At 38.1% G+C, this 144,179-nt stretch overlaps 1 protein-coding gene across 1 annotated transcript; it reads right to left on the bottom strand.

The window, feature by feature from the left end:
• Window positions 1-33,693: 33,693 nt before the first annotated feature.
• Window positions 33,694-121,962, bottom strand: hs3st4 (heparan sulfate (glucosamine) 3-O-sulfotransferase 4). The gene is made up of 2 exons (XM_085352674.1): window positions 121,367-121,962; window positions 33,694-34,348 (listed from the first exon to the last, which is right to left on the bottom strand). Exons 1-2 carry the CDS (start codon window positions 121,960-121,962, stop codon window positions 33,694-33,696), a joined length of 1,251 nt encoding a protein of 416 aa, XP_085208800.1.
• Window positions 121,963-144,179: the final 22,217 nt, after the last annotated feature.

Below are 144,179 nucleotides of genomic sequence, written 5' to 3'. Positions count from 1 at the left end.
TAAAACCCAAGTGTACATATTTAACCCAGTGTGACTCCAATGCAATAAGACAATCCTTAGCAATAATGTTCGTAGAAATTCAGACAAAGACCTGAGAAACATGACAAAATACAACAATGCAACCCATTCAATATTATTGTACTGTGAGATATGATATCAGATATGATAGTTATCTATTTAAGAAAGAGGGGGGGGGGGGCAGGAGGGGGAAGAGAATAAAGATATGATGCACCAATGCAGACCAGTTCATTGCTATTAAGAAGTTGGATATGGTTATTGTCCGTGAGAGGGGGGCAGAGAGTTCAGGAGCCTCACAGCCTGTGGATACAGGCTGTTGGCCAGTCTGGATGTTCTGGCCTATATAGACCTGTACCTTCTCCCTGAGGGCAGCAGATGGAAAAGGTGGCGCGCAGGGTGATGTTGGTCCCGCAGGATACTGTGCACCCTCCTCAGACAGCGAGTGGGGAAGATATTACTGATCTCTGGCAGACTTGTTCCAATAATTCTGCCAGCTTCTTTCACCACCCGCTGGAGTGCTTGCTGATCGGCCTTGGTGCAGCTGGGGAACCACACTAGAAATCCATACGTCAGAACGCTGCTGATGGCACAGTTGTAGAAGTTCAACATCAGAGATCTGGGAATGTGTGCGCTCCGCAGTCTCCTCAGGTAGTAGAGGCGCTGTTGGGCCTTCCGTGCAACTGAGGTGATATGGTTGCCCCAGGACAGGTCCTCGGTCACAGTTACCCCCAAGAATTTAAAACTGCTCACCCTCTCCACCGCCTCACTGCCAATGAAGAGAGGCAGATGGTTGTTATGACCCCTCTTCCGGAAATCTACAATGATCTCCTTGGTCTTTTTGGTGTTTAAGACCAAGTTATTGTTGTGGCACCATGACTCTAGTTGTTGCACCTCTGTCCTATAGTTTGTCTCATCATTGTTGGATATAAGTCCGAGCACTGTAGTGTCATCTGCAAACTTAACAATGAGATTGGACGCGCAGGAGGAAATACAGTCATGGGTGAAGAGAGTGTATAGCAGAGGGCTCAGAACACACCCCTGAGGGGCACCGGTGTTGACCACAAGGGTGGAAGAGGTGTTCTTACCCACTCTGACACTGTCTACGGTTAGTGAGGAAGTCCACAATCCAGTTGCACAGAGAGGAGTTAAGTCCCAGTTGGTGGAGTTTGGGACGGAGTTTGTATGGCCGGATGGTATTAAAAGCCGAGCTGTAGTCTACAAAGAGGAGCCGTGCATAGGTGTTCCTGTGTTCCAAGTGCTTCAGTAATGTGTGCAGCACTGTGGCGATCGCATCCTCGGTTGACCGGTTCTCCCTGTATGCAAACTGGTGCGAGTCCAGGGATGGTGGAAAAGCAGCTCTGATGTGTTTAATGACCAGTCTCTCCAGGCATTTGGCGGGAATGGGGGTGAGTGCCACAGGTCTGAAATCGTTCAGACATGTGACATTTGACTGTTTTGGGATGGGAACGATGGTTGCTGCTTTGAAACAGGATGGTACCAGTGAACAGGACAACGAGGTGTTATATATAGAGGTGAAGACGTCCGCCAGGTCCGCAGCACAGTCTTTTAGCACCCGGCCCAGCACTCCATCCGGCCCGGCCGCCTTCCTGGTGTTAATGCTCCGGAACACACGCCTCAGCTCATGAGTGCTCAGGACTGGAGCAGGATCGGTTGAGGGGAGAGGGGACAGGACAGGGTCGGTGTTCTCCCTATCAAAACGGGCATAAAAGAGATTTAGATCCTCAGCCAGAGTAGAACTGTCGGCTGAGGGTGATGGTGTTCTTCTTTTGTAGTCCGTGATAGCCCTGATGCCCTCCCAGACCTGCCTTGGGTTTGTGTTGTTCTCAAACCTGGCCTCAATATGTATATGTAAGTTTTGAGAGTGTTTAGAATGAAACCAAAGGCACCCGCAGGAGCGACTGCCGATACCGATATTACTAGGGGTGCAACGATACACAAAATTCACGGTTCGGTTCGGTTCGATACTTTGGTGTCACGGTTCGATATTTTTTCGATACAAAAAAAATGTTCATGCCTTTTTAATTTGGCATTTATTAAAATTATAAATATATATTTTAACTCAAAAGTACAGTTTTTAAATTTAACCCTAACCCTTGTGTGTGTTTTTTATTTTGACAGCGAATGCGCACCTGCGGACCACTTATGTGCAGCCCTGGTTATTTAGCTCGTCATATTGCAGCCACAGAAATTCTTTTGTCCATAAAACCATAAAGCTGCACTTTCTTTTTGCCTTATAGTCTGATTTGTCATAACTTCTCCGTTTTGTGGTAAGCTTTTCTTTGGCTGTCACTTCTTCACCCTGACCTGTCTTATTTGGCTCAGCAGAACTAAAATATATATCTGTCTGTGAAGGTTCTCAGTCATCCAGGTCATCGTAGTCAAATATATATCCTGCTGCTTTTACACGCGCACTCACATAAGCTCAGCGATTCTCTGCGCGATCAACCTCTCACATGTTTAAGCTTGCTGCGGGAGATTTCACTTGTCATGTTTGCATAGTAAGCTAACGATTAATAAGACGATGTCAGAGGAATTGGTGCACAAATTATCATCACTCACAGATCAGTACTGTCGCTCTCTATACACAGTTCGCACGATTGCAAAGTGAAAGCAAAAAAACAAGCGCAAATTCAAACGCGATTTCAATATGTCACATATTGACAGTGGCTCACCGATGCCAATGACATAATTACCCAGCTACATTTCTGAAAGAATGCAAAAGCATTGACATATATTTTTCCTTCCTACAATAGCCCGACGGGCAGGGAAGAGATAGATTTTGGTAGCCCGACTGAAAAGATCGCTAGCCCCGGGACGTCGGGCTAGCGATATTGCAAGCCCTGTATCTGATTGAGGAATCACTCATCTTTGGAAAAGAGAGTTTATTACAGAGAAATGGCTCTTTCCAAAATAAAAGCTATACTATCCGCTTCTTCTGGGCTATATTCTCAGCAGCATAAGGAGAATCATGTGCCAACAGCTGTCTAAATGACTCGGCTAAAGTTAGTAGCATGCTTGCTTGTTTTTTTCTGCTTCCACTTGTCTTTGCACTAGGATGATGTCGGCGTAAATGTGGAGTCATATTCGTTGTGTTCCCACTAGTGCTTTCAGGTTAATCTCGTTGAAATGACCTTAACGCCACAACACGGCAAATCTCCGTTAACGAGCTACCGCCGATCGCCCCGTGCATGGGGCTAGATGGCCAACATGTTAACGAGCTAACTGCGCTAACACACTAGCTCCCACCCATGTAATTGAGCATTGCATGGCAAACATACTGTTTTACTTTAGTCCATGACTCGCTTACCTTCAGGGTCATACGTCACATGAAAACCAAAATAATTCCAAACGCCAGATCTGAATGCCCTGCGCTCTTCCTTCTGACGATGCTGTCTGTGTTGAGCGCTCAGTGAATCTGCGTTCGACTACTCCGCCTAGGCTCGACAGTGCAGCCTAGGCGGAGTAGTCGAACGCAGATTCACTGAGCGCTCAACACAGACAGCATCGTCAGAAGGAAAGTTGATAAAATAAATCAAAAATTTTGTATTGTTCGATACATATGCGTACCGAACCGAAAGCACTGTATCGAACGGTTCAATATCGATACGAATATCGTTGCACCCCTAGATATTACGTATCGGTCCGATACTGACCTAAATTACTGGATCGGATATCGGAGAAAAATAAAAAATGTAATCCGATCCATTAAATATCATGAAAGCACCTCACAAAACTTGCAACACGCCGTAACTCGCCTCAGAACGTTAGCACGTCGGAGCAGTATGCATCACGTGATAGAGCGGCTGTGGCATGCGGGACCTGTCGGTGGTCTGGATAGCATGTGGAGCTTCGCTAGCAACCCGGCATTTCATCTCCGACAAAGTTATCCCCGAGAGAAGTAAAGCAAGTGTGTAAGTCCATCTCTGAATGTTTGTAAAGCATTCCTGCGTTAAGCTTAACAAACGATATATGGAGCGACTGCCTCTTCTTGCTGCTACTTCAATCATGAAACTGCTTAATGATCAGCTGATCGGCTTTTCTGTCGCGAGTCCGTTTCTCTTGTTTGTTTTTGGCCCACTTTGCACCAGAAAGAGGAAACCAGTGGCTGAACAACAGCAGCACGTTTAAGCTTGATCAGCTGTTGTTAGAATTTATTTAATATTACTTTCTACACCAGGATCTTTTTCTACGTAGCTGACGCTGGTAACTGTGCAGGGGCGGATCTAGCAAAGTTTAGCCAGGGGGGCCGATAGGGCATTAACAGGGAAAAGGGGGCACAAAGACATACTTTTCTTTCTTATTCTCATTTAAAATGTCTAGCTTTTAATCGATAATTATCTGACACACAAAGTTTTAATTTGATGTAAAATGAATAGAAGTCAATTACTGGTCAAAGGAGCTTGCAAAGAAAAGCGTCTGGACTTCTTTAAGTTGCTTGAAGACGTTTCACCTCTCATCCGAGAAGCTTCTTCAGTTCTAAGGTCAAATGGTGGAGAGTCCCAGATATAACCTAGTGGGAGTAACCCCCCACAGAGAGACAAAAGGACCCCCTGATGATCCTCTAATCGCCTGAGCCAAGGTGTGAAACTGGGTGTGGGTCCCAATCAGCTAGAGTTTCGGGTGTCTTCATTGTGAAACCTGGCCCCACCTTATCATGCGAATTCCTGAGGTCAGATGGCCCAGGATGTGAGTGGGCATTAAGGCGTCTGGGAAGGGATCTCAAAACTGGATTATAGATGGCAGAGAGTTGGTGTCGTAAACCCCCGCCTCTGTTCAAAGATGGTCGCTCACAGTGGACATAGATGGCTTCTTTCACTCCTCTTTCAAATCATCTGTCCTCTCTTTTTCCTTTGGGAAGGTACCATCTGTGCAGTCTGCAATTTTGTTGAAGATTTAATATTTCTTGAAAAATAATTGATTTCTGTGCATTTTTTTTCACACTGCATCAAATTAAGGTTGATTATGTCAATTAAGCATCATGAGGTGAAGCGTGAGGGGTGGTTCCCTATTTTTTATTTATTTATTTTTGTTGCTGGGAGTTGGAACCCTATTAGTTAGGTTGCTTAATATTTACGCTAAGTACTCTTTAAAATACCAGAATAGGGAGGATGGTGTAGGTTTTGAGTTTATTAGATCAGTATTGCTGAACTATGAAATATTTTTTTTTGCATACAGGTATAACAGAATAGCTTTAGTGTAGTTGTTGTTTTAAACTTGAGTATGAACTTATACAAAATGCAGCAAGATATTTAAAAAAACAGTTTTGTTGATTAAAAAACACTATATCGGATTCATATCGGTATCGGCAGATATCCAAATTTATGATATCGGTATCGGTATCGGACATAAAAAAGTGGTATCGTGCCATCTCTATGCAGGACACTGGAATGTGTTGTTCAACAAATCCTTATTTTTCAATGCTATACCTACAGGACCTCTTGCTTTTAGCAAACTTGCCTTATTCTTAGCAATTTGCCCCTGTTAGTTACATAATTACACTGTACTGGATTTCATTTTATCTTTGGACTTGATGATAAAATTCCACTATTTAAAATAACTTCAAAAGGTGAAAATAATGTGGAAATGATAGGTGGCTTACTGCCAGTGTGTTTGGCAGAGTTGACAGGATTTCCTGCCACTGCCAAAGATTCAGAAGCGTTTGATTTGCCTGGTGGCTACTACTAATTTCCCGCCCCCCACTCTACTCGTCAAGACAGGCAAAGCAACAAATTGCAAATGAGTAAATCTTTTGCAATCAGGAACCATGAGCCAACTTTGCTTTAATGGATGGCTGTAATTTTCTGTTTTTTTAAACATCTCAACAGCACAAACAGACCCAGCTCATCTAAATGCAGAAAAATGAGAAAGATAAAAGGCTTGTCATCATTTTTAACAAAAGGGTAAATCCTTACCCTAAATGCTGCCTGCATATTGACAAATAAGACAAAATGTTGTAAGTTTTGTAAAGTTTGTTCTCATTTTAATGTAATCCATGTCAGCAGGTGAAAGCCTCTAATAGCTTCTGATTCACTTCATTTAACATACAAAGCATATAATTACTAAGGGGTAATTAAAGCTGTAGCCTTTTTAACCAAGACTGTAACTCATTGAACAGCATGGTGACAACGCTTAAGTTGTATCCAAAGAACTAAAGCTAACATACAAGTTAAACAGAGGTCAACAAGAAAAACCCTGCTCAACAATCACAACTCAGACTTTATCTTTTGATTAGAATTCACGGCACTTTTGTTCTGCATTTCATTCTCAAATGCTGCCTTATAGCAACCAAATCCTACCAAGCAGTCTCTTTGGTGCATTTTAATTGGACTCAAGGATTTACTGAGGATTTGGTATTACGGCCTCTGCAGGACAGACTTTAGGCTCAGTGTCAACAAAAGCAGTTGCTATATATTCTTAGTCTTAACTTTAAAGTAAAAATCATTACAGTATGCTCAGAAAAAGATGAGGTCAGCATCTTCAGCAGATTCTATCTGGGTGTACAGTATGTATGAAGCCACAGTAACCTTAACCTCTGATTTTTTATGCTTTTAAGGGGACTTATAGATGGATTTACAGTTGTTCAACTTACTTTTGCCAGTGCAAACCCACTGAAATTAAGTTAATCCACATTCCGAGGATAACATGAGGGGCATAAAAGATTCTTTTGATGATATTTCTCATTTACTGTGTTTCAAGTCTGTTTTGATAGTAATGGCAAATTGTGTTTAACATCCACAGCAAGCCAGAATAGCTGATAATACTCTATTTTTTGTCTTACCAAATTTATGACTAATTAATCATAATTACAGAGTAACCGAAAACACAATGCACAGCCGCTTCAATGAACTGCTGACATTTGTTATTATTATTATTTTTAAACCCAAGACCTTTTCTGACCTGATCTACTACAGGGAAACCATAATCTTATAATAAGTGTTGCAAGGCTTTTATACCAGCCACATTTGCAGATTCCTTTAACTTGTTCTGTGTGTTTGTATAATGCAGTTTAAATAAAACCCACATCTTCCTTATCCTCCCTGTAAGGAATAGCTATTATCTCTGGCCACAGTGCCTTGGCACAAAGCTGTACTTTATAGGGATCAGTAGTGCAGAACAACATGGAAAACAGCACCCTAGCTGTACTGCAGAGAGTCGGGACAGAAAGCCGTCATCCACCCTGATCAGAGGGGCGGTGATGCAGACCTACAGGGCACTAGAATATTAAAAACTGGGCTCAGAAATACTAAACTGCTAATCGCGGTTGTAGAAGATTTGACATAAGCACAAAAGGAGAATTTTTTGTATTGGTTTTTGTGTGCGGATTTTTTTTCTGGAAATGTACACGTGTGAGAAATGAAACAATGCATTGACTGAATATTTTTGTTACTGCTATATCAGCATCAACTACAACATCAGTTTATTTACCGTGTGTTATGGTACATGGAGATAACTGCTGTGCTTAATTTTATGAATAAATTAACAAAGACTATCATTAAAAGTCATATAATTGCAGTACTGTTTACACTGGACAGTAAGAAAATGAACTGATCACAGGACGCAGTATTTGACAATTTAGTTAATTTTAAACAACTTCTATCAGTTGCAACTCGCAGTATTTTGTGTTATTTTTGTTGACCACTCTTTTGCCACCAACAACTGTAGACTTCCTCCACTAATTACATGATCTAATTACCTTAATACATCACGTTTTCCCCCTATTTCTCATAAAGTATAAATTAAAGTTCAAATTAAAAACAATAACAAATTATAGCTGGGTAAATCAACGCTTTAACCAACAGAATACAATAATATCTTCAATATACAGCTGATAAAAGAACATTTCCAAAATGTTCCAACAGTTGAAATGACTGTTTATATGTAATATAGGTACATGTTTGGTTCTTGCATGTCTAGACTGGGATTCCTGGAGGTTTTAATCTATAATACTGTCTAGGCAGCAGAAAGAGCCTCCCTTTTATATTTCCTTATATAACATCAAAGCATATCTCCACTTTCGTGTACCTGGTTGATCTTTTCAAAATTTGATGATCGTACATCCTGGGATATGACAAAAGGAAAACAAATATCATTGCAACTGTAACTGATTTCATCATTCACAGATGCTGGACATCATTTCTTTGAACAAAGTACACATATTGAATTGTAAAGCTTTTGTGTAGACTGCACTGCATGATCCTAAAGTTCCCTGCATGATGAGAAGAGAGCAAAAAACAGTGCCTTAAAGATGCTGTGTGATACTAGTTTGGTTTAGTAGACAAGGGCTTATAATGCAGTGAAAACTTAAGAATCAAACTGCTGTGGATTCCTATCTTCACCCACTTGCAAATGCTATGATGTTGACAGTACAGGTTTCAGAATGTGAAATATCTGCAGTCACTAATAAGGAGAGAGGCCTTCATTCTAAACACATTTTGACAGCTTAAGAAAACTATAATCAGTAAAAGGTTCATCAGACTTTCAAAGCTCTCATGTTGCCTTGAAATTTTATCTGTTTTATGGCACAAAGACAAAACTTCTTGCTGCTGTGTTAATCGAGTAAGTCAAGAACATCCTAAAGTTACATCATAAGCTAAACGCTCGAGATACGACAAATACACACACACACACACACCAGCTGTTTCTTGTGATCCTGTATCCCCATCACAATTTTTGCCACTCTGACCACAGCGAAAATGAGCCCATTCTTTTCAGGCAGGTCAATATGAAGACGATTTTAGCCAATGATGTACTCTCACTGGTGTAACACAGCATTTCTCAACTGTCACCGCCATCTCCGCTCAATAACTTTGAAAGATTGTCCCAGACAAGGTCAGTCCTCAGTCACTGTGTCCCAGTAGTTTCCAGCTGATCTTACACGAGGATCTCAAGAAGCTAGTGAGGCAAAAATGGTCATGACACATGCTTGGTATGGCTAATATGATCTGAAAAAACGGAGCTGGCTTTTGCAACATATAGTATATACTGATAAAGCCAACGCACACATAGAATGGGAAAAATAAGCCGATGCTGCCAGTAATAATGGCTAACTATAAAAAAGTGTAACATACCTACCCTTGATTACAGCTATGAAGATAATACTAAAGGGACACTCTAATGTACTGTACTGTAATGTGATGTTATATATTGGGAAATACAGAAGGTATACTAATGATATTCAGACACATCTCACTTTCCCTTTCTCTAAAAACACATTATCTTTTGAAAGTTCTGTTTCTATTACCAGATAGGAAATTGTCACCAAATCTTCTTAAATGGAATGTGCCCCTGAATAAATGCCCTGATAAAGATTCATGCTGGTTACATTCAGGAAGACTCAGAGAATTTCTGCTCAGGCTTAGAGAAGGCGGTGCCATTTATTTGCTCCTCATAGTGCAGTCGGTTTTAATAAACATTCAGTTCTATCTCCTGTTGTTGGAGATTAAAAAAAAAAAACACTATCTAGAAAACTATGGGCCAATTTTACTAACACATTGCACCAGTGCAACTTGGGTTTTAAATGTAAAAAAAAAAGTACCATTAGTATTTACAAAGTGAACGGAGTGACAACATTGCTTGTAAGAGTAAGGTAGAGGGACATTTTTGCGACTGACCCATATGTATGCATATGTATTTCTGGGAGTTGCTTTCTTAAGGTGCAAAATATTGGGAGTAGAATATTTAAATTGAACACGTAAACTAATTAAATAATGTTTGAATCATGCAATTTACTTCTAATTGCATCAATATTTAACGCAGAAAAAGCATGTTTTTCTTTTTTGCTATTGATTACTGAAATAAATTTACTGGACAAATATTAATATTTGTCCCATTAGGTCTTCAAACAAACAAACTTGTCCAGGTTAGAGGATCTCAGAAATGTAGGATACCTTACTGTGGAGGGGATTGCTGTTATTTTGCAAATACACACACTTCACATCTTAGCCTGGCATCATTCAACATGTACTCGTCCAACTTGCAACTTGCATTTCAATAAGGAGAAATGATTTGGAAGAACTCAACAAGATTTATTGAGATACAGAATTCAATTAAGCTATTTGGCAATTAGACTCAGATGCAGAGCAGAATCCCAGTGGTGACAGGAATTAGGGCAGGACCACCCAGAGTCTAGATGTTGGTGGCAGTGGCGCTGAAGATGGAGGTTTGGAAGAAGCTCTGAGTGACCAGGGGGAGGCAGAGATAGGGAGGAGATGAGTTGCAGGAATGAGAGTCTGAAACTGTGACTGGAAACGTGCATAAGCTTCACAATAATCGTTTTCTTACTTGTATGCACAACAACACATTTATACATTCTTTCATATGGTATGAACTATCAGCAAAAACTGTGGTGAGAAAAAGCTATGAAATTTGCCTTCAGCACTCATTTCAAAGCAGGCAGATTCATTGCTGTGAAAGTCTGTTCCCCAGTTCAGGCAAATGCGAAACATGGCAGCCTTTGGATTTAAAATAAGCACGTACAACAGTATGATGGTAGAGGTGGAGTGCTGGAATAAGGTCTCAGCAGCTCTGCTACCTTTAAGTGATTCATATCTGGACAGTTATACAATTTTACTAAATATTCAAAACAAACCCCTTTACTTTTTTACAGATTTTTTTCTTTTTGTTTGTAGCTTTTTTAAACTAATTTGAACTAATCTGCACCGAGGGGTCTTACGATTTTTACAGATTTTTACAGATAATGATTTACAGAAGCCCTAGTGACATTGAAATTAAATAAAAAAAATATATATATATTTGTCAGTGGTGAAAAATAATGTCGACCCCTGAGCCACAAGGTTCTCATTTGCCATGTTCTTTCATGCTCTGTCTTTAAAGATATAATTCAAATAATTTACATTTAAAAGATCATTGTGACACTTTAGATCAAAAATACCAGGGCACAGCATGGAAGAACGGCAAGAACATGAGCAATTATGATTCCATTATCAGGGAATTTTTTTTAGGTCACACAGCGAAACACAAAACAGGCCTGTCAGTCCGGTCTGACTTTAACAAACATGAATTAGCGGCAGTACATTGGCCAATATAAGAGAGCAAGGCCTGATTGAAAAGAACACTGTTCATTGACAGGAATTAAATCAATGGGACTTTAAACATGAATAGCACACTATGCCTGCAGTACAAAGCAAAACACTCAATTTCTCAGCAGTGGCTTGATGTGACCGTTGTGTAGCAGGGACTGTATTGGGATAATGATGGTGCCTTTCACTCTATTACACGAATCCAGTGGAACACAGGATGCATAAAGTGATTTTCTTCCACATGACATATATGTTTTCAACAAATTATTCTGCAAAATGTTCAGAGTTAGCCACAAAATGTCCATATCCCACCATCTCATAATGATGGCTACTGCTGCTGAACTCAAAGGAATGTCGATTGATTTTTTTTTTTTAAGCCGTAGCATTTGGTTCTTTCTTTAGTTTAAATGCTGGTGGTTGAATCGTTAGTGCTGAGCAGGTGCCTTGCTGAGACTGTGAGAGAAGTAAAATAATTTTTCTAACAATCTGGACTCTGTGCTATAAATCATATGGCGTCTGAGCTACAATAAAATAATCAAAAGGAGACAAAAAAAAGTCACATACATACAAATACCTTCTAGCTCTGCCTGTAAACTGGTTGAGCTTCAGTCTTGTGATAAGGGATGGCAGGCCTGTGATATTAGATACAGTTGTTTGATATATTATTGTATATGTCAAACAAACATGACTACAGACTATGAAGGCTATGTTTTCAAAAGACTTAATAATATACTGGATATATGAGGGTGACTTGTTTATGTGTGTATGTGTATGTATGTATGGTGGTGGTGGAGAGGGGGGAGTGTGTAACACTAACACTGTTTTTCACTTGTAAAAGCAAACATTACCACTTTTTAGCCATTTAAAAAAATATATTTTGTATTTACTCATTGTATCTTTATCTAATATTGAAATTTGTTTGATTTGAAACCACAACCTGGTAGCTCTGAGCTATAACATGAATAGAAGAGAGCTACTATTGAAGCTGAAGATCCGTATTCGACAGCACAATGGGAACAACACTGAGCAGCATGACCATAATGAGTAGAAAAGATCAGTGTAACTGACCTAGATGATGCCCAGCCACCTGCTATAACAGATGCATCTACTGAGCAGAGGATGAATATGGCAGCCAGACTCCAGGCAGCTATACAACCAAGGATATGACTCCTCTAGTTCACTCATAAAGTCCCATCAAAGGAGATGCATTTGTTGCTCTGCTACTGTGACGCCCTCAGACTCACCTGTGGGTCTGAATAAACTGCAGTATAGTGGACCACAGTTTAAATTTGCGAGGTAGCTTTTAGAATGACTGAGATTACAGTTAATAGCTGGAACTGAGTTTGTTAAATTAATTTTATCTGGCAAAATGACAAACAAAAGAACAAGTTTTTAAGTTGGTTGCATTATGTACTTTATATTAAAATATTATCATTCTTTACTGTGCTTTACACTATGTTATCCCAGCATAGCTAAAATCTACAAAATGTTACTCCAAACAAACACTTCAATAAAAAGATTCTAGAATATGGTTATCAACAGACAAACTGGATAACACAATTGTTTCTATATTCTTTCTCTTTAAGTTAAATAGAGTTTTTGATTTCATTCTGTTCTTTTCCAGTAGGTATGCACACTGGCAACGGTCAGTCAATTAGTCAGGACTTCATAACTAGATGATGTTAGATCTTTTTACCTTAGTTAGAGGACCTGGATTATCAATAAACTCTACTGGTGATCAGATACCCAGATTAAAAAAACAAGCTGGCCACAGGAGGATGTAGATGTCACTGATGTCAGGACATAAAAACTCCCAACAACTCCACCCAAAAGTCCAGCACCCTGAGGCTCTATGAGTAACGAAAAAAAGCAAAGTGACGATTAGTGAACGTCAGAGCCACAATCCAGGATGAAACACAAAGCATCTGCAAATACATCTGAGATGAGCTGTTTTGAGAGTGCCTCGGGCAGCTGAAGACAGACAGTGATGAAGAACAGGAGGAGGAACTGTCATGGATAACCAAAGCCCTGCATGGGATGTACCATCAATAGACAGAGGATGTGGCTGACAACAAGAAATCCTACAAGTGGATAGAAAAGGCTGGCTTAAAGGACAGCACAGAGACTGTGATGATGACAGCACAAGAAAAGGCCCAAGAACCAGATCCATAGAGGCAGGAGTCTCCTATATCTGAAAGGATCCAAGTTGCAGGCTATGCAAAGGTGACCTGGAGACTACTGAAAATAAAGTAGCAGGATGTAGGAGGCAAGCTAGGCCAGCATATATACTGAGAGACAAAACAAAGTGGCTGGGATAGTGTAAGGGAACATCTGTGCTGCAAATGGACTGGAAGTCCCCAAATCTCAATGGGAGACACCACCAAAGCTGATTGAGAACAATGGGGACTTTGGTCCTGTGGGACTTTGAGTTCCAGACTGACAACCAGCTGTTGGCCAACCAACCAGACATAGTAGTGGCTGACAAGGAGCAGAAGACCGCAGTTGTCATAGATGTGGCAATCCCAGCGAACAGCAAGATATGGAATTAGGAGCACAAGAAAATAGAGAAGTAGGAGGGCTAAAGGAACAATTGGAGCAAATGTGGAAAGTAAAGTTCACAAGAGCATTAGAAGCTGTAACCATGAAACTGGAAGAGTGGCTCCAGCAGATCTGAAGCACAGCATCAGAAGTCTCTGTCCAGAAGACTGCAGTCCTAGGAACAGCTAAGATAGAACTCTCAAAGTCCCAGAGCTCTAGTAGAGGACAAGCTTGAGGATCACACACATACCAAACCCCTGAGATGTGGATGTGTGTGTGTGTGTGTGTTTCTTTTTGTCTGTTAAATCACCTAATGCTGACCTATGAATCATAAAGCATAAAAGGGGAAAAGAACAATTTTTAGATTGTTTCTTTAGGCGTTTTGTTACTAGCATCCTTTCGCTAAAACCATAATTTGTTCCTACTGCTTTAATGTTAAATCTACGAAAAAAGGCTAACGGTAATACAGTGTGACAGGCACAAAATAGTATTTTTGCATCAACAATTGATGGAATTATGACACAGAAAAGTACTGTCACATTTTCATCCACCATGCAGTATACACTATAGATTTCCATTCATGTTAACACATGCTTCAATAAATTGCTGCTCTAATTTCCAATTTTCCTCGCAAAATATGAAAAAATGACTAGTGGCTCAAGACTTTTTCACAGTACTGTATACACACTCAAGCCTGCTTATATGCTAGCATGAGTGACTACACTCAAGGGATGGTCAGGGGTGATTTCAAGCATATTGCAAGTCTTTTTTTTCCTGACATTGTAGGCAAATGGGGGTTCATTCATTATTCTGTAATTAGCCTGCTGTTAGTCTCCTGGTATATTATTCATTACATGCATTTGCCCCACAGTGTTGTGACAGGAAAGGTAAAATGAATGAGTGCCATAGATAGGATCAGCCACACCAAGCTGCACTCCCATGGTTAATACTATGCTACAGCCAGAAAGTAACCTGCTCTCAAAGCCATTGCTAATTGACCATCTCTCTCACACTCTGTCTCTCTTTCTGTCTCTCTCTCTCTTGCGCGCGCACACACACACACACGACCAAAAAAACCTTGGAAATCTACTACTGTAAGCATGTGAGAGCTTGTACAATATTCACCTGTGACACAAACAAATCTCTAAAATCTTTTGTTCACAATACTGCGAGAAGATACAATTCCAGTCCATTATTTTGGGTGCAGGTGGCACTTCATTCTTGGAAGTTTTTCATTTTGGTAGTGGAAAGCACCAACAGCTGGAAAATGTAATGTTTCCGTAAATGATGCTTCACGGTTGATGGTGAACACGATGCTTGTTGACTGATAATGTTTCAGGGGGCTGAAAACAGGCCAACTCAGAAGGATTTGGTAGGATGTAGGAGAGCGACAGGACAGTGAATCATTCTGTAGGGATCAGTGCACAAAGAGAGGCAGCTCACCTAAATGCAAGCAAAGCTGGGGGAGCTAGATTTCTGTGTATAAGACAAGAACACATCAACATTGTATTGATCTACAAGTTACCGCAGCAGACAAATTTGTGTAATTTGTCTGCTGCGGTAACTTGTCTCATGGGAATCTGACACATTATATAGAAAAGAAAAGAAAATGAGTTTTAGAATGCAGTTGGGAAATGTTAAACTATATAGAGTTCTGTATATATAGTATTAGAAGATATAATGTATATGTGGGCGTACTACCAAGTATCCCAACTAGTCATCTTCATCTTGGCTGTTTTTCATATCCAAAATTCTCCTCACATTTTTTCCAGGCAACCTTGATCCCTGAGAGCACACAAGTTGTAAACACTTCAATAGCAGCACAGTTGTTATGGTAAAGCATAACCAAACATTTGTTAATTTACACATCCAGTAAACACATACCGATAAAAGCATACATTTTGAGTTAAATCCCTGCCCACTGCATAAATCATATATAATCTGTCTTTAGCATTCTAAATTATCCGCTATGTGCTCCGGCTGACTGATAAATCTATCTGTCTGCTGTTTAATGCTTAGTTTAATTTTGACACCGTTTCTGAATTGTGAAATTGCTGCATGGGTACACTTTTTAAAACCAACATCAGAGAATATAGCAAAGTCAAGAGTGAGTTGCACCTCTGTGAAAGCACCATTGATGCTCAACAACTTTTACAGATTCGGAGCAATTTACCATTTACACACAGGCAGTACTAGACAGGATGCAAGTGAGGATTAACTAGGGTCAAAAAGCTGCATTCTATAACCTGGATGTATAAGACTTCTCTTCTCTGCTGTGATCTGATTCTCTGTAACTTTGTATGGTGGTATCACTTCTTTGGATCTAGTGCCAATAATCGCAGCTTTCCCTTCTATTTCCAAAATTAGTGGTAGTTATCCTGCTTCAGCTGTTATAATATGTTTTAGTGATTTATGAAGTGATTTTTACAAATTGGCTTTTGATTTATTCTGAAATCTGACTGCGTAATCTTGACCCTGTCCAGACCCTTAAATAATTATTCATTTTGCAATTAAAGGCTAAATTGGGGGCACTGGCTTTCTGAATTCTTTGTTAGTAAAGTTACATCTGAGGTGAGAACTCCCATTTATGCGTGGGACTGATGACTGTACTGGTGTGGTGTAGCTACTCACTTAGATGCACTACTAGAGAATTTGGACCCTTTTTAATGAAAAGTCAGGCAAGACCTCCTGTATATGAATATCTGAGATATAACATAAGTTACAAGTTTATGTTTGTTTTCATTTACACTTTTGTGTACCAGCTTTTTCAGGAATAGGTGAAATTTCGATAAATGCATATTTTCCTCTCCCAAAGTTTAGTATTTTTACACATGTATAGATTTTGTTCATCTGCTCACCACTTAAGCATATCAGTATTTAGGTTTACACATCTTAGCAAACATCAGTTTCACTTATTGTTTTTCTTTTATTTCAAATATCTTGAAATTTGTCTTTTTTTGATGCATTTTCATATATTGCTGTGTATGAAATATGTGGAATCTAAAAAGTGTTATTATTTGTCTGAGATCTTTTCCTTACGCAGCATATTCCGAATAAGAAAATGTTTCACATAAACAGCAGTTAAATGGATCTCTTTGTTTGCCTGTGCCCTGTGCGTTTCAGGATAACATTAAAATAGATTTTGCCGCAGTGGATCCAAAAACTGTCCAAAGGAGTCCCTCACCCGTACGCGTTTCCTTGAACCTGGATTCCCACTTGGGATTTGATTCTGGCCCTCATCTTGTGCCTCGGTCTAGCAGAGTTTCTGCAACACAGCAACATTTATATTTCAGCGGCTGAATATGAATTATGCACAATAAGCAGTGAGAAGGAATTTAATGATGCCTCGCTGGTACAGCCTGCCTCAACAAACGAAGAGTGATTCCCCCTGTCTTAGCTGCGGGGATGGAGGTGCTGATTTGAACAAATCTTTGACCTCATCCTTCTTGTTGCTTAAGGTTTACAGTCAATGCACAGGTTTGGAGAGAGAGATGGGACTTGGGGTAGCTCACCCTGTCAGAATATTGATCCACTCTGACATCTAATGTAATGATTCTTTGTCAGTAAAGAAATGACTCGACAGGCTGAATTTGGGTGGTATCACCAGTGACTTTTAATTAAGACTCCTCTGCCATCTCCTTTTGACCTCGTCATCTAAAGCACACAGCAGCCAGTGAGAGTTGATGTTTTGTCATTGAAAGAGCGAACACTTCTTCCACAAAAGCAGATGATGAGTTATCCTCTGTCGCTCAGTATAACCTTGATTTGCTGAAGGTAAAACTCCTGCCATGAATGAAAATAGTATTTTGTAACAACAGCATTTTAAGCATATTCTTCCATGCACGGGACAGTTTGTTCTACGAGTCTCACAGAGCTCAGCACTTGAACTTCTAATTCTGATAAACAGCGGAGACACTTCTTGTGCTTCTTTCACGAATATTTGATGTAAGCCTCCACAAAAAAAAAAGAGACATTTAAACATACATGCACACGGATTCACACTTACATTGCTAACAGCAGTGGTTTCCAGAGACAAAAAAAAGTGAAATATTTGCTAAATACGTCTGATTAATGGGATAATCTGTCCTATTTTACAACCTATTGTAAAATGATTTCTGCATTCTTTTACTGATTTCCATTCAAAGTGGAAGAAAATGTCATTACAATCAAAGTCCATTGTAATTTGGGACAGCGGGGAAATGGGTTCGCATTTTGTATCAAGCTCATTAAATGATATCAGGAATGGTGCGCTTTAACATGCATTCTATGTAATGTTCTCTCTCTGATGTACTATTGTGTAACTATTAATATTTTTACCTTTTTAACACTGAAGATTTTCTTTTTTTTTCTGGCCTTATTATGTTCAGTGTATTTCTTTGAAGTATTAAGCCACATAAACTAATAAAAAAAAAGAGATGGTGTCTGGTTTATTGAGAGATCGTGTTTTTTCATCTTTGGAGGATGATATTTTATTCATAGTTGTTACATTAAAAGAAATTAAAACTGTGGTATTTCTACATAAGCAACTGTTGACTCTTGGTATTAGTGATGATGACTATACCTATGTGCACTGCAAATGGATATTCATGGGGTTTGACTCTGAGCCACATCACATTCTTCAGAATTAGAAGCTCACTGCCTGCGAGTCAGTGTTAAAATAGGAAGGTGAAAGGCTGTGTTGGCTGTGTGTTTGGGATGTGTGTTTATTTTCCCTATGGTGCTACATAGTTAATAGTTATTAATTTCTGTATCGTGACATGGAAGGCTATTATTACAGTATATTTATTAACCATTTCCCACAGGGTGAAAACAAGTCTTTTTTCTGGTGCATGTACACATGATGTGACACACATAATAACACCATTGTCCTTGGTAGCCCAGGTAGCCACCGCCATCAACTTGTTTTCTTTTGCTACCTTTAAAAAATGGGTCAGGAAATAAAGTACATTTTAAGGTGCGATATTGAAGGGTTCTTTATTTTTTAGAAGCTGAAATGGTTTTCAAAATGTTTTAGTTTGTCTGCTCTTGGCCGCAGGCTCCCATTTGAGTCTAGTCACAACACTGTAAATGCCTTTGGACATTTACTCATAGCGATGAGCTATATTCAGCTCACTGTTGACAGACTTACTCTAAATGATTTTATTTCTCATTGTAAGGGCATATTCTCTTTGTTATATATTCCTTTTTGCATTTCAGGCAAACAACAAACGGTGTTTATGCGCAGAGGATTTTAACCTTGTAGCCTATGCACGAAAAAAAAACCAACATCCTGCTGAAGCAGATCAATGAAAGCTATGCATATGCACAATAATTGCAAGGTATGCTTACTGTAATAATATAAAAGAGTCTGGTCTGGTCTGGTCTGTTTTCCACATATTTCATAACAAATAAATCTGCTCTAAGGGTGATTTCACTAGCTACGGATCACCACAGCTCATTCCTCCATATGTCCCTGCCTGCACTGCGTTGTCTTTTGGACTGTTATAGGACACAGTTGTTTCTGCAGCACAGTTCCAACTCTCACTATCTGTTATGATTTCTTCTGCTGTCATTTCTATTCAATTAAATGATAAGCTTTTTTTAACTTTTCAAATGAAGGTAGTGTCCAAACTCTTTTCAGGAAGAGGGGTTATATTCTACTTCAATATGTGTGTTTTTTTATAGGTAGAAAGATTTACCTTTAAACCTCCATACTTCCTAGCTGCTTTTACCTGTGCTATACTTTGTGCCATTTCAGTTCTCTCAAGAAGTTTAATCAATAGGTTCGCAGAATCTTTGCATCTCCTGGGAATCCGCTTTTTTCTTGATTAAAAACACAGGCTTTGACAGCAACTCTTTGCTGTAAAATACACAAATTCCAGCAGATGGGCAATGGTAGTATTTGTTGAAAACATTAACAAAGTGTTCTCGGTTTAAGATAAGATAAGATAAGATAGAACTTTATTAATCCCTCGGGTGGGTTCCTCTGGGAAATTCGATTTCCAAAAAAGCACAGCACCGACAGAAGTTACAGAGTTATACACACACACATATATATATAAATACAGAGACAATATAAATAAAATATACGAAGGGGATAAATAGAATAAATAGGAATAAAAATAAAAATACAAGTGAATTGCACATTTCAAGTATTGAGTCTATTGCACCGTTGACTATTTACAAAAGTATTGCACAAAAGGTATTGCACAGTGAGGTGAAGAGGCACTACAGCTTAGTTGTTCCCCCCTCCTTTGTCCTCCTGTTTCCCCTCCCTCTCCCCTCCAGAGAGGCGTTAAACAGTCTGATGGCGTGTGGGACAAAGGAGTTTTTAAGTCTGTTAGTTCTTGTCTTTGGGAGAAGCAACCTGTCACTGAACAGACTCTTCTGGTTGTTAATGGCCGTGTGCAGAGGATGCCTGGCATTGTCCATAATGTCCATCAGTTTCTTTAATGTCCTTTTCTCTGCCACTGTCACCAGAGTGTCCAGCTTCATGCCGACCACAGAGCTAGCCCTCCTGATCAGTTTCTCCAGCCTGGATGAGTCCTTCTTTGCTGTGCTGCTCCCCCAGCACACCACAGCATAGAAAAGTACTCCAGCAACCACCGACTGGTAAAACATCCTCAGGAGCTTCCTGCAGATGTTAAAAGACCTCAGCCTCCTGAGGAAGTACAGTCGGCTTTGGGCTTTTTTATACAGGTACTCTGTGTTGCATGACCAGTCCAGTTTATTGTCCACCCACAGCCCGAGGTACTTGTACTTGTTGACCACCTCCACCTCCTCCCCCTCTATCTGAACCGGCAGTGGACCTGCTCTAGACCTCCCGAAGTCCACAACCAGTTCCTTAGTCTTTGAGGTGTTGAGTTTGACAGTACGGACAGCAGGTCAGGAATACCAACTTGCTTCTGTAATCTCAAGTAGGTTCATTAAACCTGTCTAAATCTTCTCAATCTTCTCAACTCAATGAGTCTAAGAAACACACACACGGGAACAAGAGCTTGATCTTTTGGGTTGTGTTGTTGGCATACACTGCTATAAGTAGCTCAATTGATCAGCAGTTTCTGAAATACTCAGACCATCCCAGCTGGGAACAACAGTGCCACGCTTGATGTCTATTAAATCACAATTCTTGTTGTTTCAAACCTTGTTTACATGCCTAAGTGCATCGGGTTGCTACAAAGTGACTGGCTCATAAGATATTTGCGTTAAAAAATATTTGAACACATGTACCTAATGAAGTAGCTAGTGGTTACTGTGTTTTTAAAGGCTGTATTCATCTTTTCTGTTATTTAGCATGTTGGCAATGTCTGATGCCTTCATGATGCTAAAAAACTAATATCTTATAATAACTTTATCTATAAACAAGCATGTTTTTTTAAGAAGAGCAAGAATGCTAGTTGGAGACTAATGATGTTTTCATGCACTAACCATCTTTTTTTCACCCCATTTTAGTATTGCTCTTCAAGTGTTCTGCTTAGGAGTTGGATTGCTTGAGGCAAAAATCTGACATGAGTTTGAGTCCTGCATCATTTATGCATTGTCAGCATTGGCATGCAGTAGCTGCAACAGATTCAGTCCAGTGAACAAACATATTGACGTGCTGCCACCATCTAAAAGATTGAATCAGAGTCATCATCAGCTTTATATTGTTCCAATGAAAATAATCACATTTTTATTTAAAGAGTATTTCACAACTCTCAGCATTGACAGAGACTTTTTATTTCAACCAAGAAATAAAGCAAGAGTGGAAGTAAGTACTAAGAAGAATTTTAATCGAGAATGAAATAGGATAACAGACTAACAGTGATATGTTTTGAAAATTTTATATAATGCACAATACAGTTTTTTTTTTGGTTAAGAGTTGATTGCTAATATCAAGATTGACAGGTGCTTCTGTTGTTACATAAGAATTTACTACAAGACTTTTTCACAGCTTTAAATTGCATTAATTTTAATGGCAAGTCCCAGTCAGTCTGATAGCGAACCTACTGCATGTACGGGCAAAATCATTATACATTTTAAAAACGCATTAAGTCTGTTAAAGTTCACTTTTATGAGACCAGAGAGCAGGAATAAAAAGTTTGAGTTGAAAAGAAAATGCATGAACATTTTGAATTAAGATGTAAAAAAAGTCGTGGTTTAAGGTGGAGGAATAACTTGATCCTTAGTTCAACCATCTTGTCAGAGAAAAACTGAATGCTAGATGTGAAGTTGAAAAGAAAATGCATGAACATTTTGAATTAAGATGTAAAAAAAGTCGTGGTTTAAGGTGGAGGAATAACTTGATCCTTAGTTCAACCATCTTGTCAGAGAAAAACTGAATGCTAGATGTGAAGTTTCTTCATCTCCCAAGGCCTCGAGTCATGATTCAGGCCCCATTTGCATTCAGAGCTGCGATGCTTTTACACAACCTAAGAAATATACCTGCCACTTGCGGGGTCAAGCATACTCCTTCAAACACTATCTCCAGACTGACAGACGTGAAGTGGATAGTTTATCATACGCCAACAATTAGGGGCTAGATTAGTGCTGATAGAAAATGTAAGCAGTTGTCATGACCAGATGAGAGAGTGAGCGATCAAACAGGATGGAAAGATGCAGCTGTCAGCCTCATTGTTCAACTTTGACTGGGGTTCAATTTAATATGGTGGGAAACCTATATCCACATATTTATCTCTCATTTATATTTCATTAGTGCAAATCCACTATGGATCAACTTACGTTTTGCCTGTATTTTCTCCCTACACCGTAGCTTCCCTTGTCTTCTTGTCCGTCTTTATGCCAAAAATTATGTTTTCAAAAAACTACAGGGTACAATATGCTTCTACAAAATATTACATTTCTGACAGGCCATTACTTTAAGTCATTTTTTCAAAAAATGTTATATTTACATAATATTTCCACTTTTTTCATGCTGAGATATATAATATGTTTATGTTGCAAAATATTTGGAAAACAAACACATAAAATCCCCCCCCCCCCCCCCCCCCCCACACACACACACACACACACACACACACACAATACCCTCATTAGTGCTAGACAATGGGCCACTGGGTGTTGATTCCCTGAAGTGTGAAACTTTCTGCCTGTCTTAATTCTTGCTGTTAAGCAACACACTCACTTCTTTCTTCTACCTATGCAGACGATTCTTCTTCCACCCAAACACTGTGATCTGATTCCTTTAAGCTATTGTCTCTTTTTATGACTTAAAGTCAGACATACAGTACACAGTGTTCCTTATCTTCTTCAAACTTTGCACACATTTAAATAATTTAATGCAAAAGGAAAAAAAAAATCAGTTTATTCAATAAACATTTTCTTCTGCACGTACAACCAGAATGTTGGATTTACCAATACCTACTAAAATTTACAGCAATACATCAGACCTTAGAATTCATGGCACATTCAGTTTATGGACCCTTTTCTCCAGTTGTCTTGTTTCTGTAAATCTCCCTGCTTGGTGCAGGATTTACTGGACTCCTGTTAGCTGTAGCGGTCTTTCATGAGAGTCAGTAAAAAAATTAGTGAGTGCGATTTTCTTATGGGAAGCCCATAAGCTGAAGTGTGGCACATATGAACAGAAGGAACACGCATTAAATGTTATTCACAGCATTACATTAGGCAATATCCAAAATTGAAATGCAGGGTGAATCCCAAGCAAAGATCCACAGTGTGAGCTTAAATTCGCATGGTCGTGAACATTTGGGTTTTCATACAGGGAGTTGTCAGAGAGGCATATTTTAAGAAATTCACTTCAGAGGCGAGTTTAATTACTATGCAAGAGTGTGCATGAATAGCTGTAGTGTAATGACAGTGTACGCGAATTTACTGTGTATAAACATGTGGAAGATAACAAGGATGCTTTTTAAAATTAAACACTTTAAATGTTTTAACTTTAAAAGGATTATAATTAGTGCCCTCAGTTTAACTGCACTTACTTTGAGGCACACTGGGTTGTGGTGACCAGGTGTTGCACAGTAATCCCTGCCTAAAAACCTATGAGTATTCAGAGCATGATAATTTAAACTGCATGCATGGCTCGGCAAAACAGAACAAATAACCCCCCTTGTCACTTCTGCAAAATTTACCATGCGGGGCGAGAGATTAGCAGTCCTTGTGGTTGAGGCGTAAAGGGATCAATAAATCAATCATTTGAGTCTAAGAAGTCAGCTGGACATCATGAAGGACCTCTAATGTCAGGAGCCTATTAATTGGTTTGTTTATGGCGCTCCAATCACAACATACCACACCTCTCCCACAGAAAATTAATGATTACTGGCAAAAGGTTAATATCCACTCAGCTGAAAATGAATCAACACTGAATTAATGGGATCATTACCTACACGGATTGATAGCAAAATTAGTCTTCTTTCAAAGCAGTGCTTTCTGGGATGTGGTGGTATTGATTTGAAAAATAATGTATCTGTTACTGAAGCCCTTGACCAGATGGCCCTCACTGAGCGATCCCTAATGCTGAAGGTTGCAGCCAATGAAAGAATGGTTCGGAGTAGAACGAAATGTCCTTCACATCAGATTTTTCCCCCTCTCTTATGATTTCAAAATGAATAACCATGGATAATGATTGAAAAAAAAGCATGGTGTTTTGCTTTATATTTAATGTTTGGAAGACAATACCATTCCTTCCTACATCTAAAAGTTGCAACATTATTGTTTTTGAGAAGACTCCAGGGTTTTTCTTTTGTGTTGTTTTTTGTACCATCCTATTTTTTGCTGTTTTAAAGAGCTAAACTATCAGCATATCCCACCAGTAGTGATTCATATGCGTGAAATAATGTCTCTGTGGAAAATGGCACTGGGTTAATAATTGGCAGGGAGTAGGACAGTACTTAGAGTAGACTCTGGAGATGGGTTGATTCATGTATCAATTCTTCATTTGAACAGCACTTCAAAGTAACACAGTCAAATTGAATCTGCAACAGAGCTGAAATTTTATGTTAGTTGCAGACTGTAAGTTGAGGGTTTCTTTTTGCTTTTGTTTATTTGGTTTTTTAAAAATATTGTATATCTAATACTGATCTTCTTTTTCCTGTTGTAAGAAAATTCATTTTATTGTAACCATTTTTGTATTTTTGTAGTTATCCGTCATGGTCCAGGTAAGTGGCTGTGTTTTGTTCACCAGGTGCTGGTCTCCGCCTTTGGGTGGAGACTTGACAACCTTTTCATTGTCCACACCTGCTACCAATCACCATGGCTGTGTATATATATATAAATATAAAAATAAAAGACCAGCGCTCTCAATGAGTCATCGCCAGAATGTCTGCTAACCTTCGTTAGTGCAGCCTGTCAAGTCAAGTTAAGCTTAGAATTCCTGTATACTAACTGTTTGTTTCCTGTGCTTGTAGAAACCCCTGGATCATCCACCACCTTTTCAGTTTCATGTTTCCCTGGCCGCTGGTATTCTGATGAAATCACGGTCCCTGTTCATGCCACTGCCTCTCTGGATCTCTGGGCTCCCTGGATTCACTTCAAATGGACACTCACCCAGACCTCATCGTCAGTCCTTTTGCCCCGCACCTTTGCTTACTGGATTACAAGTAAGACAGAGCAGCACATGCATATATTTACCGGTCTCTCAACCAGTACTCCACCTGACCCTTGTCTCCCTCTGTTAACAGTGACTAAGACCACCGAACCCTATGCCTTGATACCTGTGCTGAAAATCTTCTGCAGACCCTGCTGTTGGTTTTCAGCTGCTGCCCCAGACTCTCACCCTAGCCACAGCTCTTGTCTAAAATCCTGTTACCAAGTTCATGCTACATTACTACAGCTCCGTCAAGTCTGGATACTGGGTCCACTCTTTGTTCTGGCTACACCACCCTGACTGTTATCCATATGGTGTTATACAGTTGTAATGTAATTGAATCTATCGGGCAAAAATTACCACTTAGTCTAAGGCTGCTAGTTCCTTTGGTCATTTCAGCATCTCTTTGCATTTATATCTATATATGTAAATGATTAGCAGTGGATTAGCAGTCACACAAACTTATATACCAATTAGTGACACCCTGGCAACTTTAGGTTGCCAAGGAAAAAAAAGCATGCGTATGCCCTGACCAGGTGGTGAGTGGTTGCTGGCAGTCACTAGACGATTGCTACAGTTCCAGACACCAACACAAATTCCTATCATAGTGACAACAGACATGCAATCTTTCTTTTAATTTGTAGATATAAACACAACGTCAACAAAAGAGAGCTGAAGGTCAAAACAAACCCAAAGAGATTACTTTATTCTACTTTAAGAACAGGAATAGGTAAAACTTGAGATTTCAAATTTGACTGCTCATCACTGAAAATAATGTTAATATGTCTTCTCTAAACCGCTCCCCCATCTGCCCAGCCCATAGACTACTGAAAAACAATGACATAATTGTAACTGTAATATTATTACTGAATTTAGCACAGAAATGCCTTACAAAATTGCGAAAACAAAAAATGTAATGTAATTGCAGTAACACGTTGTTTTGGAACCGCTTACATCCACTGTGAGCATCCTGAGCAGCATAAAACTAACCTGAAACAGAGAACGTTTGGCCCCAAAGTAAAAAATTGTCCCTTACCTGCAAACACATTCAATGGTAATTGAACAGTGTTTGCACACAAATTGACATCTTCCATGCAAACTACGACTGTGCAACCAAAGGAAATCCTAAAGATGTTTTACTTCTTTACCATAAATTTAACCTAGTGACTCTGAGCAACTTCCACCAACCAGTGAATATTAATTTTATTATATTATCAACCTGTGGATTCTAGGGGGAGACTGACTCGTCTCTAGGCCTGCCCAACTGGGGCATTAGCAACAAATTTCACAGCAACCTCCAACAACCACTCACCAACTGGTTGGGGTATACTAAGTTTATACTAAGTGAGGCTGCAGGGGGAATCACCGACCACTCTCTTGGTCTGTGTAAATGATACCTGGGCTATTTTGAAATTGATTCCACAAGTGTGTCAACTAGTATTTTTTTGTTTAAAATGACGTTTTTCAAAGGGTGTACAGGTAGTTTTCACAAAGTATTTAATGTTAAAATATGAATCTATTCAATGATTAATAATAAATTAATAATTTCTCAATTATTTACTTTTAAGCCTATTTTTCTAATAATATTGTCCTCTAGATAAATATACAATGAACACTATATATGTATAAAAAAAACAATAACATTCTTGTGTAAATATTAAAGTCAAACCAGCCTTATCAAATTTAGCTACAAGTTTAAGCTTTTTACTTCTACGTACACTTATATACTTAAACATACTGGATTTCTTTTTCTATTTTATCTATATATTGGACTTGTTCCTTCCAAATAGTGTTCCATACCAACTCAAATGTTTGTCTGAAAAGCTGCACCAATAGGATCATTTAAAAATCCATTTCATTTCCTGAACGACTCTACTTATGCAAATGTTTCTCCCTGTTTTCAGTATTCATAAACTGTCTGCCGAGATCCAAATTTCTTAAGGGAAATCATCCCATTAGTGATTTCATCACTCCCTCAAAACAAATAAGTGTTCAGTTTAGGAAAGAAGCGGCACTCACTACTAATCACACATCTTCTCAGTTTGCTTGTTAACACAAACATCACATTGTTAATGCTGTACTTGGTCTCTTTTTAAAACAAGTTGCTTCAAAATTTACTATTTTATAAAATTGATTTTTGCTTATTTGTCCTTTGGCTTGACAACAGCTTATCACATTCCTTCAGCCAACACTGCAGTCCTTATATTAATTAACACTAAAGCTTGGCTCCGGCATATAATACAGCTCAATCCAACTGTGACGTGGCTGCCTCATGCCTACTCTTAGTGCCTATTGGGGGTTTATTATTATTGTTATCAGAATCAAAATCAGTATGTAAATTATTTAGAAAGAAACAAATCTGTCAATTTTAGTATTGATTTGAATCTTTTTTTTTGTCTTACTACCTGAACAACACAGTTTTACACCTGCTAAAATATTTTACCTAATATTAATTTGGGTTATGCTTCAGGATAACTAGCCTTGTTTGGAAAAGGATTACTGCTGCTTATACTTCTTCTGTATGAAATGTCCTCAAATTCAAGTGACAGAGGATGTCTTTAGAAGAGCTTGTGAAGTTTTAGTGGAATGCCAGATTTTAAAATGATCCATTGCATTGGCCTAAAGTTCAGACATTCAGGTCTGTTCCTGCAGGGCTAGTCTCTACATTTTTGATCCTTCTTCTGATCTTCACTGAGATAAATTTGGTACCAAGTAGATAAAGACCAGGTGTGGCTTGTAAAGTAGCAAGAAAGACCAGAGTATCTGCAGAACACCTGGTATCTATTGGGCCTGAAGCAGAAATATTTCAGTGTCATATATATTTAATTTATTTTCATTTCTTCTGTTTACTGGCATGGCTTGATAATTTCTTGTTCAAAGTTGTCTTTAAAATGTTGTATGAATGAGTTTCTTTCCCCCCCCCTATCAGTCATATAACTGCAGTCACCTGGCTCTCTCTGATTAGAATAGAAGTTGCTGCTCTGGGTCATGTCATCTTTTTACACTCTTGCCCATTGTTTATTTGAAACAACAACACAACCAAAAATAAGTTGACTTAAAACCACAGCATCTGTATGTGTGTGTGTGTGTATGTGTGTGTGTGTGTCTGAGTTAGGGCGTTGTTGTTGTTGTTGTTGTTATTGTGAGCATTAATAAATGATGGGTAGGGGAAAAACCACTGGGTTAATAGCATTCACTTGCAACTAGATTACTGTGCATTACCATAGCAGACTTTGGGAAAGCAATGTGATTTTCTGCCAATTTCATTAAACATACATTAATTATGTATGCCTAATTTACTGGTCTACAATATCAACATGTTTATCTGTCAGTGATTACTGTTTAATTGGTGATTAGATGATAATTGTGAGCTCTAATAGTGAATGGCATTTTTTGCTTTTGAAGTCATCTTTGCTCATCTGGACTTTTTACACAACACACAATACCTGCATTGAAAGGACAGTATCAATTAACAGAGCTCAGAAAGCTGAATTAATAACAAACAACATCACGGGTGGTAAAAATACTCTACCAGACTTCCTTGACTTTTAGATTCAATTACTTGTCAGTTTTTATTTTTGCTAAAGTGCTATGAATCAAAAGTGTTTGTCGTTTTTTAACAATTTCTCCATCGGAAACATGAAAATTTGTAATAAAGTGGACAGTTGCAAAAAACAGAAGATGATTCATCTCTGAGTCATTGTAAAAAGCATCACACAGGATTGCACGCAAGAGGAGGCAGACACAGAGAATGTGTTGGGGCAGCAGGGATTGAAAATCACCCATCACAGCACGGAGAGGAGAACGAGTTTTGAGTCAAGATTTATGAGAAGATGCTTTTTCTCCACTGAGGTGGTTAGGAGGAAGTTCCTGATTTGGAAAGTGGCATTAGATGAAATGATTGGTCATAATTGCCAGCACTGATTCTGGTGTATGGAAATGGCAGGAACTGTTGATCTCAGGATATTGGAACCATGTGTGATTGAACACTCTTTCTGTAATAATCTTTGCTCTTTTGTTATTGACTTGAAATGATTATTACAGCAACTTCAGAGCGAGCTTCAACACCAGCTTCGACTGAAATGGGTTGGAATATAATTTCTTCTCCACAATACAGGGCAACACTTTCATACATTTCCGATGGAAATGTAGTTTATTGCTAAAGAAACATACTTCATGTTTGAATTGCAGGTGCTGGTATGTTCGATTACTACTGCAAGGGTTGTTCTTGGCAACTGATCGTTCTCATTGTCTGACCCACCCCTTGTATCCATCTGAAGATATACACTGTTTAAAAAAAATACATGACTGTAGCGAATGGGAGAGGGATTTTAGTAATCAGATGCAGAATCAGGTTCAGATACATGGGTAGCATCTCAAATCAATGACTGCCTAAACCACACTTGGGACTAGGGGTGGGTACCGGTATCTGACATAAACGGTAGTAACCAGACCGAAAAGCAGCGCACATTTCGGTGCTTTTTTTTTCCTGAGCTGTGATACACTTTAGATTCTAGTAGCCAATCATTTTACATTTTCGAGGATAGTAGGCGGGTCCAGGTACGTACCTTCTTTTAGAGCAGAGCTACAGATTAAAAATGCCCAAGGCGAAGCGGTCAAAAGTCTGTACTTCACAGCAAAAGATGCAAACTCAGCAGCCTGCAACAAGTGCTTTAAGGTAATACTGTCAAAGGAGGTAACTCCTCGAATCTGATGAAACGCCTGGCGACGCATAGCGTTTTTTTTTTTAAAAGCCGAAAAATGCGCCGTATTTGATAGCTTGCTGCGAGACCTCACACCGTGCACATCTACTGCGGGTGTGGTGCCTGTTATCGGACCCCGAGTTAGCAACATCCCCCAAAAATCCGAAGAGGAGAGTCCTGGCCCCTAGCCCTGCCAGTGTAGTAGAAATGATGACGGATGATGATGGCAGCAGCAGCTGTTCTTCTCTGCGTGAGTAGCTTAATGTTGTTCGTGTATAATTTACGTTGAGTAGGCTAACCACGTTATTACATTAATGCATGTAAGGTGAACTAGCAAACATCATCATAGCTACATGCGGCTGTCTTCTTGTTTGATGGCAGATACTCCCTTCACGCTGGCCAAAAAGGCTAAAATGACCAAAGAAAAAGTGGAAAGCAGCTAAACATGAGAGGTTTATGGACAAAGTTTGTGTTTTTTCCATTGTTTAAGCACTGCTTCCAGCCAAGAGTGATACTATATATGCCCCATAGCTGCAGAAAAGGCTAACATTGTTATCTTTTTACAAAAAAAACAGCTGAACATGAGAGGTTTTTGGACCAATTTTGTGTTCTCCATTCTTTAAGCACCGGTTTGAGCACCGTTTAAGCACCGGCACCGTTTCAAAAGTACCGGTTTGGCACCGGTATCGGATAAAACCTAAACGATACCCATCCCTACTTGGGACATTTCCATGCAAATAAAATTCCTCTATAGATGAATTATTTCACTAAAAATGAATAAAAATTACCATGATGTAAACTTCCATCTAATTTTCAGCAATTTTTTGTGGATCTTTTGCAGTTGCTAAAAAAAACCTTTATTGCGTGTTGACAATTAGCAAACAAGTTGCTTAAAGATTTTTGAAACCTTTTCTAAAACTACATTTCCAAATGAATCTGTCCTTTACTAATGTGAATGTCAGTGGACATTAAAATGAGCAATTTAAGAGACTACATTAGAGAGTTACTCAGAGTGGAGGAGTGCTAAGTTGTCAGAGTTGACACTATTGTGCCTCTTTACACAGCTGGTGATCATTCACTCAAATGAAGTGAAAAACCAATTAGTTGGTAGTAATGGAGACTTCTCTTCAAACATCCATGTTTCCGCAAGCAAACTATTAACACTGTATTTTTTTTTCTTCTGCACCCTCCATTATGCTGTATATAATTGGAGCTCATAAAATAGAAAAGTGAATGCATACTTTCGCACTTTACCATGCACAGATTAAAGCCCTTCAGCCAAAAAGCAAACACACAAAAGGCTACTGCAAAAACATTTGTTGGTACGTCCAAGTGCTTTTTTCTTTCTTTCTTTTTTTTTATTCAAAGCACTGTTTCAACTTCCTGCCAAATTTTCAGTAATGTCTGACAAATATGAATTTGTACCCCATTTCCGAAATGATGGCACTTAAGCAGTGACAGTTTGATGAGTAGGTGACACTCATTTATCATCACAATCTTCTTTACTTGAAGCTGGAAATAGTGTGGAACCACATTAACACAGCATGACCCCCAGTGGGAGGAACACATGAAGGACAGCTTAGCATGTCTTTCATGCATGGTAAGCCTTGTCGGATGTATCACAGTGCTCCTCCTGTACCTAAAACAAGCAAGAGATACAAAAAAAAAGGTGCACGTGTTTCTGTTAATGAGCAATTGGATCCAAGTTTTCACTTTGGAAAGGAATTCCCTTAAGTGTGCGATCCTGGAAATGCAAATGACAACACGGCTGCATATTCAAAGATGTAAAATGGAGTCGTCATCTGTCCTAATAACCCTGTAGGGTGCTTTCTGCGGATTTCTTTGAGTATCTGTACACTGAGTAGGAGGGACTGTCTGGCTTGGAAGTTGGATAATGCTTGTTCTTAAGCTTAGCAAAAATGTGAATAAATAAATGAAAAATGTGAATAAATAAATGATGATAAGGGCTTTTATTAACTGTGTGATTAGCATGTCTTGCTTGCAGTTCACTTATCTTTATTCAGTGCCTCACCTTTGTGAAACAGCCAACACACTTCACAGCTTTGGAGGATGACATGTGTGAGGAGAGAGAAATAGATAGAAAGGGGGGGGGGGGGGGGGGTAAAAGTGCAGAGACATTGTCAAGAAAACACCAAGGGATGGCTGCACAGAAAAGCCTCAAAGTGGAAGTTGTGACTCTGGGATAGTGAGACTCAGAGGTAAGTGTTCAGGCTTGGTGCTACAAAGGGCAGTATAGTGCTTACTTTGATTGAATCAATTGCTCTGTGTAAGTAGCTGCTGGTGCTGGCTTCCCCTGGGTGACAGAGAGGTCTACAGAGAGCGAACCAATCCAATCATCCATGGCAAGAGAACAGGGAAGATTAACAGAGCAATGCATCATAGCTGTAGCAACCAGTGATGTGTAGCAGACTGTATTTATTGACTCATTGGCTGTATTGATTGTCTCAATTGATGAAAAGTCCAGAGACAACAGACAGACGCACAGCAGATTATGCAAAATCAGAAAATAATAAAGGAAAGATGATGGGTCATGTTGTTATTTCATTGTATGAGTAAATTAACATTTCACAGCAAAAGCCTGTAATATCTGGTACAAGCATTCAATCAGTTAGCGTTGCTGATCATGTGATTAAGTGTTTGCTAGTAAAACGTCTAGTTACAGCACATTTGACTGGCATGAGTTATTCCATTCAAGTTAAGCACATACAGTAATGGCTTGGTAATTTACCTGGGCATGTATGTAGCTTTTCCTTGACAGCAAATTCTCTTTGACATTGACATTGTTCCAACAGCAGCAGCAGTTTATTTAACACGCCATTAATCTCTAACGACAGAAGACTGCATAGCAGCAGATGTTTGGTAACAAACTTCTGCTCGGTCCTCTGTTTTTCTTCACCCTCATTGACATGTATTACTGTGACAAGAGGAGGGTCACAAGGCAAGCAGGACCACAAAAGTCAACTGTTATTTTTGGGAATGCTTTGGCAGCACCAATTTTTTCTTCTGCCTAGATGCAGACTCGTTTGATGCACAAAGAGAAAACAGATTCATTTGTAATGCTATACCAAAACTACTCATAGTGCACCACACTGGTGCGCATGGTCGTCAGTATGCTAATGTTCAACTGTGCAGTGAAACAATCCAATTATTGAATGATGGCCACAGTACATCTTCTCTCATATGTATGCAATTAATGAGTGCAGATCAACCATAACAGTGACACAGAGTAAATTAACACTTTGGTAAACTTAAAAGGATTGTCTCCACTCAGATATAGACAACTGAAAAGATGAGCACATGTCAAAGGATTATAGTTCTATGTCTATCATGTCCTCTTTTCTCTCTCTCTTATAAAGCAGCAGAACTCTTTTAAAAGAAATAATACAGAACGCTTCATGGCATTAGCCATTGAAATAGAATATCTTTTTGTACTGAATGCTGGTGAGTGGGCGTGAGGGCAACAAACTGTAGGAAAGTAAAGGGAGAAGAAACAGGCAGAGTTTACCCTTAGGGCTCATGAGGTAAGGACACTTAACTCATCGCATGCATTGCCATAGTCAACATGATTTTTTTTATATCAGTTCTATGCTTTAAACCCAAAAGGAATAAATCATCTCATTTACACAAATATAAATATATTTTATGTTTAGTATATACAATAATGATCTGCCATCATCAAGAAAAAGCATGTCAGTAAACTCTTGCTAATGGGTACAGACACTGCAAAGACAGCCATGATTGATTGGCGTGCTCAAGCACTCTCTGAAGATGAAGCCGGACAAGATTAGTTTTAGTGAGAAGGCTGGTGGTGTGGCTGAGCCGTGCCATGCTAGTCCTGAGAGCTACGAGTTTCACTGTCCTCCTCCAGCTCCCATTCAAAGTTCTGACCAGTCATTTGGTAGAACATCATGTTAAAGGGCTTGTAGAACTTGTGCAGCCGCCGAATCACATCTGGGTCAATTTTAGGATGAGTTCTCCCTTTAGACTTGCCAAGGCATCTGGGAGTGCTGCTGTCCTCTGGCTTCTTTAGACATGGAAATCCTTTCGTTTTATTAAAGTAAAAGTGTTTGTCTGTGACAATCCGCTTCAGTCCCAAGAAGTCCTGCACTTTGGCCATCTCACCAGCAGGATCCACAATGAGCCTCTCTCCACTGACAAAGTGCATTTGGGAGAGTGGGAAATACTGCATCCAGCTCTCCAGGTGAAGAGCATATATTCCTATACGCAACGCACTCCACGAGGCATCTATAAGACCCAGCGTCCGGTTCTTAAAAGCCAGAACCTCAAAGGTGGGGATATCGGGTTTCTTGGACAAAGTCTGTGTATAGTCTGAAATGGCTCTAGTGACAGGATTACGCACGACAATAATAAGCTTGATGTCTCTTGCCATGGAGTGGATGCGCTTGGGGGCATGGTTAGTCACAAAGTAGCTTGGTGTCTTTTCCATGGTGATCTGCCCCTCCAGCGTTGAAGGCATCAGGTCTCTGGGAACAGAAACAGCAGAGGGGGAAAAAAAACAGCTTAGCATGGTATTACCCTCAACACCTCTTCCAGTGCAAATAACATACCCAAGGACAAGGTGCAAGCAAATCTGGTACATTTACTAAGCAGTGCATTATTCGAAATTACAAGAGAAAATAACCGTTATTATCACTGGACATTATGTTGTGAGGAGAAACATACAGCTAATTACACCCATAGAGTAATATGCAAGAGATAAAAGAAGGAAGATGAAACAGCAGGAAAGCAAGTATGCTCATTGCTTAATTGACTCCATCTGTGTTACTCCAGGAGCTGTTTTGGAACTTTAATAATGAGTTCACTGCATATCATTAATACTGGGGTGCCTGGGGTATTGTTTTGTCATACAATTTATTATGCATGCTAGGCTCACACTGTGCAGGCAGTTTTATTTCTAATGCACATGCACTTCCCCGGCAGGAGAAGATTGGAATGGGTGCAGGCAGCTCTTTTCTTTTGCTCTTTCTGCTGCATTTAAGGTTAGGGGCCAATCATTTAAAGCAGCAGTGATTAATTATCAGATTCAAGGAGATAATTTGCAGTACAGTTGAAATGTCCCAGACTTGATGAATTAATCCAGGGAGTCGCAGGAAGCCATGTGCCATTGCCACCAATATTATGAGTTTCATCTCTGAGTTGTAGGATAGGCCACTGCAGAGGCAAGTATATCAAATGCACAGAGGCAACTCTTGTTTTTGCAGCTTTTATTTTTGTATCAGTAATAAAGCATAGCAATCGCCTCAAGCAAACCCTTATCAAATGTTTACACTGATGTTCATTCCAATCCGTACTGTTTTCTTTGTTTGTAAGCTATGTGATTCAGTGCTAAATTGGTACATTAAATCCTCTGTGAGACATGCAGATTATTTAACTACTAACGAATACAAGCACAGGAGATGTGTAATACACTGTAAAAAAGAAGCAGAATCCAAGCACGTAGAAAGCTGCTTCCTTCCAAATTCACCAATGTTTGCTTGGAAATGAATGTCCGAACAACCGACCAAAATCGAAATTATTTCTTCTGGAGACTCACTGATTTAGTGGAGAAATTTCCCCATAATTCTGGGATAAAAGCTATTTCCTTCTCCCTGCAATATTCTTTTTCCATTTGGCTGCCCTGCACCACAAACCTACAGTTGTAACGATATAGTCACATCAATCATTTGCATCTTGGACATATTCTAAATTAACTGTTCTCCAGCAAAGAATCCAATTTACTCTGCTAGACATAAGAGCTGTTATGCACATATCGACCACACACATGTACCCACGGATACTCGGCTGAAAGTCTCACAAGTGGCCTGGTAATTGCATCTCAGTAACAGTATTGCCTTCCTGATGGGTAATTTCCCTCTGGATTATGTTTGTCTCTTGACAGTATAGAACTGTGGTTACTTCTGGGCCTGTAATGGGATATTAAACATATCTACAGATAGCATAGTGACCAGAAAGAGTATTAGTTTTCATTATATTCAATCACTTTCCACACTTCCCCCTTCCAGTAATAAATGGCTAAAGATTGTTTTAACCTTTCAAGAACTTCAGGTCTGTCTGCCATTAAACTCCAAAGTCCAGTAGGTGGTCTAATAGAGCAACATCGCCATGCAGAAAAAAAAAGTTCAGATACACACCACAGCGAATCACCTTGAAACAACCGACGTCCTACTGTATGGACATTAGCTGCAGCGTCTCCCTGGCAATCTTTGGAGCATATCCAATTGAAAGGACAGTTATACAGTGTTCAAGGTTACTTTTTTTGAAAACACAAACATAGCAGGCTATTATTGTAATCACGCTCATTGCTTGTCATCATACATTTAATTAAAAAAGCGAGCGAAAGCACATAAGCCCAGTAGCTTGTTATTGTGCTTTTGATTGAGAATCAGTCATGGACCATGTACGTCTAAAATGTCAGTTGGATGTTGAGGCGGGAAGGAAATCAAAACACTGATAAGCAAGCTAATTTTACTGTGCATTGAAAATGACTCCTCTGGCCTTGCAGTCTAGTGGAACTGAAGTAAACACGAGCAAACAGTTAATTCTTACTTTTTTTTCTCTCCACATCAGCTGCTCAGCTCAATGCAGGTCATTCAGGTGGGTAGCTAAATAAAATCCATAGCGCTAAAGTGGCGCTGCTCACCATCTGTTGTTTACTGCCTCACACCGAGAACATACCACATAACATTTATTTCTTGCATTTCAACACGTGCCTAACACTTTATTTACATAGCAAACAGAAGTTTGAAGATAGAGGAAAGGTCTCTCATACCATTTGATGAATTCTAACTGTGTTGCATTACAAGTATCTAAGGAAATAATATAAAATTACTCAAAAAATCATTGTCAAGATATGATCCTTTGACAATTTATGGCATAAAAAATATTTCCATCAAATATTAACAATACATTTTGCAATCAGATACTTTGAGTGGAAGAAAGAAGTCATCCACAGTGAAATAAATTATGAAAAGACAAAATCAACCTTTAAAACAAGTTCACTTTCCAGTTGCACCAAGGTTACGTACTCGTAGGAAGGGAATTCCATTTTACACCCACTCCTCATAATTTTCAGATCTGGAGGATGCCATTTGAGAAAGTTGATTCATTAGTAAGAATGTGAAGTACATCAAATCAAATTTGTTGTGTGTGTGTGTGTTTGTTAAGACAAAATCTTAGTAGATAATCACAAGTCTTAGTTCCTAAACACCCACTACAACATACGTGAGCATTTAACTCGATGTTTCATTCTGTTTTGTCAAACTGTTGTGCGGGGAATATTTTGAGGTATGATGAGGTGAGGCATGATGCTCATTTACATTCCCAGATACTAATAGGTCCAACCTGTTTATGGAGAAATGCAGTTTCTCCAGAGAAGCTTTGCTGTTTCTAATAAACTCTGGCAGAGGAATCAACGCTCCCACAGTCTCTCATTTGGATTGATCACATTTCAGCAGCAGAGTATCAATCTGCCGTGCTTCCTCCACGTCATGTCAAATACAATCAATTATTCTAAAGGAGTCCACTCATAATAAGCTGACTCCTTGGAGAGTGTACTTTGGAGAGGGGGCCAATGTTGTGGGCAGATTTGTGTGATTTTTCTTTTTTTCAATAACGCCTAAAAACTAACATAATGATACTGAGGTGTAAATTACAGGAATTCTTTGCTGTCTGCCAATATTGACTCAGTAAGAGAGAATAATCGTTTTGTCGGGGAGGTGTCAGAATCTTGTCATCTTGCCATTTATGAAGGAACATACTTGTTAGTCCTATAATAGAGAAAGCAGAAGTTGTACTCGGATTTACTAAAAATGGCTTTGATAAACCTTTATAAGTTAACCAGTGCTTAGTACAGGCAGCCCCCCCCCCACCCCAACAAAAAAACAAACCAGTGCAAGAACAGGCAAATGTATTACACTTACAATTGGAATTACAAATATCAGTCGAGGGTGTAAAAGCGTTTTTCATCAAAAACAGTCAAGACATTTGCAGTGAGAGATATACTGTGGTCATTTTGCAATGAATAATCCAATTATTTTACCATGAGTGACATGTTTGTGATTACAGCGGCACAAAGAACAAAGACATGGGTTTACTGCAAAGTGGAGAGAAAACAAAGGTTTGTCAAATGAGTCATTCTTTGCTTGGCTCTCAACAAGTGGATGCGTACATGTTTGGCACACAAAAAAAACAAGCCCACAGGCCAGAGCAAAGGGGTCCTGGTGGGTCTGCTGTGGAGTGGGAGGCATTGTTTTGTCACGGTTAAGGTGCAACTTTTGGGAAGAAAATAAATAGAGAGAAGGCTGCCATTCTGAGCCATCAGATCATGTTCAAGTAATGGGAGAGAGTTTGGCTTGTTTTTTGTTTTTCTCAACCTGAATCTGACCTAACCACATGGTTGTGTAGTGAAAGTATCCTTTCAGCAGCCTTGCCTTTAAGCTATTAACTGGATTTAGTTATGCAATGTACATAGAGCCACTTACAATTACAGTGAGAATATTATATGATTTGTCATTTAGAGCATTGAAAAAGTGACATTAGGCTTTTCACATGTGTCACACCTATATACATATATTTAATGAATTCTTTTTTGTTCATGTTTTAAGTTTTACATTATAATAATTAAAGACATGTGTGCATACACAGACACAAACTTAATCCATTTATTGCTTTTAATGATTCCTTCTGAATCACTTAAACATTATGTCTTTCTTTCACTATCTTCAAATCCAAGGGGCTTTTCACACCAGAAAGATATCTATATGCATAATAGGCATAAAAGCCTTTTATTGAAATCCAGTAAAAGAGAAGATATGGTTGAATGTATTTAATATTAGCTCTGCATGCTACTTTTTTGTGCAGTAGAGTCTCAGATACTGTCACGGTTCTGGGTCCGTCGGACCCAGTAGTTTGAGTTTTATTATGTTTTGGTTTTAGTTTGCATCAGGGGTTGTTTTCTTGTTCTCTGGTAGTGTTGATTATGATGATGTTTATTATTTGAGTTTCATGTTTCTGTGGTGTTTAGGATTTGTTCTTCAGTTGTGTCTGCTTAGTATTTGTCTAGCTCCATGTGCCATTTTCTGTCTGTCTCTCTATGTCGAGTTTGTGTCTTAGTGTGATGGTTGCTTGTTCCTGTTTTATTGTGATGGTCTGCGTCTCATGTGAGTGTGTTCAGTTTTACCTTTGTCTCGTCTTGTTGATTATTCCCAGCTGTGTCCACCACCTGTGTGTAATTCCCCTGTGATTCTCTGTGTATTTAAGTCATGTCTGCCGTCATCGTAGTTGCTGGTCCGTCTGTGTATTCCACCCTGCGTCATCTGTGTGTTTCCCTGCTGTCAACCGCCAAGTGTTTCTGCTCATGTTCAGGTTCGTGTTCTGTAGTTAGTTTGTTCCCAGTCTAGTTAGTCATAGCTCCCTTTGCCGTTTGTATTTACTTTCTTGCTCAATAAACCACCTTCACACCTTCACGACTGCCTGCGTTTGGATCCTCCTTCATTGCCTCCACACGGCTCACCTCACTCGCCGTGACAGATGCAGAGCTTTTACTATTACATTGGGCAATATGGAAATGGTTAATTTTTACTTTTAGAATTTTCCTGACTCGTTTTACGTTAAACACTTATTTTCTTTCACTGACTTCCAGTTTATTTCATTTTTTCTTTTTTTTTTCTTGTTTACATTTACTGGCTGTTATTAAAAACACAGATCTAGAAGTAGTTTCATGAGAAAGATGAAACCAAACCAAACTGTATTTCAAAATGCAGTCAGGTGCTTGGTAATCAGCAACGATAAATGCATTTTTATAAAAAAAATAAATCTATACTACAACATCGTTTATTATTGTTTATTCTACAATATCCCCTTTTACTCCCTTAAACTGTTTTTTTTTTTTGTCTGTTAATCAACTAAAATACTAGCTATTACCAGCTATTTGAAAAACCTTTTAAGACTACCATGAGCATTGTTGAATATTTTTATCTATTTATTTTTCTTTTCACTGAGTTCCCAGTTTGGCTGATGCACAAAGAAGCAGCGATGAAACCAGGCCCATACTGACTGAAGAGTGTTGCTAGGTTGTTTCAAAGCTGTTTAGACAATAGGATGAAACCATGCCAAACTGCAGTGAGATTTTTTGTTCCTGTCTTTAATCATAACAGTACATTGGGTGATAGAATGAGGAACACTGTTTTAAAGTCACTTTATCATTTAATAGTACACTAAATTTATTAACTGCTATTATGTGAAAATTACTATTGGTGTGGTATTACCACCTTTTAAGAGCCAAAATAAGCAAAGCAGATTAAAATCATATTTCAAATATAACAGCTTTCTCATACTTACTAAGTAGTAATTAGGAGGTAATTGAGGGATAACTCTAAGTTAATGGTCTAGTAGCTGGAGAATATTTTGTGATGAATAAGTCATTAATAAGTGACTTATAATTATTTCTAAAGAGTCATTAAGCTACTAATGTGCATAATAATGGTAAATAAGTACACCTTAACATGGACTCCTATTGAACTATGAACCAAGTTCTAAATAGCTTAAACACATTTCAGATTTAATGCTGTTTGTCATACAAACTGTTGGCTTTCTTCTCAAGTGCATTGCTTTCTTTCACCTGCAATGCCATGATCACGGAATATAGACTGTATATCTGTCCACATTTATCATGCTGTCTTTACAGATGCACCACATTCATTAATTAAATGCAACATTTTGAGCCTAGCGGTCAGAGTTATGCTAAATTGTTGAATGTTAATATTGTCAATCTTTCCTCAGTAGAGATTAAAAGACAAGCAAATCATGTCTGTAACATGACAAGGAGAGCAAAACTGCTATAGCCTCCCCACTCTAAATAAGCCTATTATACTTGTACTTCTGCGGGACTGTAGACTTTGAGAAATAGTTGAGGACAGAAGTGACAGCTGGTCCTGATCAAACCCCTATTCCCCACCCCCTTCCTGAGATCCCCTAAAGACCATCCCATTCCAACAGTGGGCAAGCCAGGTACTTCTCTGCCCACATCACCAGACTGCAGTGCTGAGATCTGAAGCTGTGCTCAGATGCCCTTTGGACATAAAACATCATGAAATAAAGTGTGGCAATGAAGCAGACTATGAGGATGTTTGGAATGCTGTACCGACCTGCAACATTAGTACATAACAGTGTATATGAGCCAGAAAATAAGTCTATTTTTAACTGTATTAATGTCTGGGAGAGAGAACGGAAGCAATCTTATCTCAAATCAAACTTCAAGGATATTGCTTTTTTTTTTTTTCAACTTCACTGTCTTGTCTTAACATTGCTGGCTATAAAAAGGAACTGATTTCTAATCATAAATCTCGAAATAAACACACAGTACATAACCCAAAATAATATCCTTACATAATGGCTCATCTGTGGTCTAATAAAAAAACAGCAGTTTGCCACTCCTCTGAAAGACGATTGTCTCCTTTTATTGTTCTTTACTTGTTTGTTTATCTGTCTTTGAATGAACTGATGAGAGCACTTCAGACAACACTCATTCAATTTGATCACAATTGCCCTCAATATTCCATTATTGATGTTGCCACTACAGAAACAAGTCTATGTTATGTGCTTGTCCCAGCACTGCTGCGCCACTTTCACATTCATTTATTTACAAAGTTGGAGCACAAGCGAGAACACAACATAACAACCGCATGCAGGTCAATGTGATATGATAATATCAATGTTAATGAGCCAGTGGACAGAGTGTGACCTCAAAGTTGTTGGGGTTTTTTTTTTGCATTTAATACTTTATGGTATTTATGTTAAAAATGTAAAGCTCTGCATTTTCTTCTGTGTGGAACAGAGGGCTTTTCATTAGCGCCTGCCTAGCCCAACTTAATTCGCTTACACCGTTGAAACCTTACCAAATGTCTAATAGCTCAACGAAATGCACAAAACAGCAGCTCTAATTGAAAGTCACACCTGAATACGTCAAAGTCAAAGGCTAAAATTTACATCCTGGCTATATTGCAGATCCAGCTCAGTTAAGCAGAACCAATTAATATGACAGTTTGAACATGATAGATTTCCTTGCCAGAGAAAAAAATGGGCAACACTTCAGGATCCAATCAGTTTAAGTTGACCACAGACAAAACTTTGCACTTGTTTGGCTGCATTATGTAAAGCAACCTTTTTATTAAAATGCTCATTATTTTGATTACATAACACATCCATGAGCTCTTTCCATGCTTTTTCTAAGTGGATTTATGAGGTAGCTGAAGTGTAACTTTTGATAAAGTGTCTGTCAGAATGACAAGACTGAAAGGCATCAATTATTGTGGTTAAACAAGAAGACATGAACATATGAGCTGCTGCATGTCGTCAGATCAACGCCATATGACTGATGAAAGAAATAATGTAAAATGGATAATGTCACCATATTTGCATGTGTGGCTGATATAACTTAATATAACCGGAAAGCACAAATTGTATTTTATGTAATTTTGAGTATAATATGTAGGTCTTTGTCAGGTATACATTACAGACACTGTTGGTCTGCATTACTCATAAGTACTCTGGTGAAAACTTAAAAGAAAAGATTTGATATCCAAATGATAGATTTTTGGCAGCTCGATCAGTTAAACACCTGGACATTTTCCAGAAATTACCTATCAGAGGCAGTATTTTTTCCTACTTTTTTCTAATTTTTTTCCCCCCCAACTTATTATTAGGCTGTAGGTCAGCATGACACTACGAAAAAGAAGACTGCACAAACTCTTACTTTCTGTGTGCAAGACATTAGCCTAACACAGACAGAATTTTGACGATTTTCTCCTTTTAGAAGTTTGAGTTAACTCACAAAATGTCAGGATGAATATTATGAAAATTTGAAAGCAAGCAGACTTTTTTACTTTTGTCTTTTCTCATGTTGTAAAAATCGGTAATCTTTGCAATGAAGCCTTACAGAAATGTCAGTGTTGGGCTCTGTTGATTCTATATAATGCACCTTATTCACACATTACAACAAAGGACGCAAGTGACTGAGTTGAGTACTTGTCTATTTTCTCCCTCAAGCGTATGTGTTAAGCTGGCCACAGTTGTCATAGCTATAAAAAATGAATAATGAGCAATATAGTAAATAAAATGAAACATGTATATAGTAAAAATTAAGTCACTGCTGAATTAGGTAGGGGTTATTGCATTCAAAGCGAGTATTTGGTTCACTGGTTCACCATCAATTCTTTCTACATGTATTTGTCTTGATGCTTCAACCCAAACCTAAATAGCACTCTTCAGAGCACATTTGCATTCATTTCTTAGTTACTACACAGCAGATATTGAAATGCATCAATAAGAAATCCAGCAAAAGCAAAAGTGTGTACTGCGTTTCCTTTCTTGCCTTTCCTGTTTAACATTAATCAAGGACTTCAGCGGCTCCAACAGAACTGCAGGAACACCACACATAATGGCATATAAATGCTGCATGAAGCCACTTTCAATCTTGGCAATCCTGAACATTTTCATTCAAATAAATGTCTGGAAGCCCCCATAAATCACTTAATGTGGTATCACAATCGTAATTAAGTCTGTTGCTGACTGATGAAAAATGGTGCAGCATATTTATATTTGGAATATTACAAATCTAGTGACTTTGCCAAGAGACAAATGCTTTATTAATTTATTGTATTAAGTTATTAATTTGCACACCAAATATTACCAACTGCTACAGCTTCACATTAAAAACATTAACTAGCAAAACAAAAAATTGTATTGTGTTGGACTAAGAAGGTACAACGGATCCGCTAGCTGATCCTCCTGTTCGACTACAACCCTGATGTCAAAGTATCTTTGGGCAAGATACTGAAGATTAAAGTGTTGTCAATCCATCAGTGTGTGTGGATGTTAGGGTAAAAGTGCTGAGGCATAAAAAAGCACTTGTATAAATGGTAAATTAGGCTAGTAGTAAGAAAGTGCTTTGAATTCTAAAATTGTGCAGAAAATTGCTATAAAAGTATCCATCCATTTATCAGTTATGAATTAGAAACAGAAAAGGCAATGTGTTATTTTACATATTTTTAGACTGTGGATCAGTTTCACATATCACAGCGAGTAAAGGGACAAAAAGGAGTAGACCTAAGGTATTAAAGTTCGTGTTTTTACTGTCAAATCTTTAAGATTGCTTTTTTTTTTAAAGCTTGAAGTTGTGCAGACCCAACTAATAGTAATTAAGCCTATATTTGCCAGATAATTTTCTCTGTAATTTGCATTTAACCAACATTTTAAATTGGGTGTGTCCTGCCACATTTCCACACTGGCAACCCAGTATCTCTGCATTTTACATTGCAATTATTGGTGCACTTGAAAGGGTTAGAAACAATACTTGTGATATTTCAGATAGAAACGAAACTCAGTTTTCAGAAGGATTATTGTCTAAGAACAAAAGAAAGATTCGTGGTGAGGACAAATACAAACAATAAAAATACATTTAAAGTGCAGGTTTAACTGTCCAGTTTTAAACTGTAGCTAATATGGAATACACTATGACCCACGAATCTCTTCATATAGTTTCTATCCTTGAGTTTTTAAGTGAATTCCTCAGTCAACTGTGGTGCAAAATTTCTAACCTCAAAAGAGATGAGAAATGCCTCTAGCATTTAACTGTCTTTGTGCCTGAGCCAGTGAGGACGAGGTCAACCCATACGGAAAAGAAATAGTAAAAACTTATATGTGATTACTCATGAAAGTGGCCACTTTCGCATTACTTTCATACATTGTTTTAGTAAGTATCCAAAACTTACAAGTTTCATTATATAATTTTTCAAGGGATCTTATATCTGTTTTCACACTTATATGCTTTTCATACAAGTTTCACACAAGACAGATACAAACTTTATAAGATTTATATATATCTTTTCCATATGGGAAGTCTTAACACTCATTAACACTGTTTTATCTACCAGGTCCCTCTTTTCTATTTAATTTCTTTCAACATAAATTAAATCATTGTAGCAGTTTTAAGATTTATAGAAAAAAAACCATTAACTGATTAAAAATATCACTTAATTGCAATTCCTCTGTATTTTCTCTGTCTTCATTCCTCTGTCTCGTGTTTGACCTCCTGTTATTGTTGTGCCCTTAAACAGGGGAAATAGTGAGGAGAGGTGAAAGAACGGCACAGACTCGCAGCTCTCACTCGTCTGTAATGAGTTTCACATGCAATACAACCAAAACAATATTCTTATGGATATGCACTCAGTCTCAGGACAACTGTGTCCAAACTAAGTCACTATTGTTCGCTGCATTAGCTGATGAGAATGCTTTAGATAACATGAACTGTAGCATTAGACAAAAACATCTTTTTAACTTGCACATGTTAGCTGACACAGTCACTAACTTTCCACAGCAATGAAATAATACTTTAAGTGCTGCATGTCTTTCAGTAGTTAACTTATACAGATAGTAACAGAAAAATCTTCACACAATATGGCGGAGTAATAGTGAAAACTCGCATACACAGCAACAGAGGTTAACTGGAACTTCTCAGCAAAATAGTCCGCAATTCACATCTTTCGCTAAAATGAACAATGATAATGACCTAATAATCAACAGTAACACATGCTGCCACGTTTATACAGATCTGTGCATGGCAGTTACCTTAAACAGGGGAAATAGTGAGGAGAGGTGAAAGAACGGCACAGACACGCAGCTCTCACTCTCACTCGTCTGTATCCGGTTGTTCAGTCTGACGTCACTAGCCGTGTCTGGACCTAAACTCCGCTGCAGGTCCACATATCAAACGATCACTATGGCATTACTGAGAGTTGAAAAACTGTCTAAAGTCTTTCATCTTTAATAAAATGATCAGCGTTCTGCTCTACCAGGTGTAACAATTGAGTTTAACATCCAGGCATCCATGAAAACGGAATTTATGACATTTAACAGAGTTAGAAGTTAGCAGGGCGTTAGCTCGCTAGCTTCTATCTAAATACAATATAGCATGTCCTGACTGCGGGGTTTTGGAAACAAATTAAAACGTACAGCTCTGTTATCACTTCCAGCATAAATGAAGACAGAAAACTAAACAGCAGTGACGTTTGTAGGGTTACTGAAGTTGGGCTAGCTGGTATATAATGATGTGCTACGTGACCGCTAGCGACACAGCTATGTTAGCATAATATAAACAAGCTAACTTTTTTTCCACTCGATAAAAGTTAACGTGAGTGTTCTCGGTGGTCAGGAACAAATGTAATCGCATGGCAGGATGCTGTAAAAGGACCAAACTTCAGCCAGGAGAACAACTGAGATAATCCATCCACAATACGAGGTTAGTCATTCATATACTGCTGCATGGGCTGGGCTGCAGTTAGATCCTAAGGTTTCAAAAACTGAGCTTAAATAAATGATTAGCAGTAATAAAAGCAGAGGGAGGTCAACAGTGATCACTGACTGTTTTAGGAGCTTTTTGAGATCAAATAGAAGAAAATACATAACATTAAACATGTTAACAACACAAAAGCCATATTAAATGCAGACTACTTTAGGCCCGGAAGTAGGATTCGTCGCGTCATCACTGAACAACCGGATTGAGTGAAGGAGGAGGTGCGCGAACCCACCTACTGGAGCCCTGAGGCATTAACAATGGATCGACGCACAATCAACCCTGGCAAAACTTTCACTACTTATCTCCCTCTATGTTCCCACTGCATATTCTATTCGAAAACAGTCAAAGCAACAAATAAAACATTAATAAGGGCATGACATGAAATGTAAGGAACAGAGATGTACAACTTCAAAACTAATCAAATTTATGATCCACCACATTATGATCATATGATCGGCAGCAAAAACACATGGTAGTTGCTCTGCAACATGGATCCTGATCCTACTCTTTAAGCTTTGGTGCAACTTGAAAGACTTTGATCAAATTTACAAAGTAAAACGTGCAGTATTTGAAATGTTGGGTCAGCAGTTCATAGCTGCGACTGGCCAGCAACTAAAAGTGATTATCTCTCTTGAGAAAGGGTGTGAGTCTATTCTGTCAGGAGAGTGTGGCAGCCTGCTGGTGTGCGTGATTTTAGATGACTTTGGGCGATGTGCCATTGCTGATAGTGCTTTGTAAACATTGTATTTCATTTTAAATATGGTGTGACTCATGTATTTTTATTATGGTCTGTGTCTTTCACATCTTGCACTGCACCTTTGTCCCCATGTTCTAGGCATTTCATATTCTGTATATACTTCTATATTTCAGTGTGCATGTGGCAGCTACGAGTGCTTGAGAGTATATTTCACTTTTGTCTCGCATTTGGAAAAAAAAAAGCCTCTAAGATTTTTGCTCCCAACAGGCAAAACAGAAAGCAAGAAAAGAAAATAAGGGAGGCATGTATCTATTACCTGTGTTTGAGAGATTTACCCACTACCTGTCTCTGCTTATACACGGTGCAACAGTGTGTAGTGTGGTGCAAAAGCACCTTTAATACCAATCAAACAGAGCGGCACAAATTCTTTTAAGCTGCTTTTGGTCATCTGGGCAGGTTGGCCCATCGTAATACTCATTGTAAAATATTACCTTTGGCTGTGGCAAGAGAGGATGGAAAACAGATGAGAAAGGTTCCTGTATTATATGGGGGTATGCGGTGTACCTGACAAAGGGAGGAAAACAGTTATGTGTCTAAATGCAGGCTTTTGCTAACAGCACTTTAGCCCATCATCAACTAATCGATGAGCACTTTTATTAGTGTCTTGTTTGTTTTTTAGCCCATACAAATAAGCTTGAAATTAAACGTATCAACAGCAACATGAATCTTTCAAGCATTTAGGATGCTAGAAAGCGAGAGAGGGAAAATAAAAACTCCCCTCCAAACAACAAGAACAACAACACTGATCAGCCAAGGCCTGGAACACCCAAGGGAGTCTAAAAATAAATTATTAAATAAAAAATGTGTTTTCCAAAATATGTTTAATACATTATACTGAGATTTGCAAGTTCTCCTTGTTCCTCCATTTGTTTCTTTGGCTTCCTCTTTGTTGGGTTAATTGGTGATTCTAAATTGGCTGAAGGTGTTAATGTGAACAAGAATAACTGACTGTCTCTGTTTTAGCAATGCAATAGACTGACAGCCTTTCTAGGGTGTACCCTGCCTGTCACCTTAAGGCAGCTGGGATAGGCTCCCTTTGCCCCCATTATGTTCCTCATTCTTCGGATCCTTATTAATTCCTGACTTCAATATTGCAATAGAAGTGACTACGTATATTGTTAAAAAAGACAGCTAACTTAATCCAGTAGTAAGTAGTATGCGAGTATTCGAGACGAAACAGAATATATTTTTTAAAACAATAATAGTGAATAAAAGTGACATTTTTGTTTCGCAAACTATAAGATGTGGCCACAGATCACGTTCATGACATTTCGGAGCTAAAGCAATTACAGCGTGAAGTCAAAGCAGCGGGGTGCCCTGCAGTAATGTGGTGGAAACTGCTGGTCGTAGGTGTCCATTTTCATGGTGGAGGCATGTGAATTAAGCTAGCAGCAAAAGTTCTTTTAAATGAGCCGTGAACTTATAAACAAAAAGTTTCACGTGCAAGAGAAATGAGCTGATGAAAACATTCTGGCACGTGTTTTATTTCCATGAGGACGTCTCGTTTAATATTAACAGTGGAAGTGTTGGCATGGTTGGGTAAGGAGAAAGGTAAATGATGAAAGCCCCCTGAGTGAAACCTGTGATCAGAAGAGTCTGAGAGACTTCTAAAGACAGACACTTTGAAAATGACTAAACCACACAGCAGTTTGCATAAACACTGGGACTGTCATTTGGAAAAATAAAACATTGATTTTTCAGGTAATCTTCTTAAACCCATTTGCATCATTGACAGCATCCATCATAAAGCTTTAAAACTTCTAACCTGATCTTGGCCTGTTTATATAATGTACTGATAATGCAAACAACATGCTAAGAAGAGAATCACTACGTGGTGGTGCGTTGAGCACTTTCCAACAAATGCATATGCACACGAACGGCGTCGTTTTGTCACGACATGAGGAAATTTACATTGTCATTTGTGTTTCATGAGAACAACTTGCACAGGCTGAGAGCTCTAATTTAAAGAGCAGTGAGAAATTGAAGTGTTGAAAATAAATTACTGCTGAAGGTCTGAGAAATGGGGTTTCTGAAGTTGAATGTGTAGCTGCTTAAATGCACAGACAGTGCAAAATAACAGTGCTGCTAAATATCAATTAACTATAAAGCATTCGTCACATGCCAGCATTTCAAAAAGAAGCGTCAGAAATGAAATGTCTGCTGTAGTCGAATGTAGTTAAAATGTTGTTAAAGTTGACATTATAATGCTTTGATTTAGCAAACAGATGAAAAAAGAAAATGTTGTCAAAGATGAGAACTTTTAGAATAAATTATTTGTGCCAAATAAGGAAGAAGCATTGCTTGACATATTTTACAGCTAAAAGATCCTTTCAACATTTATCACAAACAGCATTGCTGACAATTAAGGTTCTTGAAAAATGTATCACGTATGCAAAGGTGTTTTTAAAATGTTCATCATTTTGTTGTTCCTCTGATCTACATTTTATTTTGGACTTGAAGTGAGGCAGATATGTTTGTGCTGTAACATCTGGAAGCAAGGCAAAAGGCCGCTAAGAATGTTATAATCATGCAGACAAGGCCTAAGCTGCTCCATTACGGGCTAAGCTGACCTATCAGTGGGGCTTTTGCTAATCCAAATTGTGCTTTAGCTGGCAGAGATTGCTCAATTCAGACAGTCTGTTGGGAGGGCTGAAAAGCTGAAATAATTCACCTGCCATGTGAGCTGCTATCACTTATAAGATATTGTGTCAGTTATATTTGCAACTGCAGGCAGAGGAAAGCACAGAACGTGCTGTTAAATGTATGTGTTTACTTGCAGGGGCCTTTTCTTATATCTGGCAAAAAAGGTGTTTTAAGGCCCTGCTGGAATGCTCAAGATGCAAATGCACAACTTGGCAGGCCTGAATTCTTGCCTGTGTTAGAGGAATTTTGTTTTCACTGTGACTTATGTACAGAGGCAAATCTATTATGTTTCTGCATGGTGTGACTTCATCTAAAATCAGCAGCACAGAGTTGGCTCCACAGATAGACTGTGTTACCCAGCTGACATGACACTGGGGAAATTAATTTGCTACAGTCATATAATGGTTGGTTATTTAATCACTGTTAGATTTAATGTAACACCTTAATCTCACAGGGTTGCTTCCCCTGCCGGAGTTTCATACCTGCAAAGACTGAAGGGATTAGAGACAGGATTAGACAGAGTCCACTATAAACAGGACCCAACTCTGCAGCGTGAGCGGCTTTGCTGTGCTGTCAGAAAGAAAACACGAAAATAGCTACTAAACAACCGCTCCGCTAAGTGTCTCTCTTTATGGAGGAATAGCTTCGTATCATGGCTTTTGAGCTTTCTGGTTTCTGTCATGTATATTTAATAATTTTGAAGATCAAAGCGGGGCACGTTCCTTCCCAGTCTCATGGACTCAAATACTTGCAACTATAATATTAGTTGAACATCAACCAAAGATCTCACTGAGCAGAGACACTCTGCAAGACCTGTTTATTTTGTCAGTTCCGCATTATTTCTGCTGGTTACAGCCCCAAACCACCAGAAAGACAGTCTTTATCATGGAGGAAATGGGAAGACAACACCTCAGCTGTGAAATGGCTGTTGCAAGTCATTGAACATCTCTCTGGTTTTCATTACTCAAGATGGGAGGAGATATGAGGATGTAATCCTTGAATGAATCTCAGTATAGCCCTCAGCCTTTTGAGCAGCTTGTTTGAGCACTTCCAGTAAACCCTGTACACACCCTTAATCTCCCCAGCAGAGGTAGTTTGACACAGCAAGGGAATCTGCCATAAACACACATCACAAACGCAGGATAATGTTTTAGAGATATACAGATTTGCTCATGTAATCCAGGCTGCCAAAGGGAGAGCTTAAAGAGAAATGTGTCAAATGTTTATAGATAGAATAAAACCAAATATTAAACCTTAATCTCAGAAGGCTTTTTGATATTGTTGTCCTCACATGTTTTGCACTAGTCTTGAAATGTATCACTTACCATTATATAAATAGTAAAGCTAAGTTACATAAAAATATATGCTTTATGAAAATATGGGAAAACGATTTTAAGTGTTTTGACCTGGCGTCCACATATGTGGACATCACATTTTGGGTTATTTAGCTCAAAATACTCAATTTTGCTCTACAAGGGCCTGATATCCACTTACGAGGACATTATACTTCTACTGTTCTATCAAAAATTTAAATGAATATCCTCATATGTGGCTCTTATTTGTCTTAGAAACAAAAATAAGGTAAAAAAAAAAATCTGGTAATTCTTTGTTTTTACATTCATCGGGTCCCAATCAGCCCAAATATCAAAGAGACATTAAAAATGCATGCCGTGGAAGAGTTCAGGTCTTACGAGGTTAAAGTCATCTTCCTTCAGATGGCTTCTCCTGATATAACAGAATATGTTGAAACAAACTGCCCATGTAAAAACAAGCAGCTCAGGGCTACGGCACTACAGCACATTTACTTTTAGATAAGAACACAAACATACGTTCTTAGAAAACCATGCTGTATCACATACTCCTGAAACAGGCAGGTATGCAGCAATTTATAAAGTAATTCTACCCGCTCAACATTAACCTTTTTTTTTTTACATCAGTTTAACAGTTTCCCGCCTCGGTTTTCATTGGCTAAAGGATAAAATTGAATTCTGTACAAAGTCCAGATGCATCCCGAGTCAGTTACACCAAAAAAACAGTTACCCGTGGTCATGGCATGACGGTGTGATGGTTTGAATTTGGCTGAAAAGATATAAACCACATCTGGGTTGTATATATCGCCAAATCGGTGCCACAGCTTAGCTGTTTATTTGGAACACCATCCTGCCAAAGAAAATTTGCTGACTGGATAATGCACTTAGAAGCACACTGTGCACCACACCGTCCCTATGCACATTCAAATGAGCTGATAAATGCATATTTGCAAAGCTGGGAGTTCACTGTGTAGTGTGCTATAGTTCCTGTTGTCCTTGTACTGTGGAAAATCTTTGAGCTTCTGCTACCAAGTAAATCCCTGTGATACAGACAAAGGTAAGGGAAATATTACATAACAGATTATTACTCCTTTACTCCAACATTCTATATTGTATATTGACTGGAAATTAAATTCTCCAAAAAGCAGACGCACTCCTGACATGGGAGTGTCTTATCAATAACCACCAGCTAAAGCAGGTACACTTCAACACAGAGGATAAATGAGTTAAAGAAAATTATCCATATGGGTTGAGTTGCATTTTTTAATTACTTGTGAAGCCTGCTCTGCTATCTCTTGTACTCTTCACATCAGTATTCAATTAAGCACTGTGATCAGATGATTTGGCACAGCAAACTGCATTGCGGCATTGAAATGCAAGGAGTAAAGGAGCTGTATATTACAAAGACGGTATTTTTCTAGTGAATGAATCTGGGATATATAGATGATTGCAATTAATAACAATCAGCAATGACAATAATAATCCTTTGGACATGCATTTCCATCGCCACATTTTGAGCACTTTGAGCACTCAATTGGAAATTGAACTGTTGTCTTATCTCTGCCAGTAGTCAAGTTTTCTTCTGTGCAGTGAGTTCTGTGTTACCATACATCATTAACCACTATGAGCTCTTCACTGATTTATCATCCACAAAAAACAGCCTTTGGTGTGTACACCAAGTTGACCAGTACTCGAACTCTCCATGTTACGCTGCAGTGATTATGGACCCTCCCTTTATATAAAAGTAAAGCTCAGTTAATTTAAAGAATCTAATTTCCCAATCAATCTGCATTTATAAATTGAATTGGACTCCGGGGTGTGTAAAGTTGCACAATAAATTAATTGCTTAATGACTCTTGCACATACAAGCAATATTTTCTTTCATTTTATTCCAGCAGTAGAATAGAAGGCTTCTGAAAAGCAAGCACCTCATTTGAAAGCTCACAAAAGCAGCAAACAAGAGCTCTTTGTAGCTCCTTGTTAGCAGATACGTCTTATAATCTTGTAATGGTAGTTCAGATATCATTCACAACACAATGTGACTTGATATTTTCTTCAACAGGAATCTATTTAGGCAATAAATGTGCGCAGAAATCAAAATAGCTTCACCAAAGGCCCTCTCTAGTGACTTTATCAGCTCATTCAAATGTCAGAAATGTGTAAAAGCAAGGTATGATCATCTCCACCGCTCTGAAATTTGGCGTAAATGAGGCTTTGGTGTGAAGAATAGAAAAGGGGCTAGGAAAATCCAGGTGCTATTTCATTTAGCAGTAATTAATTAGGTTTAACACCTATCTTTTTTTTCAAGGGAACAACTGTCTGCCAGAAAGACAGTGGTTTTGAGATTACCTAAATGAAACTGCATGAAATGAAAAATTATAGACAAAAGAATATGACAAGACTGGCATACAGGAAAAAAATGCCAAGAGCAAGCACAATGAAAATAGTGGGTATGGTTAAAGGGGGCACAGGAGTACTGATTAATATATAAATACTTTCTGGAATAAAAGAGAGGGGAAAAAGGCCTCACAACATCAACCTGGCCCTGTCAGTATGCAGTACTGAGCCTTAAGACATAGTGGAAATTGGTACTTTTCGATATCAGATTGTAAACACTAATAAATAAATAACAGGATTTCATTAGAATGTCGTGGCAAAAGTGGACTGAGGACAGACACTCTGTACACAGAGCCCTCATGAGTCCTAGTCAGGGCTCTCTGTCCAGCGTGCATGCCATCCAACACCTCCGGGTTTTACTGGAATGCCGAATGTAATCCAGGCTTTATTGCCCAACATCAGTAATGTTCTTGTGACTGAATAAGAGCAAAGATCCCCTTGCCCTGGTTTCAAAATCTGCAAAAAAGCTCTCACAGAAGAGTAGTATTTTAATCACCATTTCCCATGCAGGCATCACAAATGCAATCTATCAGCAGTCCAGCCATATTAAAACCTGCAAAGCCATTATGTATAATATTTTGTATATAAAGTAAGTAATTAAATTAAACCATTAAGTATAATGCTTTCTGTTTTTGGCTCGTCTTTGGGATATTACATTATTTGTTGTAAATTACTTTAGTTTCTATGAAGACAGAGTGCCATTAATATTACTCATCAGAGACAGGTTTCACATAAGGATGCATTTTTCCTGGTTTCATCTGAAAATATAAAGTGTTGCCCTCTCTCACCACTTAGATACTGAAGACATTATGAAACCAAGAGTGGTTTAAGCAAGGATAATCTCAGATGAACTTAAATGGGCAAAGCTATTAATGGACAGTTTGTATAGTTGAGCACAGCAGTTAAAAGCTTGTCAGGAAGAATTTTTTTCCACAAATCCTTTGCTTGGTTATTCACATGATCACATTTCAAATGTGCATTTCCAAGTCAGCAGGTCTTACTAATCTTTACAAGCCCAGCTGAATGTTGTGTTCAAAACCTTGGCAATTTGCATGATTCATGTGAATATTCACACACTGTGGATGCATGCAATGTGTTGTTCCTTCCTCGGGTTGTAACAAGCTCAGTAAGAATTCCTCTTCTTGTCTTGGGAAGGGTTTTTAAGCCATAATAAATTTCAGGGTATATTATGAGAAACAATATTATCGCAAGCTCCACCTGATGATTGCCTCATTATAAATGGTTTGCACATTGACTTTTACCTCAGCAAGACAGAGGGCTATTAAAAGATGCTTTATTCTCCTTCTGGATGTTCATTATTTTGCACAGCTAAGGATGTTGACATCTCAAACAAAATCCCTGAAGTGACCAGCCTCAGGCCTGTCAGGGGAAATTTAGATAAGCTTCATATGCATACATTTTCTCTACCAAAACTGACGAGGCACTATCACGATAATGTAATCTCACAAACATACTTCTTTTGTACTTTTCATTTTTACAACCAGTTAAATTAGACTTGACTAATCCCTTCAATGAAACGTATCATAAGTATAATGTAGCAAAGAGGAGAACAAAAAAACAAACAAAACAGACATCCGCTGCAGACACTTCAGGGCCAGAACAATGACGTCTTAGAGAAAGACATTATTATTGATAAAGATATGGTACGCGTCCCAATTGGACAGCTCTGTATTCCTGATGACTTAATGCGCTGCTTGTGACAAGCACAGCCAGTCTCATGATCACATTGTCAGACATTCTCAGTAAAGCTTGTAATTATTCATGTTGCTTAAGTGCTGCAAAAGAGAAAAGTGTCCAGTTTGACTTACTTTACTAAAGCCTGTTTGAAATAAATTGAGTCTTTTTCTTTACAACACAGTTGGGCTTTTCGCTCATTTCATAATGGCTTATTGAGATAAAAACCCAAGTGCTACGAGGTGGACGTGTATGGTGCAAAGACTTCTTGGTTTCTCTAATTGATGCTCGGTAATTAAAATGTCTAATTAGAGTATTTGTATACCTTAAAGGTTAAATTTGTTATACTGAAGTGTGTTTTTTGATGTCCCTGACATGCAAGTAATCAAATCAGCCACTTATCATGTTGATTTGATTACTATTTAGCAACATAGTGCACCCATGATATTTCCCTGTTATTCTCAGAGCAGATGTTCAGAGCAATCTGATGGAGCGCCGCAGGAATGTAAAAGAGGCTGTTAAGAGAAAAAGCTACTGTAAAAAAGCTGCACTTTTACAGGTTTGACTATATAAAATTAATATAAAAATTTATATATTTACACACTGTCACAAACACTTAAAGCTTCAAAATGGAGTAGGAAAAATAGTCTGTCTTGACTATAAGCAGTAAGTCTGCTTATTAGGTCCTTACGTTTTGTGCTTGGACATATAGTTTACAACAACATTAGTGGCAGTTAAAAAAAAAGATTTTATCGTTAACTTCTTTGTTTTATAGAAAACCCTCATTGATAATACTGGCCTATATTGTTTTTAAAAAATAAATAAAAATGAGTCATAGCCAGTCAGTAAGAGCTAAAGCTATTATTCTATTTTTTTTAAAGCAAAACACAGAGGAGACCTAAGGAAAAAAATAAATATTTGACTCAACTGATAGCATGTAGCATATTATTATTATAATAATTAATATTATTATTATTATCGTACCATCATAACCATTGCCACAGCAGTGAAGCAGGAAGATACTAGGCAGGCTTTGTACCTTAAGTATTACCTGCTTATTAACAGTACTTAAATGCAATGTCAGTATTTCATCAGTATTAGTATTTCATAGGCTGATAGCCTTTTGTTTTCATATAGTGACACACTTATACACACGCATACAAAAAATACAGCCTTTTCCTTATTTATTTCCTGCTGCTTTTTGGGAAACTGCTTCCCCCATTAAGTCTTGTATACTAACCTATGTCTGCTTTTAGCTGTTAGCGTATATGTTCACCCATGAACATAGTTACTTTTCAAGAGTCCTTTACAATGTTTTGGATTATTTTTGTTGTGCACGTAGTAAATAAAATTTAAATCAAATCCGAATGCAGTCAGTTGTACTGTAATTCATAAATTCATATTTTATTCACAATAGAGCATAGAAAACATATAAAATGTTTAAATTCAGAAAACGAACCATTTAAAAAAAATTAAATTTTTAATTTATGAAAAAAGTTGGTGTGAGGTCATGTTTCCCACTGAATTTCCTGTTCTGTTAACAGCAGTCTTCTCCGGGAACTGAGGAGAGCAGTTGCTGGACTTTTGGGAGAAGAATGTTGTCCCATTTTTGTCTGATATAAGATTCTAGCTGCTCAACCGTCCTGGTCTTAGCTGATTAAAGGTCTATACTGCCGGCCGGACAGTTCTTCTACTGTGAAGTGCTGCTGTTTTAATAGTAGCAGTATGCAGTTCAGAATTGTCTTGCAGAAACGTGCAAGACCTGAAAAAGATGTTATTTGGGTGGGAGAACATGTTGCTCCAAAACCTGTATGGACATTTTAGCACCAATAATGGCTTTCCAGCTGCCAGATTACTAAGCAAAGTACCCCCATACAATAAGATAATGCAAGATTTTGACCTGAGTGCTGGATGGTCCATCTCCATTTTAGTGTCAGGACTAAATTTAAGTTCAATTTTGTTACCTGTCAGCCTTTTCTGTCATTTGCAAATCGTAGCATTCATTTTATGCAGCTTGCACATTTTTTTGGAATTGGGCTAGCAAAATTGACTTTTGTCCTCATGTTATTTTCTAGCAGTTTTAGTTGACACTAAAGTTTGGTAAATACATGTTTACATATTTATTTTACAGTAAACTGTGACTCTATTCTGTCCCTTCTTCTTTAAAAATATCACTTTCACTTGAAGACAGAGCGTTTTGTGATGTTTTGATGGTATGACACTCTCTTGCCGTGTTTTCAAGTGCGTGTTTCTTGGCCCCAGACAATCCCCAACCTTCGCTGTGAGCTGATATGACAGAGAATGCAGTCTGGCTGTCATTTGCCCTGACCATGACAGAGAAGCACATGGCTGTGAGCTGCATACACATTCTTCTGCGCAGAGTCTGCCTACACCACTGACACTCTATCTCAGCTAGAATGAGCTGTGTTCACCCAACAGTTCTCTTTGCAATAAAAGTATTTTTCAAGTGGGTCTGAATAGCTGTCAAGACACATCATTGGTGTGCCTTTTGGCCATTTTAAATAAAGCAGGTGCACAAAAAACACAATAGAACCTCATATAGCTTAGCTAAACCTTTTGCCCCACAGCTGACAGGCTCGTTGGCTGGTATTTGGGTGTAAATTTTCAAAAAGCAAGAAAAAGCATTCTCATACAAACATACTCAAAATCCCTGATATCCTTAAGGTAGAACATTGACCATAATATTCTAAAATACAGGAATACCAAAAATGAACATTTTCTCCAAACATATGGTCAAAATCGAACATGACTTTACTGCAGTTACAAATAGCCACTTGGTAATACACATGTTATCATATGCATATTACCATTAACGAAAACTCCAATTTCTGCTTACTTTACAGTGACAAATTTCAGGCAAACCTAGTGTCACTCTACTGCCTACATTAATAGGACTGCAGTCACTCTAATAGTAATACAGACTTTGGCCTTCATGTGTTGTTTAAGTCTAAAACTTTTTTTTTCCTTTAAAAATTTACAGTATAGAAGAAAATTACTGTGCAAAGAGTAGTTTTATCCTAGTAATTCAGCAGACTGACTGCACATTCCACAAAGCCTCACAGTCAAGAGTCTGCTGAATATGACCAGCTGAAAAAAATGTTCACTTTGAAAATAAATCCCTTAATACAATTACAAAATGAAAATATTTTCAATATAGCATGTAAAAAAAGAAATGCTTCTGGATTAGTCTTATAATCATAAATTTAGTATAGTGTCATTATGCCTCTTGTATTTGGGGCACCAAAGAGGAACAAGTCTGACTTTAAGGTGATCCTGCTCTTTTTTCTTCCCTGCACTTTTATGAACTACTTGTCATACATTAGAATAAATCATGTCTAAAAGGTTGTCATTCATATAAAGCAGAGCTATTTCAAATGTTGCACAAAGGAGATGCCGAGGTTATTATCTGTATAGGCAGAAGTGTTTTGATAACTGACTTGATAGGATGGCCCTGTGAAATCTTGTGAAAAAGATTATGAAGGAAATGTCAGTCAAAGTGGTTAAATGTCATCTAACATGCATCACAGATCAGGGAATAAAACTTCATTGCAGCCAATTAAAGATAAATATGCCACAGACCAATATGAGAGACATTAGGTTAACAGGTTACTTCCAATTTATAGCAATTAGCCCACTGTAGAGTCAAAGTTCTAGAGTCAAAGTGAGGGCTGAGCTGCTCAGCACAAAGTGACGAGCTCCTGGCACATGACATCAGTTAGTTGGAATCCAAGTCTCTGACCTTTGCTGCCTCAAAGAGTGTTGAGCTTTCTGTTCAGTGCTTGCTCTACGATTGTGGGTTACATATCACAGGGAAGACTGATCTCTTGACTCGGATTGATATACTGGTTACCCTTTGCCCCCTTGCTTGTTGATGTTATTCATGCTGAACAACATCTGACTGTTATAGACTGAAAAAAATCAAATAAATCAACACCTCGCATGACCTTTTGAATATTATACCATTATCATTAATTTACCTGCTTATATTTATTCGCCTACCCTGAAAACCAGAAAAGTGGGAAATTAATACCAACCACACTTGTAGAAAGACAGCTAACCTTTTCTTTCTTTCTTTCTTTCATTCTTTTTTTTTTTTTTTTAAAAAGCGGCTGTTTTATTGACTTAAGTAGAAATATGATTTGGTATCAACCTTGTTATAAGAGACCAAAATGTGAGCCAGGCAGCGTTCAGTTTCACCTTGTTCTTTTGTCAGCTCTGGATTAACCTTTGCTCTGGTTTAGGATGTAAAGGTAGCATTGCTAATACAGAAACCTCAATAGTGACTGAAAATTGTACAATTTGTACAGTGCAGTAAAGCCAGTGTAACATGTTCCATGTGTTCCTGTTCCTGACAGTTCTCAGATAATGAATGCCACAAAAATGATCACATATTTAAACTTGTGTGACATTATTATATAAGTGGCAGATGGTAGTGGTAATTTAATCAGGAGAGACTACATTTTAAAAGCATTGCTTGATTACACTTGAAGGAATCGCTTGTGGCAAAAAGACAAAGCAACAACTAGACTGACAACATTTAGCTGATGTAAATCTCACTGGATGGTTGAAACAGGGGGTAAACTAGTTTTCTAAGATATCGGCGAACATTTGGTTAGAATAAACTAAGGAACCGTGACTGAATATAAACAGAGTGATGGATATCTTAGATGTCAGGACTAGGTTTTAGTTTATAGTTTTTATAAATGACAGTTCAGATAGAGGGGGAGGAGGTGGAGGTGGTCAACAAGTACAAGTACCTCGGGCTGTGGGTGGACAATAAACTGGACTGGTCATGCAACACAGAGCACCTGTATAAAAAAGCCCAAAGCCGACTGTACTTCCTCAGGAGGCTGAGGTCTTTTAACATCTGCAGGAAGCTCCTGAGGATGTTTTACCAGTCAGTGGTTGCTGGAGTACTTTTCTATGCTGTGGTGTGCTGGGGGAGCAGCACAGCAAAGAGGGACTCATCCAGGCTGGAGAAACTGATCAGGAGGGCTAGCTCTGTGGTCGGCATGAAGCTGGACACTCTGGTGACAGTGGCAGAGAAAAGGACATTAAAGAAACTGATGGACATTATGGACAATGCCAGGCATCCTCTGCACACGGCCATAAACAACCAGAAGAGTCTGTTCAGTGACAGGTTGCTTCTCCCCAAGACAAGAACTAACAGACTTAAAAACTCCTTTGTCCCACACGCCATCAAACTGTTTAACTCCTCTCTGGAGGGGAGAGGGAGGGGAAACAGGAGGACAAAGGAGGGGGGAACAACTAAGCTGTAGTGCCTCTGCACCTCACTGTACAATACCTTGTGCAATACTTTTTGTAAATAGTCAACAGTGCAATAGACTCAATACTTGAAATGTGCAATTCACTTGTATTTTTATTTTTTATTCCTATTTATTCTATTTATCCCCTTTGTATATTTTATTTATATTTGTCTCTGTATTTATATATGTGTGTGTGTGTGTGTGTGTGTGTGTGTGTGTGTGTGTGTGTGTGTGTATATATATATATATAACAGTTCTGTAATTGTAACTTTGGTCGTTGCTGTGCTTCTTTTGGAAGTCGAATTTCCCAGAGGAACCCACCCGAGGGATTAATAAAGTTCTATCTTATCTTATCTTATCTTATCTTAAATTATAGTGTTACGCTGGAAGGATTATTACATTTTCTTAGCTTCTTCTGTCTGTTTGAAACATCATATCCACCCTGTTGATGCCAACTGTTATACTTTATGTAAGAATATTATTTTCTTTTAATATACATGACTGTGTTTTTATTGTATTCAGGATTGCCTTTGCAAAAAACACACTCTCGGGATGCTGAGGCTCCTGTGGCTGGTTTATTATAAAACCTGATGTTCCCTGTGCAACACCTGAGTTTATGTACTGTCGTAGCAACAGTTAAACAAAGAATGCAACATGAATCTATAGCAGCAGCATTCACCACACCACATAAATTATTGACAATTTATTACAGCTTTGCGAGGCAGTAATCAACAGGTTAATCACTTTGCTGCAGTTGAGCTTAAATTTTCACTGGATGTTGCATAAAAAATACAGTTGAATTGGGATGATCTGACACTATACATGCACTACACTAGCCAGAATGGCACTCAAGAGAGAACAACAGATTCAGAGACAAACAATATCATTAAATATGTATGTTTGTCTTCTCTACTAAAATAGTGTATTTGACCAAATGGGTTGTTCACATAGCAATTGAAACACAAAGACGATGGCTATTCAAGCAAAACAATGCAGCCCTTTGAGAGTATATGATCACTGGGAAGAATAGTGTATTCCTCACGTATTACTTTTACTGCAGCACTGAAATATAGTTTAAGTGCTTGAGAAAGCTGCACACGTGCGGACACAAAAGATTTTAGTTTTCTAAAATCTTCTTTCGTTTAACTTGTAAGAGTTCTTTTTTCTGTGTTTTATTTTGATGCCCAACATTAATTAAGTCTGGAAATAAAAACGGCTTTCAGAAAAACAGGGTTTTCTTTTAAAGGCCCCCTCCATTTTTCTCTCCATCCATCTTTAGATAGTTTGTGAGTGACCTGAAAAGTGAGATGCATCAGCAGGCAGGGGGTAGAAAACAAAATGCTGAGAGCTTATAAGAAGCATGTGGAGATGTTTTGTGTCTTAAGCAGAATGAATCAAAATGGGTGAAAATATTTGTGATCAGAAGGACCTGAATCACAGTTAGCTGTTAGGTGCACTAATCAAGGTTTTTGTTATTATGATTATTTTTGTTAAGTTATCATTAAACATTAAAAATGTAAAGTAATACAGAGCAGACTATTACTTTTTAGGCTCTGTGATAAATTATTTGTAGGTAGTTACTGGTGGAATTTTGCCAATTGTGCCTAATATGGATATTTTTACACTACAATGAATATCTGAAATTAATGAAGTGCCTTTGAAAAAACTTGCAAAAGACTTGCACTTCTGCAAGACTTGTATTGATTGAAAAAAATAATTTAGAAAAGTTGAATGTTTCAGAAAGGGCAGAATTCTATTGCATACGTAGCATGCAGCAAAACATTTGTGCATTATTATGGTAAAAGGCACAAAAGATCTGATTAATAGACATGACAGCGATCTCAGGCTAATGTAAATATAATGGACAAAGCTTTAGAATCAAAGTTCATTCCTAGTTTTCATGTTGATATCTTTTTTTTCTACATATCAATTAGATATACAATTTTTCCCTATGAATCTTCCTCTTTTCATTCAATAATTTGACATCCCCCCAACCAGTGGCAGCAGATGGTGCCCTTTTCCTGAGACTAGGCCAGAGGTTTCTTCCTGTTAGCAGGTAGTTTTTCCTTTCCACCGTTGCCAAATGCTTGCTCATAGAGGATTGTTGGAATTTTCTCTGTATTATTGTAGGGTCTTTATCTTACATAATAATGCACCTTGAGGCATTGTGATTTGGCACTATATAAATAAAACTGAATTGAATTGGACTGAATCAAAGCGATGACGTACTTCTTGCTGATCACCATTGTTTATCTTCAGAGACATTGTCACCATTGTTCCGTTTTACCTTGAGATTGTGTGCAAAGTGTGTAGCAGTGCAAAGTGTGTAGCAGTGTGAAGTGTGTAGCAGAGATGCAAAGAAAAATGAAAAGGTGGCTGATGACAGCACTGTGTGTAAATACTGTCATGTCTAGTGACAAGTGCAGCCATGTTTAGAAAAAAGAGAAGAATGGCTCATGTTTTACAAAAGAACAATATATTTACATACCTTCTATATATAAACCTGTTCTAGCGTCACATGCACCAAGACCTAGATGAACAATAAGTTTGCACCTGCACTGTGTGGTTACCATGGTTACAAAAAGTCTCACAATATGGCCATCTATTTATTGCTGAAAAAAATAAAACAAACCAAAAAGATCTAAGATTAAAAAAAGCAAAATGTTTCTTTGTATCTACATTTATAGTATATTGCCGAGAATTTGTGTGTATTCTTTCACACGCATATGAACTTGAGCAACATCCCATTCTTAATCCATTGAAGTTTATTAGGATGTTGGCCCACCTTTTGCAGCTATATCACCTTCAACACGTCTGGGAAGGCTTTTCGGAAGCGTAGTTGAGAGGCCATGCTGATGTTGGACAAAAAGTCCTGGCTCATAGTCTCTGCTCCAATTCATCCCAAAAGTGTTCTGTTGGGTTGAGTTCAGGACTTTGTGCAGGCCAGTCAAGTTCTTCATCACCAAACTTGCTCATCCATGTCTTTATGGACCTTGCTTTGTGCACTGGTGCACAGTCATGTTGGAACAAAAGGGGCAATCTCCAAACTGTTTATCACAAAGTTGGGAGCATGAAATTGCTATGCTGAAGCATTAAGAATTTCTTTCACTAAAACTAAGGGGCCAAGTCCAACTCCTGAAAAATTGCTGGTATGATAGGTGGCATCCTATCATACCACGCTAGAATTCACTGAGGTCCTGAGTGCAACCCCTTCTTTAACAAAAGCTGTGTGTATCTGTATGTCTAGGTGCTTGATTTGAATCAGCATGGAAGTAACTGGAACACCTGGATTCAATGATTTGGATGATTTATTCTCATAATAAGAAAACCCTACTTATTGTGTTACAATAAAAAAAAAATTCTAATAAAATCATATTAAATTAAATGATACTGACAACTAATTAGGAAAAACAAGCTCTTTTTACGGAGATGTAACAAACATGGAAGTACAGTAAACAGCTACTGGATCTAAGAAACCGCAGACAATGACGTTATCATATTTTCAAACTGTAAAACACAGTATGAAACAATCAGCTTGTGATTTAAAGTTATCTAAAGCCAAAAGACCTTTTAATGATTTAAATCTAATAATACAACAAGTCTCAAACAAAGTGGCCTGTTATTTCTGTTAATGAGAAGGCCCGATCAATATGATGAATTGTTTATTTTTATATGGACATAAACACATAATAACCACCGACTTGAATGAAGCCCTTTATCATGCTGTGGCATTCATAGCCTGAGGCAAATTTGCAGCACCTCTCCCAACTTAATTGCAAACTGATGCTTAAATGCTAACACCATGAATTTTTCAGCAACTATTAATGAGCAAGAGCTTAGAGAAGGCTTGGATTGCTGTTGAATTATAAACCTTTATGAGTGTGGCTGTGAAGGATAACGTTATATATTATGTAGTGTATATAAATGATTTACCTTTTCCTCGGCCACGATCTGATTCCAGAACCAGAAGGGGAAATATTTTTTTTCTTATGGAGTCTCTGTTGTGTCTCTCTTAAAAGATTGATTGTGCCATGCAGCTCAGTCACAGAGTGATGGCTTATTATTTTTGTCCAGACAGGTAGAAGTGGAAACTTTCCAAAATTTGACATTTTTTCCTAAACTGTTTTGGAACAGGAGTTTGTTATTTATATATATAACCTGAATAATATAGATTGCCAGACATTTAAAGGCAGCCACAGATTAAAAATTGGCTCAACATATCAATCATTACAAATGCAAAATCTGGAAAGTTTAGAGCAGCACTGAGCTGTGTACTCCCTGTTAATCCTTTAAAACCCGACAAATTCAGGGAATTTGGAAAACTAATGCCATGCTTGACCGCTCTGATACGCCTATGCTGCTTTAGCGTGTGTAGTGAACAGAGCCGATTTTGACATCTAAATCACTGTTTGTCAGCACATGTGTTGGAAGAAAATCAGTTGTAATGCACGGCTACAACAGACTGTTGGAAAACATCCTCCAGGGGAGATCACTTGTGAGCATTGGCTGTGCTGTGTAGGACATAATTATTTTATTTGAGAATGTAGCAGACAATAATCATTATCAAAATGAATGATGGAAAAGACAAACTAATTGAGGGTGTTAAGTGTCCTCAAACCAAATGAGGTATGACTAAATGCATCCTTGGAAATATGAAGCCGCATTAGGTTTTGGAAAACAAACAGTCACTACATTCTTTACCAAACACTGCAGAACACAGAGGCATATGGTTTCATGCCAGATTCATAAAAACAGCAATCAGCAGAATACAGAGTGCCAAGGAACAACCCCATGATTTCTAAATTCTCTGGGAATCCTAAATAAGCTGTCTGCTGTGTTTGCCTGTCCTTTTCATTACACCGTGATGTGCTGTCTGTTATGTTTCAAACGAGCAGTGAAGTCAGTCACGCACAGAAAACAGAGATGAAAATAATATCACTTTTTTTTTTTTTACAAGGTTGATGTCAAACATCTAAGATAATCCTGAGATCCACTGAGTAATATACTCTTTTCCTCCACATTTCCATTCTGCAAAATAGTGGTCTCTTTATGTGTTGTATTAGTTTTATTTCTTAGTGACAAGGAAAGACTGTAAAAATAGACACAGTGATCAAAGGCACATCTGTGACTGGTGAGAAGAAAAAGAATTCATCAGCAGTCGGAGAAAGTGGGTCTGCAGCGCACGTCTGTCTAAAAGCAAAGTAGAAACTGTGGATCCGCTCCTCACACATCTCCTCTGAGAGCCAGGTGCTCAAAATCACCTGAGGTCACCAACTGTCCTCCCACGTGGGCATCCATGCCCTCTGCAGGCACTATCAATGTTTAAAAGCTTTATAAGCGTGGAGAGACTAAGAGGCAGAGAGGAGGTTTGTCATATGAAGTAAAAGCAAGAGAGAAACACTATTAGAGAGAGGATCATGGAAACAAAAAGCTGGGTTTGGGGAATAGAAAACTGGATAGAAAAAAAAAAGATGGTGCTTTTTGCTTACTGTTCCGCCTCTATCGCTAAAACGTCTTTTTTCTAAAAGCCAGTGTTATTCATTTTGGACAGTTTGTGTCTCAAAAGTCAGCTACTTCACATAGCTACGAAAGCAGACAGCAGCCCAAGTATGAAAAATTGATGGGAAACAAAAGACAGCACTTCCCAAATGCCAATTAAATCTGTGTTACTGTGCCCAGAATACACACACATAAATAACACAAAGTGTCTGCTTAACACTGGACAATAAGGGCTAATTTTATTTAAACATCAATCTAGCCCAAAGGAGCAGTGCCTCACAGTGTACAAGTGATATAATTAAATACTCTGTCACAACATATGCAGCAGGTTTAATTATTCCCCAGAGCTGTAGATAAAGAGAGGACTGCTTTTTTTGGTGATGTAGCACTTTTTTTGATGACGCTTTACTTTGGTCACGGGCCCAGTCACTAGGTAACACAGTACTGTGTTATGTGTGTGCTTCTTGCAGAGACTCACTTTTAGCACTGCTCAGATCCAGAAACCTGTGGTGTAAATTACAACAACCAGAACCACCAGTTAGAATTTGCCTGGGTGGGAAAGCCATTATTCGAGATGTTACAAGTCATTACTAAGTGTGAGGATATTCTTGGTAGCAAGCAGCATGTGTGTGAATGCGTGCGTTTGATTTGGGAGACCAATATGGAGACATGCAATAAGAGGCTTGAAACTTTCTGCATGTTTTCTTTGACAGAGTCTGAACCACATATTTGCCTGACTTGATGTATGTGGTATTTAGTCTATAAAGCATATGTAATGTATATCTTATACAGATGACAGAGCGTTCGTATTCACTTCTTAAATTCACTCACTCAAACGGAATCCTAACAAGACATTTCTCTCTCTTATCTTTCCAAGATACATGAAATCTGTTTATTAGTTTGTTTGCAGAGTCTTCCTTCGTAAGCACTCATTGAGCAACCAAACTGGTATAGGTATCATATTTTAGGCCCCTGAATGTTCTTATCTAACCTATATCTGCTATTATGATCTTATTGTGTTGCCTACCAACCACCAAAATTGAACAATGGTGATCCATTTGTAGATTTTGTACCACCCACCTAACAATGCACAAAAATTGAAGGCCAAATTATACTGTACCATGAGCATGGACTACTGATGTACCTTCATAATGGCAGTTTTACATTAGTTTCCTTTACTAATCCCTTACCATTCTCCTTTACTGTTTTGTGTATGCTATTTTCAACCATGGAAATATCACAATAGGTAGACTTTATTTTTATGTGATTTAATTTTATTTATTTATTTATTTTAAATTCAGTATACTTTACCTGAACTTTAATGACAGCAAATGCAGTTGATGGAGTTTTTCTTTAAATCCTACACACAATTTCTGTGCCATATTTAACTGACGCAGACCGTTCCTTCAACTTTTGCATGAACAAAATAAAGTTTTTTGAACTCATTTCCATCGCCTGCATTGCATACCAGCTCTCTACATATTGTATGACTAGTATGTAGTGTGCTCATATTCAGTTAACGTTAAATAGTGTGTCATCAAACACCGCCTCATTAACAGCAGCATCATTAGGATGAAGCCTTTAAGAGCAGTACTCAGCCATGTGACAACACTGTCAGAAATGTGAAGTGCGACTGCACTTAGTGAAAAATTTGCATCTCAAAACAACTCTTTTTTTTTTCTAGTGGGCAGGATGGATCGCTGACTCTTGCTGTGTTTTATGTACATTTCAAGTTGTCAGTGTTAGCCATGTCACATTCCTGAGCATAGCACCGTGAAAGCAACACACTGTGCTGTAAACGAGATGAGATGAGTCCTGTTGAGAGGTGGCTGCACAATCTGTCTCTTTTTGTGTGTCTCTGACCTTCTAATGATCGAGTCAGGGGCCCAGGATAGCAACCTCGTCTAAAACTGCAACTCAAGCCAGAGTGAGGAAGGTGATATGAACGGTTAAGACTATGGCTCAGAGAGACTCATTTCATAGCGCCTTGCAAAGCTGATAAAGAAATCCCTTTGACATTAGGGAGGAAGCTGCCCTCCCATTTTAATTACCTGGCAAACTGCAAGGCAAACAGTATTACTTCAGCCTCCAGATTCTTTGATGGCATTTGTCATTTTAGAGAGATAGCAAAAATTGTCAAGTAGAGCTAACTCCTCTCTAAAGTGGGACATAGATTTAAAGCTAATCTGGGTGGGAATGGGAGTCTGGATAGATAAACACTGAACAGAACTGAGCAGACAAACAATTTTAGCTGCTGTTCAAATCACGTCTTAAAGTAAACAGCCTCGTCAAAGCACCAGAGATGCTCTTGAACTGTCTTTGTTCCCAAAAAGTAGAACAGTGGTTTCACTTCAGATTAGGTGGGCAACCACACAGTAGAATATTGTTTTATTTATTTATTACAGTAGTTTTTCATTTGACATGGAACATTTTTACAGATAACTCAGAATGGCTGGAAGTATCAGCTGAATAAGACAGGGTTCTTTTTTAATAAAAATATTCTGCTCTCTTATTGTAAGAAATGCGCCTGGGGTGAAAAGCCTCTAGAAACTGAGGTCTGCTCAAAACTGATCGAGGGAAAGGTAGTACTTAAGCTCATATGGTTATTTTGGTCATGATGGAGCTTCTCAAATGACATGGGCTCGAGTAATTATTTAGGTCAAACGTATCGAAGTGCATAGTGTAGTTATAGCACACCACTAGGGCTAGAGTTGGGAGGTGAAGTATGTAAAATACGTTACTTTTCCCACAACTTTTTAATCCCTTTATTTTAACAGAAAAGTCTACACTTTCTAATCACTTCTCACTTGTGCTTACATTTTCAAACCGGGTTCGTTACTTTAGGTTTAAGACAAGGGGAGGTTATTACTTCCCGTCATTGCATGCCTTCAAACATCAAACTGATTTGAACCTAAATGGATGGAATAATAAGTTGTAAGGAGCAAGCACATAGGTAGTAATTTGACAGGTAATTTCAAATTCAATGTTTCTAACAGCTTAAAAATTATCAGCTAACTGTCTCTGTGCAGTTTGTCACACAGTGTCTGCTAGCTAAAGGCGCAGTTGCTGTTTTTCCCTTGGAGAGAAAGAATGTGTGAGATAACTTCAGTCAGAGATGGAGAAAGATGTAAGAAAGGCAGGGCAGGAGAGGAAGAAGAGAGATTAGATTTAAATGTAAGAACTGCACAGTGATATTTGTTGAACTGGAAATTGAAAGCTTACAGGTAATGTCCTCATTTGTTCTCGAATTCTTGAAACCAATATTCAATCGAGTTTGAAAGTGATCCAAAAGTATTCTCCATGTGCAGTAAAGTTAAATGCACACATTTTGATCTGCTGCCGAGAAAAAGATTAAGAGCTCCCCCCTCCCATGCTACTTCTTACTAATGAAAACGTGGCAAAATATCAGTGCTCGGAAGAAAGCCAATTGTAGAAATTTTGCATTTAATATCAATGAAAGTAAGACCCTTTGTGAACTGTGTGGATCACCTCTCACTATTAAAAACACAAAAAACGTAGTTAACTAAAACTAGACTAAAACTAAAAGAATTTAGATGCCTAAGTAATGACCAAAACTAAAAGATATTTTAGTCAAAAGACTACAAATAAAACTAAATCACAATTTGCTCACAACAAAAATTATTGTCTCTAATTTCTAAGTGATTATTTTCCTCACACTGCACCGTTACAACCAACCTTGGTGTCACTATGCCTGCCGAATCCCACTGGTTATACTCGTCTTTCTGTTTATCTGTGGAAGCAAAGTTACCTTAGCTTTGGTGGCTTTACTTTTCTTTTCTATTATTATAGATTTATATAGATCTTATAGATCTTTTCTATTCTTTTATCTATTCTTTTCAAGCTGGGTGAATTCTTTAGAATTGACATTAAGGTTGAAAAAAGTTGGAATTCTCTTGTATTCATGTATTATTTTATTATAATATGACACGAGGTTTAGTTAGCTTTGCAAAAAGAATAAAAAAGTTAATAGTAGTTTCAAATTGTTAGCAGAAATGTCATGTAAAGATCTACTTTATTTAATTTAATAATTAATACATACGTTTCAGAGCTTGTACTTTTTTACTTTTACTTCAGTAGCAAAGCTAAATCAGTACTTTCACCAGAGCTTTTACCATTTTTTTAACACATGTTTCTGTACTTCTGCTTAAGTGAGAAATGTGTGTACTTTTGCCACCTCTGCTAGGCCTCCAGGATGACAATCATGCGGCTGAGAAAAATGATACTCCATTCTCAGTGGAAGGTCTTACTGCTTGCACAGTTAGCACCAAGTGTGTTTCCTTTACTGTGGTTATTTTAGTGGTGCTGTATTTATGTAGACATTTAAAAAGGGTTTACAAGAGATAAGATCACTTAATTACTCGCTTTTATAAAGAAGCATGTTTCAAATACTTATATGAATCAGCAATCACTGTGGCACATCCTTCAGAGAAATCGGGAGTTTAAATTAACAAAAACAAGGTGATGATGAATGACTCTGAAGGAGCATCCTATTTTTCTCCTTGATCAATCTTATCTCTTCTTCTTTCTGTGATATTTTCTGCACTCTGATCCTGTCCACTCGCCGTAAGTCTCACTTAAGATAGTGTCAGAGAAAGGGTATGCTGAGCACTTTAAAACCCTCTCTTCTTGAGAAACTCTTTCTCTCTCATCAAGTATCCAACTAGACACGGACAAGCGCACTTAGAGGTTATATTTGGCGATTACAGGATAACACCATGAGCACAATTCAAACACCACGAATTGGATGATGTGGTTGTGGTATTGAAGAGAAAAAAAAAGTCAAACGTAGTTTGTTTATTCATTTTGCAAAGCATGCTGTGTTTCATGACTTCCTCCCAAGCAGTGTTTCTACTGCGGTAAACAACACCCTCAAACTCTGACTAAACTGTGTGATTTTCAGAAAACTGAAACAAAATATGTCTCAGGAGAGATGAAAAAGAGAAGTGCGCTCACTTGATTTACTGCAGGGACTGCAAAAGAGAAAACTTGAAAGACACAGGTTTACTAGACTGAAGCAAGGCTTCCCCGGGCACACAGTAAATTATCCTTTTCACTTTGAAATTTAGAAGCAGAACTAGAACTAGGGAAAGCAGTCTTTGGGGCAAAGATGGACATCTGTTAAAGAATGATATATTCATGGGGAATCATATGTTTTTGTATGTACTATGGGAATTCTTCAAATTGCCACTAACGTTCATTAAATTGTATTTAAATTTGTATTTTTTTATTAATACTGTTTGACAAAGTATCCTAGTTGACCTTTTGTCACGGTTCTGGGTCCGTCGGACCCAGTAGTTTGAGTTTTATTATGTTTTGGTTTTAGTTTGCATCAGGGATTGTTTTCTTGTTCTCTTGTAGTGTTGATTATGATGATGTTTATTATTTGAGTTTCATGTTTCTGTGGTGTTTAGGATTTGTTCTTCAGTTGTGTCTGCTTAGTATTTGTCTAGCTCCATGTGCCATTTTCTGTCTGTCTCTCTATGTCGAGTTTGTGTCTTAGTGTGATGGTTGCTTGTTCCTGTTTTATTGTGATGGTCTGCGTCTCATGTGAGTGTGTTCAGTTTTACCTTTGTCTCGTCTTGTTGATTATTCCCAGCTGTGTCCACCACCTGTGTGTAATTCCCCTGTGATTCTCTGTGTATTTAAGTCATGTCTGCCGTCATTGTAGTTGCTGGTCCGTCTGTGTATTCCACCCTGCGTCATCTGTGTGTTTCCCTGCTGTCAACCGCCAAGTGTTTCTGCTCATGTTCAGGTTCGTGTTCTGTAGTTTGTTCCCAGTCTAGTTAGTCATAGCTCCCTTTGCCGTTTGTATTTACTTTCTTGCTCAATAAACCACCTTCACACCTTCACGACTGCCTGCGTTTGGATCCTCCTTCATTGCCTCCACACGGCTCACCTCACTCGCCGTGACACCTTTATATATTTTATCCTAGGATAGTTTGCACCATTCAGGTGTATTGTTGCTGAAAGGATTTTGACTTACTGTGTTATGAGAGCTGAATGCCTAAAATATATACGACACTATATTTTCTCCTCAAAATACTTTAACATTTAAATTAAAATCACTGCTCCTAACATAACATTTTTAAATTCTACATTTTACACAGATTGTGGTTTTCAGTATTCACCTGTTCACCTAAATGAAGAGGTATGAAAATAAGAAACTGACAATAAAGGAAAATTACGTAGTATCAGAGTCACTAGATAAATATGCAAATAGCTATCACATTTCAAACCAGTGCATTTAAAGATGCATACTAAAAAGGTGCATTCTATACTCAGGTGTTTCTGAAATACGAATCATAAAAAGCACGATAAGAAAACAACAATAGACCAACTGTCTACCAATAACGCTTCTACTTTTCTCTCCCCTGTCAAGTGTTTTGCTGCATAAAAACAGAACAAACACAGAAGACAAAGGGTCGGGTTATTCTCACTTGTCAGACATGGTGTTTGACTGTGATGGAAATCGCTGTTTGTTCCAAACAGCCACATTACTGTGTAAATATGGAGAATTGTCATAGCTCCAGCTAATGTCTCGTGTGCATAGGGTGATGTTTTGGGGGGTTTTTTTGGCCAAAGCATTTTGACCAATCAGCAAGCACTTCACATCTGCATACTAACACAGAGACAATACTAACATGCTTTCGTTAAGCCAGAGCTGCCAACTCCTGTGTTTTTGGTGTTAGACAACCAGTTTAAGGCTCTCGTTCTCCTAAAAAAGTCTCAGTGGACTTTCTTCATAAATAAGAGAGAAAGAGAAACATGGACACGATACGCTTCCTCATTTACTTAGAATTGCAATCCAAAATCGCGCGTCAATTAATAATTTGGTCCAGTTTGCATTACCAGTAAAGTCTTCCTGTGTTCCTGCATGTAATCAGGCTTTTGACAAAACATATTTATTCATTTAGCTTCAGCTGTTTGAAGGTTAAATTCCCCTGATAATAGATAAACACTGGTACCACCAATATGTACATTTCCATGGTAACACAGCTGTAAATTTCCCATTTATACAAGTGACACATTGATCTGCTTTATTATAAATGTGATTTAAGTCTGCTAAACAAAAGAAATCTTGATGGCATACAGCTCTGACAGGTGAGGTGTAGCAGACAAATTTACAGTTTCCTGACTACAGTCAGATAATTTAGAGCTGCCATCCTCAGTTTGAGTCCTGTGCTCCATCACAGCTGTCAGAACAATTTCATTTAACTGTAAATTAAATTCCAAATCATTAACTCTGCAGAGTCAAAATATCTCCTTTTTTTTTGTCTTATGTCAAGTTTATCATTTTCGGGTCTTTCTGGTTGCTTTCTTTAATCCGAAATTGTGCTACAAATGGCTGCCATTGTGTGATGGGGCGTGGTCTGCACCGTGAAGGGAGGGCGGACGCACCTGCACGGTTTGGGTGTGTTGTGTTGTGATGGGAAATCAATAAAATGGCTCTAAATGATGATCTTTGGTCCCGCCGTGTCTTATTCACACCACACTACAACACACCCAAACCCAGGTGCGTCCGCCCTCCCTGCACGGCACTGCAGACCACGCCCCACCACACATTGTTTACAGTATACGGCAGGCATCTGCATCATTATAATATACATTGCATATAATCCACATGATATACATTGGTACTATGTATATAAATCATTTGAGTTATCACTGTATTTTGGAACTTTGTAGACATGTACAACTTTATTGCAAAACATGCGTTAGTTGTCGAGATGTTTTACTCATGACCACTCTAAACCAATGTAGTGGCATTACTGAAGTCCTTCAAGGCAAGTGTTTGCCTAAGCAGCACCTGTCTTTGTAACACCTCTGGCCAATTATATCAAGACCTGTCAGTAGTTCCACTATGCATGGTTATGCATCAACACACCAACTTACTGATTGGACAATCCTGCTGTTATAAAGAATACAGTTACGGACATATGTCTCTTTCTTATAATGTCTTCACTATAGAGAAATTCACTTTAACTGTGTACACAGCATCTGTCCAGGGGTGGCCCCGATTTTTACCACTGTGGCAGACCTGCCAACAGATTCCACGAGCAATGCTGCCGGTGTCGCTAAAAGTGTTGCAATGTTATTTTCTAGTGTTTTGACTGTGTTTGCACTGTGTTTTAGTTATGCCTTACAGTTACTCTCTTTAATGAGCAGTGTGTGCATATAATTATTCTAATTGATGAGATATTTTGACAAGATTTAATAGGATGCAATTCAATATAAATATTCAGGAAATGTAAATGTGCCTCCACAAACTAATTAAAAGACTGCAGTGGGTTATACAGGGTACAAATTGAGGTTCATTCCCCAGACTGTGAAAATGTGGTACATACAGATGAAGTGTGCTGAAGGGAAAATGAGCTTTCTTCTGACCAGAAACAACAAAATTTCACAAATCTGTTGTGACGTATTCACCCATGTTCAGTATCATTGCAGTTAAGTCAAATTCAGTGAGGCTTAATGCTGATTCTGAATGCCGGTCTGCTTCTCTTAATGAAAGCTTTCATGGTGGTTTGAGGCACTTGGTCAATGGAGGGAAAAGCAGAGGTTAATTTTTAACATCTCTTTATTTATTTATTTTCTGCCCGCACGGTCCCTTTGTGACGTCCATCTCAGTTTGAAAGGGGCTGTCGTGTGCACTGCCATAGGGAACCAGTCATGCAGTGTCATGTTAGAGTGCACTGAAAGATAAGAGTGGATATGCGCGACACAATAAGATGCTCATACGTAAAATCTACATAGTGTAAAAAGCTTGTTAAAAAAAATCCAGTTGAACTCATTTAAATGATTCAGATGCCCAAATCATGAAAATAATGACGCTACATTTATTACACTATTATTAAATCATTTAGCATTTAAGGGCATATACATTTTGATCAGTTTCCTTCCCAAATGTAAATGTGCTTGTTGGTAAATCCCTTTGAAAGACTGCATTAACTGAATGCATTTGATGGCATTAGAAGACATTCTGACAATAAAAATGTAGTAATTGTGGTCTTGGCACTTGTCACACAGTAATGGAACAATGATATAGATGTATGCAAACTGCCAGGATAATTACGAGGTACCACAATCACCGGTTTCACCTTACACTGTGATCCCCCCTTTATGATTATACTATCCTCCACTTATCACCTCTACATTGGCAGTTATCCCCAAGTTGGTAGAATCTGGCATATGAAAATGATCGTAGCATTTTAGTTCACAAAAAATTCATTGTTTGACAATTGGAAATAAGAAATGTTTGAGATAGAGCATCTACTAAAGGCATAAAGATGTATCAAAAATAGCTCACCGTGCTATTATGAAGCAATATATTAGACTGCGTATTGTGTAAGGCTGTAATGAATTGTCACAGAATACCAACTTGTGTACCTTCTTCAAAGGATGAGAACAAAAGACAAAGGCATAACAGAGTTGGTTGTCTCCGATATTGGATATTACACACCATGCCCACAGAATCGCTATTGAACTTCATCCAGTTTCATGCTAATGGTTATCAGGGTGAATTCATTCCCTCGGCCTTTGTGTGTAATTATTGATTTCCCCAAGAAAGGTGGGGTATATAAAGCCCAGTAAACAGCAGGTAATTAGTATTTCTGGACCTTTGGCAGGATAATGTCCTGTGTTGCTTCTATTTGTATGCATGAAGGTAGAGAATATAAGAATTCTTTTCACACACCAAGATAACTGGGAGCAGCCTCAAAAGCTTCCACCTGAAGGTTCATTTTATCTTCTCTCTCTAAAACGTGTTAACAATTACAATTTTCAATTGGACATTATTGATGTTTTCAATTAAAACCAAAAAGATTAATAATTTTCTAAGAACCAAAGTTTTCCAGGAGAATGGCTGAGGTGTTAGGTCTTGCATTATTCATTATTTTGCCTGAATATGAGAGGGAATACTATTTCTTCCTATTCAAAAAATGCCAAAATTATTCTTATTGTCGTGATTTATTGGGAGATTTTCAAGAAATATCATCTGTGAATCCCACTCTCCCAGAGGAAAATCACTACAAATTAAGTATAATCTATAAGGGAGGCTTTTATGGTCTTTGCAGTGGCTTAGGGTGAGGACTCAGCAGGGGGTTGTGATATAAGTGCTACACGCAGTTACTTAGGGTGATCAAAAAACTGAGAAAAAAAAAATTGCCTCTTTCACACCCATTCAAGGCCATCGTTAAATGTCAACAAGCTGATATGATTGAAATAGCCTTGACATACATCCAAATATCTAGCTATTTAAATAAGTGAGATGTCAATTAGCATAAATGACTATATGCCCACTAATTCTTAGAAATCATAGAAAAAACATATGTTTATCTTGTGCTTTTCCTCATACTGTACTGATAAAAGTAATTATTATATTAATTATTGGTTATTATCTAAGTTGGTTCATAATTATCTTAATTGATTTTATCTGCTACCTCTCTGAAAATAAAGATAAAGTTGTCAAAATAATCTTCCTTTAAATATGCCAAACCCCAAAAGACAGTTTATAGAATACAAATGCATCCAGCAAAGCTTATGAAATGACTTAAATAACTAAAAATGACCGAAATCAGTAAGAAAATATATGAATTAATTAATCTTCTAGGTAATACTACGTAAGTAACTCCAGGTGTCACCCCTAAATCTGTCTGCATTATGCATTATCAAACAGCTGATCATTTGTGATGCAGATTTCTAGAACTCTAAGCAATATATGCTAAAAATAGGGTTCATCAAAAGTTTGCCCATAAGGCTTGAAAACCTTAAAAGATCTGAATACACAATACACATGGGAAGTACATCATGAACGTTGCCACTGGTTGTTTTGTGTAGCTGCCTGTTCTAAAAGGGTGGGTATGATGTAGGACCACCATTTGGAGAGATTTCAGCCCCCAGATGGTGCTTTTTGTTGCTCTGAAATTGTTTAAGAAGTACATTGTGCAAGTTATAGTGATTTGGCCAGTCACTCAATTCCAAAGGTCATCTCCTCATTAACTGTCCTTTTCTTTAGGGACAGAAGGAAAATAGTAACATTTTGTTTCATATCTTTTATGAAACAAGACTCCCAGTGCTCCAGTTCTTAACACTGATTACCAAACACTGCAGACAGAGTCCTGCACAACATCATGGCAATATGAGACTTTGATTATGTGTTTGTTGTTTAATTATAGTGGAAGTATTATCTGTATTTTTCATGCGGAAAGAACCTATGAACTGAAAACCATTTTAAATAGCACCTGTAATGCAGAGTGAAATAGCAAACTGATTTGTGCAGGCTGGTAAAGCATCACCTTTCCTGGCATGGTGCAGATGACCTGTGTTGAGCTTCGAGGATACAACAGAAATCCATGAAATGCAACACACTATTAATGGACATTTGTTGTGGATCACTCACTCTAAAATGTCAGCACACTCCCTTTTTTCTCCTTTCAGCATTAGAGCAAGGAAGCACATGGTGACTATCAGAAAGGACAATATTATCCACAATACATAGTGGATAATATTTGTGAAAACATAAATATTGTATGAACGTGTTTAAGTGTATATATTTGAAAAGTAAGAGATCAACTATGTTACTGAAGAAATTAATTCCAGTATTTATGTTATGTACAGGGAGTGCAGAATTATTAGGCAAATGAGTATTTTGTCCACATCATCCTCTTCATGCATGTTGTCTTGCATAATTATTAGGCAACTTTATTATAATATTAGGCAACGTCCTTTCCTTTGGCAAAATGGGTCAAAAGAAGGACTTGACAGGCTCAGAAAAGTCAAAAATAGTGAGATATCTTGCAGAGGGATGCAGCAGTCTCAAAATTGCAAAGCTTCTGAAGCGTGATCATCGAACAATCAAGCGTTTCATTCAAAATAGTCAACAGGGTCGCAAGAAGCCTGTGGAAAAACAAAGGCGCAAAATAACTGCCCATGAACTGAGAAAAGTCAAGCGTGCAGCTGCCAAGATGCCACTTGCCACCAGTTTGGCCATATTTCAGAGCTGCAACATCACTGGAGTGCCCAAAAGCACAAGGTGTGCAATACTCAGAGACATGGCCAAGGTAAGAAAGGCTGAAAGACGACCACCACTGAACAAGACACACAAGCTGAAACGTCAAGACTGGGCCAAGAAATATCTCAAGACTGATTTTTCTAAGGTTTTATGGACTGATGAAATGAGAGTGAGTCTTGATGGGCCAGATGGATGGGCCCGTGGCTGGATTGGTAAAGGGCAGAGAGCTCCAGTCCGACTCAGACGCCAGCAAGGTGGAGGTGGAGTACTGGTTTGGGCTGGTATCATCAAAGATGAAGCCTTTTCGGGTTGAGGATGGAGTCAAGCTCAACTCCCAGTCCTACTGCCAGTTTCTGGAAGACACCTTCTTCAAGCAGTGGTACAGGAAGAAGTCTGCATCCTTCAAGAAAAACATGATTTTCATGCAGAACAATGCTCCATCACACGCGTCCAAGTACTCCACAGCGTGGCTGGCAAGAAAGGGTATAAAAGAAGAAAAACTAATGACATGGCCTCCTTGTTCACCTGATCTGAACCCCATTGAGAACCTGTGGTCCATCATCAAATGTGAGATTTACAAGGAGGGAAAACAGTACACCTCTCTGAACAGTGTCTGGGAGGCTGTGGTTGCTGCTGCACGCAATGTTGATGGTGAACAGATCAAAACACTGACAGAATCCATGGATGGCAGGCTTTTGAGTGTCCTTGCAAAGAAAGGTGGCTATATTGGTCGCTGATTTGTTTTTGTTTTGTTTTTGAATGTCAGAAATGTATATTTGTGAATGTGGAGATGTTATATTGGTTTCACTGGTAAAAATAAATGATTGAAATGGGTATATATTTGTTTTTTGTTAAGTTGCCTAATAATTATGCACAGTAATAGTCACCTGCACACACAGATATCCCCCTAAAATAGCTCAAACTAAAAACTACTTCCAAAAACATTCAGCTTTGATATTAATGAGTTTTTTGGGTTCATTGTGAACATGGTTGTTGTTCAATAATAAAATTATTCCTCAAAAATACAACTTGCCTAATAATTCTGCACTCCCTGTATTTATTTAGCTGTCCCTGAGCAATCTCAGCCCTGAGCTGAGATTGTGGAAACATTCTGCAGAGATTTTGGTCATGTTTCATGCAGTTGCTGCAGATTTGTCAGCAGCACATCCTTGATGCCGATCTCCCGTTTCACCACTTCCCAAAGGTGCTCTACTGGATTGAGACCTGGTTACTGTGGAAGCCCTCTGAGTAAAGCAAACTCATTGTCAAGTTCAAACACAGTTTGAGATGATCTGAGCTTTGACATGGTCCATTATCCTGCTAGAATCCCCCAGTGGAAGATGAGTACACTGGTCATAAAGAGACATGGTCAGCAGCAATAGGCAGGCAGTGGCATTTAAACCATGCTCAGTGGGTACTGAGGGGCCCAAAGCATGCCAAGAAAATATCCTCCACACCAAGTGGTACAGGGCAAGATAGATCCATGCTATGCTGTTTCTGCCAAATTGTGACTCTACTGTCTGAATGATGCTGTAAATATTGGGAATTATCAGACCATGCAGCAGTTTTTCAATTTTCTATTCTACAATTTTGGCAAGCCTTTGGTTCCAATTTTAACCTCACTTTCCTGTTCTTAGCTGACGGGGGTCTCCTGAGCTTTAACGTTCAATGTATTGTTGTTGAGATGCTCTTTTGCATAACTGTGTTGTAACAAGTGGTTATTTGAGTGCTGCCCTCCTATTAGCTCAAAGCTGCTCTACCGATTCTTCCCATATGGAAAAGAAATAGTAAAAACTTATATGTGATTACTCATGAAAGTGGCCACTTTCATGAGTAAATCATATAAGGCTTACATGATTTACTCATGAAAGTGGCCACTTTCTCATTACTTTCATACATTGTTTTAGTAAGTATCCAAAACATACAAGTTTCATTATATAATTTTTCAAGGGATCTTATATCTGTTTTCACTCTTATATGCTTTTCATACAAGTTTCACACAAGACAGATACAAACTTTATAAGATTTATATATATCTTTTCCATATGGGTTCTCTCACGCCCAACAACAATACAGCACTTTCGCCCAGAGAACTGCCACTCAGTCCCTATGTGCTTTTTTCCAGACCATTCTGTATAAACCCTAGAGAATGTTGTATTGGAAAATTGCAGTATATTTGAAGTTTTTGAAATAATCAGACAGGCTTGTCTGGCACTGACAAACTCACTCAGCAGGTCATCTTGACCGTGTCTACGTGCCTAAATGTTGAATTGGTTCCTAAAAGCTAAACATTGTGCTGACTTGTTATTATTCAACATAAAAATCAAAGAAAAAGTTTAGGTGATTGCAATTATATTCTAGCAATACTGCATTTTAAGGGTATTCCAATGTGGCAGAGGAGAAAAAAAGCAGCATGAAAACAAATGTTTTTACTATTGGTTGTTACTTTTACAAGTAACCAGCAGCTATGAGATGTTTGAATGTGTATTTGCTCAATGGCAACAAAATCGGGTGTAAATTTGATGGATTTAGTTTTATAGACTTGCTCTCGGGTAGGTTCACAACAAACAACACCTGTGACAGCATATGTTGCCTCCGTCCTCCTGCAAGAATAAATCATTTGCCCCCCCCCCCTCCAAAAAGATACAATAATGCAAAATCACACTATTGTGTAGTTATGCAGAATCTCTCTGCTCCGTGAAGCTTCATAAGATAGAGGATTTTTGTTTTCCTTTTTTATTTATTTACAAGGTCTTACCGAGAAAGCGCTTTAATAAAACCCCAAACCGAAGCTATAAAACTACGTAATGGTAAGTTAAAAAAATAGAAAACCAAAACATGAGGTCTCTGTGAAGTAGCCTGCACCCATTCTGATAAAAGCTTCATATGAGTAAACTGCCAAACGTAAAAAAAATACTTCGTGTGGGAGCCCAAAAATCGACTCTGTGGCGTGTACCTGGTGCATAATTTAGCCTTTGTCTAATGGCACTAGGTGTCTGAAAGTGAATAAACAAAAATGGAGGCAGCAACTAATTTAAACAACCTTTTCATTTATGCACATCTGCACTGTTACCGATGCAGTTAGTCCTGTGGCCTGGGATGGCTGCCATGACGGACAACCCACCTCTAGATGCGGCTGTCTCGCCATGACACCAGATAACCTGATCGATTACAGCTACTGTCAGTCTCCTTGAGAACTGCCAATATCGAATGTCTCGCCAAAATAAAGACATCAAGTGTTTCTCTGATCCTCTGCAAGTAGACTGCAAAGTTAACCCTACCTGATGCCTGAAATTGTAAATGCTCCAGGCTTCATCTTTCTTTTGAGTTTGAGCCTCATTTTTTCAAGATTAAAATCATCGGCATCTTGATGTTGCTTTTAGTGGAGTTAAGAAAGCGAGTGAGAGATAATCTGGAAAAATAATGATCTATCCATAGAACACGACGAGGAAAAAAAACAACCTTGTCATCTACAAGCTGTATGGTAATTACTGCAATGGTATTTTTTGTTTTTTTGCCTTGTACGTGTATTAGAAAAGGAAATGTAGAAGCCATTTCGATGTCCATTAAGAATGTTTCGTTTTATATGGGGGTGGAAAACATAAATTTAGTAGTGAGACGTAAACAAAGGATCAGGAGTATCAAGAAATACACCTCTCTGTCTTTAATTAATGCTGCCACACAGTGCACACTATAGCATCTCAGATTACAGAGAGCAAATTGCTATGTAATTGCTTGCTAAAAAAGTCAGACAATTACTGCTATACTTTCTTTTCTACAGTAACAGCTGCATAATCACATGTAAATGAGTTTGAGGGGCTGTTATCACGTACCTATGTGAATGGCATGCTAAAAATCACTAAGGGGCAATTTAAATCTGAAATAGCTTAGAAGACAGATGTACAGGGAATGCTAAAAAAATTGGATCCTAAATGCACCAAATTCTAGTTTATGATTGCACCACTGGTATCATCCTCATTTCTAAATAATGAATATGTATTATTACCTCCGATTTGGTTTATTGGTTGGTTTAGTTCTCTGAAAGTCCTACTAAACGTTTTTTTGGGGTAATGTCTTACTAAAATTGCTTGCCTTGTTCCCGGTTTTCAGCAATATGTTTTTAGGAGAAGGGAGTCAAACTCATCCTTACAAATGCAGGAACACTTTTTTTCAGTTTCTCCACTGCTGTACCTCCTGGCAATCACTTATCAGTAGGCAAATCAGCTTAGTCATTGACCTCATGCCTCCTGGCACTCATTAGTGCAGCATGTGACAGTGATGGAGGGGTGGGCTTGCGCTAGAGTATGATGCTCACGCAGGGAATACATGGGTCACCACTAGTGGGTGGTCAGATTAGTGTGCCACAGAGAGCTTTCTGGTGTGCTATGCCCGGGGCAAGCTTTTTCTTGTTTTGCCTCCCCTTGCCAAGACCCCTTTTTCTTTTTCAGTTATTCTATTCTTGTTGCCCTGGATATCAGAAGAGAAACTAAGAATTGGAGAGTAGCTACACTGAGTGATGTCATGTAGCTCAGGCAAGCACTCAAGGCATTATGGGCCCAATGTGCTGAGTGCACTGAAATGAGAGAGGATCAGCTGTGGCTTTCGAGCTTTTTCTAAAGCATCAATGGACGTGCACAGTGTGGCATCTTTAGTGAACCCCCCCTCCATGCAGAGCTGCTGTGCCAGTACATTTGTGGTGTGGTTCTGATTGGTTAAAAGTAGGTAAACACCGCCACAGTATACGTTTTGGTATATGGGGGAGGACACAACAACAGCTGTGACATAAAAAAAAGAATCCGATACATCATATGTATTTTATCACTTTCTGATATTGCTGTATAGTACCTGTTGTGCTGGTGAATTGTCAATCACGGCTGTTCATATAGGAATACAAGGTAAGCTGTGATAAAATTCATGACTGCTTTACATATAATATAGTTTAACAATAAGAATACAGACCGAAGATTAAAAGCAATATCTCTCTTCATATTGAGACAGAAAGAATCCTCAGTTTTTTATGGGGAGTCACGTGTTTTTAAGGGGGATTAAAAACTATTGCTGTTTACATAGGCAACCTCTTGTGGTAATGTGAGTAAGTGCATGTTAAAGGTCTAAGTTTTGCAGAAAAACTGTGGTGATCTCATTAATGTAGGAACTGAAAAGCAGAGGAGAAGCTTGTAATAATTGGGGAATTGGCCTTTTAGAAGTGGTTAACCTTCAAAAGGGGTTATTATGACAAAATTAATTATCTTATCCTGAAAAAAAAGAATTCTGTGGGCAAATGCATCGTAAACCATCATCAGAGTCCACAGATTTTTTTTTATTGTACTAAATAATCCTGATTTTCACCAGGCATGTAGCCATATAGTTACTTTCTAAAATAAGCAGTTTGCTACTGATAAGGTGATATCACATTCTCACTGTTCGGGCTGTTGCCACAAAACATGAAACAAAAAGTAAAATCACTCAAGCATTTGTAGTTTGTTTGCTTCATATCTATTTCTTGGAGGAAAGCATTCCATACTACAGTTGTTTGTGGGCATGTGCATAGCTCATCTGGTGAAATGGCACAGAGGGAATCCTTGAAGTTTTCGAAGTTTTTGAGTTACTTTGATTTCGTGGCTGAAAAGGACAAGAACTGTCAGCAGCAAAGAGCTCCACTTCAGAATAGAAGAAGTACCTGAAAGCTAAGCTTCGCAGCTCTTCAATACTGGCCCTAAGGACCACTGAGAAAGAGAAATTATGCTGGTGCAAATACTAAAAAGCAATTATTAACTTTTTGTTTGGCTAAATGTATCATTTCAAGAGAAATTCACATGCTCCATAGTTACATAGAGTGGAGATGCTACAAAAAAGACACCAATAGTCTATAAGGTTTCTCTCTTCAGCCTTTTTGATTCAAGTTATCACAGGGTACACAAAGCATTGTGATGGAACTGCTGTATAAAGCAGCAAGTATAAAATAAAGTCAGTTAAACAAAATTTAACTCCTGCTAATCTTTTTATGTAAGATGCAGATACATTCAGTAGCAAACTCTCAGACCTCATAATTTCACCTGTTACAGACAATCTTCACCAGTGTAACCTGTATTATTACAGACATTTTATTTTGTAATAGATCTGAACATATAGAGCAAAGTAAATGAGGTAAGACTCAAAAGCACAAAACATCTTTCGAACATGCAAAAGTCCTTGTGTGCATCTCAGTGAGATAAATGCATGTAGACTGTGTCTTTTTCTGCCTGTAATGTCTTTTTTCTTGTGTGCAGCTATTGAGGCTTGAGATTACATGTACAGGCAGATGTATATGCCCATGTTCCATCATTTCATGAAAATGCCACATCTGTGAAATTGTCATCACCAGCGCGACGCCTATGTCGCACGTTTTTAACACCCGTGTCTGTACTGTCAGTGTGCATAGATTGTTGCTATGCATTTAAAGGTTTGATCAGATCTTAGCTGTCTTAAGTCAGCACTAGTGAGGTGTTTAGAGTAAGTTGCAAAATTTGACCCCTGCAGTCAGCACATTCAAAAAGGAATGCGTTGTATGCAACTGCATCATTTGCTCTGGACAAAAAGTCCAGAGCAAATGATATATATATAATATATTCTGTTTTTAAGGTTTTTAAGGTACAAGGAAACATGAAATTATCTCTAAGTGAAGTAACAAAACACAAATAGGTCACATACAATGAGTGATCCATTCACATTCGCTCAGTGTACTTTTTTTTTTTTACGCAACAAAAGATGTATTTTAAGATCCACACATTTCCTCCTACCTTCCCACAGTTCCACCTGGGAATTGGATTTTCAGTACTGATAGGTACTGTAGGTGCAGGCATTGACGCATTCATTTGGTGGACTCTTCTTATAGCTTTAGGTGTCTGGTGCCTGCACTTCTCTAAATAACACAAAGTACAACCTAATAGATAATAATAGATAACAAATGCAATTACTTTGTGTGGCAAAGAAAATGCACAGAAACTGCAGAGAAAAGACTTCGGGATGTGGGATGTGCGGCTAATTTCATTCTTTAGTATAGGCGGGTGTGAACACCATGGGATAGTGTTCACCCACATACTGTATGCCTGATTAAGCTGGCTGGAAAGAAGCTCCCATGGTATTTAATCAGCTTCCCCAGACCATAATCTCAGTATGGCTGAGTGCAAACATCCAGTATTGTCTTTTTTGTAATTCAGTGCTATCTCTTATTCAACCAGAATGACATGAACAGAAATGGTAGCAACAGTGGTGGAGCTGGTGTGTGTGTGTGTGTGTGTGTGTGTGTGTGTGTGTGTGTGTGTGTGTGTGTGTGTGTGTGTGTGTGTGTAGGTAGAGGCAAGGCTGTAAGGATTGACAAGACCAAAGAAGTCCACAGAGAAGGTAAATAAAAAGGAATATCGTAACCTCTAACAAGGATTTTAATTAGCTATTCAACTATATAATTACACAGACGCAGAGCAATAATCACTCCAAATATCTGACCTTCAATAAACCCAAATTGGCATTGCATTTCTATAGTTACAGTGTCCTTAGAAAGAAATTGTTTCATAATGAAATTATACCCCATTAAAAATGATAACGGAGAGAAATTTCCCCCTCTTCAGCTTACACCTCTTTGACTTTGCTTCCACTGACTTTTTATGAAGACTTTTTTTTAACGAAAAATCTAAAATACTGTGGCAAAAATGGGAGTGAACCTCATTAGATTCGTCTTTAGGAACAATGCGTGATACAAACATGTGTAGAAAGAGTAATTTAATGTCACAAAGCTGTTAACTGAGCACACCATCAAAAGGCTTTCCGTTTCCTGCAAATCATGAGCCAGCTTATCTAAAATATGAATTTTACACCTTCAATAGCATATGTTAATATAGGCATAACGTAATTGAATTTATGTCAGTTATCATGGTGATGAACATTAAGTGAGAATTACTAATTTGCCTACAGTGACAGTAAAACAAATTCAACCTAAACCTTTCAGCTCTTCTTTATTTTCCATAAGCGCACATCTGAGCTGGAGAGGAGCCCGAGGAGGAAAGTCAGAGGCAGTTAAGACTCTCTGGTAGAACTCACTCAACAGATCAAAGTGTGAGGCTTTGTCCAGTGTGAGAACAGTGTGTGAAAATGGTGCTGGGGACTGGCAGACTCAGCTCTTTCCCTCAGCATTGGGTTAATGCAGTTGTGCCACTAAACCTGTCAGAGCCTCTAACAGTAGGGCAGATTCACAGCTGCTAGCTTTAAAATGCTATTACTGTTGCAACACTCAACAGCAACATGGCAGACACAAACACAGAGTGATTTGTAAACCTGATGTTTAAAAAATATCCACTCAACATTAAGCTATGTTTTTCCCCATTGTGGACAAAGTCTTTTAAATTTCTCCCTAATAAAGGTGAATGCTGATTGTCAGTGTTACCTAATAATTCAGTCGGCCTATGCAATTTTATTTTCAAGAAGAATTAAACTGATGTAATAACTATCTATTCCAAAGTTTCAGATGCTTGAGTTGTTTAACAAAAAAGAATAACAAAATTACAACTGATTGTAGACGTCTGTGTGGCAGTACTATATAATTTGTCTTTGCTGTAAAGATAAGAAGATTTGAAAACTATGTCACACTTTAATTTTAAGCCGTTTGACTTCACTCGCTGGTCTTCAAGAATACCATTCGAATTTAAGAGGACCATTGTATAGCCACATAGCCATGTCCAAAATAAGTATACACTAAGAAATAATTATTATGACGCAAAAAGAAGCCGCATCAGACATAGCCAAAAGCATTTTTCTCCTAGCAGCATTTCTTTTTTGAATCCATTATGTTCTGATTCAGAGACTCTCACAGGGGAAGACAAAGAAGATGTACTTTGTTCAGCGCAATGTAGGCCAAAATGCTTAAAGCAGGGGTCAAGCCACACAGAGTATTCTTTGATAAACTCTGGAAGAGAATCAGAGAAAACCACCAAACCTAGACTTGTCTAGTGGGGTAGTGCTATTACATGAAGAACAAACAAACAAATCCATGAGTGAGCACAAATAATTACAATATTGCATTATGTAAAAAAAACAACCCAACTTCCGTTTTGTATGGCTGTCTCCTTAAGGATTTGTGGTTAGCAGTATAATTGTTTCTCTAAATAATTTAAACATTTTAATGGTAATTAGCTTATTCTTGCCAATAAAACCCTGAATTTATATAAGTTTGCAGTTCTTCAAATTAAAAACCTTGATGAACATAACCAAAAACTACTTTTGCTCTATTAGATCCTAATTATATTAGTTATCCCTTAGAAAGCTCAGATTTACTTACAATTTCAAGGCTTTCAAACACAAAGATTGAAGCTTGAAAGCTGTGAAATCACAAAAAAGAATAATCACTCATCACTAACCCTAACAAGGTCAAGTTTAGTTATAGTATCAAAGTATCCATATTTTGTTAGATTTAAGTAGTTGCTAATTCTGCTAACCTTCAAACTGTAGCCTGTAATCTATGAAAAATACACTCATCACTGAAAAATCAATTTTAAACGTTGCGAAATAACCCGAACATGAAACCCATGCAACCGTATGCCTGTTACAATTGAAAGCAAAGTTTTGCAACCTTGTTTTGTATCCATTAGGCCTCCCATGGCCTCATTTTCAGAGTACTTCTCAAAAGTGCTTCATGTTGCTTGGTTACAGATTTATCTTTTTTTGTTGTTAGATTGTAAATAACTGAGCTGCCACTGACAGCCAGGATCAGTTTCTCCTTCATTATTCATTGTGCAGGTATGGTTGAAAGTGTTTATGTCACAAGGAATCTGTGAACATGAATCCTTATTATTAGAGATATGACCAGCATTTAATGTTATCTTGAAAATATAATCTAAAAAGTTGATTTAAAGATTTCACAATGGTTTGTCTTTCCTAGTAAAGCAATATCCCTTGATCACCAGCATTATCTTCAGGTAATCTCAACAAGTACTGTATGCCAGCGGTCTCCAAACTTTTTTGTGCCACGGAGCGGTTTATTCCCGACAATATTTTCATGGACCGGCCTTTAAGGTGTCACAGATAAATACAACAAAATAAAACCAATACCAGTACAGAAAAAAGAAGATTTATTCATAACACACGTGAAAAGACCCAGGAAAACCGAGTTAACGATAAAAACGATAACAAAATAACGCTAAAAACCAATAAAAAACCCTGAAAACCATACATTTCACACCCAAGCCTCAACTCTCGTGACCCGGTACCAAACGGCTAAAGGACCAGTACCGGTCCGTGGCCCGGGGGTTGGGGGCCGCTGCTATATGCTATGCATTTGTAAATTAGCATCTTGTCTACACTGGCCACATAAAATAAGCAGCATGTTAGGAGGAGTATTCATCATTGTTCAATTTATTGCCTACATTGGAAGGATTTAGTCATCAAACTGCTGTGGGCATAAACTCAGTGCTTACAGCTCACAAGAAAAACAGTGATGTTACATATTTAAGACAGAAAAAAAATGTGGTGTTGAAAATAGAGCAGGCAGTAAAATGATCCCTGTGGCAGTAGTTTGTGCTACATTTTTATTAAACAGTCTTAGTTGATGGGCACCAAGGCCTCTTTGAAAGTAGATTAGTATGAGTTAGGAATAGACCAAGCAACATACTTCACTTAATGTTAATCACTGGATCAGTCTGGGTGTTAGTATTACGTAAAACGCCCAACTCAGCATCTGTATTGATTCCTATTGTAAAAATATAATAAAAGACATTCCAGTTGTCTTCAGCACATTTTGCATTTATATGTAGGACTATTTACCCACCATCAGAGAGTATTAAATTAAATGAACATTTTTGAGCTGAATAATGTTGGAAGCAGTGAGACTCATTATTTTCTTTGACTTAATGGTAGTTCTTTTGCTAATCTGTTGTGCAGTGTCAAGAGCTGATTTTGATTAGCTAGAGCTGAGTGAAAAAGTCGTTTATTGTTGCCATGGAAAACTGTGTGTCACACATTGATCAGCGGGATTTTGTTCCACTAATGTACTAACAATTCTAAATCAAGGAAATCACAGTGATCAAAAATATTTGGAGACTAGATGCCCTTTGCAAAAAATGCAACAAGAACATTGTAACTATTGAGTGCATTACCAGTGTTGTTAATATATAAAGTTAGCGAGTACATGAAACAATGAAAGACTGAAAATATAAGGTGATGCAGAACATGTAATAGAGCCTGCATTCCACTTTTTATTTGTACACAAGACCAATAAATGACTGTCTTATTGAATCGATGCTGACATGGGATGCTAAAGGATTGTTTTGCAAATTTAAAAATAAATAAACTACTTTTCTCAATGTTTGAAGCCATCCATTTTCTTTATGTATACTTCAGGGTTGCAGGTGGATTAGAGATGAGGACACATTGCCAGTGAATCACTAGATGTGTTTTAAACCAATGGGAGCAATTAGTTGATTTACAAAAATAATTCTGTAAATCGTTGACCTTGGCTTTTTATTTTTTGGAGAAGATAAGATGTTTTATGTACCTTGTTGAAATGTTGTTCTGATGCCTTTCTTTGTCAGTGTAAATAACTGAGTAGTCTCAGTGTTTTGTATGAGATATGTATATAAAAAAAGGCCTTTATTTTAATCTTTTATTTATTTCTATTATGAAATGTAGTATGATATTACTCCCTGTGCAAACACAGGAGCAATACTACAATGCCTCTTCACTTTTCTTGTATGCTTGTTTAAAGATGATCTGAAAAATGGACAGAATTAATGTTGTAAAACGTCACACTGAACCTTCACACAGTAATTACAGTAATTACAGCAGTTAATTAAAGAACTTGATTTTGTGATACACCTCATAACCTCAACAGATAGTTTATACTTGTTATTGCACAGGTGTAATAATGCCTGAACAAAATGTATGTATGAATGAATGAAACAGTAAATGGCTGCTTTATCCACTGACATTTATATAGCCTCAAACAGTTGGACTTTGCTTTATCAACAAGGTCCAGAAACTTACACTGGATACAGATGAAACCATAGTGTCTCACTCTTCATTTCACTTTCATACGTACAGTTGAGATAGTAGAGACAGAAAACAACTACAGCAGGACAGCTCTTTAGAAAACGCCGATCAGATTTGCGCATTGTTAGACCTCTGCCTGACCACCACATATTTTAAATAAATCAAGAGTTTCTACAGACAAAAACATGGATGTGTCATGGGCTCCCCAGTGTCAATCATTGTAGCCAACCTTTACATTAGGGAAGTGGAAAGTAAAGCTCGGCTCTTTCAAAGGGACCCCGCCTAGCCATCCCTTACTGTGTACTCACTTCAAACCCAGCCACACACTCAGACAAAAAATGCTTCATCCTGAGGACAAAACTCCCAAACACAAACTAAATGATGAAATTTATGCTGTGCAGTGATGAGTGCTCAGACTTCTACAATGGACAAACCAAAGAGCCACTTCATAAACGCATGCAGCAACATCGAAGAACCTCCTCGACAAGACTCAGCTGTACATCTGCACCTACAAGATAAAAGTCACTCTTTTGAGGATGCTAATGTTCACATTTTGGATAGAGAAGATAGATGTTTGAAAGAGGAGTTAAAGAATCAATCTGTGTCCACTGTGAACGACCACCTTTGAACAGACGGTATGGCTCACGACACCAACTGTCTGCCACCTATAATCCAGGTTTGAGATCCCTTCCTCACATCTTGCACCAGACGATCTCAGTAAGTCACATGATAGGGTGAGGCAAGGTATTACAGTGGTTTCAAAGTGGTTTCATCCAAAACCCCAAACCTCTGATGAGCCACATGATAAATAGTGTGGACAACTCCCACGACGACTTAAAAAACTGGGACTCTCCATCATTTAGTCTTAGAACTGAAGAAGCTTCTCGGATAAGAGGCAAAAGTCCAGTCTCTATTCTTTTCAAGCTCCTTAGATTACCATGACCTGGATGACTGAGAATCTACACAGACATATTGCCACTAATTCAAATGTTTCTGTTAAACCTCTAGCTATGGAATGCTGCATAGCTGCATGCATATATGCACATAATACTTTTAAGTGGAAGCTGGTGATACCCATGAAAGGGTTAAGTGCATGCTGCCTCTAGCTCTGACGTGACAGCATTACTGTTAGTGATGGGGCAGGACAGCCTCTATCAGGAGGGAAGCAGCAGGCATTACCACGGACAGGTATCACTACAGCAAGGATGAATGAGGACAAGAATGAAGGTGGATATTAACATATCCTCTCATTACCATATTAACAGTGTGCATGAAAATGTGGCTCAAGCACTTACCTCAATTAAATTATAGTTGAATTCCAAGGTCACTGCTACATTACCTTTGATCCTATGAACAGTCTAAATAATTCTGTTTTCCAAAGCACAAAAGTGATATATATTCACTTTAAAAGGGGTCAGCTGTGAGAGTGCTATTTTATCCATTTGAATAAAGGAGTCTTTTTTTGTGACAATATTTGTTCTTTTTCATAATTTCATTCACTTTATGCTTCTGCTAAGAGCAGGGTTGTGTAAGCTAAGATGCTGTCTATCAGTGTATGCAGAAACATTTGATGTTTCATCAGTTTGACTGCATAGTCTGTGCCACAGACCCCACTACATCCTTTGCTGTTTTGAATTGAGTTTAACAGATGGGGTAGATGAGTCTAGGTTAACATATGCTAAGACAGGATGCTAAATCCCATATGTGTACAGAGGCACACTGTTTACATAATATTCTAAGGGGAGTTGTGAACCACATACTCCATGCTGCTTAATATACACTCCACAATTTCCACATTACTGGGCACGCAAACAGCTCACTTTAATCTCTGAGTCATAAAGTGTATAAATAAAGCATGAGTATTAAGAAGAAGACGGGGTTAAAAAGTTCAGCTACCGTTCATTGAAACGCTTGAATGGGCAGCATGTGTGATTACAACTTTTAACGTGTCATGACTGGTCGGACCAGACTTTCAAAAATAGTGAATCTTCAGGGATTTTGGCACATTGTGGTGTGTAAAACTGAGGATAGCGTGGTAAATTGCACTGAATATTGCACCATCAGAACCCAATGATGAATAAAATTATCTAGGTAATGTTTTTTTAAGCATGTTAAACCTTGAGTGCCTGGCATTTTCCTAAGCTTAGTAGCATTCTTTTAAAACAAACGTTTGAAAAGGCGCTGAAAGCTACTGCCCTTGTCGGGGTGAGGTGGAACACGTTTCTTCCAAAAATCTTTAAAACAAATTGTGCTACTCAGTGAATTATGGATCATTTAAAAGATCTTGTGAGTCCTCTCAAAACTAGATACACTGTCTCATCTGGTGTCTTGTTGAGGACATTGAGATGAGTATCGTTTTTAAGCCTTGTGTGACATTTTTAACTTTTTTGTGAGCAAATTCATTTTCTACAAACAAACCTGAGTCACATCGGCAGCTGAAGGATAAATAGCAACTCTGGCTACAGGGCCACCTTTCTTTCAAACTTTCAGTTTGTGAGGGACAGCCAATTGGGAAGCAAAAAAACAAGAAAAAACGAACAAAAACAAGTTAAAACAGCTCAACTGAGACGAGGGATAAACTGAGGCTGTCATGGCCCCTGTGTCTGCCCGGCTAGCCCTGCTAGGCTACATGTGTTTTTGTTTTGTTCTCATTTCTCCTCCCTTCTGCTCCTGCATCACTCGGCCGGGGCGGAGCTCTCCTCGGGCTCCTGCCTTTGGCATGCACATCTGCCACTAATCACTCACCTGTAGCTTATCACTGTTTCTGGACACTACTAAAGGCAGCAGCTCAGAGCCTCTCGTCGCTGGGATATTGAATTACCACGTTAGTGTGAATCCCGGCTTATAGATTCGTGTCCAATATTGCGTACCTTTAGTGATTGCTTCCCTTCCTGTCTTCAGATTCCTGGACCCTTCCTGTTCCCTGCAGTTTGGAGGATTGAGCATGAGTGATAGCTGAGAGCGGAGTGTAAGGAGCGACTGAGACCCCGCGAGTGTGGAGCACCCGTCCCTTTCCCCATCAACTCGTGGATCCGTTGGAGCCCTTCCCCAAATCCCTCACTTTGTAAATAGCACTTGGTGTTCAATAAAGTTAAAGATTGTAAACGTGACCCGCTGCTTACGCTTGAGTCCGACCCGCTAGCCCTAACAGAGGCGTCTTAAAACATAAGCTGAATAAGGTTTATTTTGAACTGTAAATCATGTAAAAATGCTTTAATAGAATCCAGGAACAACAAGATATTCTAATTACTACAGTATACTGGATACAAACAGTTTTCTTTCAAATATTCAGTGAAATTACACATTTGCCAATGTGTTGCCACGATCAGCTGCCAGATTGAGGAATAGCTCGTCATAGTCATGACCATGAGCAATGTCAATTGAGTTGCACAGCTGGAGTTGTGTTAAACGTAAGGCGAAGTGACAGAAATGCTAATCAAGTATCAAAACTGACACTGCATTCCCATTGATGCACATCAGACCTTCAATGATTTATTAGTCAAAGTGAAAGCATGTGTCACTGTGCTGAGTGGCTTATGGGTAAACACAGTTCTCACCAAGGTGCACTCCTCAGCAGTCCCTCCCCTCTGCTTTCTCTCAAGCATGAACAATACAGTCTACGAGGTCCACTGACAGCAAAGTTGAAGAATTACTTAAAAACAACAACAACGAACAAACAGGTGACTTACATGCAATCTGTCTCAGCAGGTCCTTTAACAGTATACTAAAGGCCAATTATAAGAGTAGAAAGTAGAAGGTGGTGTGTGACTCTGCTTCAAATGGGTCTTCTGCTGAGTAAGCTCTGTTACTTTCTTCCTGCCTGACTCCCATTCCTTCTCTGTCCCCAGATCTAAGGGACGACAGAGAGCAGCAGCAGAGCCCAATTATCAGACCGTTATTCATGATCCTTCATTTGGCTCCTCAATCGCTGCTCACCATATGACATTAATTTTACTCAGGATATTCCAGCTGGAGTCTTAGGGAACTGGAGGTGCAGAGGTTAAACACTCTACAGAGCAAGTGTGTTCTGGCATAAGAACCGAGAGGATGAGACATAAAACACAGCAAGTGCTGGCTTTTCCCTTACTGGATATTTTTTGCCTCATGGACAGAGAAAGAAAGTTGTCTGTTTGCTTTGCCTCTACTTTAGTCTTGCCAATTAATTCTGAATTTCTTTGTGAGTGGATTGCTGGAACAGGGCCTAGTTTGATGGATAAACAATGCTCCAGTGCATAATTTAGTTGAGCATGGAAGTGAAAACACGAGATCCATTCACTCGCCGTCTCCCAATTGTATTCTTAGCATACACTTACATTGACTGCAGAGTTGTAATGAGATTATTGTGATTGAACAACTGAAAAACGGATAATTGGCCAATGTTTTTTGTCACTAAAGTATTTAAATCAGCTGTTGGTAATTTTGAAACCTAAATATATCTAATGTCATGCATGCACCCCCTGCCTCCCCAAATGCAGAAAAGAATATCACATATAATGATAAATACTGGAATAATTGCATTCTACATAATTCATATATCTTAACATCTCAGAGAAAATCTGCTCTCTTAAAGCCGTTTCATTGGCTAACCTTTAAATCACTTTAAAATCATCTCTTCTATAGTGGGTTTGTACATTTTAAAAGAACGAAAAAAGAAAGAATGGCTAATGATGCTGATTATTCAGCTGGGCAGGCCAACATGTTTGAATTTCATTGAAAAAAACAGACTCATCATCATCAGGAATCATATAGAAGTCCTCATGTTAACACACAGACACTTACACACACAATCACACACCACACTTAAGCACACCATTTCTCTAAGGATCCCATTTGCATTAAGTTTCTACTGTTACTTTGATGGTGTTTATGTCTATTATCAAGAACCCTTTCATTGATGTAATTAATGCAGAGCCTTTAATTACTTCAGCTTTATTTCAATGGGAGGTTGAAATTGACATTCGACCCAAGGCAAAATCAGAACGCCATAATTACATACATAAAAATATCTCTTCACCCACGAATCGTTCCACAGACGATGCCATATCTCACCTGCTCCACACATCCCTGAGTCACCTGGACACTGGCAGAGGGAATTATGTTAGGATGCTGTTCGTGGACTACAGTTCAGCATTCAACACAATAATTCCCTCTAAGCTTTTCACCAAGTTGATGGATCTAGGACTCAGCTCATCACTGTGTCAGTGGATCCTCAACTTCCTCACAGACAGACCCCAATCAGTGAGGGTAGGAAAACAAGTCTCCCCCTCCATCTCACTCAGCACTGGAGTGCCTCAGGGCTGTGTTTTAAGCCCCCTGCTGTACTCACTGTACACTTATGACTGTGTAGCCACATCCGACACCACCTCCATTGTCAAGTTTGCTGACGACACTGCTGTTGTGGGCCTGATCTCCGACAACATCGAGACGGCCTACCTGGAGGAGATTAGGAACCTGGAGACCTGGTGCCAGGAGAATAACCTCCTCCTAAACATCAGCAAGACTAAGGAGCTGATCGTGGACTTCACTACAAAGCAGGCGAGGAATTACAAACCCCTCATCATCAGTGGCACGCCAGTGGAGAGAGTGGACAGTTTCCGATACCTGGGTGTCCACATCACTCAGGACCTGTCATGGTCCTGTCACATCAACACCCTGGTTAAGAAAGCCCGTCAGCGTCTCTTCTTCCTCAGAAGACTTAGAGACTTCCATCTGCCACTGAAGGTGCTCAAGAACTTCTACTCCTGCACCATCGAGAGCGTCCTGACGTCAAACATCTGCACCTGGTTTGGGAACAGCACCAAGCAGGACAGACGAGATCTGCAAAGGGTGGTGCGCTCGGCAGAACGCATCATTCAATCAGAGCTCCCTGACCTGCTGTCCATCTACACCAAGCGGTGCAAGTCCAAAGCTAGGAAGATTATGATGGACCTCTCCCATCCCAACAATGGACTCTTCTCACTGTTGAGGTCTGGGAAGCGCTTCCGCTCCCTTAAGGCCAAAACAGAGAGAATGAAGAGGAGCTTCTTCCCCCAGGCTATTCGGGGCCTGAACCAGGTGTAGGACTGGACTCTCCCACACACGTCACTATAAGACTGGACTCTCACACACGTCACCACACGCACCACCACACATTTCCTATAATCCTATAATTCCTATAATTTATAATCCTTATCTTTATAATCTCTTCTGCTATTTGCACATTCTTTACTGTAAATTCCTAAGTTAATTTGTAAATTTTTGTAGTAAATTGTAAATATTGTAAAACTTTTCTTCTGTCATTTAATGGTCGGGCATTGTACAGCTACAAGCATTTCACCCCCATGTCATACTGTGTATGGTTGTGTGTGTGTGACAAATAAAATTTGAATTTGATTTGAATTTGAACAATAGTGTCCTATATTGTTATATTTTTCCGTCTTTCTTTTAAAGGGAGGATTATGTGAACATGGTGTATGCTTTCCTCTGTTACAGGATGGACAGAGCTAGTTGCATAAGAGCAGCCTGCAGCAGTTTATGCTTTAACGTGAAGAGGGAAAAGGGGAATACTTGGGAGATTAATGGTATATAAACAATACAAATGACTAAGTATATAAATGGTGTCCAGTTTTTTCCTCGTTTGTATTTATTGATCTTCTATTACTTGTTTACACAGACCTTAATTTCACTTTTTCAAAATTTGCTATAAATTTCTACTTAATATCATTTTTGAATGGTATGCTGGGCTTTATGGCCATAGCTAGAGCAAACACCGGCTCACTGAATAAATATGCATAACTCAGATCTAAGTTTGGGGAATTATGAACACCTTCAGTCATTAAGAAGTTTCTCATTTAAACAGGTGCCCTGTTTTCAGTCAGTTCTGTCCTTCACAGATACATAGCTTTGCTGATTTAAAGGCAATTTGCATCCATGCTACAAAGAAACTGACTGTGCAGGTAACAGAAGAAGATATTTGGCATTGTTTACAGTTTCAACTCAAGACACACAAGGTTCGATCCCACATTTGCACTTGAATACAATGAAAGGTGTTTGCTGAGTGAAGTTTATTATACAGGGCCAAATCAAGATAAACACATGCTGACAACAATAATAATTCTTCTGTCTTGGATGATAAATTAAATCTGATTTGTATGTGCAGAAAACAGGCTCCTGCAAAGGCAAATCTATTGCACGTCACAGTTTTACAAACGTGATTCTTTTTTTTTTTAAAAAAAATCCCATTTTAGATTTCAAGGAGGCCAGTAAATAAATCATATTTGCACATACTGAGCTACATAGAAACAAATATACTGTCATATGAGAGATTATATTCTCTCACTAAATTCATTTAGAAATCAAATAAGTTTATTTTAGTACATCAATTTTGGGCGCTCTGTGAATTTTAAATGCAATATAAATTTAAGTATCCCATGGGGAATAACATCTTTAATTAATTCAGATATGGATCATTTCATGGTTTGGACTTGGGATTGAAGTATAAACAGATAACTGTTTGGCATTATACCTCCTGTGTAATAAAGATGGCCCCATTGCACTTCCAAATAGGTCCAATATGCAATTGAGGAAATTCATAGTATGCCCTGATTTATTTGTTGTTATTAATGGGGCAGTGTTGAAGAAAGTGGTCTTTGGCTGCCAGCACAATATCTGAGCTCCAAGAGTGCATTAAATCAAGGCATTAGGGAATGCAGTAATCAAAAGGCCAGGCAAGTCAGTGAATCCACTCAGGAAATAAATAAATAACAAACCACAACACTAGCCCGGAAGAGGATAGACTCACACCCAGAGGCTTATCTCATGCATAAGACACCAACACAGTAGGCAGCCATGCAGCTGTTATGTGTCCATGTAAAACCTGTGTTAGGGTGTTCTTAAACACAGGGTCAACAATCTATCAGGTTGATATTTGGCAGGGAAAATTCTGTACCATGCTAACCATTCTGTATTAGTGATAAAAAGTTTAGAAAAAAAAATACAGCTGAGACCGAGGAACAGCTACCTAAACCATACTCCCTCAGAAGTCGATTGTTTTGTTAATAGTGTTACATCTTCACTCTGGTTATTTTGGTTCCTCTAAAAGACAAAGCTTCGAAATCAGAGGTGTTTGACTGCCTGTTATAACTCACAAGCAAAGTAGATAACCCATAAGCTGGAGGAGGAAAAATGGAGTTTCACTAATTTAGAAGACTGTTGTTTGGCTGGGAAAAAATATTTTTCTCTCTCTAAAACAAGAATAACCCCAGATTTCTGTACAGCAATGGAGTCAGGATGGAAAAGAGTCAGAGCTCTGTTAAACTGAGTATTCATCTCATTTTAAAGTCTTTAACTAGTAAAGAAAATTTACATTTTCAACATTAGAGATAGAAATTATGCGCATGGCACAGATATATTGTGTACAGCAATGTTTAAATCTGCTGATATTTAAAATCTTTCTCACACATTGATGGTTCTGAGTTCAGTTCAGTAATTACTTCATGCCCCATTCCTAAGAAACAGCAAAGAAGTCCTACCATTAATTAATGCTTCAGCCTTAAATATTTATCTTTATTAATGGGTTATTATTATGGGCACATGCTTTTAAGATGGTGGCAATTAAAGCATTACTTAAAAAGCCTTTACTTGACCCAGGTGTTTTGGCTAATTATAGACTGATTTTTAATCTTCCTTTTATTTCAAAAAGTCTTGTAAGAGCAGTTTTAAAACAGCTAACTAATCATCTGTAGAGGAGCGATTTATTTGAAGAATCCCAGTCAGGTTTCTCAATTCATTACAGTATAGATACAGCACTAGCGAAGTTTAGTAATGGCTTATTATGGCCTCTGAGAGTGGAATCTCAGAACGGTTTTTTATCCTGTTAAAATTCATTGAATACAGGTTGCACTATAGTATTTTGCTATAGAATTATAGCATACCGCAGGTATTAGGAAGACAGGAGTAAGACATGCTGTGGAAGAGAACTATAGATTAATAATAACTAATGATAAAATGCAGAGCGGTGTATAAACATATAGTGAGTGAAAAAAAATAAAATAAAAGGTGAGTGAAGAGGAAACACTCAGTTGCATTTACTACATTGTTATCAGGTTGTTCTAAAAGTTCCTTAAAAAGCCTTCAGTAATGGCAGTAATCACCCTTTTCTAGTAGTACCTACTTTGATTTTCGTGAAGGAAATGCTATCATAACTCATCAAGTAACACCAGTGACTAGCCAATCGGTGGCATGCAGTCTGTTGACTTCACATTTTGAGATCCTGCTTAGAACCCAAGCTGAGTAGGTACGAAAAAGTAGCTGGTGCCAGGTACCTGAAGGAAAACCCTAAAAACCAAACCAAGCCGTAACTAGCCGACTAGGTGCAGGTGGAAAAGGACTATAAGAGTTCAGACAGAGAGTAGGAAGGGAAACCATATTTCTCCCATATTAGCTTTTCTTTACTAGCTACCTGTAAATCCAGATTTAATTTAAAAGCCTACTTATCACTTATAAGGTCTTGACCTATCATATATTAAGAACTCTTAGTACCATATTGTATTAAGAATAGCCTTAAAACTTTGAATTTTGATGAAGCTTGTAGTTATGTTTGGATCAGGTGATGCTAACCATACCTTTGTTATGTTGCAATAGGCTTAGACTGCTGGGGATTGTCATGATGCAAGCATTTTTTTTCCTTCACTCTTTTTCACTGTCCATGCATTTATACACCACTGTTGCATCTATTTTAATTAATTTTAAATCCTGGTTCCCTCCCATGTCTTAACTTTGTCCTATCTACCTCTGCTCTCTTCTGTTTTCCCTCCAATTTGTCAGAGGGATCCCCCTCCCTGAGCCTAGTTACTTCCTGTTAAACAGTTTTTTTTTCTTCCCATTGTCACTAAGTGCTAAGGGGGTCATCCCATTGTTGGAGTTTTACCCCTAATATCCCGGTGTCTTTTCCCTATGAAATAAAGTGCCTTGAGGTGGCAGTTATCATCATTTTTAAATAAAACTGAACTCCGTTTAATTGACAGGCTTCATAAACCAAAATATTTAAATTTGATGTTATGGTGATGAACACAGCAGCTTAAAACAGCAGCTTTATGAAATTCCTCAGTTATAAAAATCATACAAGGTCTTGGTTACAATAAGTAGGACTGTTGCATAGCAGCAATCTAATTAATCTGAAATGCTTGTTAAGCTTGCTGAACAAGTTACATCTTGCTAAGACAGTCAGCAATGTTTCAGATATTTCAATCACATTAAATTATAACAAATTAAAGTAAACTATTAAGATATTAGACAGGCACAGTCTAGGTAGTTATTAAAATTAAAACTGGACATCACTCCAGTTACCATAGAGTATAATATAACTATAGTAACCATCTTTTGTTTGTTTGTCTGTTTGTTTTTTTAATTTAGTATTGAAATGGAATGAGTTTTGAATTCCAATCAGCGCAAACCTTTGGTAATACTTGGCTATCAACACAGACACAGATGCCTTCAGACACCATAGAAGGATAGTCATTTCTTATTTCTTCGAAGTGTGCTTGAAGTCGATCCAAAGGGTAGTTAGTGAATTAAAACAAAGTGTCTGTGGATGAGTCCACCTGTTCGAAAAAAAAATTGGCAGGTATAGAAATATTCACTAGGAAAAAAAAAATGACCAGATTTACATCACTCTGACTCAGAACCTCATAGAAGGATGTTACTACTACAGCTGGAGCTTGTAATGTCCCCACTGAACAGTATGGAGATCATAAGGTGACACTGATATAGGAGAACAGTGTTAAAGAACATGATGATACACCACCATCAATTATGGCAAATACATTCACTGGATCAAGTGTGAAATATGTGGCAAAACTTACAAAAAAATAAAAAAGAAATACAAGGCTTTAGAATTCACCAAACAAAAAAGTCTCACAGCTCTGGCTGTTAGGCTAGTGGGACACAGAAGAGAAGCAGAGGCCAAGAAAATAAATAGCCTGGCATGAAGAGCTGGGCAGCACCAGGACCTAACATGATCCACTCCTGCTGGCTGAAGAAGGTGACATGATCACCTGGCAGCACAAGGAAGTGTGCTTTCTCACCCAGCCTGGCTAAGAAAGACCATGTTTTTTTCCATGAAGAATCCTCACAAAGGTACAACACTTTCAACATACTGAGTGATAACCTGCCACTCCACAACATGAAGGTTTCTGTTAAGTAACACAGGAAGCAACACTGAGTAAGCACAGGGATTAGAGCATGAACAAAGCTCAGAAGGGCATTGGAAACAACAGGATCAGGGTTAGAAAACCAGCTACTGCTCAGTAAAGTAATCACCCAAGAGTGTGACTAGGCAAACTAACCTATACACTTCCTGAACTAACTACAAATAAGTCTATGACTTAGGTTTACTAACAACCACAGCTGTTCTACATTGGCCTAAGCCTTCTCAGCCACATCAAGATCAAGAGTGGGCATCGATACACAATCATTCACCTCAGCAATATCCAAAATATTCAAACAGGAAAAGTGCACTGAATCTTTTTATGTCTGAATTATGGGGGCAAAACTGATCATAATATCTAACATATGGTCTTATCTTTGGTCAAAGGGGTTACCCTCCCTCTGGCCAAACAGTTCTTTGTCTTTCATGGCCAAAATATTTTGAAGTTGAATCAAAATTGTATGTAAGGTGTGTAAAGAAAATTTAGATAAACAAATTTTAATTCAACGGTGCTACTGGACCACATGGCCTCCCCTACAAGACAATGTGTGCAACTTCACTACAAAAGCTTTGCAGAATGGCTTTAGTAACATGAGAAAGACTTCAGGGCATTTGCCTGGCCTCAAATCCTAGTGCTGGTCTGATCTAGTGCTTCATGTGGAAGCCCACAACGCAACATAACCATAACCAGAATCAAAATAGATTCAAAGTACTCATGTTTGACACCACAGGATAACTCCAGAAGTCCCACTTGGTGGATCTGAGATGTTCTAAATGCACATGAAGGACTTGCCCAAAAGAACATTTAAATATTGTTGTTGTTTGGTATAAAGGTGTTTGCTAAAAACAAAAGTCAATAATATGTGTAATATGTCAGATTTCACTCTTGGTTCACACATGAACTGCAGGATATAGGCAAACAAAGACACAAAAAATGCTTAGCGAACGCAAACAGACATAATTACAGGACTTGGCTGTGATTTTCTTTTACATGTTCACAGCTCTGAGACCTACACTTGTTTTTGTTCTTCTTTTTAAATGGTATCAAAACAATGGGAGGTCTGGCGATTACATTCATTTTCACTGCACGATTTCTCCGGCAACTTTCAAAAACTGGCAGAACATGCGGTGGACATTGTTGTGCTTTTCAGTGTTAGAGCTTTCAAAAGTCAAATGAAAGAAAAAAAAAAAAACTAAGGGAACAAAAGGAAAGGTTTTATGGAGAAAAAGACCCGTGCCTGACTCTGTGGTTTAGCACTTACACAGGGCAGGGGGCAGCGCTGTCTGATGTCAAAGTGTCTGTGCAACCCACTGTCTCATTATCCATTTGAATAATTTGCCACTGCATCTGTACAGACATTTCTCTGTGAAGTAAAGAATGACAAGTCTCAATAAAATAAAATAAAATTGGTCTTTCATTTATATAAAAAAAATCTAATACTAAGTGACATTTTTAAAAGAAAAACATTCACTGGCATGGACGATAGTAATTAGAGTTGATGGTTCTGGAAGTAGCTGAGTGTTTAAGGCAGTACTTCTCTTTCCAAGCCCTCTGCACCTAAAGGCCTGCTGGTTTTCACTTTGAAGATGTAATCAGGAAGTGTTTTACACCTGGAATGCCAGGTGAGGGAAATTACATGCAATCAACTAGCTAGCAGGATAGAAAGAGGTATTGGTTTGTGTCCTTGGAGTTGTATTCAGTGTTGTCCATGAGATCACAAATAGTTTTACATTGAAAATGTACTGTGTATTGAACATCCTGTTACTAGATGTTTTAGCATTTTACACTTTCATATGATTTGTTTTGAGTTTAGATGTTCCAAAAAAAAAAAATACAGACACCCCAAATAGAATACATATATATGAAGTATAACAATGAAATTTGTTAATGACATCCAAACAGATACGGATTAAAATATTCTCACGTACAAAGATGTTTGTTTTTTTAAATGCTCTCTTGGTAAGAGATGATCACTAAACACTGACACCATGAAATAACATGAAGAAACATATGCACATTACAACCAGGGAGAATTATGGTATATATTATTAGACTCAAGGTGTGAAATCCCTTCCTCTGGCATTGCTCCATTGCTTAACTAATTATCATGGCACATTAATTTTCTAAACCCCGAAGCCTTTGTTGAGTTTACCCAGTGTGCAGAGCATGCATGTTTATTCCTGTAAAAATGAGGTGTACTACAAAACAGATTAGGAAAAAAAAAACCCTATTTGCAGAGGGCAGAGACAACACAGAGCTAGCAGCTGTTAGTACTGCTTCATTTGTATTCTGCAGATTGTATCAGAAATTTGGAAAATGTTAATTGGAGACAATGTGTTAAGAGGGAGATCTGGTCTGACATGTAGCCACCATAATGGTATTAAGGATAGATTAATTATTTTAATACGCCCAAGGCAAAAAAAGAGAATGCCTTCCTCAATCCATAGAAATACCTAACAGATGAAAAAGATAGCAGTGAATGCTAAACATTTACTTGTAAAAAAATATGCTGAAGTGCCTTTCAGTTTACACACTGAAATCAAAAGACGCAACTTTACATCATCCAACAGTGGACATGTTGACAAAGCCCTCATTTATTACAGATTCCCAGCCCAGCATGCATGGCCCCAGTGTGACGCTGATTAGAAGGCTTGTACAAAATACGCTTGAGAACCCTATTTCACCACAAACCTATATTCATTTAGTTCTGCGGATTTATACATCCAGCTATCTAGCCAAAAAAAAATTACAGCATGACATGAGAGTGTATTCTGGCCTTTTGAAAAGAGGGTTAATCTCTCTTTCTTTCATGGAAAAAACTCTCAATCTTACAGTGACCAGCATGTCTCATATGATGCCTCAGCCAGAGCAATAAATTAAATTAAATAAACCCATTAGTTACAGCAGCCACCTTCTCACCTCGGCCCAGATACTCTTTCATGGTAAGTTGGTCCTTTATAAAGACCAGGGGACACAGCTTAAGACTGTAATGACAAAGTGACCTTGAAACAAAAGATGGAAGGCATGTCCTTGTTCATTACTAACATCAATTAAGACAAAATGTTTACTGCGCGCCACAGCGTCAATGTATTCGGCAGTTGCTTAAAAGTACATATGTGCTTATTCAAAAATCAGTTAGTAGTTAGTTTGCATGTTTTTGTCAGATAGACATAAAATAAATAAGTTGAATTAATAAGTAGAAATTGACTGTTGGGAGATTCGTGCGGCACATATTTTGAAGTCAAAGATTCTTTCATATCGCGTAAATTAATAATGCATATTTTAACTCTGCATGTGAAAAGGTTATGGTTAGGGTCAGGGTGAGGTTGCCAATCACGGTGTGAAAGACATGCAAAAAGCAAAAAATCAGTAGTGAAAACATGTAAAATATCTTGACTTGTTATTCATCCTCTGTTGCCTGATACCAGGCTGACCTTGTTGGATCCCTGACTACTTTACTCACAAATCTGCTTAAGGCTCTTGGCTTGTGTGAAGTGTTTTTCTGGGGTTTTTTTCCCGAGATATTATTCAAATAAAACACCTTCAAAATTGTGGATACTGATTGAATAGTAAGGTGTCAGTCACTGCAATCTAATGTTAAAAGCTCATCAAGTTTTAAAGGCGTTAGTCAGTATTTTATTTTCCTCAGAGGCTATAAAGGCCATTTGAGCTAGCAGCCAATTTAGTCTTGCTGATTTTGATCAAGTTGTAGGACTTTCAACAATGCAACAGCATCTTTGTAGGTTCTGGCATGAAGTATCTTTGGAAACAATGGCATTATCTGAAGCCACACACCTAAAATCTCATTTTTTCAAACTTGCAATAGAATAATTTATCAACTATATCCCAGCTGGCATAACACAACAAGGTATAAGGGAACCTATATATAAAAACTAGTCATAGATTCTCTAGAAAAACAGTAAAATTGTGCATAAAGACTTCAGAATGTATGGGATTTATAATTTAGAGCTTTTCTGGATGTCCAATCAAAGATGGGAATATCCCTTTGAAGGCCTCCATAGTCTGAACTATACAGCTAAAATTAAAGCCGGTCACACAAATTCTTCATGGATATTGATGTGCAGGTTGTTCCTATGCTGAAAGGACGACGTGTTACAGATACAGGCCAAAGAGGGGCTAAAGAGAACGACTGAAGAGCAAAAGTAATACAAAATAAAGTATACAAATGACCAATGGTTGGTGTAATACGTTACAAAAAATATATTATTGTAACTGCATAACATGTTTTGGTAACATAATATCATTTTATGCATTGATTTACTAAATTCAGTAATCACATTACAGCTAAAATTATGTTCCTATTGTATCAAAGGTTCGTCGATTACCTAAATGAATGGACAGAAAAAAAAATCAAATATGCCTTTTTACCAGCACACTTATGTTACAATAACATAAAATGGCAAGAGTGGTGCCAACTGCAAGCAGAACAGTAGCAACTGCATTACACAGACAGCACAACACTGGCTCCTAGTAAGCAACACAAAGCTTGTGAAGAACCCAGAGTTTTGTTAAGGCTAAGTGTCTGCCAGTCCCAGACCAGTCCCAGAGTCTGATCTTCAGTAGGTAACAACGAGAGTGATGACCAGCCACCCTGCATTGCAGCCTCCATTTCTACCTGTATATGTTTCAGTAGAATCCCAGCGGCAATAACTTAAGTCTCTGAGCTCGTTTTCAGTTTTACTTTGTGTTGATGGCCTTGTCTTTACTCTTAACCCTTGTGTGGTGTTCGTATTTTTGTTACTCAGCCAGTGTTCATGGGTCTGGTGGACCCGCTAGAGTTTTGGCTTTCCAAATTAACACTATCAAACAATTTTATGTTAAATTACTCAACAGATGTTTACTTCATCCCAATTACAAGACATATGAACAGCAAACATGGTTAATTTTTTCCCTTTACCTTTGTTAGATCACATTTATGAATTAATGTGCTTCTCGTTTTTCTTTTATATAAAATGTTATAAATAAATCAGTTATAATCAAGTGGAGTGAGTGGAAAGACACAACACATTTAAACGTGAAAAAATAATTAATTGTTTAATTTTTCTTTTGAAAAAAACTGAACACGGGTCTCACAGACCCGAACACCATACAAGGGTTAAATGCTAAAAAAAAAGATCACATGTACATGATCATTAGAATAGGGACTGATGTCAGTGTATAGGAATGGGGCCTAAGATTTATATTGTTAACTGTTAATTATGTAACAATACATTTCAAGTTTTGCTACAACAAGTAACTAGAAAACAATATAACAAGTAATGTAGCCAATTACTTTCTCAGGTGAGTAGTTACATAAAATAATGTTTTACTTTAAAAAGAAAACAACAAGTAATGTGTGAAAAATTATTTATATATCATCCACGCCATGTGGGATCTGACCTGTAGTCTCTCATGTGAGGGTTGAAATGACAAATTAAAAAGCGTCATACATGGAGGTGTGCTTCACTGCACTCTCACAGTATTGACCAGCTGGCAGTGAGGATGAGGTACCCACCATTTGGTATTTGTTAAGCGCCTAAATAGCCTTTTTTTTTTTCTTCTTTTTTTAAGAGGTCAGTGTCTTACTAATCAGAAGCAGTACAGTCAAATCCAATAATTTAAAGCCTTTAAAATAGCAAAGCACTCTCAACTATATTGAAAGATAAAAATAGTGTTTCTTTATATTAAAAGTCATAAATATATTCTTTCAAATAAAAGCAATAAAAGGGCTAAAATGAGCCATTAAGTGTCAGCCAATGAGCAGTTTAATAACAGTCTATTAATAAATGAAGGATGGAAATGGTTTACTTGGTCTTTGTCTTTTGAAAGCAGAGGAGTTCTTATTCTTATCTTACTAGTGCAAGCTCAATGTAACATAGCCGTTATGAATCTTCATCACAGTTTGGACGAATAGGTTTTTATGGCTGATAAATTCTAAAATGAACCCTTAATGAATAAGGGAATAAGTGCTAAAACATGTGCACTGTTATTGTAACCTTTATAAATAAATTCTAAATAAACTCTGTGTGTTTACATATTAAAAATGTGTTATGTATTTAAAACGAGTCATTAAGCCTTATTTTTTTATGCCGTTAAAATGTGTTGTGTTTGCTTGTTTTGGACCTGTATGAGACATTCTGTGAAATCCAAATATAGGGAAAATATGTATAAAATTAAAACACATTACACGTGATTATTTTTGAGTGCAATATCACACAGTACAAGGTGAAAAAGTAGTACAAACAGGTTAGCTCACATTCACATTCCACAGTTTATCGTTTTGATCTCATTTCACAGCTACAAATATAAAATGAGTTCATGTTCATTTCTTTCACTGTTCTAATTGAGCTTCCCAGAGCTTCGCCTTTTTTTAAGCAGAATCATTCCCACGTTACAAAATAACTGAATAACTGTATAGCACTATAAAATCACACATTACTCTTTTTTTTTCCAACAAAAATATTCTCTCATGAGATAAAATATTCATATGGACTGGCTTTGACTAATGCCGGCAAGCTGTATACTTTTGTTGTAAGTAAACTGTATACAGTTCATCATAGACAGTGAGGAACTGCATGGCTCTGAGAGCAAGCAATGCTCACTTCATCTTACTAGTTGCAGAGTCTATTCATTTAGTCCAGTGTTCACTAAGAATATGATATTTTAAAGGACACTCGTGTTGTTAGGTTTAGGCAACAAATGTCCTAAAGCCATAAAACAATGACCATTTCGATAGGCTCTTTATAAACCTCTGTTTTTATTTTGCAATTCTGTCTGTGTCTGACTACTAAATCTCTCAGGAAAACAAAAGTTGATTCAGGAAACAGAGGAAAAATGTCTCTGATTAGGAGACAGTGACAGCATATTTTCTATTTGTTGATTTTAATATTAACAAGTTAGATAGTTTCTTTCAGTTTATATAAAAACATAATAAAACAAAATAATACAGAAACATAAGCATAATAAGTTAGCACCTGATTTTACTTGTATCAACACATACTGAAGAACTTCTATCGGCTGTATGGGCTTCATTATAAACAAAATTTAAAAAAATAAACTAGGGTTCTTTCCCCTAATGTTTTGTGCTCCCTGTACACCCCTGAAACCAAGCTCTTACTTTAGCTACTAATTTGCACAAAAGGAGTTATTACTCCATAAAATAAATAAAAGAAATTGACTTTACCTCTTTAGTAAATTTTCCTTTTTCTTAACCCTTATTTATACACGAGTGTTGAGCCTTTCTTTTTTTTTTTTTGTGCTCTGTGTTGTTGACAGTAGTCTAGGTGTAAAAATGTACTATCCATATTCTGTTTTGTTTTGCAATAATAAAGAATAACAGGCCATAGTTTGTATCAAATTAGACAAAATTAAATAAAAAATGATGAACAATATGTTCTTTATAGACAAACAAAAACACCCTTACTCCAATTAGACACAATATATTATGTTGTGATTAAAACATTATGTTGGAACCAAAACATTCAGTTATATAAATTGTTACCAGCTTTGCTGTTTATATTATTAATCATAGAAATGATACAAATACATGTCACAGATTGTGCAAGAGAAGAGTTGGTTTTATGGTTGAGAGCAGGTAAGAGCCTTATTAGAAAAGCAGAACTCGTCAACTTTCTCCTAAATCTCTATTACCAATAATCCAAATTACCCAGGAAAAACAATCACCTCCTGATATAGCAATTAGCAATTAGCATAATCCCTAAAAGCCTCCTTTTGCATTCCATTGGCTTAATCCAAGTCTCAAAGGAGTTTGGCAAATGCCACAGCTTGTGTTAATGACTTCCAATATACCAAACACATACTGCATCAGCAATATGTTTCAACCAAGTTATAAAATCAAAATAATAGTGAGAATATTCTCTCACTATTCAATCCAGCATAGCAACATCTTGACTGTATGTAAGAAGTGTGTTGAGAGCAGTTTACACATCTAATACTCGGCTCATACTTTGTTTCACACTGTGCTAAAATTCGTCTAACGGAATACCCCATGGTGATTTGAGGGAAAGAAAGAGCATGAATAAGTAAACAACATAAAGCGATGAGAAACTTCAAAGGCGGTGGGACAATCACAGCAAACAAGATCCTGGAAGCCAATGAATGTGTTTGTCTTTGTTTGTGACAGTGACTCAGGGGTGTAAACAGAGGAATTAGCTCACACCTCCGGAGTCTCAACACATCACACAGCCATAATTGAATTAAGTCTGTCAGGTCGTTGCTGAACTGTAGATGTTATGAGGAGCACAAGATGCATTTGACTCTAAGGACCACCCCTAGAAACGGTCATTTTTCATTCCCATAAAATACCAAAAATAGTAATTAGTGGGGAAAAAATGGTTTCTAAAAATTATGACATCTATGATTAGCAAACAGGCCAATTTTTATGTTAAGATATTTAATGCATTGTAGCAAACACCTAATGCGTTGCGTTTATCGTCATATGCACTTTCCTTCTTTTCATCCCTCAGCCTATAATACAAAAGAACCCATCAGTTCCCATAGACACATGCTTGAAACATATCTCCAGCGGTTCCTGTATCTTGGCTCTATGTCCATTCCTGTCAAGGTTTTCCTTTTGACTGAACAAATGCATCAGCTTGTGTCTTGAGACCATATCGCTCGCAGCCAATAAGGAGCGTGAGCAGCAAAAGTGCTTCAGGAGATGTGGAAAGGAAAATTGGAATCCTGACAAGTATGATTGACATGCGTATTTGTCCCAAAGGTAGTCTTATTTGCAGAGATTTAAAGACGTCTGTAAACCAGCATTCTGCCGAACAGAGTCATTGTTCCTCCAGACTAGAAGCATATCACGGCAATTCTGTCGCATGCAAATAATCTTTTGGGAGAAATGAATCCCTTTGAGCATAAAATGACTTCAGCTTATACTTTATTTTCAGTCCAAAATAAATAATTTAACAGATGAAGCTATGTCTTTCATTTTCAGACAATCTGTCCATGTTGCGGAACAAACACACAAGCCCAAGTCCTTCCGTCTATCCCAGCAACAGCAGAGGAGAAGGCTGCTGCAAATTGTATCTAGCTGTTTTGATGGACACAAAAAAGTGGATATGAGCCTTTATGGCAAACCATAACCTGGGGCCACTTCATAGCAGTGGAAGGGGAAAAAATGGAGAATTAAAATCTAACCATAAGTAAAATAGACTTCCACTTGAAAGCACTGGAGTGTAGCTACAGCAGAGCAAGAGAAAGAGACAAATGTGTGTGTAAAAGAGGAGGTATGTGCATGAATTCTGAACAGAACCAAAGGCAGGATGAAATTGGCTATACCCATTAACTGCTGAAGAGTTTTTTCGCCCTTCTTCTATATGCAGAAAAGATGAAGCGCTATTACTTCTTCCATAATTCCCATGACACATGGCTAGAATAAGATCAAGCCTATCTGTTGTCCTGGAATAAAAGAAGCCTCTATTCAGTCAAAACAAATCACCAGAGGAAAAAAAACCTCTTGAAAGGTAATTCTACACTGAGGTATGTACAGTATGTGTTTATCCACTGTATTAGAATATTTGCTGCAGAAAATATGACACCAGAGAATCATGTTGTAATAGTCGTACTAATTAGCGATTCGGAATAGTTGCAGCTTAGTGCCTGTTCTTTTTGAAATTCAGAGGTCTCACCCGAGGTTAACTAATTCACAACCTGATGATACATGTTGCATAAAATCACACAATAACAGCAAGACGTGTGTTTTGCTTTTAGAACACTGCATTTAGTTAGCGAACATTAACGACACAAAGCCCATCGGAGCATACACAATTTTCACTCTAGCTCTGTTCAGCTCAAAGGTAACAGGAACAGGGGCAGATCTAACGTGGTGGCATGGGGTGGCATGTACCACCTTAAAACAATCCCAGTGCCACCCTAGTTTTGCATTTGTCAGTGTCGTTTATTAAAATTAGCTAGCATTAACACTTTGAGCCTATTCAATTAACACTGGATATAGCCCCCCACCCCCTCACACACACACACACACACACACACACACACACACACACACACACAGAGAGAGAGAGAGAGATTATATATTATGCTAATAATCCATGTAACACAAGTTTTCAATTTTTGGTGAAAAATACATCCATTTGTTCATGACAGTGCAGGTTTCTGAAATTTAGGCATGTAACAGTTTGCTTATTTCTTAAAATTAAAGAGTGTGAAACACTATTTCATATTTCAGATTGCGCAGTTACTTGCTGCTACTCTACCTTTACACTCTTATATTCAGCAGCATATTTATAAATTACCAAGGATTGTCCTGTTGCAATAAGAAGTCATTTCCAATACAAAAAGAATGACTTCATCGCTTTGTTGATTCAACAACATAGATTAAAACTCAAGTGTTGTAGACCTATACATTATTGTGTATTAGAGAGACAAAAAAGAAAAGGCTGCTCTTCCCGTTTTTAGGATCCAAAGAGCAAATTTTCTGAGCTATGCAGGATCTGAAGAGATTCTGAAACAAGAAATAAACATGATTGCTCCTGTGGTAACTGGTACCTCAGAGCTCTGTGATCCTTGAGAGTTTAATCAAGTGGAAAGAGGGTGGGCACTGAGAAAGACCTGAGTGAAGCAGTCCTCTGTCTTTACAGCACAGGGGTATGCTGCTAATTAAAAAGTTGAATTCTACAACTGCAGTACTGGCACTGGAGCACTCAGAGGTGCGTCCTTGTGAGTCTTGGCACGGTCTTATCGGGCGTAGGCAGATTATGCCATGTTGGGAATGCGTAGGAGAGGGAAGCATTGCAGCAGCACACAGGCCCAGCTGGAATGGATGGCATCCTGCCTACTCCGGGATCTGGCCCACCGTGCTCTTTCCCATCTCCCCACTGAGTGGAGTCATGGGCTCCCAGTCAGGTGGCAAGAGTCAGGGGCTAAGCTGCCCAAGGAGCAACTGAGAGAGGGAAAGCAGGTCTAAACAAGGGATAAATGCGGGATTTAGACTTTCTGCTGCTTTGCTTGGCCATGGATTCACATCTCCATTACACACCTCCTGTTTCGAATCCTGTCTTATGACCAAAGGTTGCAGGTACACCAATGCCTATTCTGCGTTACACTCTGTTCCTTTGACGTGCCGCAGCAGCTAAATCAGACATTGTACACTGACACTTCTTCCACTGAGTTTAATATTTTTTTTAAAAAAAAGGATTTTTTTCACAGTGCAGTCCAAAAAATAGATATGTTCCTTTGATAAGATAAGGTGAGGACTGAACGTACTCTATTGTATGACCTTGGATGAGGTAAAGGGATGTAGCTGTGTAGGATTCACTGATTATAGTGCATTTCTTATGAGAAGTTTGTAAAAGTTGAAAACCCCATTCATTTTAAACCTCATAGTAAGTAAAATAATTAATCAATTAATGGAGGATGCTAAAGTACCTGTCCTGTGCAGCAAAGTGTGAATTTGGATTTTGGAGTGGTGGTCGTTTAGTTACCTTGTTTGACAGAATTTCATTTTGCACTTTCACTTGTTTAGGTTTAGGCACCAGAAGCTACATTAAGTTCAGAAAAATATTATAATTTGGAATGAAAGATGAATCTTCACAACATTAATCTTGGATTTAGAAGGATGGAACTTAGCAAGTACATTTTAATGTGATGCATAGTGATGGTGAACAAAAATAGTTTTCAAATTTCTTGGAATAAAACTTACATCTGCTGGGACAATTATAGAGTTGAAAGGTATGCTGATTTGTTTTTTTAGCACAGAGATGGTAAGGTAGGGCCATCTCCCAAAGATTTATGGGTATGTCTCTTTAGCTTTTATTGCAAAGTGTCATTTTAATAACACAGACATATTACAGCTTCCAAATCTTGGAAAAATGTTGGTTCTGGCTCACCGGTAACCAGTTTATCATATGGTTAAATATATTTAAACATTACAGTCATGCAGACCTGTGTTGAGCTGTTGATCCACTCATGTCATCATTTGTAATTTTCATGAACTTTCTTTTAATTTACAAGTTTTATTTAAATGCAATTATCTTCAAAGTTGAATGCAAAACCTGTAGAAAACCTTTGAATTACATTTTTCCAATATTTTCCCATATGACTAAAGGATACATTCAACATTTTGATTAGTTATTTTAAGATAAGATAAGATAAGATACCTTTATTAGTCCCACAAGTGGGAAATTTCATGTTAAGGCTGCCGACCTATTGCACGCAATGGCGGCGCCATCTTACCCTCCGACCATACATACATTACACAAAAACATCACATGGGGAAGACAGGTCAGAGAGGTATAACAATGGAAAAAGCACCACATGAGGAAAGATAAGATTTTGTGACTGGGACTGTGAGGAAAACCATTAACTGGCATATACGAGGATTCTTTTATTGTACATCGCAGTATTCAACTTAATCAATTTGTGTTTATCTGTACCTCACATCTAAATTATGTTGTATTACATTATTTTATTATTTATGGGTCAACGAGTCTTACTTTTGGACACATTTCATAGAACAGCTTCATACTTTTCAGGAAATGGATTTCTAGCTGTTTAAAAAGTAATGTGAGGCAGAGCCCACTGGTGGGGCATAGAGCCACTGCAGACTGAGCACAGACGTTCAGAGGAAAAATTTGGCACAAAGCTGAAGGAAATGTGTATATTTTTATTGGGAAATTAAGAAGAATAAATAACATTTTGTTTTTGATTCTCATTTGCAACCTTTATTTGGATAAAATTTGAATGAAATTTAAATATATATTTTTATTGTTAATGAATGATAAACTCTTGAAGTGGGTAGGGCAATAACCCTACACCCTGTGAAGTAGGTCACTCTGACAAATTTGACATCCAGGGTTACAAAGAAAACTCAATATGTAACAGGTTATCCAAACATATGGAGGGTAGACACAGCACATGTACTCATGAGGTGCATGTACTAGCACACAGAGACAGAGCTACTTGAAATTTACCCAGCATCTTTGTTTCAGAGTCATATTGATTTTTGATGAATTTCACATAGGATTTGGCTTGAATCTACTCTGTTGATGTAGCTGTACAGCAGACTCTTATCGAATGTTCACCTTTATACATAATACAGATAGGCTGCACAAATTTAATATGAGTCTGCAGGCAGAACTGGTGTGCATTTCACTTTTAATTACCTTGAATCTTGGAATTGCTTGCAAATTGCATTCTGGCTTCAACATTTAACATTATTTAATTACATATTTATCACATAATACACAACATAATTGCTCCATATGATGTTCTTTTTTGCAGGCAGAAAGCTATTCTGATTTGTGAAAAGAGTAATCTAACTACTGACTTTGCAGTGTATTCATCAGTGTGGAACAGAATTACACTGAGCCTCAATAGATGAGAAACCTCGTGCTCTCTGCTGTATTATTTGATCTGGATACACATGCTTTTCAAATAGAATTAATCTGAAATGGACAATCTGACATGTTCCAAAATTGTGTTTTTTTTTCCACTGTGTAGTAGGCAGATACTCCTAGTATTAATATTCTATGCACCTTAGATGTTAAAGTTTGGAAAAATATATCTTTTCTATTTTGGAATTTAATATTTTAACTATCTTTAAATTAGAAGCATAATAAAAATTAGACAGCTGTGGGTCAGGTGGTACAGGAGGTCATTGAACAATTGGAAGGTCAGCGGACTGATCTCTAGTTCACGTGCCAAAAAAACCTTGGGCAAGATATTGAACCCCAGATTTTGTAGAAAGAGCTCTGAGTGCTCAACTGAGTAGAAAGGCACTATGTAAGTACTAGTCCATTTACCATTTGTGAGTCCAAAAATGGATAGTTTTCTGCCTTGTTTATTGATACATGAATTTTTGAAGCTTTTTTGACAGCAGTTTAGCATCGTTTTTTTCTTTATAGACTCTTGCTGTGCTTCTCACTCCTCACAAACCCTATTAGTTAACATTAATGTAAACACCATTGTTTGACATTTTGCAAAAGTGACGAAAATACCAAACAGTCAACCTCTCTAATAGGTGCTCATTAAATCAGCGTAAAGTGAATTCCTGCTGAGTGTTTACCCACATCAGACACAAATCTTAATGAATGACTGGTAATCAATTAAATTCTTTAGCACAATTTATGATGCACATATTTTTTTTTTCCACTGAAGTACTGTATGCGTGAGCACAGGCAGAGCTGGAGTCAACAGTTGCTGTGTTGGTCACCAAGCATCTAACACTTCCTTTTCCAGCATGGGCGTTTGCACCAGGTTGACTCAAGCTCAAGAGAACAGATAAGTTAAATCCTTGTGGTGATGGCTTATCCTCTTTCCTCAGAAATAGAGGCAGCATTAAAAGTGCCAATTGGCTGATGAAAGTCCTCTGTGAGCAGTAATGATGCCACTACATTGCAAATTGCTTGTTCAAGTAAGCTCAAAACACACTGGAGAAACTATCCAAGAGTGCTAAAAACAAGAACGCGGCACCAGTCCCCAATCTGGGACTGTCTATGGAGGTTTATACCAGGCCTACACTAAACTTGGAAACCTAATCGGAATATCACATGTGGTGGGTTTGAAACTAAACTTTTATAGTCTTGAAAAAAACTAAAAACTTCTTTAACCTCAAATCCAGTCAGAAATCTTTTGCAAAAGAAATGCATGCTTATGCTACAATTTTAGAAAGTTAAAAATCTTCTGAAATATACAAAATGTGTGAAATTATCATTTTCCTTCCAAGTTCTCTATAAAAAAAAAAAAAAGCTTAGTTTTGCATTTTGATCCCTCAAGTTTCTCCAGCTGCTAAGGTTTTAGCAATGGGTTACTTTTCTCCAGTATAAATTAGTATAATTGTATGCAAATTAAGCAATCTAAGAGTATGATATGTTACATTATAAATACGGTATTTTATATTGTTTTGCTAAAACATAGACTATAGGACACTAGATAGATATTTCAGAAGGTATTTAGCTCTCCATATGATCTAAATACTGGAATTGGTGATTGAAAATGCATAGAAAACTGCATTAAGTTCATTTTGTTTTTTTCTTTTATGTGTAATTTTAGATTTAAGTGGTTAGGTTATGTACACCATACATACAAACAGAGTTTAAAAAAAATTAACCGTAATTTACAGACTTTTTTATAGCACTATAGTGAATGATTTCATGGTAACACATTGTTAATGTAGTGTGTTTTTTCTGTGTTTTTTTATTCATAGCCTATTGGTTTGATCAGACACAATGATTAAATAAAAATGTATACCCTTTCAACGTAGATTGACCAACATATATTTTCTATACTTCAACACTTACATCACTAAAGCTATGAAGAGTAAGCAAACCCTAGTGGTTATCAACTTGGAATATCAACTCAAGTTTTGTTTTAAATCTAACCATGCGCTATATGGAAAAAAAAGTCTTGGGCCATACCTCTTAATCTTAGCATTCAGGTGTTTTTAGTCCCTGTGCCACAGGTGTCTAAATCAACCACACAGCAATGCAGTCTGCCTGTATGAGCATTTGTGAAAGAATGGCTCATTTTAAAATGTTTACTGAATCGAGTTTGGCTGTAATAAGATGCCACTGCTGCAACAAGTCAGTTCCAGGAAGATTTTCCCTCCTAGATATTCCACCAACAACTGTAAGTGGTATTATTACAAAGTGAAAGTGTTTAGGAACCAATGCAAATTAGCCACAAAATGGCAAACGACATAAAGTTTAGAGCAGGATCGCCAAGTACTGAGGCGTACAGTGTGTCTCCAGTGCTCTGCTGTCCATGGACAGTATAAAATAAATACAAGCTAATGTGGAAGTGCATTAAACATTCATTCTATTTCTCGGCCACTTGACGGCAATAACTGTGGCTGCAAAAAGACAGCTGGACCTATAGAAGTCATTGTGAAATTAGCTTTCTGTCAAGACCCATGTAGAAACTTTCATGTGGAGTTTGAAGGGTCAGTCACTCATTTTGGACGGAAGTTTTATTTGCTCTAACCATGGTTCAGAGATTAAGGATTACGAAACGGCATGCTCATTGGCTAACAAAATGTAAATCACAAGTCATTAGCCAGTAAGTGTATGGTTCAACTGTGAGACCCTCCCTTTTTCTTGACCACGATTACAGAAGTGTTTATCTCAAGACTTCAAAAAGAGGATATCAGACATCAACAGGTGACATCACGGTAGCTATATTCAATTTTTATACTATGTCTATGCAGCTCGATCAATAACTATTCAATTCAGTTCCTCCGCTGCTTAGCCATAGGCCACAGCTTTGTAGCTGTAATAAGTAGATGGTCCGTTACATTTGTCTATATGAGTGCATTCCTTACATTTCCTACAAAAAAAGCTATTTTCATTCTAAATGAATAAATGCAAAATATATCACTGAGGATGGATACAACTGACTATTGTCTGTCAATTAAAGTACTACATTGCCTAGATGCATTCTTATTGTGTGTAAGAAATGGCAGGGCCTTATTTAGCCCTGCCATTTCTGTCAAGACAAAGGGTCCTTTAACTAAAAAAACTTAAAAAAAAAAAAACCGAAAACCGGTGAAAGGCTTACTAAATTCTAATATCAAGGCAAGATACACAAGGCTTTACACTTTTGTTTATGAACTGCTTGAAGCCAGCAGGAAAAAAAAATACAAAATATGTTCCTGCTGAGAACCTATGACTCCCTTTGACTGTGGTTATATCCTTGTTTTTTTTTTACATTTCATTCTGAGTGAAATCATTCCAATTAAAAATGTTGTGTCAGCTCTTTTCACAGAATATGGCTTTAATAAGCTCTGGTGTTTACATGCACTGATGCAGAACAGTGTGACATGTATAAAAGTGATGAATATGTTAAGCATCTTTTCTCTTTCACATGTGTTTGATCAGCTCCCTGAAAACGGATATGTATCACTTGTTCAGCACAGCAGTTGCCATTATTGCATTGCTCTTAGCTCTTTAATTATTTACGAGTTTGAATTCAAAGGAAACTCTGCAATGAAGAAGTTCAGCTTGGAAGCTGCTATTTTTGGGACGTGGAGAAGCAGATGTCCCCACACATTTACAACATGATCTGTCCTGTGCGGAAGGAATGCAGCCAGAAAGTAATCACGATCAGTCATTGACACTGGGCATTTTTTTTCTTCGGATCAGTTTATTAAAAGGTTTAAACCAACCTTGTGAAACATCTGGACCTGCTTACTCTGACTTTATGGAGCGTTTTTATTATGCTTGGGTGTTAGAAGCAATTACAATTGGTGTAATGTAAACACATGTATTAGCAACGATTTTGGTAAGATCAGAGATTAATTTGATTCTAATATATATATATATCTGTTATCAGAACACAGATGTCCAAGAGATTTTCCTGGGATGATAATGTTTCTTTCCAGCAGAGTTTATTGGTCAGTAGATAATGGTTTTCATGTGCATTAACCTGCTGTGTTGAATGTAATATACTCTAGAGTGAGTTACGTGTTTGGCATAAGTTAATATTATGCTCCAACAAGTAAATTACCATTACTGTAGTCCTAAAACTCCACAGTTAAACATCCAAACCTCAAAACTTACTTAGGGTTAGCAAGATTGTGCCTCCAACAGACTCATGTAATTATGCATATGACCTTGTTTTACAACATGCCCTATTCTGTAAGAGTGGTTGTAAAGAAACATTGTATAACAGTTGAAATACCAGAAAAAAATGGCTGTGTACAAGATAACATCTGTAGCAAGAGTTTACTAGAGCTTATATTCATAGATGTACCGCAGAGAAAAATCTTGGAATTTTATCTGTCATTTTTGCATGATATACCAAAAAAGCTAGTGCTACCAGTATTTCCAAACTAAACTAGAGACATGCATTCTGTGTCCTGATCCTGGCATTTTTTTATGTATTTTAATTTCACAAAATTGCATGAAAAAATATCAAAATGCATAGACATCTGTAAATGTAAAATGTACCTGTGCAATGCCATGATATGACATAGGTAGTTAACAAAAACAAGAAAAACACAAACACAATCGCAATTCATTCTAAAGACACTTTAACAACATTTGTAGGATATGTGTAGAAAACCATAAAGCTCTGTTATCTTGTATTTATACCAGCCCTCGGCAGAAAAACACATGGTCAGAAAGTAAGCCCAGGCATTTCATTATGTACTTATAGGATGTCGTCAGACTGATATATTCCTTATAGATCTTCTATCATAGCTGTCAAAATACAGAGCAGGTGTTAGTGAGACAGGCCCAAATTTATGAATTCCATTTTGTGAGATTACTGGTCTCATTCAACTACAGCAATGTCAAACTGTTGCAAACATTAGTATGTGATCATAATTTCACTTCCATTAAGTGCGCATTAGCCAGAGCATTACCGACAGGGAAGAGAGAGGCAATATAATACATCATTTAGTGTTTAGAAACAAACAAACTTTGCCTGAATTAATGTTTAAATCAATGACAAAAGGGTGACTCAACTCATGATTAAAGCATATATCTATTCACTTTGACCATCGAAGCAAGTCAAAATCACACCCTTCTCGATGAAGCCTATCCATCGACGTAAAATATTTCTTGCGTGTTTATTTGTGTCATTTTGAGGTGAATGTTCAAAATGAAATGCCCCTTCAGGAATTATTTAGCCCAGGGGCCCTAAAACACACAAGTGCATTTATTATTATTTATGTGAGCATGTCATCCTCCTGTCTAATGAGCCTTTCACCGTAAGCATAATGAAACAGCTTGCATTAGCACAAACACCAGTGTAACAGACTTAGATCTACAGAGGAACAGAAGGGACTTTGAGTCAGTGTCATTCTCATCAGCTCATTGACTCCATTAGAAAATTCCCCTGGTCAAACATTATGTGAAAACAACGCCTAACTGAGCCATGACCAACTGACCATGAATGAACTCCTAAATTGATTTTTTTTCTCCTATAAACACATTAGTGATAAACAGGTTCTTCACTGGCAAATAAACCTGGAGTCAAAGTGAATGTCAACTACCACACATGAAAGGTTGTGTAAATAATTCTCACATAACCGAGAACTGGTTGTAGTGGAAACAAAGAGTGTTTCAAGAAATCAAGCTTTTATGGTACTATTAGTCAAGTAGATGGAAGGACAATAAAAGAAAGCAGTTGCTACAGCAATTCATGGTTTCATTTTATTGGTTTTATGTTTTGACTCATAAAATCAAAATATAAATTGACATATATTTAAATATTTGTGGGATATCTTTATGTAATAAGCAGTATACGTACAAAAAAATACAATCTGACCCTTTTTTTAAAAAACCGGTAACGCTTTTGTGTGCATGGTTGTGACTGTGTACAGAATTGTAACTACATATTTTCACAGTCAAAATGTAAATGTGAAAATTTCTTACAATTTATCAACGATGTATTGTTTATTTATGATAGGCTTTCTTTAATCTTTTTTTTCGTGATGAAACTGAAACACACAAGTGATGTGTGTTTCAGTTTTATTGGTCGATAAAGGGAGACAAATGGAGCCCCAAATTGGCTCTTTCAAAATAAATTAGCTAAATTGTAAAAATAAAAATAAAATGTTGTATAAGATGGATATAAATAACTTAAAAATCTTAAAAATATATGATGATGATCCCCTGTCTAACCTTTAACCTCCTGTGTGACAGCACATCCACTGGTATATGGCAGACACCAGGTGAACAATGTATAACTCTTTGCTATTTTTAATACTATTGTGGGTTTTTAATGGGATTAAATATGTTTTCATTATAAACTCTATGATAAAGCCGGGGAAAGCTTCAAATAAAAACAGTAAAACCACGTCTCGTTTTTGTCTGATAAAAAGTCATAGAACTCACTTAACCCATGTAGTAGAGAAGGAGAAGAATTCAAATTGATTCTTTTAAAGGACAGCATCATGTTTTAGACAAATGTCATAAATCATGTGTATTACTGGTACAGAAACCACTCTCTAAAGCTGCTCTATTCGATTTTTCCGACACTTTCAGCATGCCGTTGTCTCCAGTGTGTATTTATGAAAAATCGGTATAGAGAATAACAGTGCGACGTTTTTCCTTTTAGGCTCTGCTTTGTAATTTTAGCGTAAGTAAGCTAATGTAGCTGAAAGTGCAGATTGACAAGTGGAAAAGTTTTGCCGTGATGGCTAAAATTATGTTCCGTGAATGGGATTACATGTCATCTATACACGGTCATCTACATACATGTCATTTCTACACGGAAAAATTTATTAACTAATAAAGCATGTACGCCTGCATATATAATATATATATATATGCGTGACCTTCTACAAACAACTGCACGTGATTGAAAAGGTAACTCACCTGTACCAGTCAAGCCCCTTTTCGTAGTTCCTATCAAAGAAATGTGGCTCATTTCCAACTGCTCTGACATCCGGGTGCACCCTGAGAGCCTCCAGCAGGGCTCTGGTTCCCCCTTTCTTCACCCCGATGATAATGGCTTGGGGAAGTTTCTTCTCTCCGTAATCCGAGGTGCAGTTCACCCTGAGTTCGCTGTCCGTGGTGCTGAATTCCTGGTGCTCCCTCTCCAGCGCAGTGGTATGATACGCCGCCGCCGATTTAGTTGGAGACGGCTGAGTCCTAATCCACTCCACTGTCCTTTGTTCGGCCTCGGCATGTTCTTTCGCGATGGATACCGGGGTTGTTCTCTCGGATTCGGTGAATTCAGAAAAGCCCTGGGAAGTGGAATAAAGTTTCTCTCTCAATGTCACAAAAGTTGTCTCCTCTGTCACCAGCCTCCCCTGATACACATAGGTCTCTTGCAGAGGGAACTGCAGCGAGTTGTAGCAGCTCATCAAGCTATAGAACAAGTAGGTGACAGACAGGGAGAGGGTGAACATGAATAAGATTTTCCGGGGCACTTTAGAGGTGAAAACCGAAGTGCTGGACCAAAATGCCATCTCTGATAGCAATGATCCTCTCAAAGAAGTGGTCAGACATGTTTCCACCCCGAGTCTTGCATGGACAAATTCAACAGCAATAATCAGTCACTATCAACGCTGCTCCAGCTAAAAAAGCGTGAAGCTGGACCAAACCACCCTAATCCAACCAAACCGCATATTTATAAGGATAGCTGGAACTAGACCGTAAAAATTCCGAAGGAAAAACAATGCGTCCCTTTTCTCGAGTATCGATTTCTAATTCCAAGGCTGACAGACAATGTCACAATTTATTGGACTGAACTTGCAGATATGAGAGGCTGGAGGTCTGGCGTCCTTCCAAATTAGCAGCCTGACTGGAACTGGGCAGCGTATGATGGACGAAATCCTGGCATTTTGTGAAGAGAAAAAGAAAAAAAGGCAATGAAAACCAGAGTGTTTAAAGTACGCTTCTTCTCTTCAACCGCTCAACCCGAAGTCCAGTCCCGTCTCCCACAAAAGAGTAGATTCCCATCGGTGGAGGCAACCTACAAAGCCACTAAATCTTTCCAACATGAGGCAGTTTGGCGCGCAATCCTTTACGCGTCCCTTTATTTACTTTGCGTAGTAGAAACTCGGTTTCCTTTGTACCAAAGCATCCACACTTCCCACTGACTACAGGATGCTGCTCGCCGTCCTTACGCCTTCTCACATTGGTAGGATACTACGATGTGCGCATCGGCTGGGTGAGCTCATCTGAGCTGAGGCACTACAGAGCCACACAGCACAACTAGTGTGTACACCCACTTTTCCTCTGTCCGTGCACAAGTAGTGCTAGAAACGTCAGATTTCCTAATCTAAGGGAGTTGTGTGGGGGGAAAAGCTCATCTTTATTCCTTTATAGAACTACTCGTGGAGATATAAAACTCGACACTAGAGTATGCGAGAGCTTATTGCAGTGTGATTTGCTCCATATAAAGTTCACTGTTAAATTCAATATCAGAGAGATTATTTTGATAGAGGTTATTTTTTACAGAAAGCTCATGTCTGCACCCTGCTGGTTTTTTGCGGCGCATTAATTTACAAAAGAGGAGAGAATGTGTGTATGACGGAGAAAGAAACGGAAACAAAGTTTAACCTGATACATGAGGGGAAACAGATATTTAGCGTTTTTAAATTAACAACGCTGATGGTGAAGTCACATTTCTGAGTGAAAGAATCCAGGCAGAAAACAATCCCGCGTTTTGCATTGTGCTGAGGATGTTGCTTAGGCGTATTATTCACTGAATGTATTATACATGGGCTGCAGACTATAATTACTGATGAGAATATTCAGTAGACCTTAACTTGTACACTTTGTTGCCACAATATGAGGATCTAAAATTGCATGCCACCGAAATGTCTCCCTGTATTAGAGAATCTCATTCATCACACACCTCCAACACACCAGGAGAGCCATCGTCACAATAAGTACTGGGTCACAAACAATTTGCAATGCCTGCTTCTCAGAACAGCGCGCCCCTGCTATATTTAAAGATCTCTGTGTCGTAATAGGAAAAAATATTTCTATGTATATGTTGCTTGACCAGATTTGTCATTTCTAATGCTTGTAGCTGGCTGGGCATGCAAACCAGGGGTGATACCAAGTCATATTATAGTGTCGGTAAAGGATTGCAGTATAGCAAAGGAGCTCTTTAATATTCAGCCAGTGCATTTCCATTAAATAAGAATGAAAAACTGTGATAATGGGAGCTACTATTACACACAAAAATACATGTTACCATGACTAAGGCTTTTGCAGGTGCTGTATTAGTGTAAAGCTGTAATAATTTATACTTTTGTTACAAGGTGATGTTAATTGACATTTGGACAAACAATGTGATTATCAATATGAATAATAATCCCATTGTCATATTAATCAACCTACAAAGCCAAATCTGTAGCTCACCTTGGGTTTAAGAGTTGGTCATTTTGGTTGTTGTGAATGTTTGAGGTCTAAATATTTACTCCTGGTTAGAAAGATACACGTAGTGACTGGTTGACATATTGGGTCATGTATTTATTTCAGCAGTGAGTAGGAAGCAAAAACTCGGAAAGAGAAGAATGAATTTTGTATTGAACTTTGCATCCATAAGATGACCAAGCACATTGTCAGAAACATAGCGGTTATACTATTAACTCTTGGGTGTGTAACTAAGCAACAGCTTGCTATCAATATACATTTATATGAAAAAATCGGAGTTACTCCTTGGAAAATAAACCTCACTTACACAATAGATAGTATCATGAGATTCAATGGGCTATAAGTTGCTGAAATACACACACACAGACACATAAATAAATGTATATGTATATATGTATGTATGTATGTATGTATGTATGTATGTATGTATGTATGTATGTATGTATGTATGTATGTGTGTGTGTGTGTGTGTGTGTGTGTGTGTGTGTGTGTGTGTGTGTGTGTGTGTGTGTGTGTGTGTGTGTGTGTGTGTGTGTGTGTATGGGTTTTAGTAATTAAAAAACAAAAAAACAAGTAAACCCACAAAGCAAAACTACATGTAAGCAATGCAGGTGATTGGCTGAGTGGGAAGAAAGTATGAACAAGTGTTTAGAGCACAATGGTTACTAGGTGTTTGGCAGTCAAGAGAGTGTAGGAGAGCTCAATGGGTTTGTTGAAATTGTTGTATTCATAAATTGCCACTCAGAGAATCAGAGAGCTCTCAAACACGAACTGCACCGTTTGTGAATTCCCACTGTTATCAGACCATCTACCTGTCTAAGAGTCACTCTGTCAGAGATTTCTGGGCATGTTCAGAATCTCCATGAAGTAGTTGCAGCAGAATTTTTCTTTGTTAATAACAACACAAGTGAAATGGTATTCAAAAGGAAGCTTCGACTTGCCGCTGATGATAAATGATTATCACACGAGCACATGAGAAAATATATTAAGTCATTTTATCTTCCCTTTGTTGTGTCTGTTATCTGAGCCATTCAGATAATAGTTAAAGACCAAAATATTTATTACAGGAATTAGATTAAAAATAAAGCAAAGCTAAAATGATTTAAATCGGTATAAAGGATGTAATGTGGTTTGTATATCTTGACAACAAATTGTTAAATCTAAAATGTAAAAAAATGACTTTTACACCAGCAACTAATGCCCAGTGCAAATTTTTTCCATGGTGTACTGGGGATGCAACCTAGTTAGCCAAGAGCCAGTTCCTGCAAGACACATCATTTCTATGGTGAATTAATGTGACAACAGAGGCTCTTCTGTACCTGATTGAGTATCTGAAGTTGCAATACACAGTCTTATGCTGAAACCCCAAAGACTGCAAAATAATTCTTGTGACAACACACACACGAAGCTTCTGTTCTGCCAGTGCAAACTACATCAGGCCTGTGGCACTTTCTCAATATAGTTACAGCTCAGGAGCTGCAGCTCCACCTTTGAGATTTGAGTCTACTAATATGAAATGACTTGATTCTGAACTCTGCCACAGTCTAAGCTTGTCTGGTGGAGCTGAGATGAACGGCTATTGTGGGAAGGTTTTGGCAGACTGTATATGCTCAAACTGTTACGGGGCTCAGTGCAATTAAAGTCAGAGTACTGTGGCCAGCAGAATCACACCCTGCTGTCCGCTGGGGTTCGTACCTGCAAAAATGGTTTATCAGGCTACATTTAGAAAGGAAATGACAAAATGGATTTAAGTGACCATCCTGATAGTGATAAAAGAAAGTAGAAAATACCATAAAAAGAGCAAACTTGCCTTTGGCCTACAAATCAGTAAATCAATATTTGTATGACCTTGTAATTTAATTCTCTCTCTTTCATGGAACCTTTGAATTAATCATAGACTGCAATGTCATGGTGCTGAAGCATAAGCGTGTGCAATCTTGATACAGAAACTTTTGCAGCAATCTACCTTAAGTAGGACTGGTGCAGGTTCAGGAGAATCTCTTGCCTTGTTGTCTTCCTTTAATGAAGATAATAAAATTCATGAGGAAAATGCCCCCGAGTGATCCTTGAAGGCATTTTCCTCATGAATTTCATTGTGGAATCTCTCAGCAGGAAGATTGGAAATATAAAGATTTTGTATGTTCGCCCTAGAGTAGAAAGATTGTTTTAAGACATGAATTTATTTTATTTTGTTTTTGTTATTACTTTTATTGTTCTTTTTATGTAGAACAACAATTTGAAGCACCAAAGAGTACTATGGGGAAAAAAAAGATTTCCACATTTCCTTATTCAAAAATGACACACTTACAAATCACCTCTTCATTATGCCAGAAACATTAGATTGTCCTTCTTTATTTCTGGGGCCTGGTAAACACATTTGGACAAGTATCACTCAATCATATGTGAAAAAAAAAACATTTGGTTATGGTAAGCAACCCAAACATAAAATTTGGTTAATGCATTTGTGTAGGCATGGTAACAATAACATGAGCCACATTAAAACACGTTGAGACTTAAACCTGTGGGCCTACATGTAAAACAGAATTTGGGATGCATAACCATGAAAATAATATTAAAATATATCCTTAGATATAACGTCTTGTACATTTTCATGAAAATTTGGGTTTGCTTAATTTAAAAAAAACAAAAAACAAAGTTGGAGTACGACATAAACGTTCTCTTTTTTTCTGGTGTTTATTGTGTGCACTTTTATGACCCATGTGCATAAAAATCTTCTTGTTTACTTATTTATGTATCGCATTTATGTCTCTTTATTTCTTTGTTTTTGTTTGTTGTTGTTATTAAATCTTTGGTTAATCAGTTATTGGCTATGTAACACATGCACGATACATTTCGGAATGGAGACAAATATAGAGAGTCATTAGTGACTGAATAGGACCAAATGGAGGCAGACTAGAGTCCTCTTTAGTGCTTTGATCCTATAACACCAAGCTATATCCCTGGATTATACAGTGAGCTTAATTTATCACCCTGTTCGAACGCGAAATCACAACCTGATCTCAAGGTCTGCACTATAAAATGGTGTCCCTTTTTCCATCCAGCATACCAAGGAATTTGGAAGCGCCTTAATTCAGTTTAGGTCAAGTGTAAAAACTCTACTGATCGATTTTTAATGCAGTCACCTTAATAAGTGTGAAAGGCAATAAAGAGGAGCTGCTTTTTGTTTCCAGAACGGGTGGTTTCGAGGGAGAGGGTCATATCTGCATATCAAAGTTTAGACATTAAAATTAACATTTAAATGTAATGGTTCATTATTATATAACATTTATATTTAACTTAATGAACGTACCAGAATAATCAAGGTATATTAAATTTTTTGGGACTAAAATCATTCATTGTCATGAGACTTGTGTATAGTTATGAGTGATGAGGTGCACTCACTGCTCACAGCTACACTTTTCCCTGTGCTTTTGTTGTAATTTTTGCAACACAATTGCTGAGCATTTTGTCTTAGAACAGATAACTGTTGCTTTAAAACACTTGCTTTGCAAGTGTTGAATTTGCCAGCACAACTCAGCTGGGGCACCTGACAGAATGACTAACTGGCAGTATTGATTTGCTTGTTCTAGCATTACAGATGTCACTGGAGATTCGTGTAGCCATGTCCTAGTTGTGGAATTTTCATCTTTAAAAGTTTGCATTTTTAAAATAAATATATCATAACGGACGGGCATGGTGTGTCCTATTTCAAAGTCTACAGCAGATTAGACAGTGGAAAGGCAGCGTTGTTCTGACACAGTGAACACATCATCTATGGCCCTCAGTATTCATCAGTCTTTGGCACTTCAGTTAATTGTCTTGTCGAGGATTTCAGTTCAAGAGATGACCCAAATACAGGACACAGAGACATGAAGGAAGGTTGTGGAAAGAACATGAATACTTTAAAATAAGTCGCAAAAAAAAAAACAAGGACCAAACTAAACAAAAGAGAGGCAATTATGGAAAAAGTATGCACACAAAGTAACAAGGGCAGGATTAAATACACAATAAATTCATTGAATACGAGTCAAAACTAAATTGGCAAAACAAACAATAATTAAAAATCGAAAGACACAAAGATTGAAAGAGATATAACAAGAAATAACAGCAATTCCAAACAATAACTCAGGAGCCATCTACATTTGCCAGTTGAGACTCAGAAACAGAAAAGATGAAAGTAGACATATTCCAGGATCAGTGAACACAAATGTTAGCAATTCTGGAACAGTCTTTGCATTGGCAGGCCATCAAATGGGTCTGAAATTTGACAAATCTAGATGCAGATTCAAATGCAGACTGAGGAACAGACATGGGCATAAGCCAACTGGATTCTAGAAGGGGAACAGTAGAGGTTTCTTGTTACTGGATGACCAAGAAAACTGAGAGACTTTGGAAGTTACCGTCAGAAATGTTTTAAAGATAGCATGTATATTCCCCTTTTTCTTTTTTATCTCATCATTTTTCCCTTACATATATAAAAGGTAGAATGCACCCTTAAAGTTATGGGCTATTGGGCCCAGGACCTGGCATTGGACATGTCTTCAGTTGAATGGGACTCATGTCTCCATAATGTTAATACTATGTATAAAGAAATAGGCAGTAGATTTATCCAACTTAAGATAACCATAGGTGGCATTGAACATTGCAACAACTGTATAAATGGAACTTGGCCCCCGTGGACGATTGCTGGAGTCAAAATGCTTTGATTTCACATATCTTATGGGACTGGTGGGAGATCAACGGAGGTCATTTTCAGTGTTTTGAAAAGAAGATTTGGCATCTCACGAAAACTGTCCATACTTGGTATAACTACAGAAGTTTCTGATGGAGACTTTTCCTGCTATACAAAAAAATGGATCATCCTGACTTTTACTACGGCAAAACGGTCTTGTTAAGACATTGGCAGAAAAAGAAACCCCCTCCCTATGAGGAGTGGCTAATGACGATGGTTAAGTTGGCATCTTACGAAAAAGTGACTTATGGTCTATTAGATAAATTGCACCAATATAATTGTATTTGGTCCCCCTTTACTAGCTGGCTTACTGTAACTTGAGGGGCAAGAGGGGTAATGAGAGAGTGGTTGGTGTGGGGTTTGGGTTGCAAAGAAAGAATATGATAACTTTATTTATTTTTTATGTTTTGTTATTTAAGTTCAAAATGAAATAAAAAAAAATTAAGATAAATAAAAGGTAGAATGCAGAAGAATTCCCCATTCTTTTTGACTACGGCAAAGATAAGGCCAACATCAAACTGCCTTTTCCATTTACTAAGTGTTTTCACTTGTTCTTCCAGCTCTTTCGAATAATACCCCTTGATGCCTTCATGTTTGTACTCTTATACCAATCCCATTGCTTAAAAAACACCCTAATTGAAAACATCTTATCAGTTTGCTTGATGTGATACCCTCAACTTATAGAAGATAATGTCAACTGACTAATTTTTCATCTCACGTTTGGTTAAGACAAGTCGTTATTAATTAAGTATTTGCAAATCGATCGAGAAACTATGGTGGAAATAGTTGTGCTAATACCTCACCAAGTGTTGAACTGCAGAGTCAGTACAAGTCTATTAGCCTGTGGTGCAACTGAAGAGAACAATAGAATTACCTTTGTTACCAATGCCATTCGTGATTTCCTATGCACATTGCCACAATGATATTGTCTTCCTTGTTTTCAAATCACTAGAGAGCCAATGCTGAAGTGAAATGATAGATACTATCCGCTTCTTGATCAATAATTCTGCCTCCCTCTATTGTTGACCAGGCTGCCACACTGTGGACTAATTAGATGATAAAAAGTGATGGATGTGTATTAAATTCAGCTGGACCTTAAGAGAACTCCTTTGGGTTTTGTCCTATTTTGAGCTGACCTTTTAGATCCTAACTTTATTGTACATGAATGCAGTTTTATCGGATTGCTGGATGTTTGTGATGCATCAGTTAGACTGTACGCATTGATTCACAGACAGACAGATAGATAGATAGATAGATAGATAGATAGATAGATAGATAGATAGATAGATCTTACTTCAGTTAACCTATATTGGTCATATGCGTTCATATGAGGACATAAGGACACGTTGCCCATTTCAGTAGGGAAAGTGTAAATTACATAGAGGGAGGGAGAATTCCCAATGGATCAGTGAGAGGTGACTAGAAAGCCCTTAAACTGCAAAGCATTTTGATTAGCTCTGTTTTTTTTTTGTTTTTTTTACCATCAAGGTAATTTCAAGGTTTCTTGTCCCTACATTTAAAATATAAATTGTATTAAGTGTAGTTAAAATTAGGGCAAGCAGAACAGTCATCTTACAGGGACAAGCTATATTTTTTTCTGTTAGAGCAGAAAATGACCATTTTTCTGTTTTGAAGCAAAAACTCATTTCAAGACTTGCCCAATCTCTTCCTCTCATCTACTACCCAGTTTATCAACTGTACAGTGATAACAACTAAAACACAAAAACAATGTTATTATAGCATTAGAGATCATTAAAACCAAGCTTGTGAGCTTTGTCTGGGGAATTATATTATATTATATCAAAAATGAAGATAGAAACAAAATAAATAAAAGGTTCCATAAATGTTAAAGATTTTTTAAAATTAAATAAAGGTGGTGTCCAAGGTTTTCTGTCATGTATAATCACATTTTTTCCAGAGGATTTAATGTTTCTGCTAGTGTTTTTCCTTTTTTTCTCATATTGTTTACTCATGCTTTTTGATCGTGTTTTCTTTTTACTCAACCTCCCATTATGCCAGTGTGCTATCTTTAGGATGTTGATGTTAGACTGATGCAACACTTGGCCCGCTGTGCTTTTTTTTTCTTAAAACATGTCAGAGCACAGCCAGATAATGGGGTACAATTAGGGTTGTGCTGAAAATGTTCTGTTGGAGGTGTCATCACAAAAAAGGAGACATCATGAGTTATTTTCTTTTGGTTTAATCCTAAGAATTGCTTTCCTCTTGTGATTTATCAGCGGAGGCTGTCATGAATTTGTGACACCTATTTGCCCTTTACACAACTTGTGCTTTGGAAGTCACTCCCAGGTATAATGTTCTCTATGGAGTTGCTGTAAAACTCTTTTTAGCAAGGCCATACAATGACGACCAGACTGGATCTGCATGGAGCGCACTGCCTGTGGACCACTGGCCTCCTCCTGAGTCGTTCCTGAGTTAGCAATGTCCCCTGGTGCCTCCCAGGTGTGACTCCCTCAGCATAATTAAGGTGGGATCTGCCAGGGCTTCTGGGCCAGGTTCATTCATCAACTGGATCACCCGCAAGATTAATGTGCACTTGCTACAGCGCTCCAATGGATTGCTGCCACTTGCTGAGATCATTAGCGTTGGTCTCCATATGACTGCAGAGGGCTCTGTGCAGTGGATGGAGAGATTTGCAGCTTTGCATACTAAATGAATAGTCTATCATTGCCTAATTAAGGGCTTATTGGAGACACTTGTGTCCAGTCCCCTGGACAGTAAACCATAACTGAAGGGCAAACTAGATAGATTAGCTCCACCTGCTTAGTAGCAAAGTGCAAAGTAATGAAACTGCTGACAAAAGTAAGCTCAAAGGAGAATGAGTGGGGTGTGCGTCATTACACTGCATTTAGGTCCCAAAGGGACTTTGATGCTCCTTTTTAAGAACTCGCCAATTTTACAGTTTTAGAAGTCAAGATCACAACATTTCAACATGGTTTAGCAAATATCCTGATCTTCCGCATAATCATGTATTATGACTTCCTAAGACACTGAGTTTAAATTTAGATTATATTCAGTCACTTACTCATACTGTTATAATGTAAATTAAACTTGATCATCATCTAAAACTTCAACTGAAACACTGACATCGAGAAACCAGGTCCCAGTCTTACCTCCTGCGTCAGTACTATTCAACAACCAGTTGTAAATTTTTGTTTTCAGAAATATTTTTTATTAGGTCATTCAGAAAAAAAGACTTAAGAAGCAAGTATATGGTGTAACTAGTTTCTGTTATCTTCTAATTTTAAATTAACTCAAAATTAATCAACATTTTTTGCCCTTTGTGATCAAATAGAAAACACAAGACAAACAAAAACCTTTCAAGGTAATATGGGAAATTCATTCATTCTTTCATTCAATTCATTCATTTGCATATCCAGAAGAATTACAATCTAAATTCGTTTCAGTCTCTTGTAGTTCTGTTTATGGGCTCTACCTACTCTGGGAGGATATATGTGGTTAGCATTGCTACATGCTGAATAATGTTCACCAGCTATCATTATGCTGCAATACTAATAAACAGTAACATAAAACATACAAAGGGTACACATAGCTCTGTTACAAAAATAGCCTTATAACACTCTGTGTTTTTGCACAACATTTATTAACATTTATACATTTCCCTTCATCCTATATAAATGCCACTTGTTTTGCACATATTCAACTCTGTATATTTTATATATTTTATTATTATTATTATTATTATTATTATTATTATTTTATTTTATTTTTTTACTATTTAATTTGTAAAAATGTGTATACACACACACACACACACACACACACACACACGTAGGAAAATATTTAGTATACACATCCAGAAATGCATACACTATTATATATTGTACATATATTTATTAGTTTCAGGTTGGCCATTCTTGTATTTTGCTCGTTTGTGTTGTTGTGTTTGCACATCTCTGTTGCTTGTGGGGCTCGCACACAAGAATTTCACTCGCATGTGCTGTGCCAGTGTGCCTGCACATGTGATGTGACAATAAAAAGTGATTTGATTTGATTTGATTTGATCCTAATTGGAGAATTATTTAATTATAAAATTTTTGAAAGTGTATCTCACCAAATGTACCCATATGATAACTGGTTTATTTTTGAGTGCACACTGTCAACAAGGTAGCAGAAAATATAATTGATGTAAATATTCAGCCAAAACAAAGCAACATCTCACTGGAGTCGATTAGTAAGCGCAGCCTGTGAACCCAAATCAGCTAAGGAGCTAAACTTGCACTGTGTGAAAAGGTTTGGTGTTTTATATCTCTTGGCCACACTACAAGCAACAGCTTCATACTGCATTATAATCATTTGACTCATTGTGTATAGAAAGAATTACAAGAACTTGGAAAAAATATAAAACGACTGCAGTGAGAGTATGGGATGATCATTCACAGTTATAATATATTTGCATACAAATCCAACACAAATACGAATGTGCCAAAATGGTCAAAAATGAGACTCCACTTGTTGTGCAAACCATTATACAGTTTCACACTGAGAGATTGGGGAGGGCGGGGGGGGGCTGTGCACAGCTTTTCTGGCTGTAAGCCTCCCTGTATATGAGGCTTGTTTTTCATTGACTGTGTCAGGAATCAAGAGGGCTAATCCCTCAGAGACTTCAGATGAAAGTTTCAAAAGAAATAATGAAAGGCATACTGCCTGAGGGTGCATATCGGGGTGAACATACAGCAAGCTGGAGAGAACAGCAGCGGCGCACGACAAGCAGCAAAGGAAGAACATAACAGCTTCCCTTGCTGCCACCCCCACCAGTCTAACTATAAATCACATATTCTGTCTCCAAGACATAAACAAATACGCAGCAGAGCAGATCAGAAACTTGGCACAGCATGAATACTTAAAATAAAAATAAAACGTATCATTTTGCAGCTTGTACTTTTAAACTATTTGAATGATCCGTAAAAATGACTAGAGACTTTATGAAAAGGAACAAGAGACTGGCTTTTGCAAATGTCTTCCTAAGATAATAAAAAAATCTTCTAGTAAGAAGCATTTGCATATTTTGCAACTGAAATATATGTAATTATAATGATGTGTGCTATATGATACAAAGTAACTAAATCAGAATTGGCAGCAGTGTTTAGGAAAGGTCCTATCTGTGTGCTTGTGTGAGCGGTTTTCCTTGCTTGTTTAGATTTATTTTTCTATGTTTGTGTGGGTGCATGGGTGAGTGCCACATGGAAGCTATCCACATTTTTAGGTAAGTACACATGGAATTCAAAGATCTTGGGTTCAGACTTTAGGAAAAATGAAACAATGTACAACAATATAACAGGATTAATTATACTATTAAAACAAATAATATTTCTGTTTGATTACAAAGCACGTGAGTGTTTAAAAAGCTGAGGTAATCCCGGAACAGGTGGACAAATCCTTTATTCACAGCTTAAAACAGCATGGCTGTGCCACCAACACACCTGTTAGCTGACTCTTTGTTAATACATACCATCTGTAAACTGTGACCATGGAGTCATTTAGGCTGTAGGGTAAATGCACATTTACTAACCCGACTCTCTTTTAATGTTTAGAAAGACATTCTTGCAGTGGGAATGACACCATATGTTTTTATCATTCCTCGGAGTTGAGATAAAATGCCGCGCCAAGATATAAGTCAGTGTGAAATGTTGCTTTCAGCTGATTTTATGATGGCTTTCACAAACAAATTATTCTTGTGGCCTCGACTGTTGCAGTGGATGAAACATGCAGACTCTGACTCCGGGGCTTGAGCTGCATGGAGTGTGCAGCATACCTCTGAAATGACCAAATTAGAATGCCATACCGTTCACAAAACATGTGCAGTGAATGGAGAACACCCCTAATAGTGCTGGCAGAAAAAAGCATCTGTATTCTGCTGGGCATGCATATATAAATATACATTTCCCTCCCTCCACATAGTAATGACTTGTAGGTAGAGCCAGACAACTTGGCCACTAACCTTTGCAATTATTAATGTGTAAATAAGATTTTTTTTAAAAAGATGCCGTTCAGTCAAATTCTTTCAGGCCAGTTTAGGCATTTAGATAGTAATAATAATCACTGAAGCTTAAATATTTGCTTGTAATTACATTTTTTGCAGACATTCAGCTAGTTTTAAATTATAGTGTCTGCACTAATGCCTACATATTTTGTGTTTTCCATAGAATATACCTTTCAACCCAGTATTCAGGACAAAGCTCTTCTAGGAAATCCCAGACGGCTGATTCTGTTGCTTGGACGTAGCGCCAGAGGAAAAAATATACCTTCTGGGATTTCCTTATCTGAATGACTGACCATGCATCAAGACACACGACAAACATTGCAGTGTGTTAAGTGAATTAGCTGCTTCAAATTAAATGCTTACTATGCTTATAAAGCTGGTATGATGTCTTTACATTGGGATAACCATTAGATCATTTTCTTCACCAGCTATTATTGTACTGTTGCAATACAGCAACTTTGAATATTGAATGAAAATTGTTATGTAAAAATCTTTTAAACACAGCGTGAATGCCATGTTTGGCCTGTAATACAAAACGGTAAAGACTTACCGAAGATGCTTTTATCTTACACGGCTAAACTGGCCGTAGCAGTGTGGGTTTTTCCTAGTTTTAACTGTCCATGTCCTGACTTAACTGCAGTGAGAGGTATTCCCATAACCCTGAACTTTTTAGAACTAGTAAAGGTTTTGTTTTAACATTGCTAGTCAAAGAAAGTAAACCCTACCTAGGAGTCTGTTACTGTGCCAAAATACATTCTCAAATATTTTCTTTTTTAAGATCATGATTGATTTTCAAGCCATTATTCTAATCTACAGACAATGGAATTAAAAGGCAGTTTTATAGTAAAATGAAAAAAATTCAGGGTTTCGAGAAGGCACATTTTTAAATGCAGACACGTTTTATGAAAGACAGCGGTCTAGCTCAGTTGTTAAGAGCCCCTCACATTTCCATGCACAGAAAGAATAAGTGAAGCAGCTGTCTCTGATTCTCCACCTGATTTACCAATAACTGACATGCAGAGCATGTTTCCACAACTGTTCTGCTCTGTTGGGCTGGGGTTTCATACACTTGATCTGATGTCAGGAAAACAAAAGGGTCAGTGTTTATTGCAGGCATCAGAAAAAAGGGAACAGTTCTTTTCAGATTTCCTCTGTTGGGTGGCTGATTCCAAACTTCAATCTTGTCGTCCTCAACACTTCCTCCTCATTTCTACAGCCATTCTGCCTCGTAATCTCTTGCCTTATTCCCCGTGATGATTTCTGGACTTCTGTTTGTCCCCATTTTGGCCTGCACCTTCAACCTAATAAAAGGTTTGCTTTTTGTTAGTCTAGTCTGCCAAGACTTCTGCATCTTGGTTCTTTATTCTTCAACCCGTAATAGGAACACATCTCATTATTTCTTAAGTTCTATTTACAAAGAATGAGTACTAACATGGGACTTGATATATTTTAGAAACCCACGTTTACGTTTTATGTTGCACATGAGCAAAAAAGAGAAGTCATACTTAGAGAAGTCAAACCAGTCAAACTTACTGGTTGCCAGTTATAAATCTATACCAAAACCATATAGTTGTAAATCCTTTTGAAATAGCTCATCATACCATCTTAACAGATTATGCTTTTTTAATGAGTCTATATTACAATTTAGCCACACATGTCTTTCTGAATTCATGCTAAAGAGATTTGCACAGGATTGGGATCACAAAAGACAACTAATTTTTTACTAAAAATTCCCCAGGTAACACAAGTCCCCTACAACAGAGACTAAATCAGTGCTCTGCGTTCAAACTACTGTGATGTTTCTCCTTTCAGCATTCTCCGATGGGGCTGTAACTGTGTCAGCCCTGAAACTGTGTGGAAAAAACAAAAAAAACCTGTCCCATAAGAATCAGATCAGACAATGGTTAAACTGTTCCTAAAGCCTAGTCTGAATTATTAGGCTCTCACAGCATCATTTGGACTGGCTTAGTGTTACCAGGGGACATCATGAGATTTAGAAATGACTCCCAGGTCTGTCTTTTTGTGCAGGGGCTAAGCATTGTCTGAGTTTTACTCATATTTACTGACATTAAACCGGGGTATGATGACAAATATTGATTGGAAAATGTCTAGTCACTCACTATAGACCTAATGTTACTATAAATAGGCATTTACAGAACAAATGCTGAGACAGCAAAGTGTTTTTCAGTGAACGAGTCTCAGGGCTGCTTATCAAAATGAGACACACAAAGTTTCCAAATGACCTTTAATCGCAGAGGTGCCACAGTTGACTAATACTGTACTAATACAGGACTTCTCAGTTGTTATATGTAATTTGCCGTGAAAATGTTCATAGATTTACAGACACACTCTGCAAATATTGCATTGCTTGGTGTCTTTGGGTAATACTAGTCCTATACACATAAGGCTTTCTGTTCATTCTTTTTTTCCCTTTAAATGTCTTTTTCAAATATTAAGCACCCTTGTTCCTTAATTAGCCAGGTGGCATTTGAAATCCTTTCTTCCGTGTAGTGTAGCACCTTATTGGAAGATTAAAATATTTCAGTTTTGTTTAGTGTGTAGTAAAATATTTTTGGTATCCTGCGTTTTTCAATTAGACAGTTTGAATGTACATTTGCATGATAGCGTAATACATTTAAATTATATTCCTTTGGCCTCGTGTGGGGAGAAAATGGGGACACAAAATCATGTTTTTCCCTCTGAACACATATGGTGCAAAAGGATTTATCATAGGCAAGACATGCAGGGTGCAAAAGGAACAGTTCCCCAGATGGGAGATTCAGAATTTACAGTACCTTTCCATTCAGAGAAGACCAGAGGGTAAATGTTCACATGGACTAGAATTATGGTCCTGCTCACTGGTGTTTGATAACATCCAGGCAGAGGTTAAGTTTATCCAGTATGTTGAGAGATAAAGATTCTGGTTTGCTTTTTCCATTTCTTCCAGCATATACCGAGTCCTTATCACAAAAGTGTGACATGGTGGAAAAACAGAAGAATAGCCCAAAGCTGCTGGAACAGTGCTGAAGAGGCAACATGGTGGTGAAACATGTTTCTCACTATTAGACTAGGTGATTTGGATTTATAGAGTGAAAAGATCACAGATGTTGTTATAATAATGTTGTGATAATGACTGATTATTTATTTACATTTTATTTAGTTGAAAAATCTGTCAAATAATGGAACAGGTTTAATATGTGAGTCTTTTCAATCAGGAGCTAGCAACTTTATTGTGGTAATTGTAAGCATATATAAAACATCATTTTGTACAGTTTGTTACTATAATCTTGGCCAATGTAAACAATAGTGATGAGCACAGTTATTATCATTTAAATGTAAAAGAAATCATGTAATTTACATGTGTTTGGATAGAAATAGAAAACCACTGATATCTTACAGAAATTGCCTGTAAAATACCAGCTGGGATACTACTGACTCGAGTGAAAAACATTTTTGTAAATGTTAAATGCTGAAAATCTGTTCATCATCTTAAATGCTTTCAGAAATGCATAGGGAATCTGACTAGAATTAAATTCTTCAATTAAAACCAAGAAATCATGAAAAACTAAGCCTCGTTTTTATGAAAATGTGCACAGAATGATGATGTGTTTATTAAGAAATCATTTCCAGGCATACTGTGGAAAAGTCGTGACTCACCCCTCATTTCTTTATATTTTCCTTCCAAGGAGCCAGACTTTTTTTTGTTGCTCTTTTTTTTAAAGTTTGCTTGAGAAACAGATTTTGTCAGGGTCCTGGGACTGGGCGACCCAGGATCCCTGGGCAGTCATGGACCTGTGTATTATTATTATGTATTTTTGGTGTCGTTTCCCCTTCTCTGTGCGTGTACATATGTGTGTTTCTCTGTGCTGTGTTAGTCTGTGTCCCACTCATATGTTTAGGCGAGGTATGGGGGTGTATGTCTGCGGGTGTGCCTGGAGGATGGAGCTCGGCCACCTGCAGGCCTGAGGGGTGTGGCCCTGCGGAGGGACTGGCCACACCCGAAGCCACACACCTGCTGCTGATCAGGCCTCGTCGGGGGAGCTACTTAACCCTTGTATGGTGTTCGGGTCTGTGAGACCCGTTTTCAGTTTTTCTCAAAAGAAAAAATAAACAATTAATTATTTTTTCAACCTGAAATTCATTGGCTTTGGCTTATTTTCTGTGAAGAACATGAATCCGAACTAATTTTCAATGACCTCATACTGTACCTCCCCCCACGCATTTACATTACATACAAGGTGTTCGGGTCCACTGGACCCAGGCCTAATAAAAGTGTTGAAAGTGCAGGTCCTGTGTTCCCACACTCTGTCTTCCTCCTTTCTGGTGCTGCTGATGGTGTTTTCTTCCCCTCCTGCTCCGCACAAAGTTGCAACATTGTTGAAAATTCAACTATCAACACCGTCTGCTCTTACATTCCCACACATTTTACCCTCTTTCTTGAGGGATCCAAATTTTCTCATACCCTGTCCCACCTGCAAATTAGGGGCATAATACTATAAATAAGACTTTGCCAGTGTGGTTCTTTATCACAACTGATCAAGATGGCAAAAGATTATCTGCTGCGAGGGCCATCCAATTGATTTTGGAAGAGAGAGTGGCTTCGGATGATGATGTTGACAAAGAGGTTTCAGAATATTTCACATTTCTGAAAATTTAGAGTCTGACAGTGACTTTGAAGAAGAGAATGAGGTTGAGCACCATTTAGTAACAAAACGAAGACGAGCACCCCATCTGCAGCCAGCTCCAGGACCAGAACAAGCCCACCAGACAGCAAGTGAAGAAATATGGATGTCAATAACTGGTGAAATTGAATGGTCTTCTTGCCCAAGAAATGAGCCACCCTGCAGAGCTGTTACTGTGATAAGCCAGGGCCAACACGGCTGACAGTTACTCATGTGCAGGACATCAAGTCTTCATTTGAGCTTTTCATCCCAGATTACATCCAGAAAATTATTCTGGATTGCAGTAATCTAGAAGGAAGGTGTGTTTTTGGAGAGAGGTGGAAGGAGATGGACCAAATTGATCTGCAGGCCTACTTTGGGGTTCTTATCCTTGCAGGAGTTTTCAGGTCCAAAGGGGAATCCACAGAATCCTGTGGGATGCAGAAACCGGCAAGAACCTTTCCGTGCATCAATGTCTCTGGAAAACTTCCACAAAATTTCCAGGATTATCCGTTTTGATAGCCGAGACGACAGACCAGCTCGACGGCAGAGAGACAAGCTAGCTGCCATCAGGACAGTGTGGGATAAGTGTGTGCACCACCTTCCCCTGTTTTACAACCCTGGGCCTAATGTCACCATTGATGAGCAGCTGATCCCATTTAGTTGTGAAACATATTGCTTCACGTGTAAATGTGTTGTCTTTCCACTCACTCCACTTGATTTATGTTTTTATAACATTTTATAAAAAAACAAAAAACAAAAAAAAAACGAGAAGCACATTAATTCATAAATGTGATCTAACAAAGGTAAAGGGAAAAAAATTAACCATGTTTACTGTTCATATGGCTTGTAATTGGGATGAAGTAAACATCTGTTGAGTAATTTAACATAAAATTGTTTGATAGTGTTAATTTGGAAAGCCAAAACTCTAGCGGGTCCACCAGACCCATGAACACTGGCTGAGTAACAAAAATATGAACACCACACAAGGGTTAAGAGAGTCTTGGAGCTCCGGTGCGTCCACGTCAGCGATCGGCGCGTCATGGACCTGGTGCCACGCCTCGCTGTTGCTCACCGGAGCAGCGCTGCCGCCACCGGACCCGTGGCAGGCCACCAGAACCGTTCCGCCGCCACCGGACCCGTGGCAGGCCGCCGGAGGAGCAGCGCCGCCGCCACCGGCCCCGTGGCAGGCCACCAGAACCGTTCCGCCGCCACCGGACCCGTGGCAGGCCCCCTGAACTGTTTTGCTGCTGCTGCCGGACCTGGGGCCGTCCGCCGGAGCTGCTACGTCGCCGCCGTTGGGTTCGAGGTAGGCCCCCCGAACTCTCTTGTTGTGTTGATGGGCCGCCTGGGACTGTTTTGTGGCGTTTTTTCTTTTTGTTGCTCCGCTGCGGGATGCGCGGTCGGACTCTGGGACTGTGACCTTGGGGGGGGTTGTTTTCTTTGGTGGTTTTTGCTTGTTTTGGTTCTGCCCTCCGTCCTGGACCTCCCGCCGCCCGCCCTGGGTTGGTTGTACTGTTGTTTTTGGTTTGTGTTTTTGGGTCGTCGGGAGCCGACCCTTAGAGGGGGGGTACTGTCAGGGTCCTGGGACTGGGCGACCCAGGATCCCTGGGCAGTCATGGACCTGTGTATTATTATTATGTATTTTTGGTGTCGTTTCCCCTTCTCTGTGCGTGTACATATGTGTGTTTCTCTGTGCTGTGTTAGTCTGTGTCCCACTCATATGTTTAGGCGAGGTATGGGGGTGTATGTCTGCGGGTGTGCCTGGAGGATGGAGCTCGGCCACCTGCAGGCCTGAGGGGTGTGGCCCTGCGGAGGGACTGGCCACACCCGAAGCCACACACCTGCTGCTGATCAGGCCTCGTCGGGGGAGCTACTTAAGAGAGTCTTGGAGCTCCCACCGACGCGGGATCATTGCATGAGACTCCACGTTAGTCACCCTGTCTAAGTTTAGTCAGAAAGTGTATGCCTGCCATTTCTGAGTGTCCTGACAGCTGCGCTATTGTTTCCCGCAGGAAGAGCGTGGAAGGCACGGAGAGCAGCGAGCACCGGGGGGTGCTGACACGGGAGCAGAGAGCACACGGACTATTCACGGGAGACACGACACGGGAGTCTGGGAGAACACGGGGATTTATTGTTACGTTGTTTTCACTCTGTAAATAAACACTGTTTGTACATAGAGCACCGCGCCTGGGTCCTCCTTCCCCCACTCCTTCCACGGTGTGCCATGCCATACCGTGACAGATTTCAAGAATTCGTTCAAGGTTTTTCTTTCCACATTAAGTGCTTTTTATTCATTTTCCAGTCCAGTCTTTGTACCTGATCATTTTCAAGAGAACATTTTAGTTGTTTGTTTTTGTATTTGTCTGTGTGTTTTTTTTTTTTGTCATGGTCTGCAAAAAAAGACAAAAATTGATAGAATTATGAACACAGAAAGGTGCTGCCAGCTTTTGGTACCATCTGAAAAGTTTCTGATTTGCAGCGACTTCATGTTTTTATGACAATGATCCCAAACACACTGCCAATGTAGTAAAAGCATACCTGGATAGAAAAACCCACAGTAGAATATTATGAGTCATGGCTCCTTAGAGCATTATCCAAAGTATAAGATCATCTTGACAGAGAACAAAACAAAATGCAGCCAACATCCAAAGAAGAGCTTTGAATGTCCTTTAAGAAGCCTGGAGAACTATTCCTGAAGACATCTTAAAGATATTACAAGAAATCTTTGCTAACAAAATTCAAGTTGTGTTGAAGAATAAAAGGTGGTTAGAACAAATATTCGCTTTCACGCTTAGAACTTGAAAAACTGAAAAAAAGCTGTTTTAGCCTATATACTGTATTTCTGTACCTGTTTGCAGATGTTGTTAAATCTTTGCACATACTCCTAATTTCTTTTTTTTGCAACCATAACCCTAACCCCAACTGCTCACAAACTAAAAGGAACTAACAGAAGCAAAACAAAGGTCAAAGGTAACCAGTAATGGAGAAGCTGCAGAGGTGCTTTTATTCATTTGTGTCACATTTAGATTGAAAAGAAACTCAGGTTATACCATCAATTCATGAAACGCCCGTCTGTCAAATCTGTCTTATCTATGGTTTGCAAGAACAAAAATGTTTCATTTAATAGAAAAAAAATGTGATAGAAATGTGTGACTATAGCTGTCTAACGAATCCTGGACAGGATATATCATCTATTTAATACCTAATTGTACAATGATTTCAAAGCTCTTTTTGTGCTACTGTCTGTTTTATGGGGTGCCATATGGGTGATTGTAGCTAAAATGACAAAAAGGAGATTTTAATTAAATAAGGCTTTCAAGAATCTAAGTTATACACATTTGTCTTATAGACACATTGTTACACAGCCAGTTCATGTGTTATATAATCCTTAAAAGCGCATCAAACTGCAGGAAAAGGTGTTTGTGAGTGAGACACTGAGATGAATCAACCTCCTAATGGGCAGCACAGCAATGCAGAGAGAATGATTTATACAGCTCTTTTTTTTTTTCTATTTTGAGCTGTTTTCTTTTAGTTTACTCTTTGTAGAATCCTTGGACTTTGTAAAAGGAAATACACCATCTTTAGATGAAAAAGTTCTAACATACATAATAATTTAATGCATGCTTAATCATCCAGGCAAGGAAATCCCTAAAGGCTGATTCTGCTCATTTTGACCTAGGGTTTTCAGTCTGAAGAAGTCACTTAGATGAGTGATAAAACGTTTCTCCCGCTGAAAATGCTACGTCCAGATGAACAGAATCAACCTTTTGGGATACATAACAAACAGGATGTAAGATCTCTGACATCCAGGTCATGGTAGTCTCGAGTGCAATTACTCAAAATGATTTAGTCCTTAGCAAATCTTAAATATAGATAAATATAGATTGATTAATGATCGATAATTAATTGATCATCACCACATCTGTAAAAAGCAGCTTGTTGGTGCCGACTCTTCAGTGTGTTAACACAGTGCCAACGAGGAAAGATATTGTTGCTGCCCATCAATTGACGAAGAGTTACAAGACCATTTCCAAACAATTTGAAGCCCATCATTCTACAGTGAGAAAGACTATTCCCAAGTGGAAAGCATTCAAGACAGCTTACTCTACAAGCCTTAGTTAGCATTTTCAGTGTTAAAGGTCATGACAGTAGAGTTAAAAAGGGACTGAACAAGTAAGGCTTATTTGGAAGGCTTGCCTTGAGAAAAATAACATGGTAGCATAGCTTAAGTTTACAAGATTACATCTGAATAAACCACAGCACAATGTCTTTTGGACAGACAAAACCAGAGTGTACATAATGCATGTTTGTCATGTTTGGTGATGAACTCTGTTTGCTTTCCAACTACAGAACCTTGGCACCTCGCAGTCATTAATTTGACCATGAACTCCTCCGTATACCAAAGCATTCTAGAGTTAAATCTGAGGTTCTCACAGATGGATCTTGGTCAAAATTGTGTCAAGCGACAAGATAATGATCTCAAGTACAGCAGCATAGCTGAGAAAAAAAAACAACAGAATTAAGTTTCTGTGGCAGGACCTCAAGAGAGCTGTAAATAATTGAAGGCTCACAAATCTCAATTAACTGAATCAACTTTGTAGGGGAGAATGAGACGGGTTAGAGCTAAAAGTGGTACAAGCTATTGAATCATAGGGGTGTACTTAACTTTTCCGCACACTGCCTGTTCATTTTTGCTTATTTTTAATATATATATTATATATATAATATATATAATATGAGAAATTGAGGATGAAACAGGATGTACTTTCTTTTCAACATGACTTTAGACCAAAGAAAATTTTCAGCTATTACAAATATTCATTCTGCTATCAAGCAGAGGTGCATGTTTCCATGAAATTTCACCTTTAAAACAACTGG

Source organism: Diplotaxodon limnothrissa, linkage group LG4, assembly GCF_057381915.1.
Source record: "Diplotaxodon limnothrissa isolate DT_005_m linkage group LG4, D_limnothrissa_male_GT1.1, whole genome shotgun sequence".
Classification (NCBI taxonomy): Eukaryota; Metazoa; Chordata; class Actinopteri; order Cichliformes; family Cichlidae; genus Diplotaxodon; species Diplotaxodon limnothrissa.
This window is presented reverse-complemented; position numbering and strand designations above follow the sequence as displayed.

Bases quoted from the DNA above. Each gene is read 5' to 3' on its own strand.
- hs3st4 (XM_085352674.1), bottom strand. From the start codon at position 121,962: ATGGCATTTTGGTCCAGCACTTCGGTTTTCACCTCTAAAGTGCCCCGG. The intron at 34,349-121,366 runs GTGAGTTACCTT...TTCTGTTCCCAG, and splicing joins AAGGGGCTTGACTGGTACAG to AGACCTGATGCCTTCAACGC.